The sequence below is a fragment of the Rutidosis leptorrhynchoides genome, chromosome 11 (genome assembly GCF_046630445.1).
Source record: "Rutidosis leptorrhynchoides isolate AG116_Rl617_1_P2 chromosome 11, CSIRO_AGI_Rlap_v1, whole genome shotgun sequence".
NCBI classification, from domain to species: domain Eukaryota; kingdom Viridiplantae; phylum Streptophyta; class Magnoliopsida; order Asterales; family Asteraceae; genus Rutidosis; species Rutidosis leptorrhynchoides.
Window position 1 is genome coordinate 293684121 of NC_092343.1, and position 144179 is coordinate 293828299.

At 35.5% G+C, this 144179-nt stretch overlaps 1 non-coding gene and 1 pseudogene across 1 annotated transcript; one reads left to right on the forward strand and one right to left on the reverse strand.

The window, feature by feature from the left end:
• Positions 1-20095: 20095 nt before the first annotated feature.
• Positions 20096-108273, forward strand: LOC139875582 (probable acyl-activating enzyme 16, chloroplastic; annotated as a pseudogene).
• LOC139879023 (small nucleolar RNA R71) lies at positions 59012-59118 on the reverse strand. The gene has a single exon (XR_011769879.1). It is a non-coding gene; the product is annotated as a small nucleolar RNA R71 (small nucleolar RNA).
• Positions 108274-144179: the final 35906 nt, after the last annotated feature.

Consider the following 144179-nt stretch of genomic DNA (forward strand, 5'->3'; position numbering starts at 1 on the left):
CCTACTGTGGAGATCACCGTTCCGAAGACTTCGAAATTCTAAAGATACAGTTGCTGACATTATTTGAAGACCTCCGAAATGAGCATCCAATCAGAGAAATAATTAACACCAGCACTGCTTCTATGATTGACATTCATGGGTCAACCAGCAGAGCTGTGGATCATATTCTCATCGGACTTCAAGACTTACCAAGAGCCGAAACTGTGCACTACTTATCTTTTAGAAGATCTTCAAGAGAAGTACCGGATCTGTTACCACTATTGGTCTGACACTTTCTCAGGATTTATCCGCCAAGACTCACATTCTCTCGAGAAGACTAAGATCATAACCATCAGCGAGAAATGTTTGCTTTTTGAGGCATCACTACGGTCGAGCCAACGACATTAAACAAAAGCGCTTCTCGGGAGGCAACCCGTGCAATAAAGTAGAGTAGAAGAATAAAGGACGACAAATGAGCCGATAAAGATGCAAGGATTGGAAGCCAGCCGCATCTGCTAGGGGTATTTCTTTCTTTTCGCTACTAGCTCAAGATTCAAATTATGCCACATCCTAGCTTATCACTAAGTGTGGGATAACACCCAATAAAAACACTAGACAGATACTCCTAAATCTTCAACTAAAACTCCTAAATGTGGGATACACTAGGAACATTGAGGACAATGTTCGTCTAAGTGTGAGATGTTGGCGTCTTTTTATGCTGTATTATAATAACCCATTACGAAGATTCCAAGTCCTTAAGCTAAATTTCAAAAAAATTTCAAAAGAAACCCTTTTCGAAAGAGTATTTTTGAAAACCTAAAACGTTTGTCAATAAAAATAAGGCTTAAGTAAGGTGGAAATCTTGTTAGATTGGAATCTCTAATAGAGCATTGCATGACTAAGGCATTATCGACCTAAATTGATTATGGGGAGGCACCCCAAATAAGACCAGCATTCATCTTTAATGCTTCACTATTTTTCGTGGAGAGTGCCAATGTCTGTGCTCAGAATCAGAACTTGCTTTAGATCTACATCTCCAAGCAGCGAAACGTGATTCGGTTGTAATCAAAATAGCTATCCATTTGTCAAATATAAGCCTTCCGCACCTCCACTACTTCTACTCCACCAGCACATCACCTTTACTATTAACTCGAAAAACCCAGAAAACGAGATTCCTTCCGAAAACCCGATGTTATAAACCTCTCAAAGTATCATGGCAAAGGTCTTGAAAAAGTTTACCGGCAAAAAGTTTCTCGAGATGAAGTCTGAAAAAAAAAAGATTTAAAAGTTCTAAGAAAAGGAGCAGAACTATATAAGAGAAATGCCGAAGAGAACTCGGCCGAAAATGATTATCAAACGAAGGAAAGTTCAAAAGTGCTTCTCAAAATACTTCAGCACTCCTATCTATCCGAATAAAAGTCTGTATAAAGACTACATTACCCTTTATCTCACCCCTCAAAAACAACTTCACTACCACTCCAAAATTCCTTTTCCCATCATTGACAAATGACCTATAAAGCTGAGATTACTACCGTTCTCGCATTAGCAGCAAGGATTTGAGTCTTTATCAAGCCTATGATGATGGGTACAACATGACTGGCTATGAGCGTTTTCATTTCTTAGATCTATAGGGAACCCAAAACACTTGAGTGATTTGAGTAACCCGTGAAAACTAGCATATGTCATGTAACCTCCTCGCATGCTTGCAGAGATAATTTCAATCCTAACATAGATGACTCACCTTATCTTTTTGCTCTTATAATAAAAGCAAACCGCTTAGGCTATTAGAAAAGAAACACTGAAAAGATTCTTAAGGAAATAAGAGTTTGCTTGAGGACAAGCAAAGTCTAAGTGTGGGATATTTGATATCAGCTAAAAAGTCACGTTTTCACCCCGGTATTAAGGCCTAAAAACAAGAAAGATTCGAACTTTGTCGGAAAAATACCCACTTCATCGGTTAGAATTAAAGAACAATTAATTACGAAGGCGGTGCAAAAAGAATCAAGAGAATCGGAGCTAAAACGAAGATTCTAGAGCGAAAACGTTGAAAGATAAGAAATCAAGGTACGATCCAGTGAATCAAGGCTGACCAGCACCAGATACGGCCTGCCATACGGCCTGCCAGTATGGGGTACGGCCTGCCAAACAGCTCAGCAAACGGCCCCAAGAAACGGGCTGCCAGGCAAACGGGCTGCCAAATACGGCCTACCAAACGGGCTGCCATACGGCCTGCCAGCCGTATTCCGGCAAAAACCTAGTCTATTTAAAGGGTCTTTGTCACTCATTCCAACACACACTTCAATTCACTTCTTTCTCTCTCTTGTACAATATTAGTCATACTCTCAAGGCCTTCGACTCCGTGCGGGAAACCTAGTACCCGGAGAAGAATGCTGAAGATTGTATTAGGAGCGGTCTGGAGTCTTGAAGTTGTCACTTTTGTATTCAGAACTCGTTTAATCTACTGGTACTTCTATCCTTTATCATATATAATGTTTTATGATATTGTTGCCATGATTAGCGAGTAGTTATCTTTTGTGTATGTTATGATGTAAGCAGTTATAATGTCGAAATAATATTATGGTATGTGTATGCAGTTGAAATGCTTTTCGATTATGATTTAAACTCAATCGCTTTTCCAACAAATCGAACGTAGTTATAGGCTCTGTTATTGGGAAGTCGCGAACCCCGATTCAGAGTACACTATCTGTGTCACCCCTTGGTAAGAGAAGTCTATCAGATACAATGTAAGATCGACCGAGGCACACTGGTTGTAGTAAGTCTATCGAGCTTTGGATTCCGACTGAGGACTCTTTGGTAGTGAAACATCTGACTAGACCCTTAGTACATTGTCGGTCCTAGACCATGCTAGTGTAGTCACCAAGCATATAGACTTCGTACGTGCACGCTGAAGCACAGTGGTTGTTGTAAGCTGTACCTCTGCTAAGTATGGCCATGGAACCCGGTTAGTGTTGACCAGTACACTGCATCATAACGCGGTCTCAAGCATTGCACCCCGCTTGAGGGATTCTTAGTTAATTAAGGAACTGTTTGTTTAGACACATAAAGGATTGGACTGTCCGGATAACCGAACGTGTTCATGGAAGTCAGTTTGACTTGGCCATGGTGTTCTTTATGGTTGAACTCTTTTTAAGGGCCTAACAATCTTTTACCAATCATTCACGAAAGCATTGAAACACATCACGTCTCTCGGATATGGTAAACCATGTATTATATTATGCTTAAGAAAGTTTAGACCATTTTGGAATGTTAATACGTCACCCAACCGAGTCGCTCAATTGGATGAGCCGTCTGAACGTGTATGCCTGTAGTCAGACTGTACGGGCATCGGGGGTAAGGGACGTTGCTCTCTATTCAGAATCTTCAAGGCTAACACAGTACCCAGTGACCTGTCTTATGACAGGTAGGGATGGCAATGGATCGGATATGGATCGGGTGAGGTCGTATCCATATCCATATCCATTTATTTTTTTAATCCATATCCATATCCATATCCATTTATAAAAATTTCATCCATCCATATCCATATCCGTCGGGAGAAGCGGGTTAATGGATAATCATCCATATCCATTTAAAGTTATATTATTTTTAACAAATTTGATCAAAGGTAATATTTCTTAATAGTTTATGCGACTGAAAGTCACATTTTTACTAATCTGTATAACAAATAGTCAATAAATAGTCTATTAAACGTGTAAAGATATCGATTACCTGTAAGTTTCTTACTTTTTAGTTACACGGAATCACATTTAAACCACCAAAGTACGATAAATACATTTAATGATTTAAAAAAACATAATATAAGAATTTTTTTTATAGTTTTAGAGGAAATATAAAGCAAGACAAAGATAATTAATGAGATATCACTACGTAAATGATATTAATTCGAGTGATAAATTTATATATTTAGTTATTTTGGGTGAAAGCGGGTTTAACCATGGATGAAACTTTTTCATCCATATCCATATCCATATCCATATCCATTTCGGTTCATCCATATCCGTATCCATATCCATTTAAATCGTCCATATCCACGAATAATCGGATGGATCGGGTGGATATCCACTGGACCGGGTATCCATTGCCATCCCTAATGACAGGGGCGTTTAGGACCAGTGTAATGAATACATGGCCTCTGCCAATTCATGAGCCAGCATTCCATAATCTCGGCAGAATAACTGATGAAGTCATAGTATTGACTCACTTTAACCTTATATGAATTACGAATTTTATCACTTTTACTTTATCTGTCTTATAAATTAGAAAATCCCAAAATAAATAACCACTACTCCCTAACTATCTTAGGCTTAAATATAGGTTCGATTCTACTGATATCTCAAAAATACGACCCTAGGTCATACTTCCCTTACTTATAAGGAGTAGTAAGATTTAGGCCCCGCTAAATATAAATTTAAAATAGTACCCTCTCCCACGAGTGGCTGATCCTGGCGAGCCGCGGTATGACGACACCGCGCAAATAAAAACCGTCCGTTTCGGCCATATCAAGCACTCCCCTCAACGCCACTCTCAATTGCATTCCACATAACATATGTGGTTAAATGTGTTTCAAACTGATGAAGTATCGCCTTAGAAAGAGGCTGGTTATAACAACCCAGAAATTTCCAACTAAATTTGAACCTAATTCTTATATGAATTCATTTAACCTCGACTAATTCTGACGATTTACGAACTATTATTTGTAAATAATTATGTATTAATATTAAATTTTTATATTAATATTATTATTGTCACTCATCATTATCATTTACAATTATTATTACCTTCATTATTATTATAAATCTTAACATTTATATCAATATTATTATTTTCAATAATAATATATTGATATGAAATTTGATACACATAATTAATTTTATTAATATTACTATCAATATTAATAACATTAGTATCATTATTATTATGATTAAGAATTTAATTATTATTATTATCATTAATACTAATATTATTATTATTTTTATCATTATCAATATTATTATGATCTTTATCTATTATTATTATTTTATTATTGTTAATGCATTTCTGTTACATTACAAATATTAAACTATAAAGTAATAATCATAAATTTTAATTATAAAAATCGAATGTAATAATAATTTTTAGATAAAATTCGTATTTAATAATTAAACAAAAATAGAAATAAAATGTTAAATGTTCTTAGAAATGTATTAAACGATTTTTAGAATTTTAAAAAAAATCAAAACTATATTTACTTTTAATAAAAATACAAACTACTTTTCTTTTAAGATTTACTTTTAATAAAAATACAAACTACTTTTTCTTATTTTAACTTTTAAGATTTACTTTTAATAAAAATACAAAATACTTTTTCTTATTTTAACTTTTAAGATTTTACTTTTAATAAAAATACAAACTACTTTTCTTTTAAGATTTACTTTTAATAAAAATACAAACTACTTTTTCTTATTTTAACTTTTAAGATTTACTTTTAATAAAAATACAAAATACTTTTTCTTATTTTAACTTTTAAGATTTTACTTTTAATAAAAATACAAACTACTTTTTCTTATTTTAACTTTTAAGATTTACTTTTAATAAAAATACAAAATACTTTTTCTTATTTTAACTTTTAAGATTTTACTTTTAATAAAAATACAAACTACTTTTTCTTATTTTAACTTTTAAGATTTTACTTTTAATAAAAATACAAACTACTTTTTCTTATTTTAACTTTTAAGATTTTACTTTTAATAAAAATACAAACTACTTTTTCTTATTTTAACTTTTAAGATTTACTTTTAATAAAAATACAAAATACTTTTTCTTATTTTAACTTTTAAGATTTTACTTTTAATAAAAATATAAACTACTTTTTCTTATTTTAACTTTTAAGATTTACTTTTAATAAAAATACAAAATACTTTTTCTTATTTTAACTTTTAAGATTTACTTATTTTATTTTATTTTTACCTAACATTTTCAACTATAAATACCACATACATTTCTCATTTCAAACTTACACCTTAATCTCTCATTTCTCTCTTGAAAAACTACTTCTAGTTGATATCTCGGTCACTTACTTGCTTTACTTTCCTTTCTTACGTGGAATACTTCAACTGCTATTTAAGGTGAGTTTCATTTGATTCCCTTTTACTCTTTACCTTTTTGGGCTGAGAATACATGCAAAGTTTTATAAATGTTTTACTAAATTGATACAAATACTATAACTGATTTTGTGTGAGTTTCATTTACTCCCTTTTTATATATTTTTGGGCTGAGAATACATGCGAAGTTTTATAAATGTTTTATGAAATAGGCACAAGTACTAAAACTAATTCTATGTGGGTTAGAATCAAAAATCCCCTAGCTTGGTAACTTTAACTATTGGTTTATGAACTGGTAGGCGCGAATCCTAAAGATACATCTATCGGGTTTTACACCCCCACCCAGATGTTGTTCTAGTCACTACTAAACTAGAAGAACGGGTGTTTAGTACTTCGAGGTTAACGTAACGCACTTGATTCGATGCAAATATTATTATAACTCAGGGGTACACACTCTTGTTAAGGCTAGTTACCGGGAGCCCACAACTTATAGAATGCTTTTATACACTTGCTAGTGTACGGATATTTATGAAACTGAAATCTTGTGGCCTATTATTATAACGGAAATGAATGATTATGATAAACTAATGAACTCACCAACCTTTTTGGTTGACACTCTTTAGCATGTTTATTCTCAGGTTCTACATAATGCTTCCACTGTGTATTTGCTAATTGAAAACAACATTTCAACGAGTCATTCATGGATAATTTGAAGGACTTGCATTTTACTAATTTGATGACGATTGCTTGCTATGCTTGGAGTCTTCATTGCATATCATATCAATTAAAGACATTTAATGCGTTGTTTACTAAATATAATGTAATCTATTTATCTTCTGCTGTAAAACTCAATGAAACGTCTCATATAGAGTCGTTCTCGTTTATACAACTGTAATTTGATATAATTAGTCACAATTACCCCAGGCCCTATTTTGGGGGTGTGACAGATTGGTATCAGAGCAGGTTGTTGTAGAGAACCAGGATTGCATTTTATGTGTGTCTTATATAATTAGGTACCTTAGCAATGTAGGACTACAACTTTCCTTGACCATAGTGCCTTTAATTGTTGCCTTTAATTGATAAATGATACACTATACCTTAGAAACTATACTTAAATCTTAGGATTATAACATACACGATAATGTGAAATTACTCGAACGTCAACGCTACTTAAGGCCAAGGGTGATCCTTGGTACCACTATGGGACGCTTGTGGATTTCGAATGCCAAACTTAGATTTTGGTCGAGAATTCCTGGGCCAACCGGTAACAATTGATCATTCAAGTGACTCGGCGGTGGCATAGATGTTTGGGTATGGTGCACAATATCAAACCTGACTATAGTGATCATACAACACTTAGTCACTTACGCACTTAATAAGTGGTGAACTTATTAAGAACAACTCACTTAGTCATCTATCCTGGTTTTGTGTATTACATATGTATTACATGAAATATTATCCAAGATTTTTGAAATTCCTATAATTCATACTCAAACGTATATAACTCCCTGTTATATCACGTACCAATATGCCTTATACCTTTATGCATCGGTTTGCGAACCGGGAAATGTCATTGGGTTATCACAGTATATGAATTGAAAGTCTTTAATTGAAAGATTATTAGATTACATACTTATCATTTTATAATCTCGACACGTCATACTGCCATTATTGGAGTATAGACAAATCATATCTTAGCATATCTATTCCCAATAGACCTTGTCTAACACTTTTCCTAAATTTCCTCTGTAAATTACGGAAATCTTTCTGCTATATATACGTATTCAAGGAGACGAATATATCATTCAATATTCAACACCCATTTCATATCAAACCCTATTCCAAACACATAATATGGATTTCTCACCTGATTCCTCAAGTTCTTCTAGCTCCGAAGATAGCGTGACAGGAGCACACACACCGATCAATTACCGTGATTTCTTTAGAAAATGGGGATGGGTTCGCGAAATACTCACCCTATGGAAAAATTATGAAGGTACTCCTTATCACGAGCCAAACTTACCACCAAACGTCGGAGTACTCGATCCTCTTACCGGCGAACCTGTTCGCAATACCGTTTTCACTCTTTTCGCAAGGATTTTCCGCCTCGAAGGTCGACTCGATGTAACCAACGACAATATTCGTCCTCTACTCCCGAATTCTAACCAGATAGGGTTATTAGAAGAAGTTAGAAGACTTCGAACTAAATATCAAGAATTGACAAACCTTACAGAGGAATGGGTAGAACAAATCCATAGACTCGAGTGTAAAATAGAAACCCTGGAGGAGATAGTACACGATTTGGTAGCTAGGCTCACACCTACTAACCAAGTACCACAGGCAGCACCAGCAGCAGCACCAGCACCACCAGTACTATCAGCATCACCACCAACAGCATCAGCTTCACCAACAACAACATCAGCATCCCATGTCTCAACATCATAATCGGTACCTCAAACATCGACATCATACGCCCATAGATACTAAGGAATATTAGTAATAATGAGTTAAGATGTATTGACTCATTCTTCCTGAAGAATTATATATGTATACTTTATATATATATATATATGGTTTGGAACAATAATAAATTTTTCGTACTAAGCTATTACGTGTGAATCTTAACTAGTAGGTACTACATGGTTAATTCATATCACTAATATGCTATGATGTACATCCTTCTTTAATGATTTAACAATCGTTAATTACTGCTTCAGCACAATAAACTCTATTCATAATAAACCAAGTGTATTATTCAAATACATGTTTGATTTTACAATTCTATTCTCGATGTACTCGAAATTTCTAGAAAACATTATTCGTACCTTGTAAATTTCACAAGGATTCCACAAGCACCAACACCATATATCGAGGTATATCAATAACAATGAACGACGAAGTATTGATTCATAACTTCATTAGCGAAATATTTCGCGACAATTATGAAATCTCTAAGGTTTTGGAGATTATTTATTCTCGTTTCAACCGCAAATCAAATGAGTTTAATATTATATTAACTCATTAAATCCATATTATATCTGATGAATACATATATGAACGTATATCTTCATAAAGATTGTAATTAAAAATTCTTTTGTACAAACTGTTAATTGTGAAAGTATTTTAACGGGTAGGTAATACCCGAGAAATATTTATATCTCACATTAATACACTGTACATTCTTCAATTTCGATTCATAAATCAGTAACTATACTCACTACCTTTACAGCGATACACAATCATTTTCATAGAAATTCAATTACATATTCTGATTTTGACATATCAGAATCCAAGTAAAGCTTTAGCAGGTGTTTTCTTCCTAAAGATCACCACATTCTTGAATTATATTCATTCGTATTCTGTGATGAATTATCACATCAAACCACCGAAATTATCATTCATTACTTTTGAAGTTTACAACATTTCTTCGTCAACCGTTAGATCCATTGACGGTTACATCCTGCGTTCAACGCTCAAAATTCTTGAAAACACCTCGGATTGATAATCAATGATTCAGATTCATTAACCTTGAGAATGCTGACGAAGCAGCAAAAGCTATAGATGGTCTTAATGGCCAAAAGCTTGATAATAAAGAATGGTATAAGCTCAGATTGGAACTGGAAAATGGATTGAGCAAACCATGAAGGAGACCAAGGACAAATACAAGGACCAAACACTATATTCAAAGAATCCAGGTAATTCTGGATCCGATGAAATCTTTAAAGAATATCTTGCTCCGAAGTCACGTTAAAAGCTTGCGGAAAATTTTTCTTCATCAACTATCGAACTTAGAAATTTCAAAATATCAACATAAATATCCTCGATATTTCTGAAGATATCTTCATAACTATTCTTGTCCGAGATTACTTATCTCTTTGTGCTATCTGTATTACATAATAAAGGAAACTGTTTTAGTTTCTATATTCTGTAAAATTCAAGTTTAAATTATGAATGATTTGAAGTAGTGCTGGGAATTGAAGCATGAGTTAGTATAGTATAATGACGTCAGGCCAACGTGATTATATTACAGTAATTTATGCTAAATTTTTAATGGAAGATGATGATTCATAGACTTTATAATCATCATTTGCCATGTTACACGACTCTTACATTCTACTTAAATCTCTAAACATATCAAGAACATATTTTCTTGATAGTTATATCTTTTCCGGATATTCTAGTAATTTACCAAATCAAATCGTGATATTACGCTTAGAATAGTAGGTCCATTCGAAACTTCATACCTACAAATTCTGGACCATTACTCGCTTTACTTAGAGTCGAGAGGAGAATAAAAAGGCAAAGAGCTCCGACATATAAGGGAAAATATGTAGCCCGATAACGATACTGAAATTACAAACCGTGTATATCAATACGTATTGCAATGTAAATACATGGGAGAATTAAAAACACTATAACCCCAAGGTAATAGTAGAAGAAAACAAATTCCTCTGGTGGTAAATGAAAAAGAAGAATGACTGAAACAATAGTCAGAAAAATATCCAGGATAAGAACTGGATGGAGCATTCTCACAATCTTTGGAAGTATGAATTAAGGAAGAAAGTATAGAAGTGGTGAAGATAAAGAAACGGAAGAAGCTAATTTATAGCAAAATTTCAAACACAACAATTGAAGCAATTCACCTCATTTAATCAAAGAAAATTTCAAATTCTTTAAATACCGGAGAATCAAATCTTATGGATTACGAAGATTTCCTTTAATCACTTGAATTCCGAAAATCAATCGTGACTACGTCAAAAGTTAAGGCGAACATTTAATTTCTCATTTACTCTTTTACAATAACTTCGCTTATACGCTTCCTATAATCAAATCATTTTATCCATATTATTCAGTAGTGATAAAATTTTATTTTTTTTTCAACTTATATTCATCATTACAATATTCTTGTTGTAAACAATGATGATCTCTATCAAACTTCATGACTATAATTTTCATGAACTACTCTCTGTGTTGTCTACTCTAATATTGTGGCATAAACACTCAAAGTTTTAAATAAGCCCAATATTATTCATAACACATATAGCGTCATCATCTCTTCTGAGGAAACCTAATCAAAAGACACTCTTATTAATCCTTTAGATAACCTCTGCATTAATGATAAAATGAACTTCAGCGAAGAACCTGTAGAATTTATGGTTTGTATGATTTAAACTCTTGAAAGAGAACAATATTATATCCGTTGGAATTCACGAAAGGCCCCGAGCATACCTGGGAACGTGAAGACCAAATAAAACGTAAATATCCTCGTCTATGTACGAACAACGCCCATTGAGGGCAACAACTAAATTTTGGGACGAAATTTCTTTTAACGGGTAGGTACTATAACAACCCGGAAATTTCCAACTAAATTTGAACCTAATTCTTATATGAATTCATTTAACCTCGACTAATTCTGACGATTTACGAACTATTATTTGTAAATAATTATGTATTAATATTAAATTTTTATATTAATATTATTATTGTCACTCATCATTATCATTTACAATTATTATTACCTTCATTATTATTATAAATCTTAACATTTATATCAATATTATTATTTTCAATAATAATATATTGATATGAAATTTGATACACATAATTAATTTTATTAATATTACTATCAATATTAATAACATTAGTATCATTATTATTATGATTAAGAATTTAATTATTATTATTATCATTAATACTAATATTATTATTATTTTTATCATTATCAATATTATTATGATCTTTATCTATTATTATTATTTTATTATTGTTAATGCATTTCTGTTACATTACAAATATTAAACTATAAAGTAATAATCATAAATTTTAATTATAAAAATCGAATGTAATAATAATTTTTATATAAAATTCGTATTTAATAATTAAACAAAAATAGAAATAAAATGTTAAATGTTCTTAGAAATGTATTAAATGATTTTTAGAATTTTAAAAAAAAAAATCAAAACTATATTTACTTTTAATAAAAATACAAACTACTTTTCTTTTAAGATTTACTTTTAATAAAAATACAAACTACTTTTTCTTATTTTAACTTTTAAGATTTACTTTTAATAAAAATACAAAATACTTTTTCTTATTTTAACTTTTAAGATTTTACTTTTAATAAAAATACAAACTACTTTTCTTTTAAGATTTACTTTTAATAAAAATATAAACTACTTTTTCTTATTTTAACTTTTAAGATTTACTTTTAATAAAAATACAAAATACTTTTTCTTATTTTAACTTTTAAGATTTTACTTTTAATAAAAATACAAACTAATTTTTCTTATTTTAACTTTTAAGATTTACTTTTAATAAAAATACAAAATACTTTTTCTTATTTTAACTTTTAAGATTTTACTTTTAATAAAAATACAAACTACTTTTTCTTATTTTAACTTTTAAGATTTTACTTTTAATAAAAATACAAACTACTTTTTCTTATTTTAATTTTTAAGATTTTACTTTTAATAAAAATACAAACTACTTTTTCTTATTTTAACTTTTAAGATTTACTTTTAATAAAAATACAAAATACTTTTTCTTATTTTAACTTTTAAGATTTTACTTTTAATAAAAATACAAACTACTTTTTCTTATTTTAACTTTTAAGATTTTACTTTTAATAAAAATACAAACTACTTTTTCTTATTTTAACTTTTAAGATTTACTTTTAATAAAAATACAAAATACTTTTTCTTATTTTAACTTTTAAGATTTACTTATATTATTTTATTTTTACCTAACATTTTCAACTATAAATACCACATACATTTCTCATTTCAAACTTACACCTTAATCTCTCATTTCTCTCTTGAAAAACTACTTCTAGTTGATATCTCGGTCACTTACTTGCTTTACTTTCCTTTCTTGCGTGGAATACTTCAACTGCTATTTAAGGTGAGTTTCATTTGATTCCCTTTTACTCTTTACCTTTTTGGGCTGAGAATACATGCAAAGTTTTATAAATGTTTTACTAAACTGATACAAATACTATAACTGATTTTGCGTGAGTTTCATTTGCTCCCTTTTTATATATTTTTGGGCTGAGAATACATGCGAAGTTTTATAAATATTTTACGAAATAGGCACAAGTACTAAAACTAATTCTATGTGGGTTAGAATCAAAAATCCCCTAGCTTGGTAACTTTAACTATTGGTTTATGAACTGGTAGGCGTGAATCCTAAAGATACATCTATCGGGTTTTACACCCCCACTCAGATGTTGTTCTAGTCACTACTAAACTAGAAGAACGGGTGTTTAGTACTTCGAGGTTAACGTAACGTACTTGATTCGGTGCAAATATTATTATAACTCAGGGGTACACACTCTTGTTAAGGCTAGTTACCGGGTGCCCACAACTTATAGAATGCTTTTATACACTTGCTAGTGTACGGATATTTATGAAACTGAAATCTTGTGGCCTATTATTATAACGGAAATGAATGATTATGATAAACTAATGAACTCACCAACCTTTTTAGTTGACACTCTTTAGCATGTTTATTCTCAGGTTCTACATAATGCTTCCGCTGTGTATTTGCTAATTGAAAACAACATTTCAACGAGTCATTCATGGATAATTTGAAGGACTTGCATTTTGCTAATTTGATGACGATTGCTTGCTATGTTTGGAGTCTTCATTGCATATCATATCAATTAAAGACATTTAATGCGTTGTTTACTAAATATAATGTAATCTATTTATCTTCTGCTGTAAAACTCAATGAAACGTCTCATATAGAGTCGTTCTCGTTTATACAACTGTAATTTGATATAATTAGTTACAATTACCCCAGGCCCTATTTTGGGGGTGTGACACTGGTTAAGATGATTGTATGCTTTGCATTCTAAGTTTTAATCCTCTCTTTCTTGAGCTGAAAGCTCCATAGGAATCTTTGGTTCATCATGATCCTTTACTAGGAACTTGTATTCGATCTTTATGCTGTTATACAAGTGAGAATCAATTCCGTTGAGCGAAATTAAGAACCTAGGTTTCCATTATGCAAAGTCGTCGAGAGATTCAAGCCTAGGAACGCGATACGAACTCCCTATCTCATTTTATGTTTTAAGCAATTGATGTAGACCTGCCGAAGAAGCATCAACTAAAGTGGACTGAGTTTCTGAAGTTTTAAACTGATCTGACATTGTAACCGTACGGTTGCAATACACAGGAGCAGAAACTAACACGGTTGCACTACACGGGAGCACAAATTAACACGGGAGAAGGTTTCACACGGGTGCACTAACACGGTTTCAAATAACACGGTTGCAAGGTGTAACCAGGTGAAGTTAACACGGTTGTAAATGTAATCGGACGGGTACAAGGTGTATCCGTACAGTTGCAGTGTCACACGGTTGGAGTTTAAACGGTTTGGTAATACACGAATGTAAGTGTGTATCCATGCGGTTGCATTAACTGGGTGATGTATCCGTACGGTTGCAGGGTGTAACCGTACGGTTGCGTTCTTGATCGAATCTGGGCAAAAAACTGCACAAAAACTAGGGTTTTGGGTTTGATTGGTTCTAGCACTCGATCTGGATCAAAAAAATTATGTTTATCACGTCCAAAACACTTAATTTGACCAGATTAATAGTATATCTTAACAAAAACACAATTAAACACGTGAAAATTATGAGTTTTAGTGATTTTTCAATAAGAACACCAAAACATAAACTTGATAATCGATTTGGACACAAAAACCGATCGTTTAATCCCTCACACAGGCTCTGATACTACTTGTAGGATCGTGTAAATAGGATTATACGATCTAATCTTCAATGTCGAGTGCGGAAAAATTCGATATTGGGTTTTATACTCAAAACAATCAATAAACCTTTGATCTTAACTTGTTAAACGACTTTAGAACGAATAAGATTGACCAAAACCAATGTTAGAGAACCAGGGAATTAGATTAGACACTTAGGGATGTTTATGATATATAACAACCCTCACATTTCCATACTTGAATTGATTACTTTGCCTATAGGGTTGTTATCCATACGTAATATATAATTAAATTCGACGTTGATTAAATATTTATTTTTAGTCGACACGTTTTGTTAACTAAAGTTTATACTAATTATATAAAATAACTTTAGTTAATATTAATATTAATGTGTATTATATTTAAAACTATATGTAACATAATTATTAATTAAATGATAAGGTATTTTTATCATTATTTATTTTTTTTAGCTTAAAAAAAAGATATTTTTTATAAATTAAATAATGAGCCCATGAATTTTGACTAAATATTTTCAAAGATAAAACTTATTAAAAACATTTTTAACATGTTTTTATTTTTTTGTCAAAAATGGCACCTTTATTTTATATATATTTTTTTTCTTTTCACCAACCATTTTTACCTATAAATACATGGTTCCTCATTCATTTTTTCTTGCCAAAAACAAAAACTTAAGTTATTCTCTCAAAACCTTGAAGAAAATTTGAGGTACTTTCTATTTTTATTATTTTTTTTAATATTGTCGATTATATTTATATTTATTGAATATTCTTTGTAAAATTCGAAATTAATTATGTTTATATGTCATAATTAGTATTATAAGTGTTATGATGCATAAAAAATAATTTTTATAATTTATGGAATATTATTTATAATTAAATACGAATTATGTAGTATTTAAACGTAAAAACAATGTAAAATTCGTAATAAATATTTTTAAGCAAAAATAAAATATATATAATTTTTTTCTGAGTTTATAAAACTTATATAGATCTACGAAAATTATAAAAATAATTATTTGGGTAGAATTGGTAATTATTATATAATTAAACTCTATTATTATGTAATTTGAAGGTAAATTAAGAATAAATATAAAATAATAATTTTTTTTTAAATATTTTTTTCTACAGGTTATTAGACTAATAGAAACTTATAAAACTTATAAAAATAATTGTTTGGGTTTATTTAGTAATTATGTAGAATTAAAATTATTTTGTGAATACATTAAGGGTAAAAACAAAAATAAATACAAAAATATAATAAAAATGTTTTCTTAAATTTTTCTACTAATCTATATGATTAACTAAGACTATAAAAATTATGTATATAATTTTTAGATATTTAATTAGTTATTTAGACATTTTTGGATAATGTTCGATTAATAAAACACTATTATTTTTGAAGTAATTCAGGTATTTATTTAAAGGTAATTATATTTAATATATATAAGACATACTAAGGTATAATAACTAAATATTAAATAATACTTAGGTTATATTATCACATATATAATTATAAAGTACATTAATAATTCGTTGTGTGTATAAACTTAAAGTGAAGGTTAATCAAAGATAATGTACAATTCATGTAAACTTCATCGCTACTCACGGTCGTAAGTGAATGATGTCTAGGTTGCCATAATGGGAATAAGGTTTTGGATTAAATGAAAGGTTGTAGACTTATAGTCCAACTGAAAGTTCCTGACCCCCGGTTACATCTGATCATTCCTGACTTATTTGATAGCAACGAAGTTTGAGTAAAGTTGTACAACGTCTTGCAAAAGATTAGCCCGAACTTTCTAAGATTGGAAAGTTACTATAAGTGAAAACTTTTCATAAATAGTAACCTTCCGAAAATGAAAATTCTTTAGTGAACCATTACTATTAATATAGTACTATATACTATTGTCTGTTAGGCAATGTCTGATCATACGTTCTATCTCTAGGTTGAGATCTCCGTTACTTACTTCCGTCATTTCTTTTCTTTGTGGATTATCTTCAACTGCTATTTAAGGTGAATTTCATAGCCCCGCTTTTACATTTTTATGTTTTTACATTGGGGTGAGACACATGCTTTATTTTAAATGCTTTGACATGCTAGACACAAGTACAAACTTATTATGCGACCAACATGAGTATTTTATTGTGTTCATTTGAAACATACAAATCCCTGCTTTGTAATATCATTAATTACTAGATGAATTAAAGTGGCAAACGGAATTATTATAGATAGCGCTATTGGGAGCAACGTCCCGAACCATTGACCTCAGGTCAATTGGTGGTATAATAATGATCTCGACATTTACGTATGTATTGTCTCGGGGTAAAATCGTTTAGTTTTGATATTATACGCTCATGGCATACTTTTGATATACATGATATATCGACTTTACTTAAATCTTGTGATCTAACAACTTACTCAAAATTAAACCTATGTTATTCACTCAACCTCGTGTTAACTTTTTAAGCATGTTTGTCTCAGGTAATTAGAAGCTGTTGATGTGTTGCTTTGATGATGATTGCTTGCTATGCTTGGAGTCTTCATGCATTACTTATCATTCCATTTAAAAACATTTAATGTTTTGTTCATTCAATAAAATGTAATGACTATTTATCTTCCGCTGCAAAAACTCAATAAAAGTTATATAAAACGTCTCATATAGAGTCGTTCTCGTTATACAATTGCTTAATTTGATATAATTAGTCACAAATACCCCCTGCCCTATTTGGGGGTGTGACATGATACATAACCCTAACAATGAACCCAAAATTCCCGTAATATATTCACAGCTTGTGCAACCGTGCGGTTGCCCAGCATACCCGTACGGTTGCATACCTGCAACCGTGCGGTTGCATTCCAACAGTGAAAGTTAAACATTAAAGCACATCTACTTGGTCGTAATGAACTCGGGACTATAATACACCAACATATGGTATCTTGTTTTTTATATCATTCGGTATCATGTTATTCTGCTGTTCCAAAGATTATGTAGTACAAATACATAACTCCAAATTTAAGGTGGTTTTGATATAAACTATGTAAGTTCTTAGTTATCTAAAGGAATACAGGACTCAAGATTGTTAGAGCATAACAATCATCATAAGAGAGTAACTTCGTAAGTTGATACGAAAGGTTGGTATTTTTCATTAATTTAAAAAGGGTTAAACATTCAATGGATATTAAACACATAACTTATTGTGTTTTTGTGAAAATTTATGAAAGTTTATCCGTAAATAACAACAAAGGGGATTGGCTAATACATTGCTTTTAAATATAAGTTAAGCATCAAATTTGGGATGATCATTAGTACCAGAATTCCCTTGTACTGTACTGTTATCGTAATGTACTGGCACCGTACTGCTACAATCAGCTTGATAAGTTTTTTTTAATGCGTCAGTTTTGATACGGTACCGATATTTTCCCATTTTAGTACCGATACCGCTTTAGAGATATTGTCACATATTTTATTTACCTTTTCGGTTTATAACTTGTAAACTATGCTCCAATGTTTGTGACAAAACATGTTACTTCGAGTTGTATTATCTAAGTTGGACGTAGTTAAAATGAGAATTTATTAAGCAAAGATATGAAAAAGAAAGAATAAAGTGTAAGGTTGAAGGCGTTACACCATTTACTTTTTTTTGGGTAAAGACGTTAAACCATTTACTTATAACTTCATTCTTTTTTCTTTTTTTTACAGCGATTGGGATCACCCGAAGGGGACTTTAACCACCCGTTTCGATCATCTCCCGTTTCGACTATGCCGATGCATCGATAAACCCCGCCCCCATCGCTGTCCGGGAGGAAACCTTGAAACCGATCCAAGGGCATGGCCAAGTAAAATCCCCTCCCCTTTACCCCCCCAAACGATATGGAAAAGGTGACATGGGTGGATGCTTCATGGCAGGGATAAAATTGTGTTTTTATTGTGTAGCCAATGGGGGTCGAACTCCTGACCTCCCTAAAGAAGGCAGACCACCAACCGCTGGACCACATCACAGTAACTTCATTCTAGTCTCAAACCAAGAGGGACACAAAAAATGGGTCGTTATATATTTTAGTACTTTCATATTATATTGTGTTAATTAATCGCTTGTACGATTTGATACTCTTATAATTCAATGATACTTTTCTTTGAGTTCTCAACGTTAAACATTTATGTTTAAAGCTTACATGATTTAGTACATTTATATTTTGATAGTTACTTGTATTGATATATAACTCGTGTTTGTTTTGAATTGTTTAGTACTTTAATATATATTTATATTTTTATTAATTTTGGTACTAAACGAATATGCATGGTACCACTTTTTATTATACAAATACTGGAATCGTATCGGTATCAAATTGATTTTATCGGTTGGAGTATTTATTTTTTTATTTATTTATTTATTTATTTTTTTTTTTTTTTTTGTTGCTAAAAGTAACGATTACTATTAAAAATTTGAAACTTTTGTCGAAAAATAAAAGAACCTGCTAAATGGATACAAAACAACTACAAGGCGATATGGCTCGAGAGTAGTAAACATAATAACATTATGAGCTAACTAAAACCAAGGACGTCTCAACAATTTAGAAGGTGCTAGAAGAAAAAAATTTACCCTTATACATGTTAACTTTTTAATACATGTAAAAGGATAACACTCTCATGATAGCAAAGTGTTTTATTCTCAATATTCGTCCTCTAATTATTACTAACCTAATATTAAAAAAAAAAAAAAAACTATATTTCTAGCATTTTTAAAAGCAAAGTAGTTAATCAATTCTTTATATTTACATATACTCAAAATTTTGGGCCTTCTAAATCGCTGGGCCCTAGGCGTTCACCTGACAAATTTATGATTGGTAGTTACTGGTGTCACAGGTTAAAATTCTAAAAAAATTTCTACTAGATACTAGATGTCTTATTTCAATGGTGTCACTAAAAAAATGTATATTATTCAATGTTGTCACCATTTAAAAGTTCAAAAAAATTTTCACTACATCGCGTATTTTAGTGGTGTTTCGTACGACCAGTAGGTGTAAAGTAGATTCGCTTAATGGATGGAGTATGAGTTTTAAGGTGCTTCTAGAATAAATTTAATATAGTTACAGAAATAAAGGAGCGTTATAATCTATCTATATCCTCTATCATCTATAATCTATCTATAATTAGGCTTATAACTAAAGCCAAATGAAATATTAGTTTGGTTTTCTCGTTGGATAGTATCGTAGGAACTACTTACATTTACACACACTATTTTCACACACTAAATTATAAGTACACAATGCACCAAAGTTTAATAAACCCTGTAATTCAGCATCATTCACTTTCTAATTCATTGTCGATCACTTCAATCAACAACGTCATTACGCCGTCGTCACACCGTCGCCGGATTTCTTACGTCACCGTCAACGGCAAGGTTGACTCCAACAATGTGTTTTATGGTTGGCGCCAAACACGCAATCGTGATCCGGTCAGTTTCTGCAACGGAATTCGAGTTTATGCTGAATCCAAGGTATATATGATATTTTGATATCGATTGAGTTATTTTGTTCTATTTATTTATTTATTTATTGTTTGTGATTTTGTGTTGATATTTGATGAATTCTTTAGTATTGATAAACTAATAATTTGTTTGAATGATATTGTGCCTGATGCTTCAGTTGAATTGAATTGATTTGAGTTGCTGCATGTTAATGTATTCCACTTTGCATGTTAGGAACAAGAATAATTCAAGTGTTCTGCTATAATAGTTAGGCAGTATAATACTATAATTAGTTTTTGTTGATATTTAATTGATTAATTTGTAAGATGATATTGTATCTCATGTACTAATTGTATTCGTTTGAATTGAATTGTTGCTTCTTAGTATTGACAAAGTTCATGTGGTCCATTTGTAATTCTTTTGATAAAGGATATATAATATAATACTTAAGGTATTTAATGAAATCAGACGTAAATCTGATGCACAAAGTTTATGTGGTCCTTTTCGTTAATTGTACTATTCTTATTGCAAGTTTTTGTCTAAACATTTACACTATTGTAAAAGTCGGCCTCGGTTTGGGGACTAGCTCGTCTCAACTCGCCCAAAAATGCCTTAAAAGTCGGCCAATAATGCTAAGTAGTCGAGTCAAAGTCGGTCAAAGTCGGTTAAAGTCAGGCTGAGTCAGGCCGAATTGGTCAAAATCACAGTTAGATAAAAAATTATATATATTTTTTTAAAATTAGATTTTTTGCCATATATATATGTTTGATATATGGGTTAATGCCACAAATTGGCTATATACTTTCTTAAATGTCCCATTGTCGCCCATATACCCATTTGCGTCCCACTGTCGTCCACAAACTTTCAAAAAATGTACCGATGTCACCCACTATACTTTTTTTTACCTGTAACGAAAACAATTGATGATGTGGCTTCTAAGTAGTTATGACACGTCGGTGATACATCGGAACAGAAACCTGAAAGTATATGAGCGACATCGGAACACAGCTGAAAGTATATGGGCGACATCGGGACATATAAAATGAAAAAAAAGTTAAATAATTAACTTTATCGGTTCAACAGGTAACCGGTAACGAAATGTTTACATTGGTATATTTTTTGAAAGTTTGTAGACGACAGTAGGACGCAAATGGGTATATGGGCGACATCGGGACATTTGAGAAAGTATATAACCAATTTGTGGCTTTAACCCTTGATATATTTATGTGTAATATTGCCTCAATTATTTCTTAGTAATGGTCACCGCTGGTCACCGCCCGACTTGTCCCCTTATCTTCCTTGACTCGATCGACTCGTCTCTCCAAGGTCACGACCGACTCGTCCCCGACTCGCAACTTTTACAACCTTGAATGTTAATCCAACATTAAGAACTTGCGGGCATAGCCCAACGGTTCCCCCCATGTACTTTGTGTCATGGGATAGGGAGAGGTCATGGGTTCGATCCTTAGGGATGACATGATTTTCTTTAAAACAATTGAACACCAATAATGGTGGTATATATTGACCCTATAGGGAGGTTTTACTGGATTCGTTCACGGACCTCCACTACTAGAAAAAAGAGAATACGCGACGAAGGCTTTTGCGGCGCACCAATCTCGCCGCAAAAGAGCCGCTAAACGACAAAAAAATCAGACTTCTGGCCAGCTGGTTTGGGCCTACACGCAATTGCGGCGATCCATCGCCGCTAATAAATTTACCATATTTTTTTTCCTTTTTTCCTTCGCTGGTTAATTCTGGTCAAAGTTGAAAATGTGGGACCATACGTAATTGCGGCGACGATCGCCGCTAATACTTCGACGTAAAAGTTTTTGGCGCTTATTTTTTCCCTCCAAACTAGTTCCCGCTAGTTTTTTTTCTTCCCGCTAGTTTCGGTGCGTCGTAGTATGTGTGCGCCGCAAAAGGTGTGTTACAGATTCTATAAGTAAGGGTAGAGATATATAACTAATTAACACTACATATATTTTTACCCTCATACACAATTAAATACAACGAAAATGGTTACCGTTCCGCCGATGATTGTCTCTTTCGACGTGTATTACGGAAGTAGATTCCGTAATCAAATGAGAGACTACGATTATAACAGTAGTTCGAAATCTACGTTCGAAGAAATTGATGTTCGCGACGTAGGTTTAGAGGACCTTCTATACTTTTTGAGAGAAATGGTTCCGTTCGAACACACGGACGTCTTGTATTACGAAGATGACGGTGTTCCGGAATTGTCTGCTACATATCTCCGAACAGAGGATCAGTGGAACGGTATAAAAGAAACCTTGAGCTGGCGTTCTAATCGCATTTCTCTTTATTTAGTGTTGGAAGATGAGTAAAGTTGTTTTAATTACCGTCAACTAAACTGTTAAGTTTAGTTAAGTTTAGTGTTAATCGTATCGTTTTTATTTTAGTATTAATTGTATCGTTTTTATTTTTGTATTAATTGTATCGTTTGTTAGTGTTAATCGTATCGTTTTTATTTTAGTATTAATTGTATCATTTTAATTTTAGTGTTAATTGTATCGTTTTTATTTTAATATTATTTGTATCGTTTTTATTTTAGTGTTAATTGTACCGTTTTTATTTTTGTATTAATTGTATCGTTTGTTAGTATTAATTGTATTGTTTTTATTTTTGTATAATTGTATCGTTTTTATTAGTTATGTTGAATAACAATTGTCATTTAATCCATAATTACTACTACTACTACTATTATTATTATTATTATTATTATTATTATTATTATTATTATTATTATTATTATTGTTATTATTATTATTATTATTATTATTATTATTATTATTATTACTACTACTACTACTACTAATCATAAAAGATTATTTTGTTAAACATCACTTTTATTAAAACACCAAACACTGTCAAGCACACGAGTACATTTAAACACACTTACTGAATTAAACACACGACTAAAATTAAACACACTTACTAAATTTAAACACACTTACTGAATTAAACACACTTCAAGCACACGACCACAAAGTTAATGGTATTGAAACACTAATAACGACGACGAGGATGACTACGAGCATCTGATTTAGTGGACCAACTTTCAGAACCTGAGCTCGATGCTGCTGATGTTTCAGAGATGAAGGACCGGTCGATAGGTAACGTGGCTATCGGACGTCGTCCCACCAGACCTTCAACCGCACCAATACTAGTAAATAGACGGTTCAGAAATGCTCCGTACGGAAGATGAGGTCTTGTTTCTGCATAACGAAGTTGATTCATTCGGGAAGCGACCAAATGAGCAATATTTGCTTGGATGTTGTGAGTTATACACCAGTGAAGACATGCTTCGGTCATTGATAATCGAGTGACGTTTGGTTCGCGGTGGTACATGTTACCTCTAATAAGTGCATTTCTTATAGCAATATTTCCCGGACAAAGGTATTCGTCAAGGATGCCTGAACGTTCTATGGTTCTGAATGGAACCGCATTACGACACACAAGTATGGCCATGTCTTATTTTGGAATATCCTGAGGAAGAGCTTCGAGGTCTTCACTGGGAAAATAGATATTTTTACCTTCAAATGGTACGCCCAATAGCATACCAAATTGTTCAAGAGTATACTCGTGTTGCCTGTCATAGATTTGAAACCTCACCAATTGTTCATTAGTGAATTCAAAGTTGGAATAGAATTGATGCACGAGAGCAGGGAAAAAAACTTATCAAGCAAAAGGAAAGGAAGCCAACCCATTTGTAACGACCCGGATTTTTCCGATCGTTTTACACTTATAAGATTAATATTTACATAAATTAAACCTTACCAACATGATAAGCAATCCAAATTGTTGAGATTTATGTTTTTGAAAAGAGTTTTACACAACATTTGACCGTCCAATTTGACCGATGATATCACGAACTATATAACATACGATAATTATACGTTTGTGTATATATATGTATTTATATATATTTAACATGATCTAAGAATGTTTAACATCTCATTGGGTACTAATAACAATGAGTTATAAGTATATTTTGGAACTACTAACTTAAGTTTTCAAAACGATAACAATACGTAACGTTCTTCGACATAAATACTTATAACCTATAATACTTATACATGCATTGTATAGATATGTATTTTATCACTTTTAAAGGGCTTACATACATAAAACAATATAAGTATATTTACAAAAGATAGCTATATTTGAATCCTTGTTCTATTTCCTTAAAAATTTCTACACGTATACCTAGAGTATATGTACTCGTAGTGTACGCAGCTTCTATACGTATTACTATTGGTATATACACATCACAATCACTTTATTATCAGCCATGAGTCAGTAAATTTTGGATCTTAGCATGCATGATTAATCAATTTGGCATATTACAAGATTTTTTCACAACATTACAAATTTATACATCTTTTCACCACCATTTATACCCCATTCCATTTTCATTTTTACTACACATTTTCTCTAACCAAAAATACACTCTTAGGAACTTTAGGTGTTCCTCACAATCTCAGCAAATCCTCATGAAGAACTAGCTTCAAAAACTTCACTTAATCACCATAAGAAAACCTTTCCAAGAACACTTCAAAAATCTTTTCAAGAACACAAGTTTACTTCCAACCTTTTAATCCAATTCCACCACTCTTTTGGTTCTAGGATTTTACTCATCTTTTACAGCAATCTTGTCCAAGTAATTTGAGGTAGTAACCTTGTTCATAATTTTATTCGATTCATATTTATATAGCTATCTTATTTTGTGATATAAAATTTTAACAACAAGAACATAGTTTGAATGATTTCAAACTTGTTTGCAAAACTAAATAGATCCTTCTAACTTAACTTTTAAAACACTTCAAGACCTATAATATATCATAATGATATGCCAACTTAACAAGATACAACTTGTTTTTACAAAGAACACCTTAAAACTGAATCTACGGCGTCGGAGTGTAACCGGGGGCTGTTTTGGGTTGGATAATTAAAAACCATCTTGAACTTTAAATTAGAAGTTCATGTTCTGGAAAAATGATATTTCTTATGAATATGTTAACACATAAAAATTTCATGGTTTAATTCAAAGTATAAGTATTTTTAGAAAAATGACCATTAAATGTTGTTTTTATGACAAAAATGATTACTTTCATAAGATTCACCTAGAGTTTGGACTATAACCTGTGATCCCGAATATAAACCATGGTATTTACAGTTCATATTCTTAAATTTTGACTCGATCCAAGGAGATGGCAAGTTGAATCAACAAAAACGGAGTTGTAACGAAGAAACTACGACTAAAATAAGATCGGGTGTCCAAAGCTTGTTTAACAACGAAAATAATTGGAGAAAAATTAAATAAATCATATCTTTCCTAATTAATATGATATTTCATATATATTTACTCATGATTTAATTTTATATATTTCAGGACCACCCGTAAACAACACGAGAAGATTAATCATAAGACCTCATGAACGTACGCCACACGTCATTTGACAACACCGGTACTTTATGTACGAAATACATCATTTGACAACACGGTACCATGGGTCAAGATTAATTCCGATCAATATGAATACGATGGGGTCTTTATTTATTTTATTTAAGCAACTAATTGTGAACCACTAACATCGGACTGCTAACTACGAACTAAGAAAGTATTAAAAAGTATATATATATATATATATATATATATATATATATATATATATATATATATATATATATATATATATATATATGTAACGGTTACTTAAAAAGAAAATATATTGATATATTACATATGGTTAGGTTCGTGATATCAATCGGAGACCAAGTCGTGTTATTATCTTCAAGACAAAAGTGAGTATATAGTCCCACTTTTAAACTCTAAATATTTCGGGATGAGAATACATGCATTTTATGATTTACGTTATAAACACAAGTGATCAAAAATATAAATTCTATGTTGGGGTGAGTTTTGGCATACTTCCCTGTAGCTTGGTAACTACAATTTACATGTGGTATTGTAAACGCGAATCCTGTTGATAGATCTATCGGGCCTGACAACCCCAACCGGAGCTGGACGACCAGTTCTAAACGGTTGCACAGTACTTCGTTTTTATATTACACCTGGTATGGTGTATGATGTTATATGGATGGGAATATGTGACGATGATTAAATGTTAAGTATGGTTACCAGGTGCTCAACCACTTAGAATATTTTTATGTTTATAAATATGAAATCTTGTGGTCTATATTATTCACTGCCGGCATTAAACCTATATCTCACCAACTTTATGTTGACGTTTTAAGCATGTCTATTCTCAGGTGATAACTAGAAGCTTCCGCTGCATCATGTTGAACTTAAGCAAGATTTGGAGTTCGCATATTTGTGTCAAAAATAAAACTGCATATCGGAAGATTTGTAATGTAAAATATGTTGGAAATCGTGTTGTTGTCATTAAATGTAAAGTTTGTATGGCCAAGATTATCGCTAGGCGGTAATCATTATTATGTTGTTAAAACCTTGGTTTTTAAATAAAAGTTATGGTTTGTATTGTAAAAACGAATGCATTTTTGAAAACGTCGCATATAGAGGTCAATACCTCGCAATGAAATCATATGTTATTGTATTCGTCCTTTTGGTTAAGGTCGGGTCGTCTCATGTGGTATCAGAGCGGTGGTCTTAGCGAACCAGGTTTACATTAGTGTGTCTAATTGATAAGTCATTAGGATGCATTAGTAAGTCTGGACTTTGACCGTGTCGGATGTTAAAAAAAAATATTGCTTATCATTGTTGGTTAAAAATTGTTATGTAAATATTATGAGGTACTAACTTGCTAGTTGTTGTGTGATAGATGTCCGGCTCAGAACTTATTATCATATTCAGCGACTCCGAACCCGATTCCCCATATGGTATTACAGTCATTAACCTATCCGATGACGAAACCGATATCTTTGGGGAAGACTCACAATATCCAGATGAACCAACTATAGAGGAACCGGAAAGTGAACCGGAGGAGGAAGAAAAACGTGAAATTACGAAAGATGAGATCAAACTAGTAAAGAAATGAAAGGCTAATGAATTAGAAAATCCAAATCCCGAGATTAGTGAGGATGTTGTGGCACCAACTTCACTGGACACTACCACCCCTATCCCCGCTATTCCTATTAGTGCAATCCCGGCATCTAGTTCTTCGGCCCCTCAGCCAAAACGTAGGGAGACAGCTAGGATTCGCGTTGGGGGATTCCCTGAACATAAACGTTTTGGGATATATGCTGAATGATGCACCGTTGTTTAAAACCATGGGATCAAATAATGTTTTGTATAATATTACTAGTGTGGTTTGCTTAATGTTTGATGTAAGATAAGCTTATGTAAAATAGTGGAGTGTGAAATGCAATAATTTTCCATGGTTGAGTATTATTTGGATGCTAGTAATTGATTTTCGTACTAAGCTATTAAGTATGAACTTTAACGGGTAGTGTTGGTCCCTTAATAACAACAGGAGTATTGTAGAGGGGGGGTGAATACAATTCTTTTCTTAATTAACTAGTCAGTTAAACACGTTTAGTATTCTGTAGTAAATAAGATAGAGTCACAGGTAATTTTCAACGGTTATTCTTTATTGATTAAATCAGAAAGAATCACAACTATCCTTGGCGGAAATGATAGTTGGTTGATACAGATTACCTAGATTATAGCTAAGAGATAAACTAAAGCTATTACACGGTTTGGACTCTAACAGATAAACCCACACCACTAGTTTTTACAATAGTGGATACAACAATATATATAGTAGTTCTATTAACCGTGTAATTAATCTATTGTCCACTAGTACATTGGATGCCTTGTACTTGTGGGGACAATTGTGTCAGAAGGCGTGCTCTCCTTCTTTCCTCTTAGGTAGCTATTTGCAGGAACACACCAATTCGGTTTGGCACTACCATTTGATTTAAACAAATGGAATGTTGTGTTCCCTAGGTATGAATAAAGTATAACACATGTCTGCACATGCGTTCCACTTCTGCATTCCCACATGGTCTTGTAAGGTCACTTGTCAGCCGCCGACTCCTGTCCTTTTCTGTTCAACTTTGTCTTCGACTTCTGTTGAATAGTGCATTGATGTAGACCACTCTGGGAAACTACCATGCTTGTAATGGAGCATGGCTGTCTTGTGTTGTATGCTGATATCCAGACTTACTGGTCCTTCATATGCTGAGTCACTTGATATTCTTGATTTGCTGGGTGCACATCCTGTGCTGATTCGAAGAATACATTTCTACCTTGTGCTGATAGACTAAGCAGCATACTAAACACTCGACACAGCTATATTAGCTGACTATACATAAACAAACTTGTGCTGGCTGCACATAACACTTTAGTGCAAATAATTATTGTTTTGTCATAATTAAATCCTTAATTATTTTGGGGACTCAAAAATCTCCCCCTATTTGATGATGACAAAACCTATGACTTGAAGAGAAAACACTAAAGCCAGCACTTAGGGACCTAGTGAGAGTAGACAGTAAATTCGTCCCTTTAAATTTGTTTTGGGATCTTTTGATGAGTTATCTATATCTTATAATTTGATATGATTTTGAAGATAAACTCACTTTACTTACATTACATCAGATATATACAATAATTACAAGATAATTCGTAATAAAAAGTAAATTACAAAAGATACAAGTTAAGCACATAGGAGACTATCTATCTTTATCCCTTTCTCTTTCTCTTTCTTCATCAGATAGCTCCTCTTGTTTAATCTTCCAGGCTTCAGGGAACAGGAGAGGTAATTCAGCAGGGTCAAAAACAGGGATGAAAGGAGGTAGAACAATTCGGCTTCTCCCAGTTGGTCCTTCACCAGTAGGTTGCTTCCCTTTAGGATTTTGAGCAAGAAATTCATCAACATCAACTACTGGTGCATTCCCAAACTTAGTTGCCTTCTTGAACAGCTATTAGAGTTCAGTCTTAAGAGCACTCTTGATAGCACTCTCACGTTTACCAATGAAATACTCCAAGATTTCTATCCATTCAATGAATCCAAGAGTTCTTAAGTCATCAAAACTAATCCTTTCTTGAACATTGTTATCCCTGATAACATTGAAAGCCCTTTTTGTCCCTCTGTTTACCTTGATAATTCTGCAGGGATTAGATCTTCTATTCATCACATTACCATACCTGCTCTTATAATAAGTATCAGGAAACTCAATATTGTGATCAGGTACTACAGGAGCAGTGGTAGGTACTTTCTCAGCAGCTTCTATCTTATCAAAAACCTTATCCTGTTCTTTGACAATGGCTCTGGCTAGTTTGAGGGACTCAGCCTGTTGCTTTTTGTCAGCAGCCAATCTGTCTTCAATATCCTGAAGCCTTGATCGTTCAGCAAGTTCAGCATCAGCAGCTTCTCTGGCTTCCCTTTCAGCAGCTAAACCCATCAGATAATCATCATAAGAAATGTTCAGGGATCTTACTGCTTCAACCATCTTTCTACCCTCTTCAGTACTAAGGGCAGCACAATACTCCCTTATATCCATACCCAGCTGGAGAGCATCTTCAAAATGAATTCTTTCATCAGTAGTGGAGAGCCTGAGACCACTGTTATTCAAGTACACCCTAATGTCAACGCCAAAGGTTAGTGCAGCAATATAGCGTGGCTGATCAAGAGGATGATGCAACAGCCTGACTTGACGAATTCTTTCATTAAGTTCAATTTGTCTTTGTTCAAGCAACTCTGGAACAGTGATCTGAAGTCTGTAGGCATCTCTTTCATCTGGGTTCATTTTTCTGATGTTCGGCTCACCATGGGTTACTGAGTCATCTTCCCAAGTGATATGTTTGTCATGAACCCTTGGGGAAGATGGAGGATACATAGATGATTCATAGCTGCCAGATGAACTAACTGGATGCTGATTGACCCGGTTATCCTGTGTTCTGTCAAAGTAAACTTGAATCTGGGGAGGAAGAGGAGATAGAACAAATGTTTGGCCGTCTCTTCCCCAGACTGTGAAGTCAGCAGGATCAACCGTTTCATCATCTACTTGTTTAGCACCCAGCTCAACCGACTTTGCTGGGTCTTCAACACTTGTACTACCCAGCAGCACACTACTTCTGGCTGGGTCTTCTATCACAACACTCCTTGCTGTGTCTTCAATGCCAGCTGATTGATTAGTATCAGCTGGCTCAACCACTTCAGTACCTTCATCAGCTGCCTCGAATAGGGGTCCTTTCCTCAGGGGCTGATTGTCCCTAGGAGCAGATTTCACCCTGTATTTGTCAATAGGCCTGGGTTCAGCTGATGGTTCTTGTGTCGATACTGGTTGAATAGGAGGCAGGTAAGGAACAATAGCAAGATGCTCCCCCTGTCTAATAACATCATCATCATTAAGGATGATTGTTTCTGTTGGCTGTGTTTGTTGTGTAGCTGGCTGAGCAGCAGATGCTGGTTGAGGAGTAGAGCTGGCTTCTAACATAGCATCAACCCATTTCATGAAAATATCAGCTCTAACTCCACCAGTTGACTCAGTAGAATCAAGGTAATCCTTCATCTCAGCAGGAGTCATGTTCCTGATTCTTTCTGCTCTCTGTGCATACAGCTTTGCCCTCTGTTTGTCGTATTTGACCATGAACTTGGCATTTCTTTTTCTTGCCTCTTTTCTGTGTTTATCAAAGGCAGTCAGGTCATCATCGATTTCCATTGCTTTTGGACTCAGCCATCTTCTGTGCATAATCTTACGACGTTTAAGTTCAGCAAAGGCCTCAAACTTGGCATTGAAGGCATCATCTAGTTCCTGCTGTCGCTTTTGATGTCTCTCTAACTTCCTCTTCATTTTACGTTCAATAGATTGAGACAGCACAAAAGCTTCAGCTACAGCCATATCAGAAACATCACTAGGCTTACTGCCAGAACCAATATCATCCACTGGTGTGGCAGACACACTGGGTTGAGTATCACCAGTTGCCTGTGCACCACCAGCTTCAGTATGAGCGTTGCTGGGCTTAGGGCCAGTGTCTTGACCATCACCATCACCATCTCCATCTCTCCTGGGTTGTTTAGGAGCCTTTTCATGTTCATGCTCCCCCTCAGACTGTTTTCTCTTTTTAGATTTCTTTTTGGACTTTTTCTCCCCCTTTTTGTCATCAGCACGGGCAGTAGGGTGAATAGAAAGGGAGACAGTAGCATCAAGATCACTGTCTGACTGAGGAGCAGAGAAGGAAAAATTGTTCCACTCAGCAACCTCTGGAGTAAGATGGGCACCAGGATCCACACCAAATTGTCTTAGCAGAAGATTGGAGGATCTAACTTCATTCCTGGCTACACCCATAGCCATTTGTTCAACGATGGCCTGAACATCACCTTGCAAAGCAGCCATTCGTTGCATGTTTTCAACCATCTGAACATAGGCAGCAGCAGGAATCATGTTAGCCATTTGAGCTTCCTGCGATTCCAATCTCTCGTGTAACACCCTGTTCTCCTCATTTAAGAAAGTATTTCTGCGGTTAGCAGCATCCAAATCAGCTTGGAGTCGGGTGATATTTTCACAGTACTCATTGTGAGAGATAATTCGCCTTTCAAGCTCCTCTTCATCTTCGTGGTGCTTTGTGATTGCTTCGACTGCCACATCAGCAAAAGCATACACCTGCTGGAGTTTAAGATCAATAGGAGTTGTAACAGCCTCTCCAGCAGATCTGACAGCAGCAGAGACACTATCAACAATAGCTCTGCGAATAGTTTCCTCCAAATTTGGTGTGATCCCTTGTAGTGTCTTATAGACAGCAAAGGTGGAAATATCAGCAACCTCATCTGCATTGAACTTTAAGTATGCAGAGGTTGAAGGTTGGTCAGCACAAGCTAACAGAGGAGTATCACCGTGGGGTGGTGGAAATGGAAGGTCAGGAGCTGACTCATCACCATGATCACCATCGTTTTTACCTTCGCCCGAAGGCTTAGAACCACTGATATCCTTGTCAGCATTACTATCAGCATTGTCATCAGTAAGATCCACTGGTTTGTCTTTGGAACCAGTCACGTTATCATAAATGACTGGTTCGCCCTTACCAGTACCTTCATCAGCATCCTCATCAGAAGAAGATGAGGAGGAAGAAGCTGAGGAAGAAGAAGGTACTGGCGAATCAGGGACATTTTGCATAACACACTTACCAGTAGTAGGATCGATGACAAACTTGAGAGGCCTCCATGTACCAGGAAATGGCGAAGCAGCTGGAGCCATACCAAAAACATGATAGTAAGGCTGTTCATTGATTTGCTCCAGCAGGGCTATCCTCTCATAAATTTCTTCTCTAGCTGGTCTATCAAGCTGAGATAATAGCTCAACCATCTCTTCACGAGGTAATCTGCTGGCTGAGACTATTGCAGATTCGGGATCAATGGTCAGCTGATCAACCAGCATAGCAATCTTGGGGGAGATTGAAGCTCCCTTGAAAATGAAGTTAGGAACAACTTCATCTGGATCTGGTACCTGCACAACATATGGCTTTGTTTCCTCAGTAACAGAAGCCTTAGTCGAATCAGTAGTTGTGTCAGCAGAGGTACCAGCATCCTTAACATCAGCAACCTGTGCACCAGAATCAGAACCAGGAATGACAATAACATTAGCTGCATTCGGCTGAATGGTTTCAAACTCCATCTCAGCAGTTGGTTCAGTAGCAACCAAAATTGGACCAATAGGATGACGAACTGCAGATTCTGTAAGAACTTGACGTTCCATAGTAGAAGAATCAGAAGAATCAGCAGGCTCATCAGACATTAATGCAGAGTCCACTCTTGGCTGGGTGACAGGTTCATCAAGAAGAACATCCTTGACAATATTGTCAATAACCTTCTCAAGAACAGGAGGTTCTTCCATGATAACATCTTCCACACCAGCAGCAGCATAATCAACAGTACCAGCATCAGCACCACCAGTAACAGAATCAGTGGCACCAACACCAGTAGCAGAGGCAGCAATATCACCAGTAGGAATAACAACATCTTTATTTTGCTCCCCCTCTGCCTGTTCATCTACCCTGCTAAGAACTGAAACAATAGAACAAGTTATGTTAGCAACTGTAGAACCAAATAAATTTGACTCAACAATTGCATCTGTTTTTGGTCTCTGGGGACAGACTTGTGATTTGGTCAGCCCTTCGAATGAGACAGAAGAAGGTGTCTGTAAGTACAGCGGTGACTCTGCTGACTCATTGGCAACACATGTTGACCCAGATAGTGTAAGAGATCTGGCTGGTAATGATGTAGGAGTGCGACTCTTATCAGTATCCGAGTAACATACTGGCTGTGCAGTCACCTGAGCTGGTTCAACACGATGAAGACCCAGCTCAAGCCTGCTTTGGGGGTCAGTTATGTTCTCTGCTGATTGTACTGTCAGCAGAAAGTATTGCATTAAGTTCATTTCAGAAAAATGTGGAAGTGCCTGGTTAGACGAGTATGGGTTGCTACTCTTCTTGACACCAGTTTTAAAACCAGTCAGCTTGGGAGCCAGGGTTATACCGTCAACTCCCTCAACATTTTTCAAGTCAGCAGTTAAAAAATTTTCAATTAAGTTAGATTGTTCAGCTGTTTGGTCTAGAAACGCACCAGGTTCCATAGCTACATCCTTTGCAGGAGCAGCAGCTGAGACTGGTGCAATCTCCCCTGTGGTTCGCTTGGAGCCAGCTTTAGCACGCTTAGGTTTGCCTGTTACCAAGAAATAGATGAGCAACGGATTCCAACACTAGAATTGGGTAGTTAGTATATAAGACTAGGGCTGTTCTTTATGATTAGAGAGCACTAGATTCTAATACAACTACTGCTTTACCAGTATATGAGACGGTGGCTGTACTAGTTGAGGTAGCTGGCTACTTCCTTCGCATTGCTGGCTTTCGCTGAGGACCCTCCCTCTCAGCTGGTGCAGAACCAGAGGCAGTCGATTGGGTGGCTCCACGACGAGCAGCAAGATACTCGTTCATTGCTGGTGTCAACACAGCATATGGAGCAGCAGGTACATCCTTTGGCATACCCCCTTGTTTTACTGGGACCTCAAATGATTGATCAGCAATTTGTTGATAAGCTTCACCCAGTTCACTTTCAAATACCAGGCTTAAGAATCGTGGAAATGGAATCAAGTTGGTTCTTACTCTAGCAGTCACCATTTCCCTTAGCCTCAAATAAATTTCAAGGGCGTAATCGATGTTCCTGTTGAACAACAACCCATGACCAAGCTTGAGCCCAAAATCTGAGCATTGGTCAATGCTTCCTAACTTTTGACTCATGCACTGAGTCATCAACCCAAAGAAGTAGTACCACAGAGGTGGCATATGCTTTCTCAACGGTGTATGTGCCACTGGTCCAGCAAACCCAATGGTCTCCAACACCTCCCTTCTTAATTCGTCACTAGTAGGTGAAGCAACAAATGGTCCACCGGACAATTGAAGGGCACGTCTAATAGCTTCGACGGTGACAGAGCAATTTAGGGTTTCAGTCACCATGCCACGAATACATGGAACGTTGCCGGGAGTGGTGGCAACAGTGGCAGTATACCAAAATCGTGCCAAACAGGCAGCATAGAATCGGGAAGGTACACCGGTGATGGCTCTTGCCAGAGGTGATTGACGGATGTATTCGATGAGGGCCTCATACCCTTTGTTAACCTTCGATTTGGGGATAGAGAGGGCATGTGCAGCATTGCCTCTAGATAGGCGAATCAGTGAGTGATCAGGTGCATTGGGAGCCCTAATCAGGTTGGGGTGGAGATTGAACAGTGGTCCTTGAACGACGTGTTCTTGAACCACCGGTTCCTCCGGTGCCGGTGTCGGTTGTGGGGCAGGTTGTGGTTGCTGTTGTGGTTCGACTGTTTGAGGTTGTTGTTGCTGTTGTTCCTCTTGCTGGCTTGCAGCACGTGGTGATTGCTGTTGTTGTTCTGCCATTGATGAGTGTAGGATGAAGATTTGAAGATTGAAGATTGAAAAAGTTTTGAGAGTAAAAGTGTGTGTGTTTTGAAAAATGAATAACCGAAGGTTATTATGTAAGATGAAACACACTTTTATCTGTTGTGATTGGGTGAAAAAGTGCAGGAGAGAGAGAATTACTGTCATCTGCAGGCGCGTGGGCAGATGTGACAGACTGGCACGTTTTCAAGGGGAGACAGACTGTTGACATGACATTTATACGGCTTAAACACTCATTCCTCCCATTTAGCATTAAATGCATCAGATTTCATTTCAAACAAATTGATTTAAAACCTCAAAAATAATTTTTGTATTAAATACAAAATACTTTTGTTACATTTAATATGTCATGGATTTAATTTAAATCATTGGAAGTAAATGAGTTTCCAGTTTTAAGGAATCATTAAATTTGGAGAGTTATTTATTATTTCATTGAAGACATTTAAGTAACCAAAATATAAAAGACCTTGCTGTGCTGGTTGTTTGACATGTAGGCAGTAAGTAAATAAATGTGACTTACTGGTTTGCCCTACACGTTGTAGAGCCAGCACACCAACAAAAGTTGTCTTTTATTTAAAGTTCAAGCATACCCAGCTCAGAGATTAGATAGTTAAAACGTTTCTCATCTAATGGCTTTGTAAATAGGTCTGCTAATTGCTGGTATGTAGAAATAAAATGTAACTCAACATCACCCTTTTGAACATGATCCCTTATGAAATGATACCGAACATCGATGTACTTAGTCCTTGAGTGCATCACAGGATTGTTGGTGATAGCAATTGCACTGGTGTTGTCACAGTAGATTGGAGTTTTTGTAACATGAACACCATAGTCCTTTAGCTGGCTTTGCATCTACAGTACTTGAGCAGTACAACTACCAGCAGAGACATATTCTGCCTCAGCAGTAGATGTGGACACAGTATTTTGCATTTTGCTTGTCCAGCTGACAAGCCTACTACCCAGTAACTGGCAACCACCAGTAGTACTTTTCCTGTCTATTTTACACCCTGCAAAGTCAGCATCTGAATACCCAATTAGTTCAAAATCCTGGTCTTTGGGATACCAAAGACCACGTTTAGCAGTACCTTTTAGGTATCTGAATATTCTTTTTACTGCCAGCAAGTGTGACTCTTTAGGATCAGCTTGATATCTGGCACAGAGACATGTGGCGAACATAATATCTGGTCTGCTGGCTGTGAGATAAAGTAGGGATCCAATCATACCTCTATATTCAGTGATATTGACTGGTTCACCATTTGGATCAGCATCTATTTTAATGGATGCTGCCATTGGAGTCCCTATGTCTTTTAAACAGGTCAGACCAAATTTCTTTAACATATCTTTGATATATTTATCTTGACTTATGAATATTCCATCATCAAGTTGTTTGATCTGCAATCCTAAAAAGTATTGCAGATCTCTTTGTAAACTCATTTCATATGCCTTTGACATACGTTTTGAAAAATCTTGACAATGTTTTTCATTTTTAGAACCATAAATAATATCATCCACATATATCTGTACCAACAAGAGATCACCATCTATCTCTTTTGAGAATAGAGTGGTATCAATTGTTCCAACTTTAAAACCTATACCAGTGAGATACACATGAAGTGTTTCATACCATGCTCTTGGAGCCTGTTTAAGGCCATAAAGAGCTTTGTCTAACTTGTAGACATGGTCTGGATATTTACTGCTTACAAAACCAGGAGGCTGTTTGACATAAACTTCTTCTTGCAGCTTCCCATTCAGAAATGCAGATTTAACATCCATCTGAAATACTCTAAAGTTCATCCTAGCAGCATATGCTAAGAACAATCTGATAGCTTCCATCCTAGCCACTGGTGCATAAGTTTCCCCATAATCCAATCCTTCTTCCTGTCTAAACCCTTGAGCAACCAATCTTGCTTTGTTTCTGATAACGACACCATCTTCATCCATCTTGTTTTTAAACACCCACTTAGTACCAATGATCTTCTTTGTCTTATCCTCAGGTTCAGGTACCAATGTCCACACTTTGTTCCTATCAAACTGAGTAATTTCTTCTTGTATTGAACCAACCCAGCTAGGATCTTGAAGTGCTTCCTCAGGACACGTGGGCTCAATGGTAGACACAAAATTAACATGCATACAAAAGTTGCTGGTTGCATGCCTCCGTGTTTTAACACCACTCGCAAGATTACCAATAATCTGCTCAATCGGATGCTCCCTTGTCCATTTGGTGTTATGAACAGGTGAGCTGGTTGTAGAACACACAGCATCTTGATCATCAGCTGGTTCAGATGAGTGAGCAGCAACAGAAGATTGCTGATCAATATTAGTAGAATCAGTACCAGCTTGTGATCTCTCAGAACCAGCAGACCTAGGCTCAAGTTGCAGCACTTCAGTAGAACCAGTAGGTCCACTTGGTTTAGACACAGATGGAACAGAATGTTCCATTTCATCATCAGAGAACCCAGCAGCATGGATTGGTGAGGGTTGTGCTGCTGGCTCTTCATCATCAAGAGCTTGCTGAGTAGGCTCTTCAAACAGTAACACTTCATCTTCACGATCAGTAGATGAAGCAGAGGCAGTTTCATCGAATGTAACATTAATGGATTCTTCAAAACAACCCCTTCTTTTGTTGTAGACCCTATATGCCTTTGACATGTTGGAATATCCAAGGAATATACCTTCATCAGCTTTAGCATCGAATTTGCCCACCTGATCCCTATTATTTAGAATGTAACAGGGAGTGCCAAATACATGAAGAAATGAAATTGAGGGTCTTCTTCCTTTGAGAACTTCATAAGCAGTTTTCTGATGTCTTTTCACAATAAGAGATCTATTCTGGGTAAAACAGGCAGTATTCACAGCTTCTGCCCAGTAGGAATTCTTCAACCCAGACTCAGCCAACATAGATCTTGCTGCTTCAATGAGAGTTCTGTTTCTTCTTTCTGCAACACCATTTTGCTGAGGTGTTCTCACAGCAGAGAAATTTTGGGAAATACCTTTGTCAGCACAAAATTCTTCTAATGTAGCATTTCTGAATTCTGTACCATGATCACTTCTTAGTTGCTTCACCAGTTGCCCATTCAAAAGCTCCATTCTTTTGATAAAATTGATGATTTCATCAGCAGCTTCACTCTTTTGCCTCAAAAAGAACACCCAAGTGTATCTCGAGTATTCATCAACAATAACCAGTGTATACTTCTTCCCACTACAGCTGGCCACATTCACTGGACCAAAAAGATCCATATGAAGTAAGTGAAATGGTTTCTCAACAGATGAGATTTTCTTTGATTTGAACGAGGCATGGTGATGTTTCCCCTTTTCACAACCAGGACACAATCTGTCCTTCACATAAGACATTGTGGGTAGCCCAGACACCAAACTTCTACTGGATAATTTGTGAATATCTTTGAAGTTGAGATGTGAGAGTCTCTTGTGCCATAACCACTTCAGGTTGTCTGCTGCCTTCGAATAGAAACAAGTATCAGTTGTTGTGACTGCTGTGTTCATGTCAATTTGATACATGTTTTCATGACGTTTTGCAGTCAGCAGTGGCTTCCCTGTCTTATCAAAAATAGTACCAATTTTCTTTCTGAATTGGACTATCTTATTCTTGCTTGTCAGTTGGCTTATGCTGAGTAAGTTATGTTTAAGCCCAACTACATACGCAACATTTGAGAACGTGACATTCCCATTTGTCAAAGTACCATAACCCTTTGTGTAACCCAACGAATTATCTCCATACGAAACAACTGGACCATCCTTTTCCTGATAGTCCATCAGCAGGGACTTACTTCCGGTCATATGTCTCGAACAACCACTATCGAGATACCAGATTTGCTTGTTTTGAATGCCCTGCACAATAACTTAGAGATTAGTTCTTTTTGGAAACCCATCCAAGGATGGGTTCTGAAGGAGTCACCTTTGATGACTTCTTCTTTTCTACTGGCTTGCTAGAAGAAGCAGCAGATGGGGTTTGGGTTTGAGTACACTGGTTAGCCAAGTGAGCTTTGCTGCCACATTTGTAGCATTTTCTCACTTTTGGCTTTTGTGGCTGGTCATGCATAGATCTAATAGGGGCAGTAGGATCGGGTTGACTTTTGGTTACTGCCTCAATTAGCTGGTCAAGCTTGGCTGTCATTATCTCAGTGATAGACAGCTCATCAGTCGAGTCAATTTTTGCTTTTCCCTTATGGGCAGCTTTCCTTTTGGAACCAGTACCATGACCATGGCGAACTGTCTTTCCTTTATCATTTGACAAGTTAGCGTGGGAAGTTGCTGGCTTGTCTTCTGATGCTGATGAACCAGTAGGTATCTTAACTGCTGCCTTGGATTTGCCAGTATTTTGTTTCACTGGCTTGTCTGCAGCTACTGGGTGACCAGTAGATTGGTCATCAGCTGGCTTAGCACTGGTAGAACTCGAACACGAAGGGGAATCAGTTGGTTTAACTTTTCTCAAATTGTTTTCAGTGATTTCCCTTTTAATACGTCTTTCTTTCGGAGTCATGTAGTGGATGCTTGAGGGGTCAGTAGTCTCATCAATTGAGTTACTAGCTTCTCTTGCTCTAACTTCATCCTCCAAAATTTCTTTCATGGCAGGTGGTGGGGACACAGTAGGTCTAACAAATTTGTTTGTCACAACCTTTTTACCTTCAACTATCTTGGCAAAAGTATTTGGCAAGACAGCTTCAGGATCAGTTTCAAGAATCGGGTCCATGAAAGTAACTTCTGCAATAGCAGCAGCAGCAGCATAGTCACCAGCAAAGAAGGCTTGAACTTGGGCAGGCACCTGCTCGTTAACACATTTAGCTGTGCGTTGAGCAGATGTGCACCATGAAGCAACAACTCTTTTGAGATTGTCCAGCTGGGTCTTGACTTCTGCTGCCTCAACGTGAAGAGTTTCTAAAGCAAAGTTTTGTTTTTCAAGTTTGGAAATTGTATCTTTTAAGATCTTAATTTCATCATTTTTGCCTTTGAGTTTTTCATTTAAAGATTTGTTATTAGATTTCAAACTCTCTTCACGTTTGCAGCTTCTGCATAAATCAATTCTTAGGTAGTCAAACATTTCAGCTTTTTCATCATCAGTATAAGTTCGAAAATTATCAACCTTATACATCATTTCAGTTTTCCATTGAGGAGAATCTCTGTTTTGATCAGCTTCCCTCATATCAGCCAAAAACGTACTACCACCATCATCCTCATCAGACTCCTCGACCTCTTTGGCCATCAAACACAGCTTTTTACCAGTAGCATAACCAGCACCATCATCATCAGTATCACAATCAGAAGATGAGGACGTGCTGGCTTCATCCCAGTCATGATGTTCAGCAACTAGAACCTTTTCTGGCTGTTTACCCTTCTTGTCAGTCTTTGCACTTTCCTTCATCTGAGCTTTCATAGCTTTGTACTTGTTTTTGTACTTATCAGCTTTTGAGAAAGAGTTAGCATGTGACGTGGAAGGTTTCTTGGACATGCATTCAGCAGCAAAATGTCCAACCTTCCCACAATTAAAGCACTCAGATTTAGGACCCTTGACTGACTTGCTGTTGTACCTAGCATTTGGCTTTTTGCTCCCTTTGTATGACTTGCTGGTTCTTCTACGATTGAACCTTTTGAATTGCCTAGCCAGCAGAGCCATACCTTCAGCAAACCCTTCTACATCACTTTCATCTGTACTGCTTTCTTCAGACCCAGTACCACTTTCCTCAACACTATCAGCTGACTCTTGTTCTGCCAGTAACTTTTGAACCAGTAAAGCTTTTTGAGCTTTCTTCCATTTAGCAGCAGCATCAACATTTTTAGATGATTTTGAAGTGGTGGGGGCAGACCTAAAGTTTTCTTTCATGTTAAGTTCAAACTTGGCTTCTGCCTTCTCATGATTCCAAAGGGAACTGTAGAGAGAAGACAGGTTAAAGTTCTTTAGGGTCTGTGTGGTTCTTAATGGGTCAGTAACAGGTTTCCATTTACATGGCAGTGCATCAATGAATTTGTTCACTTGTTCAAATTCAGTGTAGGTCACATTTAAAGTGGTCAGGTATGCTATCAAAGAGTTAAACCTAATGAAGGTTTGCTTAAGGGTTTCATTCTTATAGGCAAAGAACATTTCATATTCTCTTTTAAGGGCAATCATCCTGTTCTGCCTAACTTCTCCCATACCCTCATAGGTGACATCTAGGTAGTCAAGCATAAGCTTAGCATTTTCTTTTCCCTTGATCAGTTTGAACAGTGGGTTAGGCAAAGTTATGGCTAACAGGGTTCTGATTTTAGGGTCAAGACCAACTCGACGTTTATCCTCATCATCCCATCTAGAGGGAGTGAGAATAACCTCTCTGCCAGGGATGGCAGGAGTGTCAGCTGTTGCTGGTGCACTACCAACTGTCTCAGTGGGAACGAAAGGGCCATCTTTGGCAATTCCAGGCATGAGTGAATCCACAGACTCAAGATGGAGCATGAACCTTGCCTTCCAGGTTTCATACTCATCTTCATCAAACTTAGGTGGTCTGTTAGACGAGCCATTCTCAAGGTAAGCTGAGTTTGAATACGAAGCCATAAGAGAATTCAGATCCAAGATATTAATTATCAAGACTGAAGCTCTGATACCAGTTGTTGGTCCCTTAATAACAACAGGAGTATTGTAGAGGGGGGGTGAATACAATTCTTTTCTTAATTAACTAGTCAGTTAAACACGTTTAGTATTCTGTAGTAAATAAGATAGAGTCACAGGTAATTTTCAACGGTTATTCTTTATTGATTAAATCAGAAAGAATCACAACTATCCTTGGCGGAAATGATAGTTGGTTGATACAGATTACCTAGATTATAGCTAAGAGATAAACTAAAGCTATTACACGGTTTGGACTCTAACAGATAAACCCACACCACTAGTTTTTACAATAGTGGATACAACAATATATATAGTAGTTCTATTAACCGTGTAATTAATCTATTGTCCACTAGTACATTGGATGCCTTGTACTTGTGGGGACAATTGTGTCAGAAGGCGTGCTCTCCTTCTTTCCTCTTAGGTAGCTATTTGCAGGAACACACCAATTCGGTTTGGCACTACCATTTGATTTAAACAAATGGAATGTTGTGTTTCCTAGGTATGAATAAAGTATAACACATGTCTGCACATGCGTTCCACTTCTGCATTCCCACGTGGTCTTGTAAGGTCACTTGTCAGCCGCCGACTCCTGTCCTTTTCTGTTCAACTTTGTCTTCGACTTCTGTTGAATAGTGCGTTGATGTAGACCACTCTGGGAAACTACCATGCTTGTAATGGAGCATGGCTGTCTTGTGTTGTATGCTGATATCCAGACTTACTGGTCCTTCATATGCTGAGTCACTTGATATTCTTGATTTGCTGGGTGCACATCCTGTGCTGATTCGAAGAATACATTTCTACCTTGTGCTGATAGACTAAGCAGCATACTAAACACTCGACACAGCTATATTAGCTGACTATACATAAACAAACTTGTGCTGGCTGCACATAACACTTTAGTGCAAATAATTATTGTTTTGTCATAATTAAATCCTTAATTATTTTGGGGACTCAACAGGTAGGTACTACCCCAGATATAATTATAAAACGCTAATAAGAAGAAAAGGCTTTTATAATAATAACTGCTTCATATTATTAATAAGTTGCGATGTACTGTAATTACATACTACATCTAAAATATTCCATGTAAATAATTATTATTTTTTTCATTCTTATAGAAGAAAATGGCGCGAGTGAACCGAATGACGGAACAAGAAGTCGAGGAACTCATAAATCAACGAGTGAATGACAGAATGTTATGAGTCGAGGCTGCAAGAGCTGCTGCAGTTAACCCAAATTCTCGTGTAGGATGCACTTACAAGACTTTTCAAGGTTGCAAGCCTTCATCATTCAGTGGAACAGAAGGACCAATCGGTTTAACCCGGTGGATCGAAAAGATGGAGTCCGTGTTTAAAATCAGTGGTTGTGTTGAGAAGGACATGACCAAGTATGCATCATGCACTTTACAAGATAGTGCACTCATGTGGTGGAAAAACTATGTGAAGGCTGTAGGAGGAGATGTAGCTTATGATACTCCATGGGAGGAATTCAAAACAATGCTAACCAACGAGTATTGTCCAAGGAATGAGGTTAGGAAATTGGAAGCTGAATTACGAAGTCTGAAAGTTGTTGGTACTGAACTCACCAATTACAATCAGCGATTCATGGAATTAGCTTTGCTATGTCCCGAATTGGTACCAACCGAAGAACGGAAGATTGAATTGTACAAAGATGGTTTGCCTAGAAATGTCAAGGCAAATGTTACAGCATCAAAACCTAAGACTATTCATGAAGCCATTACTATGGCAAATGAATTAATGGACCAGATTATTCTGGATAAGAATACCGATGTTAAGACATCGGAAAACAAAAGAAAGTGGGAAGGTAATCATAATCGAGGTCACCATCAACAATCCAACAAGAAACCATAAATGGTACAAGGTGCGGGTAGTGGGACTGACGCTAGATACACGAGACAACCACCTTATTGTAATAGGTGTCGCAAACATCACACAGGCTTTTGCAGTATTGAGTGCAACAACTGCCACTGAAAGGGTCATCATGCTAAGGATTGTTGGATTCCTGTCGTGAGAAATATTAAAACTCCCACTAACGCAAATGGAACCACGTTAGCCAACGTTATTTGTTATGGATGTGGAAAGCCAGAACATATCAAAACTCATTGCCCGAATGCAGAAAAGAAGGATGAACCTGCTCGTGGAAGGGTGTTTAATGTCAATACTAGAGCCGCACGAGAAGACCCGAAGTTGGTTACGGGTACGTTTTCTGTTAATAATTTAACAGCATCTATTATATTCGATACAGGTGCCGATAGAAGTTACATGAATAAAGACTTTTACACTAAGTTAAATTGCTTATCATTACCATTGGATTCTATGTACTTAATTGAATTAGCTAATGGTAAGTTATTAAGAGCCGATAAAATCTGTCGTGAGTGTGAAATAGAGATAGCCGGAGAAACCTTTAAGATCGATTTGATACCTGTTGAATTGGGAAGTTTTGATATAATTGTCGGTATGGATTGGATGTCCAAAGTAGGAGTTGAAGTTGTGTGTGCTGAAAAGGCAATTCGCATTCCTCGAAAAGATAAATCAATGATAATGATTTACGGAGATAAAGGTAACTCAAACTTGAATCTCATTAGCTGTTTGAAAGCTCGAAAGTGCCTAGAAAAGGGATGTTATGCCATCCTAGCACATGTAAAGAAAGTTGAACAAAAGGGGAAGAATATTAACGATGTAAATGTAGTAAGAGATTTTCCCGATGTATTTCCGGAAGAATTACCGGGACTACCTCCTTTTAGGTCTGTAGAATTTCAAATAGATCTTGTACCAGGTGCTGCACCGGTTGCTCGTGCTCCATGTAGACTTACACCGTCCGAGTTAAAAGAACTTCAGAGTCAGTTAAAAGAATTACTGGACCGTGGATTCATACGACCAAGTACTTCACCGTGGGGAGCTCCAATCTTATTTGTTAAAAAGAAAGATGGATCTTTTAGGATGTGTATAGATTATCGTGAATTAAATAAGTTAACTATCAAGAATCGGTATCCATTACCGAGAATTGATGACTTATTTGATCAATTACAAGGATCATGTGTTTACTCGAAAATCGACTTAAGATCGGGCTATCATCAGTTACGTGTCAAAGAAGAAGACATTCCGAAAACAGCTTTTCGGACACGTTATGGTCATTATGAGTTTTTAGTCATGCCGTTTGGATTGACAAATGCGCCAGCTGTATTCATGGACCTCATGAATCGAGTTTGTAGTCCGTATTTAGATAAGTTTGTTATTGTTTTCATTGACGATATTCTTATCTATTCTAAAAGTGAACAAGAGCATGAACAGCATTTAAGGTTGATATTAGAGTTGTTAAGAAAAGAACAGCTATATGCCAAATTTTCTAAGTGTGCTTTTTGGTTGAAAGAAGTGCAATTTCTTGGCCACGTTGTTAGTAGCAAGGGAATTCAGGTTGATCCAGCAAAAATTGAGGCCATCGAAAAATGGGAGACTCCTAAGACACCAACGCAGATACGCCAATTTTTGGGGTTAGCTGGTTATTATAGAAGGTTTATTCAAGATTTCTCCCGAATAGCTAAGCCGTTGACAGCGTTAACGCAAAAAGGGAAGAAGTATGAATGGACTTCTGAGCAGGAGAATGCATTCCAATTACTGAAGAAGAAGTTGACTACAGCGCCTATTTTATCGTTACCAGAAGGGAACGAGGATTTTGAGATTTATTGTGACGCTTCGCGACAAGGTTTTGGTTGCGTCCTTATGCAACGGAAGAAGGTTATAGCATACGCATCTCGGCAGTTGAAGATTCACGAGCGGAATTATACGACGCATGATCTAGAATTGGGAGCAGTAGTGTTTGCGTTAAAGATATGGAGACACTACTTATATGGAGTTAAATGCACTGTGTTTACGGATCATAAAAGCTTTCAACATATTTTTGATCAGAAACAGCTAAATATGAGACAACGTAGGTGGGTTGAGCTGATAAACGACTATGATTGTGAAATTCGCTATCATCCCGGGAAGGCAAACGTGGTGGCCGACGCTTTAAGCAGAAAGGAACGGGAACCAATTCGAGTACGAGCAATGAACATAAAAATTCGTATGAATCTCAACTCACAAATCAAAGAGGCTCAACGAGAAGCTCTCACTAAAGAAAACATAGGAAATGAAGTAATGAAGAAGTATGAGAAGCAACTCGTTATACGGGAAGACGGAATTCGATATTTCGCAAACCGTATTTGGGTACCGAAGTTGGGTGGATTAAGAAAGTTAATATTAAATGAGGCACATAAGACAAGATATTCGATACATCCTGGAGTTGTAAAAATGTATCAAGATCTTAAGACGCATTATTGGTGGCCTAATCTGAAGACAGACGTTGCAACATATGTTGGGTAATGTTTAACTTGTTCCAAAGTTAAAGCAGAACATCAGAAGCCGTCAGGGTTACTTCAACAACCATAAATCCCAGAATGGAAATGGGACGGTATTACTATGGATTTCATCACAAAGTTACCTAAGACTGCTTGGGGTTATGACACCATTTGGGTCATAGTTGATCGTCTCACCAAATCTGCACATATCTTGCCTATAAAAGAAACCGATAGAATGGAGAAACTATTACGATTATATATAAAGGAAATTGTTTCAAGGCATGGAATACCTATTTCCATTATATCTGATCGTGATAGTAGATTTACATCAAAGTTCTGGCAATCACTACAGGAGGCACTGGGAACTCGTCTGGATATGAGCACCGCATATCATCCACAAACTGACGGGCAAAGTGAAAGAATAATTCAGACTCTTGAAGACATGCTCAGGGCATGTGTGATCGATTTTGGGAACGGATGGGATAAGTATCTACCATTAGCGGAATTCTCGTATAATAACAGTTATCACGAGAGCATTAAAGCTGCACCATTTGAAGCACTGTATGGAAGGAAGTGTAGATCCCCTATCTGTTGGAATGAAGTAGGAGATCGACAATTAACTGGTCCCGAGATCATACATGAAACTACTGAGAAGATTGTACAAATTAAAGAAAGATTGAAAACAGCCCGTAGTCGCCAAAAGAGCTACGCCGATGTCCGAAGGAAACAATTAGAGTTTCAGATCAGTGACATGGTTATGCTAAAGGTGTCACCTTGGAAAGGTGTAATACGTTTCGGTAAAAGGGGTAAATTGAACCCAAGGCATGTAGGTCCGTTCAAGATCATTGAACGTATTGGACCGGTAGCTTATCGACTCGAATTACCGCAACAACTCGCCGGAGTACATAATACGTTCCATGTCTCAAACCTTAAGAAATGTCTTGCAAAGGAAGATCTCACCATTCCTCTTGAAGAAATCCAAGTCAACGAGAAACTGCAATTCATAGAAGAACCAGTCGAAATTATGGACCGTGAAGTTAAACAGCTCAAGCAGAGCAACATACCAATCGTCAAGGTTCGTTGGAATGCTCGAAGGGGTCCCGAGTTTACTTGGGAACGAGAGGATCAGATGAAACAAAAGTATCCACATTTGTTTCCCAATGATGCAAAATAGGTACAACTTTAAAATTTCGGGACGAAATTTATTTAACGGGTAGGTAATGTAACGACCCGGATTTTTCCGATCGTTTTACACTTATAAGATTAATATTTACATAAATTAAACCTTACCAACATGATAAGCAATCCAAATTGTTGAGATTTATGTTTTTGAAAAGAGTTTTACACAACATTTGACCGTCCAATTTGACCGATGATATCACGAACTATATAACATACGATAATTATACGTTTGTGTATATATATGTATTTATATATATTTAACATGATCTAAGAATGTTTAACATCTCATTGGGTACTAATAACAATGAGTTATAAGTATATTTTGGAACTACTAACTTAAGTTTTCAAAACGATAACAATACGTAACGTTCTTCGACATAAATACTTATAACCTATAATACTTATACATGCATTGTATAGATATGTATTTTATCACTTTTAAAGGGCTTACATACATAAAACAATATAAGTATATTTACAAAAGATAGCTATATTTGAATCCTCGTTCTATTTCCTTAAAAATTTCTACACGTATACCTAGAGTATATGTACTCGTAGTGTACGCAGCTTCTATACGTATTACTATTGGTATATACACATCACAATCACTTTATTATCAGCCATGAGTCAGTAAATTTTGGATCTTAGCATGCATGATTAATCAATTTGGCATATTACAAGATTTTTTCACAACATTACAAATTTATACATCTTTTCACCACCATTTATACCCCATTCCATTTTCATTTTTACTACACATTTTCTCTAACCAAAAATACACTCTTAGGAACTTTAGGTGTTCCTCACAATCTCAGCAAATCCTCATGAAGAACTAGCTTCAAAAACTTCACTTAATCACCATAAGAAAACCTTTCCAAGAACACTTCAAAAATCTTTCCAAGAACACAAGTTTACTTCCAACCTTTTAATCCAACTCCACCACTCTTTTGGTTCTAGGATTTTACTCATCTTTTACAGCAATCTTGTCCAAGTAATTTGAGGTAGTAACCTTGTTCATAATTTTATTCGATTCATATTTATATAGCTATCTTATTTTGTGATATAAAATTTTAACAACAAGAACATAGTTTGAATGATTTCAAACTTGTTTGCAAAACTAAATAGATCCTTCTAACTTAACTTTTAAAACACTTCAAGACCTGTAATATATCATAATGATATGCCAACTTAACAAGATACAACTTGTTTTTACAAAGAACACCTTAAAACTGAATCTACGGCGTCGGAGTGTAACCGGGGGCTGTTTTGGGTTGGATAATTAAAAACCATCTTGAACTTTGAATTAGAAGTTCAAGTTCTGGAAAAATGATATTTCTTATGAATATGTTAACACATAAAAATTTCATGGTTTAATTCAAAGTATAAGTATTTTTAGAAAAATGACCATTAAATGTTGTTTTTATGACAAAAATGATTACTTTCATAAGATTCACCTAGAGTTTGGACTATAACCTGTGATCCCGAATATAAACCATGGTATTTACAGTTCATATTCTTAAATTTTGACTCGATCCAAGGAGATGGCAAGTTGAATCAACAAAAACGGAGTTGTAACGAAGAAACTACGACTAAAATAAGATCGGGTGTCCAAAGCTTGTTTAACAACGAAAATAATTGGAGAAAAATTAAATAAATCATATCTTTCCTAATTAATATGATATTTCATATATATTTACTCATGATTTAATTTTATATATTTCAGGACCACCCGTAAACAACACGAGAAGATTAATCATAAGACCTCATGAACGTACGCCACACGTCATTTGACAACACCGGTACTTTATGTACGCAATACGTCATTTGACAACACGGTACCATGGGTCAAGATTAATTCCGATCAATATGAATACGATGGGGTCTTTATTTATTTTATTTAAGCAACTAATTGTGAACCACTAACATCGGACTGCTAACTACGAACTAAGAAAGTATTGAAAAGTATAAAAAGTATATATATATATATATATATATATATATATATATATATATATATATATATATATATATATATATATATATATATATATATATATATATATATATATATATATATATATATATATATGTAACGGTTACTTAAAAAGAAAATATATTGATATATTACATATGGTTAGGTTCGTGATATCAATCGGAGACCAAGTCGTGTTATTATCTTCAAGACAAAAGTGAGTATATAGTCCCACTTTTAAACTCTAAATATTTCGGGATGAGAATACATGCATTTTATGATTTACGTTATAGACACAAGTGATCAAAAATATAAATTCTATGTTGGGGTGAGTTTTGGCATACTTCCCTGTAGCTTGGTAACTACAATTTACATGTGGTATTGTAAACGCGAATCCTGTTGATAGATCTATTGGGCCTGACAACCCCAACCGGAGCTGGACGACCAGTTCTAAACGGTTGCACAGTACTTCGTTTTTATATTACACCTGGTATAGTGTATGATGTTATATGGATGGGAATATGTGACGATGATTAAATGTTAAGTATGGTTACCAGGTGCTCAACCACTTAGAATATTTTTATGTTTATAAATATGAAATCTTGTGGTCTATATTATTCACTGCCGGCATTAAACCTATATCTCACCAACTTTATGTTGACGTTTTAAGCATGTCTATTCTCAGGTGATAACTAGAAGCTTCCACTGCATCATGTTGAACTTAAGCAAGATTTGGAGTTCGCATATTTGTGTCAAAAATAAAACTGCATATCGGAAGATTTGTAATGTAAAATATGTTGGAAATCGTGTTGTTGTCATTACATGTAAAGTTTGTAAGGCCAAGATTATCGCTAGGCGGTAATCATTATTATGTTGTTAAAACCTTGGTTTTTAAATAAAAGTTATGGTTTGTATTGTAAAAACGAATGCAGTTTTTGAAAATATAGAGGTCAATACCTCGCAATGAAATCATATGTTATTGTATTCGTCCTTTTGGTTAAGGTAGGGTCGTCTCACCATTCTTCTGAATTCACGATCGATCTCTGGAAAATCTTGTAGTCTGACTTGTCGACCTTCACTAATAGGTCTATTATTTGTTGGTTGATTCATAGTGTGATTGTAGAGATAAAGATAGAGAGACTTGAATGGGTAGATATGGATGAAAAGAGTGTGTATGGCTACTCTTTAAGTAGATCCACAAACTGCCACTGCACCAAGAATTCCCGCACAAATGTTTCCCGCCCAAAAATTTTCCCGCCATAGTGTAACGGTGTTTATGTGTCGGTGTACGTAATAGTATAATGTAACGTTGTTATGTAACGGTGTATTGTAACAGTGTTATGCATGTGTCGGTGTATTGTAATGGTGTATTGTTATTATTAAACACAATTACAACGAAAGCTAAACAACGATAATAAACAACGATAACACAACAAAACATATTCAAATCATTGATGGAAGGCTGACGTCAGCATCAACCATGAAGATGCATTGAAATAGTAGAAACTGAAATACTAGAAACTGAAATTAATTATAAAACTACAAACTAATTCTGAAACTGAAATACTTGAAACTGAAATTATTTCTGAAACTACAAACTACAACACAATACTTCCAAAGGGGATTACATCGGTTTGTTGAAAATGAAATACGACACAAATGCTACAAGAGTACAAATTAACATCATTTTCAACATTTTTGCTTGACGTTTTGCGGTTTTGAGTGAACGTTGTAGATCTTTTTTTGACCTTAACAATTCTGGTATCACCTCAAGCGCCCTTTCAGACCAGGGCGCATCAATCCAAATTTGTCGCCTTCTACAAAGTTCAGACATCAAGGTGCCGAACCTACCACCACAACCATAATATCGTCGACCGTACTGGTACTCATCAGTCAAGCAAGTTTTGAGAACCATCTTTGAACCACAAGATCGACAAAATTTCACAGGCAAAGTTTCCACTGGACCATAATGATAATTATCAGCCATATGGTTGCAGTCATCTAGTGTTGTGATTAGTGGGGTAGTTATATAGAAGAATTTTCCCGCACAAAAGTCATCATCTGTTTTCCCGCCAAAAAATTCCCACCAAATGTTTTCCCGCCGAGAATTTCCCACCAAATTATTACGGCTCAATTTAATGATGATGTTGGTGTTGATGATGATACGATGACGACGATGATGACGAAGATGATGATGATGACAATGATGATGACGAAGATGATGACGATGATGATGACGACGACGATGATGATGGCGATGATGATGATGATGACAATGATGATGACGAAGATGATGACAATGATGATAATGATGATGATGACGATGATGATGACGATGATGATGACGACGATGATGACGAAGATGATGACGATGATGATGACGACGACGATGATGATGGCGATGATGGTGATGATGACAATGATGATGACAAAGATGATGATGAAGATGATGACGATGATGATGACGACGACGATGATGATGGCGATGATGATGATGATGACGAAGATGATGACGATCATGATAATGATGATGATGACGACGACGATGATGATGGCGATGATGATGATGATGACGATGATGATGACGATGATGATGACGAAGATGATGACAAAGATGATGACGAAGACGATGACGATGACTATGACGATGATAGCATTAATGACCATAATTAAATAAATAAAATATTTAATTAGATAAATAAAATATTATTAATTAACAAATAATAGCATTAATATTTTTTGGTTAATTAAACATTTAATTAAAAAAAAAATTATACAAAAAACGACGACTATTAGCGGCGATCCTCGCCGCAATTGAGCTAAATCCAAAATTTTCGTCAAAAGTCAAATTTCCCTCAAAGAAATTTCGGGGGACCGCCAAAACACATTTGCGGCGTCGCTTTAGCAATAGCGGCGAGGGTCGCCGCAAAAGGCATCTGAGAAAAAATAAAGTTTCTGCTTTTTGTCACTTCGTCATTTTACTCAATCTCTCCCACCAAACCCCATCCGGCGATTTCCGACGGTTAAAAACAGGTTGCGAAGAAACGCCCGATTTACCGGGCGGGAAGCTGTAAAACAGCAAAATCCAGTTCAGCTACTGGTGCATTTGCGGCGACCCCCTCGCCGCAATTGCGAGTAAATTTACCAAATCGTAAACGTGTAGTTGCGGCGAATGGACGTCGCAAATAGTTGTCGCAACTGGTGCAGCCATTAAACGACGTTGTGGGTCCCACCAACACCTCGCCGCAAAAGGGTCGCCGCAATTGCATTTTCATTTTCTTTTTTGCTTTTCTTTAAATCAAGGTGGGTCCCACAAAAACACGTCGCAACTAACCGTCGCAAATACTTTTAAAGGCGAAACATAGGAGTCGTTCTTATTGCGACGAACCATCGCCGCAATAGGTCTTTTGCGGCGATCCGTACTGCTTTTTGCGGCGATCCGGGTCGCCTCAAATGAGCCTGTTTCCTGTAGTGCTCTACCCAGGAACAGTGCCCGAATTGATGTGTTCCCGGGTACCGTCGATCGGGTTCGGGTTTCCGTCCGAACGTGTGAGATACGTGCAATGATGAGGGCCGTTGAAATAAATGATCAACTGATGCCAAAAAAATCGCCGTTCAAAAAAAAAATCCAACATTAATATGAAAACTAGGAAATCGGTAATTTAATTAAGAAATATTGAAGACTTGAGACTAGAAGTTTGACAGGTTAAAACAAATCTGGGATTCTCTGTAACAATTATAGGCTTTTTTATTTCTTTCTTATTGAATAAGCATATTTAGAGCAAAATATTCCTTTTTTTTCCTCAGTAAAATAACATTAAATGCTAACAACAAATGGGATGGGAAGAGCTCAAAAAAGTTAGTTGCTTTTTGTTTATTGGAAAAATGTCATGTCTCTTATGAAAATTAATATCAACCTGGATTTGGTACAAAAAAAAAGAAAAAAAGGTTAATCTTGTTGTAGTTAGTAAATTGTTCATTGATCAATTTAGATATCTGGTGTTAGAGTTTGAAAAACATATTATTTTCGCTAAGCATGGTAGATACAAGTGTCAAATGCTAATGCATTATAGTTGTAAAAGTAATATGAGATGATTGTGATCGTCTTTTTTGATGTTCTAACTAATTCTTATTTGAATTTGGTATAATAATATTTATGAAATAGTAGGTATACGTCATTATTTGATATGCCCAGAATACAGTAAGATGATTTAGTAAAACACGTACATTGATAAAATTTTAATAACCCGTCCCTCATAATGTTGACTTGTAGACAGAACAAAAGCAAATTCGAAAGTATTCACCACTCCTTGAGAGTCCGTTACTATCGGAAAATAATGGATTAACTACAGAGTTCAAGACAATTCCAGATATTTGGAGGTCCTCAGCCAAAAAGTATGGTGATCGTGTTGCATTGGTGGACCCACATCATGACACTCCTACAAATATGACTTATAAGCAGGTCTATATCTCTCTTATCCTATCTTTTTGCATGGGTGGACCCACGTCATGATCCTCATGAGCCTCTTAGAAATATGACTTACAAAAGTGACTTGTGATTTTGATATTTGCAGGTGGAGCAAAATATTTTAGATTTCGCTGAGGGGTTAAGAGTTATTGGAATCAAGCCATGTGAGAAGCTAGCACTTTTTGCTGACAATTCTTGTCGGTGGCTTATTGCTGATCAAGGTAGATAGCATTCATTTTCGTAGTGATAAACTTATACTTGGCAATTTAGACCCATACTCTCAATATTGGGTCAATTAGGTAAAGCTCTCGGATCAATTTGGTCTTGAGAGAAATTAGGCATGGCAATATAAACCAAAAAAAAAAAAAAAAAGATTCAATGGGTTTCCCTCTAACTTATTGGGTTCTGTACCAAATTTAATGGAATGGGTCCAATGGGTATTAATTCCTAAAGCTCAATAAATACAGATAGGTCTGATGGTTCTTTTGAATGAGTCAAATTGGGTCGAACATAACAAGTTTCATTACATTTATGAAAGCAATCATGGTTGTATCATTTATTATTTATTATGTATATTATTTAATATTTTCTTATATACACAAACCGTATATATAAACGTAAATCATAATTATAAATGTAAATGTAGATGACCCGTTTGGACCCATTTGACCCATGAATCATTACCCAACCTGGCCCATTTGGAACCATTTAAAAATCTGACATGTTTGACCCATGACCCATTTCAACCCTAAACCGTTTTGATCCGTTACTCAAACCGACACAGCCTGAACCGTTTGCTATAAACTCAATATCTAAGGTCTTGTTTGATTTTATTTTCTCACAAGCTTGTGTTTTATTTGATTATAGCCAATCCACTTTCATTGTATGATTTTTACTTTGTAAACCTCAATAAATAAACTTGAAATATGAAAATTTCATGTAGGTATTATGGCCACAGGAGCAATAAATGTTGTTAGGGGATCAAGGTCATCTGTGGAAGAGCTATTACATATCTACAATCATTCTGAAAGGTTAGCATCACATGAATACCGAGTATATGTCCCTTCACGATGTTTTCAGTGAGTAAATATTCACCCACTTTCTGAAGGAAGTGTGCGGTCGACTTTTCAAATCTTATTTTAGTTTGGTTGACTTTAATAGAAAATTTTGACCAAGTCCAAACTATGTAGGAAGTACTCTCTAGGGATGAGAAGTATTATGCTGGTAATGTTTTCGAAAGTTTAGAGTTTGTTCATCAAATAGTCAAACGAAACCTTTTACAATATAAACATAAACAATAACAATACCCAATCCCGGGATGTAGGGTATGGAGGAGGTAAATAAACATATATACATATACAATTGCTACAATTGCTACAATGGTAAACCTTAATTGGCTCTATTTTTGAGTTAACAGCAAGCGTCGATTTATTTGCATCTTGACTGCCGTTTAGAGCCTAAATTGAATTTCATGCAGTATTTAAAATCCATGGAAATTTGATTCTACCATTTTCATGGCGTCTCAATTTTATTTACTATTTTTTTTTTTAAATTTCCTACTTATTGGCCGGAGGTCCACTCGGAAACAATCTCTTTATCCGTCGAATAGAGAGAGAGACGACGTTCTCTACTTTTGAGAGTGTTTCACTTTGGGTGGAGAAATGACTTGTTTTTATTCTCTGATAGGGGAAGAATTGTATACATCTCACCTCCCCCATACACCACTTATGTGGTACTGGGTTGTTGTTGTTGTGGTAAACCTTAGTCAAAAGACAAAAAACACACGGTGTAAGAAATCTTATCATTACAGTGTACTTTTTCTTTTCTTTATAGTTTTACCCCTTACTTTTTACTTTCGTTTTGTCTTGTATGGAAAAGTTATGGAACTTTACCGTATTATTCTTATCTATTTATGGAAGTGGACTATTAATTTGAGACAGTCCGAAAAAGAATAGTGGACTATGAATATTTGACGGAGGGAGTACATATTTATGTATCATCTATCTACTGATAAGACTAAAAATGAACATATATTTCATAGCATTATCCCCCAAGAAAGACAAGTTTTCAGTTGCAATTGTTCCATTTTCAAGTAATATTCGTTTATATTTAATAAGTGCGAAGACAAAAGGCGAAAACGAAGATTTGAAGACAAAAAGGTCCAAAATGCTCAAATGTACAAAATACAACTCAAATGGTTCAAATTATTGATAAGGAACGTCTCAAAATGACAAGAGTACAAGTTGCAAAACGAAAAGTACACGATATAAAATAGTACACAAGGGCGTTCGAAAATTCGGAACCGGGACATGAGTCAACTCACAACGCTCGACGCAACGGACTAAAAATTACGAGTCTACTATGCACAAGAATATAATATAATATATAAATAATTATATTAATTATTTATATTTTATATTTATATTTATATTAAATTCATGTCGGCAAGCATAGGACAAACGATAGCCTGTTTTCCCTTTGCCCGCGAGTCGCGGAGCTTGCAGGCCAAATGGGCCGCAAGTCGCGGAGCTAGTCTGGCCCAGCCTGCCAATAAAACCCAACGCGTTTTTCTGTTTTCGGCACCCTATTCAATCTCTCTCTCAATATATGTAAACGTATATTTATATTTATATTATAAATTTTAATTTTAATTTTAATACTAATAATAATTTAGTTATGGTACAAATAATTTACGGGTTTTAAGTCAGAACTCTGTCCGTATAACGGTACAAAATTTATCACCACTGTAAGCTATGTCTTTCCTTTTTAATTTAATGTCTAGTAGCTAAGTTATTATTATGCTTATTTAATACCGAAGTAATCGTGATGTTGGACTAAATTAAGATGGGACTATTGGACTTTGGACCATAATTAGGATATGGACAAAAGACCGACACCTGTGGACATTGGACCATGGACAATTAATAGATGGGGGGTATTGTCTAAAATTGAGCGACAACTCATGGGATTCTGTCGAACCTATCTTCAAATTAATTAATCTAATAATTAATAAAATGGTTATGGATGTCCTATTTAGTGACGTTTATACGACATCCTTTACAATCATTTAATTAATTATTCGGGTTGGGTAATTTATTATTCACTATGGCCAAGTGGATAAATTAATATTCATGGACCAATAAAACAGGGGTGAATTACATTTAAGGACACTTGGTGTAATTGTTAACAAAGAATTAAAACCTTGGATTACACGCAGTCGTTAACCTGGTGTATTCATTAAACAAAGTATTAAGACCTTGTTACAGTTCGAATACCTAATTAGTTGGAATATTTGACTTCGAGAATAAGGTTAATTTGTCGAGCATTTTATAATTATGACCGATGAACTATTATGGACAAAAACCATTTGGGTATCAAATAAACCAGGACAAAGGACAATTAACCCAGGACAATTAATTAAAATCAAACAGTCAAACATCATGGTTACGGAAGTTTAAATAAGCATAATTGTTTTATTGTTTTTCTAATCGTAATTTTATTTACTCGCAATTTTATTTTCTGTCATTTTAATTATGTCATTTATTTTACGCACTTTAATTATTGTCATTTGTATTTACGCTTTATTTAAAATCGACAAACCGGTCATTAAACGGTAAAAACCCCATTTTATAATAATAATAATAATACTACTATATATATATATATATATATATATATATATATATATATATATATATATATATATATATATATATATATATATATATATTATATTTTTATATTTTTGTGTGCGTTAAACTTCACTAGCTCCCTGTGGAACGAACCGGACTTACTAAAAACTACACTACTCTACGATTAGGTACACTGCCTATAAGTATTGTAGCAAAGTTTTGGTATATCTCATCCGTAAAATAATAAATCTTGTGTAATTTCGTCGCAATTCCGTATTAAAAAATATAACTATTTCGTACACTCCGTGCAACACATCAAGTTTTTGGCACCGCTGCCGGGGATCGAACCCGGGTCTCCCGCGTGACAGGCGGGAATACTTACCACTATACTAAGATTTTTGCCATAGTTATTTTTATTTCTAGATATTTTTAGGCTTTGCCGTAAAATTCCTTAAGTGCTTATTCCTTAGACTAAGATTTAGGTGCTTTAGAATTTTGCGACGCCGTTTTTCGTGCTACTTTCTTATTTTTATTTTTCGACGCCTATTTTTAGACCTTTTTATTTTTCGACGTTTTTCGACGCGCAATCTATTTCTTTCTTATTTTTCGACGCTCTAGTTTTTAGGACTTAGAATTTTCTCTACTTCTTATCTAATTCTCCAAGCGAAAAGAAAAATTATTTAAGCGGTTAAGTTAATAGACGTTGACATTTTTCTGGTTCGTAGTAATAGTTGGATTTGTTAGTGGCAAGTTGTGGGCTTCCGATTTAAAGGGTCCTGGCTTCCTGCTGCATCTTTTGGCTATTCGAAACGTGGGCAAAATCAGAAAAGTCTATTAATTGGACAACTTATATAAGTTTTTCTTATTTTTATAACTAATAGGATATTCTGTGAATGCACCGAGCAAAACGTTCACCACCTTTCATACGTTCACCACCTGTAACTCGATCAAGACATTTAGCAAATATTGTCGTCGTTGATTTTTCTTTAGAATCGTCATCAAGTCGACCAAGTATTCCAACTCAAATTTCCGATAATCCAATTTTTGAAACCAACCTCACAATTGAGAATCCAGAGAATACTCAGGGACAATTCAGAGATCCTGATGCACTAATCATTCCTCCGGAACCACCAATCATTCAAACAGAGATTGTTGAGGAAGAAACCATTAAATCAGAATCTTTTAGTGATTAGTATTCAACAAATTCAATCATGGAAAATCTGGAACCTTTAGGTATGGAAGATCGAATGAGAGCTAAACGCACGGGCCAAGGTCACGCCATTATTAAGCCAGAAGTTAATGCGCCAGATTATGAAATCAAAGGACAAATCCTACACATGGTAACTAATCAGTGCCAATATAGTGGTACACCAAAGGAAGATCCAAACGAACATCTTCGAACCTTTAATAGGATCTGTACTCTATTTAAAATCCGAGAAGTTGAGGATGAACAGATCTATCTCATGTTGTTTCCCTGGACTTTAAAGGGAGAAGGCAAAGATTGGTTAGAATCGTTACCTGAAGGGGCGATTGACACATGGGATGTCTTAGTTGAAAAATTTCTTAAACAATTCTTTCCGGCATCCAAAGCCGTAAGACTTCAAGGAGAAATTGTTACATTCGCGCAAAAGCCAAATGAAACATTATATGAGGCGTGGACAAGATTCAGAAGGATGTTAAGAGGATGTCCTCAACATGGTTTAGATACTTATCAAATAGTACAAATATTCTACCAAGGTGTCAACGTTGCTACAAGAAAAGACATCGACATAACAGCTGGTGGTTCCATTATGAAGAAAACCGCAACTGAAGCTTACAAAATTATTGATAACACAGCCTCCCACTCACATGAGTGGCACCAAGAAAAAGATATCTTTCGATCATCTAAAGCGGCTAGAGCCGATTCTAGCCATGACTTTGATTCCGTTTCCGCAAAAATAGATGCTTTCGAAAGAAGAATGGAAAAGATGAATAAAGATATTCACGCAATACGGTGGACCGCACTTAACGAAAGATTGTCACAATGAACCAACGATGGAACAACGAGAGAATGTTTCCTATATGAACCAAAGGCCGGGAAATAATTATCAAAATAATTATCAACCGCCAAAGCCAAACTTTAATCGAAATCAAAACATTCTTTACAATCCAAATGGACCCAACCATAACTCGTACAACCAACAAGGTCCAAGTAACCCACCAACTCAAAACAACACTTTCAATCAACAAAGACCTGGCTTGTATAAACCACCACAACAACCCGAAGAGAAAAAGCCAAATCTAGAAGAAATGATGGCAAAACTAATGGAATCTCAAACACAATTTATTACATCTCAAACCCAAACGAATGAGAGGTTTGATCAGTCATTTAGAACTCAACAAGCTTCCATTTTGAATCTAGAAAAACACGTAGGTACGCTTGCTAGCATGATGATTGAGAGGGAACAAGGAAAGCTACCAAGTAATACTGAAGTAAATCCTCGGAATGAGAATGTTAATATGGTGTCAACAAACTCTGAAAAACCAGCACCAGAAGATGGGAAGGTTTTAGATATGAGTAACAATGAAGAAGTTACAACACCACCACCACCCGAGTATGTAAAGCCAGTGGTGGCACCATACAAACCACCATCCCGTTTTCAAGAAAAGGAGTTGAGTATGAGCAAGTGATAGGTAATAAAGATTGTGATACTTCTGTAAAGAAGAAAAAGAAAAAGAATAAGAAAGTACAAGAAACAAAAACCGTAGAAGTAAACCCGGTGAAGACAGTTTCACCAAAACCTCCACCTAGAGTAGGTGATCCGGGTGAATTTATTGTTCCTTGTCTACTTAGTAATTGTGTCATGTATGATGCACTAGCAGATTTAGGTGCAAGTGTGAGTGTTATGCCTCTTTCATTATATAAGAGATTAGGAGTAGGTGAGTTAACTCCAACGGATATGAGTGTTCGACTCTTTGATCAAACCATTAAACACCCAGTTGGAATTGCTGACAACCTACCCGTTCAAGTAGGTAATTTAACCTTTCTAGTCGAATTCATTGTCATTGACATAGAAGAGGACTCAAACATTCCTCTAATTTTAGGTCGACCATTCTTTGCGTCCACCAGGGCGTTATTTGATGTAGGAAATGGTAGAATGACACTTAGTAGTGGTGACAAATCGATCACCTTTATGATTCGAAAGTCTAAATCTCCACCAACCAAAACCGTTGAACCAGCAAAAACGATTGGTAAGAACCATGTTGTTTTACCAACTCCAACGGTAGTGCTTAACAATAATAAAACGCCTAAGTGTGGGGAAAATGAAGTAACACCTAATGATGACCTGATAACAAAGAACCCCGTTGTTGATACGAAATTAAATGATCCCGTTATTAATAGTTCAATGAAGAAACTTATTAAACGGATTCGCGATGCTAGAACCAAGGGGAACTTTAAGTTATGTAACAGATTAGTATCCAATCTATCGCCTAAAGAAAAGACGAAACTAGTTGAAATTGTGGATATTACACAGGAATCCGACCAATGACTTAAAGAAAAAGTCACAGATATGCAAGTTGATTATGGACCAAGAGAAATTGACGATGAAGTTAATCACAATTTCGACACCACAGCTACCTAAGTGTGGGGAGATTCAAATGTTCTAAAAAGAAAATGAAGTCTAGAGTTAGTTGTTTTGTTCTCGTGTAGTTCCGAGAATGGAATCCGATTGGTCTTTTCCGCTAGCAGACACTAAAGAACTAGTTTTCTCCCTCCATTCTGAATTTTTTTGTTTTTTAGGTTTTATATTAAATTAATATGCTTTTTAAATTTTAAGTTTTGTGTGATTTTAAAAACAAAATTTACTTTATTTCATTAAGTTAAAAATTTGATATTTAAAATTCGTCGTGAGTTAAAGACTAGGTCGTTGAGCCGAAATTGCTTTACCCGAGGGCAGGACGACAAATTTTGTTATCATTATTTTTAATTTTATTGATATAAAGTATTCCAAAAAAAATATTATATTTTATAAATTTTTGAACGTGGGGTTATATACCAAACTTCAAAAATATGTATATATATGTGTAACGACCCGCACTTTTCCGATCGTTCTATACTTATGAGATTAATATTTACATAAATTAAACCTTACCAACATGATAAGCAATCCAAATTGTTGAGACTTATGTTTTTGAAAAGACTTTTACACAACGTTTGACCGTCTAGTTTGACCGATGATATCACGAACTATACAATATATGATAATTATACATACATATTTAACATGATCTAAGGATGTTTTAATATCTTATTTTGTATTAATAACAAAAAGTCATAAGTATATTTTGAAACTACTAACTTAAGTTTTCAAAACAATAACCTACGTAACGTTATTTGACATAAATACTGATGATTTATAATGTTTATACATATATCGTATAAGTAATGTATTTAATCATTTTTAAAGGGCTTTTATACATAAAACAATATAAGTATATTTACAAAAGATAGTTATATTTGAATTCTCGTTCCGTTTCCTCAATAATCCTATACGCATATCTAGGGTACTATACACAGCTTCTAGAAGTATTTACTATTGGTATATACCAATAGAAATCTTCAATTATTGGAATAATATGTCATTCATGACATAATAAATTTTAACTTATCTTAGATATTTTCACTAAAAACCAAATTTTCAAGCCTATAAATAAGCACCATTTCTAACTCATTTTTACACATTCATTTTCCAAATTTTACTTCCAATTTTCACACACACTTGCAAGAACTCTCTCAACTTTTATTTTACTACTTCTTTCCAGCAACTTTACATTTTAAACTTGAGGTAAAAACTCTATTTCAACTCTTTTTCAATTCATATATTTAAAGCTATATATATAAGAGTTTATAAACTAGAACATAGTTTGAATGATTTCAAACTTGTTCGCAAACTAAATAGATCCTTCTAACTTAACTTTTAAAATACTTCAAGACCTGTAACATATCTTAATTATATGCTAACTTAACAAGGTATAACTTGGTTTTTCAAAGAACACCTTAAAAACTGAATTTACGACGTCGGAGTGCAACCGGGGGCTGTTTTGGGTTGGATAATTAAAAACCATCTTAAACTTTGAATTGGAGGTTTATTTTCTGGAAAAATGATTTTTACTATGAATATGATAACACATAAAAATTTCATGATTTAACTCAAAGTATAAGTGTTTTTAGAAAAATAATCATTTGAGGTTGTTTACATGATGGAAAATGATTAACTTCATAAGTTTCACTAAAGTTTGACCTATGCCGTGTGATTTTGAATATAAACTAAGGTATTTACAGTTCATAGTCTTAAAGAGGGACTCGATCCAAGGAGATGGCAAGTTGAATCAACGAAAACGGAGTTGTAACGAAGAAACTATGACCGAAACAAAATCGGATATCCAAGACTAGTTTAGCCACGAAAATAATTGGGAAAAAAATTAAATAAATCACATCTTTTTAAGTTAACATGATATTTTATATATATGTACTTATAATTCAATTTTATATGGTTCAGGATCACCCGTAAACAACACGAGAAGATTAATCATAAGATCCCATGATTGTACGCAACACGTCATTTGACAACACCGGTACTTTATGTACGCAACACGTCATTTGACAACACCGGTACCATGGGTCAAGATTAATCTCGACCAATACATATACGATGGGGTTTTATTTATTTCGTTGGGGGTTTTATTTATTTCATTGCGGGTATATTAAACATCTAAAAATGAACCATTAAAATTGAATTACTAACAACGAACTGCTAACTACGGACTAAGGAATTATTCAAAGTATTAAAAGTATAACAAGTATATATATGTGACGTTTGTTTAAAAAGAAAAGGTATTGATATATTATATATGGATAGGTTCGTGATATCAACCGGAGACCAAGTCAAATTATATATATATCTTCAAGACGAAAGTGAGTATATAGTCCCACTTTTAAACTCTAAATATTTCGGGATGAGAATACATGTATTTTATGTTTTACGTTATGGACACAAGTAACTGGAAAATATATTCTACGTTGAGTTGTACCACTGGCATACTTCCCTGTAGCTTGGTAACTGTTATTTACAGCGGTATTGTAAACGCGAATCCTGTTGATAGATCTATCGGGCCTGACAACCCCAACCGGACTGGACGACCAGTATTCAACGGTTGCACAGTACTTCGTTTCGTGACTACACTTGGTACGGTGTAGTAAGATTTCATAATAAAGGGAATATGCGACGTGATTAAATGTTAAGTATGGTTACCAAGTGCTCAACCACTTAGAATATTTTTATTAAACTGTTTATATACGAAATCTTGTGGTCTATATATATATATTGCTGCCGGCATTAAACCTATATCTCACCAACTTTATGTTGACGTTTTAAACATGTCTATTCTCAGGTGATTACTAAAGCTTCCGCTGCATTATGTTGAATTTGAGCAGGATCTTGCGTACGCATATTTGTGTCAAAAATAAAACTGCATACCCAAGGATTTGTGTTGTAAAATATGCTCGAAATCGTGTTGTTATCATTATATGTAAAGTTTGTAAGTCGAAGATTATCGCTAAACGATAATCATCTTTTTATTGTCTAAAGCTTGTAACAAAAATAATGGTTATGGTTTGTAATGTATAATATATGCAGTTTCTCTTTTAAAAATGTCGCATATAGAGGTCAATACCTCGCAATGAAATCATACGTTATCTAACACGTTCTTATGGTTAAGGACGGGTTATGACATGTGGTATCAGAGCGGTGGTCTTAGCGAACCAGGTTTGCATTAGTGTGTCTAACCGATAAGTCGTTAGGATACATTAGTAAGTCTGGACTTTGACCGGGTCTGATTTAAAAACCATTGCTTATCATTGTTGGTTAAAATTTATATGTAAATATTATGTAGTACTAATGGGTTAGTTGTTGTATGATAGATGTCGGGCTCAAAACTTGTTATCACATTCAGCGACTCCGAACCAGAATCTTCAGATGGTGTTCCAGTCATTAACCTATCCGATGACGAAAATGATATCTTTGGGGAAGACTCACAAATTCCGGATGAACCGACTATAGAGAACCCGGAAAGTGAACCCGAGGAGGAAAGTGAACCCGAGGAGGAAAGTGAACCCGAGGAAGAAATACAGGAAATTACAAAAGACGAGTTCGAACTAGGAAAGAAACGAAAGGCTAATGAATTAGAAAATTCAAATCCCGAGTTTAGTAAGGATGATGTGGCACCAACTCCACTAGACACTACCACCCCTATTCCCGCTATTCCTATTCGTGCTGTCCCGGCATCCAGTTCTTCAGCCCCACAGCTAAAATATAGGCAGACAGCTAGGATAAGCGTTAGGCCATTCCTTGAACCTAAACGTCCTAGAAAATAGACCAAACGATGCGCTGCCGTATTAAACCATGGGATCATATAATGTTTTGTATAATATTATTAGTGTGGTTTGCTTAATGTTCGATATAAGATAAGCATATGTAAAATAGTGAAGTGTGAAATGCAATAATTTTCCATGGTTAAGTATTATTTAGATGGTAGTAATTGATTCTGTACTAAGCTATTAAGTATGGACATTAACGGGTAGGTACTACCCTAGATATAATTATAAAACGCTAATAAGAAGAAAAGGCTTTTATAATAATACCTGGTTCATATTATTAATAAGCTATAATGTACTGTAAATATACACTACATCTATAATATTCCATGTGAATAATTATTTTCTTTTCATTCTTATAGAAGAATATGGCGCGATTGAACCGAATGACGGAACAAGAAATCCAGGAACTCATCAATCAGGGAGTGAACGACAGAATGTTATGGGTCGAGGCTGCAAGAGGTGCTGCAGTTAACCCAAATCCTCGTGTGGGGTGCACTTACAAAACTTTTCAAGCTTGCAAGCCCTCATCATTCAGTGGAACAGAAGGACCAATCGGTTTAACCCGGTGGATAGAAAAGATGGAGAATGTGTTTAAAATCAGTGGTTGTGTTGAAAAGGACATGACCAAGTATGCATCGTGCACTTTACAAGATAGTGCACTCACGTGGTGGAAAAATTATGTGAAGGCTGTAGGAGGAGATGTAGCTTATGATACTCCGTGGGAAGAATTCAAAACAATGTTAATCAACGAATATTGTCCAAGGAACGAGGTTAGGAAGTTGGAAGATGAGTTACGAAGTCTGAAGGTTATTGGTACTGAAATCACCAACTACAATCAGCGATTCATGGAATTAGTTTTGCTATGTCCTGAATTGGTTCCAACCGAAGAACGGAAGATTGAAATGTACAAAGATGGTTTGCCCAAAAAGGTCAAGGCAAATGTTACAGCATCGAAACCTAAGACAATTCATGAAGCTATAACCATGGCAAACGAGCTAATGGATCAGGTTATCATGGATAAGAAAGCATCCATTATTGATGTGAAGGTATCAGGTAACAAAAGAAAGTGGAATGGAAATTATGATCGAGGTAACCAACAACAATCTTTTAAGAAACAAGAAACCATACAAGGTGCAGGTGGTGGTTCAAGCTTTGGTTACAAAGGACAAAATCCTTTATGCAACCGATGCCACAAACATCACTCTGGTTACTGTAATGTGGTATGCAACAAATGTAATCGAAAGGGTCATCTTGCTGAAGATTGTAGGGCTCTCGTTACAAATACAAATGGTACCAAGACTCCTGCCACCAATGCAAATAGAACTGCTTTGGCTACCATTACTTGTTATGGGTGTGGAAAACAAGGTCACTATAAGAGCCAGTGTCCGAATCCAGAGAAGAATAATGGATCTGCACGTGGAAGAGCATTTGTTATTAATGCTAGAGAGGCGTGTGAAGACCCGGAGCTTGTTACGGGTACGTTTACCATTAATAACTTATCCGCATCTATTATATTTGATACTGGTGCCGATAGAAGTTACGTGAGTAGAGGCTTTTACGCTAAATTGAATTGTTCATCATTACCTCTAGATGCTAAGTACATGATTGAGTTAGCTAATGGTAAACTAATTAAAGCCGATAAAATTTGCCGTGATTGTAAAATAAATTTAGCCGGAGAAACGTTTAAAATTGACTTGATACCCGTAGAATTAGGAAGTTTTGATGTAATAGTCGGCATGGACTGGATGTCCAAAATAGGAGCTGAAGTTGTGTGCGCCAAGAAGGCAATTCGCATTCCTCGTAAGGATAAAACGCCAGTAATGATTTATGGAGAGAAGGGTAACTCAAAGCTAAAACTCATTAGTTATTTGAAAGCTCAAAAGTGCTTGAAGAAAGGGTGCTATGCTATCTTAGCACATGTTAATAAAGTCGAAAAGAAAGAAAAAGAGAAGTGCATCAACGACGTGCCTGTGGCAAGAGATTTTCCTGAAGTTTTTCCGGAAGAGTTGCCGGGATTACCTCCATTTAGATCTGTAGAATTTCAAATAGATTTAGTACCAGGAGCTGCACCAGTGGCTCGTGCTCCATATAGACTTGCACCGTCTGAGTTAAAAGAACTTCAAAGTCAGTTAAAAGAATTACTGGATCATGGATTCATACGACCAAGTACTTCACCGTGGGGAGCTCCGATTCTATTTGTTAAAAAGAAAGATGGATCTTTTAGGATGTGTATAGATTATCGTGAATTAAATAAGTTAACTATCAAAAATCGGTATCCACTACCGAGAATTGACGACTTATTTGATCAACTCCAGGGATCATGTGTTTATTCGAAAATCGACCTTAGATCGGGCTATCATCAACTACGTGTCAAAGAAGAGGACATTCCGAAAACTGCTTTTCGGACACGTTATGGTCATTACGAATTTTTGGTCATGCCGTTTGGATTGACGAATGCGCCAACTGTATTCATGGACCTCATGAATCGAGTTTGTAGTCCGTATTTAGATAAGTTTGTTATCGTTTTCATTGATGACATTCTTATCTATTCCAAGAGTGAGCAAGAGCATGAGCAGCATTTAAGGTTGATATTAGAGTTGTTGAGAAAAGAACAGCTATACGCTAAATTTTCTAAGTGTGCTTTCTGGTTGAAAGAAGTGCAATTTCTTGGCCACGTTGTTAGTAGCAAAGGAATTCAGGTTGATCCAGCAAAAATTGAAGCCATTGAAAAATGGGAGACTCCTAAAACACCAATGCAGATACGCCAATTTTTGGGTTTAGCCGGTTATTATAGAAGGTTTATTCAAGATTTTTCCCGAATAGCTAAGCCGTTGACAGCATTAACGCAAAAAGGGAAGAAATACGAATGGACCTCGGAGCAGGAGAATGCATTTCAATTACTGAAGAAGAAGTTAACTACGGCGCCTATTTTATCGTTACCTGAAGGGAACGATGATTTTGAAATATATTGTGACGCTTCGCGACAAGGTTTTGGTTGCGTCCTTATGCAACGAAAGAAAGTTATTGCATACGCATCCCGACAATTGAAGATTCACGAGCGGAATTATACGACGCATGATCTAGAATTGGGGGCAGTAGTGTTTGCATTGAAGATATGGAGACACTATTTATATGGAGTTAAATGCACTGTGTTTACTGATCATAAAAGCCTTCAACATATTTTCGATCAAAAACAGCTGAACATGAGGCAACGTAGGTGGGTTGAGTTAATAAATGACTATGATTGTGAAATTCGTTATCATCCCGGGAAAGCGAATGTGGTGGCTGACGCACTAAGCAGAAAGGAACGAGAACCAATTCGAGTACGAGCGATGAACATAAAAATTCGCATGAATCTCAACTCACAAATCAAAGAAGTTCAACGAGAAGCACTTACTAAAGAAAATATAGGAAATGAAATAATGAAGAAGTATGAGAAGCAACTCGTTATACGGGAAGATGGAATTCGATATTTTGCAAATCGTATTTGGGTACCGAAGTTGGGTGGATTAAGGAAGTTGATATTGAACGAGGCACATAAGACAAGATACTCGATACATCCTGGAGTTGGAAAAATGTATCAAGATCTTAAGACACATTATTGGTGGCCTAACTTAAAGACAGACGTTGCAACATATGTTGGGGAGTGTTTAACTTGTTCCAAGGTCAAGGCAGAACACCAGAAACCATCAGGGTTACTTCAACAACCAGAAATCCCAGAATGGAAATGGGATGGTATTACCATGGATTTCATCACGAAGTTACCAAAGACTGCCTGGGGATACGACACCATTTGGGTGATTGTTGATCGTCTTACCAAATCTGCCCATTTCTTGCCTATAAAGGAAACGGATAGAATGGAGAAACTATTACGATTGTATATAAAGGAAATTGTTTCAAGGCATGGAATACCTATTTCCATTATATCCGATCGTGATAGTAGATTTACCTCAAAGTTCTGGCAATCACTGCAGGAGGCACTAGGAACTCGTTTAGATATGAGTACCGCATATCATCCGCAAACCGACGGGCAGAGTGAAAGAACGATTCAGACTCTTGAAGACATGCTCAGGGCATGTGTGATCGATTTTGGAAACGGATGGGATAAGTATCTACCGTTAGCAGAATTTTCGTATAATAATAGTTATCATGCAAGCATTAAAGCTGCACCATTCGAAGCATTGTATGGAAGGAAGTGTAGATCTCCTATCTGTTGGAATGAAGTAGGAGATCGACAATTAACTGGTCCCGAGATCATACACGAAACGACTGAGAAGATAGTACAAATCAAGGAGAGATTGAAAACAGCCCGAAGTCGCCAAAAGAGCTACGCCGATGTCCGAAGGAAACCATTAGAGTTTCAGATTGGGGACATGGTTATGCTAAAGGTGTCACCTTGGAAAGGTGTAATACGTTTCGGTAAAAGAGGTAAACAGAACCCAAGATATGTAGGCCCGTTCAAGATCATCGAACGCATTGGACCGGTAGCTTATCGACTCGAGTTACCGCAACAACTCGCCGGAGTACACAATACCTTTCACGTCTCAAACCTTAAGAAGTGTCTTGCAAAGGAAGACCTCACCATTCCTCTTGAAGAAATCCATGTCGATGAGAAACTACAATTCATCGAAGAACCAATCGAAATCATGGATCGTGAAGTTAAACAGCTCAAGCAGAGCAACATACCAATCGTTAAGGTTCGTTGGAATGCTCGAAGAGGTCCTGAGTTTACTTGGGAATGAGAGGATCAGATGAAACAAAAGTATCCACACTTGTTTCTCGATGACGCAAAATAGGTACAATTTTAAAATTTCGGGACGAAATTTATTTAACGGGTAGGTACTGTAACGACCCGCACTTTTCCGATCGTTCTATACTTATGAGATTAATATTTACATAAATTAAACCTTACCAACATGATAAGCAATCCAAATTGTTGAGACTTATGTTTTTGAAAAGAGTTTTACACAACGTTTGACCGTCTAGTTTGACCGATGATATCACGAACTATACAATATATGATAATTATACATACATATTTAACATGATCTAAGGATGTTTTAATATCTTATTTTGTATTAATAACAAAAAGTCATAAGTATATTTTGAAACTACTAACTTAAGTTTTCAAAACAATAACCTACGTAACGTTATTTGACATAAATACTGATGATTTATAATGTTTATACATATATCGTATAAGTAATGTATTTAATCATTTTTAAAGGGCTTTTATACATAAAACAATATAAGTATATTTACAAAAGATAGTTATATTTGAATTCTCGTTCCGTTTCCTCAATAATCCTATACGCATATCTAGGGTACTATACACAGCTTCTAGAAGTATTTACTATTGGTATATACCAATAGAAATCTTCAATTATTGGAATAATATGTCATTCATGACATAATAAATTTTAACTTATCTTAGATATTTTCACTAAAAACCAAATTTTCAAGCCTATAAATAAGCACCATTTCTAACTCATTTTTACACATTCATTTTCCAAATTTTACTTCCAATTTTCACACACACTTGCAAGAACTCTCTCAACTTTTATTTTACTACTTCTTTCCAGCAACTTTACATTTTAAACTTGAGGTAAAAACTCTATTTCAACTCTTTTTCAATTCATATATTTAAAGCTATATATATAAGAGTTTATAAACTAGAACATAGTTTGAATGATTTCAAACTTGTTCGCAAACTAAATAGATCCTTCTAACTTAACTTTTAAAATACTTCAAGACCTGTAACATATCTTAATTATATGCTAACTTAACAAGGTATAACTTGGTTTTTCAAAGAACACCTTAAAAACTGAATTTACGACGTCGGAGTGCAACCGGGGGCTGTTTTGGGTTGGATAATTAAAAACCATCTTAAACTTTGAATTGGAGGTTTATTTTCTGGAAAAATGATTTTTACTATGAATATGATAACACATAAAAATTTCATGATTTAACTCAAAGTATAAGTGTTTTTAGAAAAATAATCATTTGAGGTTGTTTACATGATGGAAAATGATTAACTTCATAAGTTTCACTAAAGTTTGACCTATGCCGTGTGATTTTGAATATAAACTAAGGTATTTACAGTTCATAGTCTTAAAGAGGGACTCGATCCAAGGAGATGGCAAGTTGAATCAACGAAAACGGAGTTGTAACGAAGAAACTATGACCGAAACAAAATCGGATATCCAAGACTAGTTTAGCCACGAAAATAATTGGGAAAAAAATTAAATAAATCACATCTTTTTAAGTTAACATGATATTTTATATATATGTACTTATAATTCAATTTTATATGGTTCAGGATCACCCGTAAACAACACGAGAAGATTAATCATAAGATCCCATGATTGTACGCAACACGTCATTTGACAACACCGGTACTTTATGTACGCAACACGTCATTTGACAACACCGGTACCATGGGTCAAGATTAATCTCGACCAATACATATACGATGGGGTTTTATTTATTTCGTTGGGGGTTTTATTTATTTCATTGCGGGTATATTAAACATCTAAAAATGAACCATTAAAATTGAATTACTAACAACGAACTGCTAACTACGGACTAAGGAATTATTCAAAGTATTAAAAGTATAACAAGTATATATATGTGACGTTTGTTTAAAAAGAAAAGGTATTGATATATTATATATGGATAGGTTCGTGATATCAACCGGAGACCAAGTCAAATTATATATATATCTTCAAGACGAAAGTGAGTATATAGTCCCACTTTAAAACTCTAAATATTTCGGGATGAGAATACATGTATTTTATGTTTTACGTTATGGACACAAGTAACTGGAAAATATATTCTACGTTGAGTTGTACCACTGGCATACTTCCCTGTAGCTTGGTAACTGTTATTTACAGCGGTATTGTAAACGCGAATCCTGTTGATAGATCTATCGGGCCTGACAACCCCAACCGGACTGGACGACCAGTATTCAACGATTGCACAGTACTTCGTTTCATGACTACACTTGGTACGGTGTAGTAAGATTTCATAATAAAGGGAATATGCGACGTGATTAAATGTTAAGTATGGTTACCAAGTGCTCAACCACTTAGAATATTTTTATTAAACTGTTTATATACGAAATCTTGTGGTCTATATATATATATTGCTGCCGGCATTAAACCTATATCTCACCAACTTTATGTTGACGTTTTAAACATGTCTATTCTCAGGTGATTACTAAAGCTTCCGCTGCATTATGTTGAATTTGAGCAGGATCTTGCGTACGCATATTTGTGTCAAAAATAAAACTGCATACCCAAGGATTTGTGTTGTAAAATATGCTCGAAATCGTGTTGTTATCATTATATGTAAAGTTTGTAAGTCGAAGATTATCGCTAAACGATAATCATCTTTTTATTGTCTAAAGCTTGTAACAAAAATAATAGTTATGGTTTGTAATGTATAATATATGCAGTTTCTCTTTTAAAAATGTCGCATATAGAGGTCAATACCTCGCAATGAAATCATACGTTATCTAACACGTTCTTATGGTTAAGGACGGGTTATGACAATATGTTTGTATTTTATGTTATGAACACAACAGGGTAAAACTTAGCACTTTCAAAGACTGTCATTAAGTTCAGCAAAAGCTACTAATTTTGACGACAAAACGTAAAATATTAAAAGTGATATAACAACAATATGTCTGCAAACTCGGTATTTTTAATCACTTTTCTACACTAATCACCCTCATGAATTTATAATTATAGTCTGATTTCTTGCAAATGAGGGCATTGCATGATCTCAAGTGTGGGGAAGGGTTATAAATTCTCTCGGGTTTACACTTAGTTTAATTGCCAAACTTTGTGAAAATTTGAAAAAATTTCAACTAAATGAACTCAAAATCATGTTTATACATATTTATGAACGATGAAAACTAGGTGTTAATACCGAAATTATCGTTACCTCGAAAAGGACATAAATTGAGAAACAACCTAAAATGCTTGAATTCATTTAAAATGGAATTGAAGAAAATAAAAAGGCAAAGAAAGAAACTAAGTGTGGGGAGAATGTACCAAGTTATTCAATTAAGAACTATCTATCACATATTTTGTACAAGATTATTGCAGGTACTTTTGTTTTGGACGATACTAATCAGTTTTACCCGATTTACTGTAATACTTTTGAAAGAAAGATGGATCTACACGATGAATCAATTTCATCATTAAAAGGAAGTAAAGTCTTCCGAAAAAGATACGCGCTTCTTGATTTAGGTCAAGAAGTTGTCGTCCAGACCAGCTGTAGGTTGACAAAAAATCTAGAAAAGTCATCTCTAAAATCAGCAGGAAATCCACGGACCTCAGCATCAAACAGGGTCGCCAGGTGGTCAGATTTATCCTAATCATGAGAAGGATTTATCTCGTACAATGGGGGGCACCATGCAAATTAGCTTGATAAGACTAATGAATTAGATCCCCAGAAAGGATAATCTCCTTAAAGATTAAAAATCAGCTTTTAAGCCTGATATTACTCAATCCTAGAGATTGACCTTAAAGATTGAGAATTACAAACTCATGGAATTCAATGATATCTAAACTCGAGCTTGAACGAGAAAATATTTTGATCAAAAATACAAACCAATTTGTTTTCTGAAAACCCATTTTCAATGCGTTCATTACCATTGAACGTAAAATCCTAGGAATTCACCTGGAATTCATTAGGTCACCTGAACCAAATCGGGTGTCAACCGTAAGAACTGTGGTTGCATAGCATGGTCGGAGACAGGACCTTGTGCCAGACCGAAAAATCATAGGATGATCTTTACTATTGCTCCTACCAAGGATAGTACTAGCATCCGACACGTTTTAGACCACGAACAAATTCATGTCACGGGACATTGCCTTAACAGTTTTTTGTTCATCGCTTTCCTTTACAACCGGACGGTAGTTTACCGAAAGGTAATATACGGAACAAGTAAACTGGATGTGTGCTTTCCGATACCGGGATAGCAGTGGATTACACGAGCCTAAAAGTTTTAGCCAAACTATTGATCCACAAATATATTTTGCAACACCGATGGTGGGTCAAATCAGAAAACTTATCTAGGGTAAAAGCTAGAATGAATTTTCACAAGATCAAATGTTTTCATAAAGATCCAATTTCCTTAAGGATCTACATTTTTATAGTCATGTGGGAGTGTAAACCGCCTTTCAAATGTGCACTTTGCTTTGGAAACCGGAAGTAAATCGGCTATTTGATTGCAAGTATCGTTGACCTAAACCCGAGGCAACTGTGGATGACACACCCACCTTTAACCATGATTCTATCGTTACTATCATTGTTTATACCGCTCTATCAAAATCACTGATGTACAAAGTGTGAAGAATAAAGAAGTGATTTGTATGTTTTTATTTCAAGACTGTATTGCTTGAGGACAAGCAACGTTCAAGTGTGGGGATATTGATAAGGCTAAAAAGGAACATATATTTCATAGCATTATCCCCCAAGAAAGACAAGTTTTCAGTTACAATTGTTCCATTTTCAAGTAATATTCGTTTATATTTAATAAGTGCGAATACAAAAGGCGAAAACGAAGATTTGAAGACAAAAAGGTCCAAAATGCTCAAATGTACAAAATACAACTCAAATGGTTCAAATTATAGATAAGGAACGTCTCAAAATGACAAGAGTACAAGTTGCAAAACGCAAAGTACACGATATAAAATAGTACGCAAGGACGATCGAAAATCCGAAACCGGGACATGAGTCAACTCACAACGCTCGACGCAACGGACTAAAAATTACGAGTCTACTATGCACAAGAATATAATATAATATATAAATAATTATATTAATTATTTATATTTTATATTTATATTTATATTAAATTCATGTCGGCAAGCATAGGACAAAGGATGGCCTGTTTTCCCTTTGCCCGCGAGTCGCGGAGCTTGCAGGCCAAATGGGCCGCAAGTCGCAGAGCTAGTCTGGCCCAGCCTGCCTATAAAACCCAACGAGTTTTTCTGTTTTCGGCACCCTATTCAATCTCTCTCTCAATATATGTAAACGTATATATATATATACATATTTATATTATAAATTTTAATTTTAATTTTAATTTTAATAATAATACTAATTTAGTTATGGTACAAATAATTTATGGGTTTTAAGTCAGAACTCTGTCCGTATAACACTACAAAATTTATCACCACTGTAAGCTATGTCTTTCCTTTTTAATTTAATGTCTAGTAGCTAAGTTATTATTATGCTTATTTAATACCGAAGTAATCGTGATGTTGGACTAAATTAAGACGAGACTATTGGACTTTGGACCATAATTAGGATATGGACAAAAGACCGACACCTGTGGACATTGGACCATGGACAATTAATAGATGGGGGTATTGTCTAAAATTGAGCGACAACTCATGGGATTCTGTCGAACCTATCTTCAAATTAATTAATCTAATAATTAATAAAATGTTTATGGATGTCCTATTTAGTGACGTTTATACGACATCCTTTACAATCATTTAATTAATTATTCGGGTTGGGTAATTTATTATTCACTATGGCCAAGTGGATAAATTAATATTCATGGACCAATAAAACAGGGGTGAATTACATTTAAGGACACTTGGTGTAATTGTTAACAAAGAATTAAAACCTTGAATTACACGCAGTCGTTAACCTAGTGTATTCATTAAACAAAGTATTAAGACCTTGTTACAGTTCGAATACCTAATTACTTGGAATATTTGACTTCGGGAATAAGGTTAATTTGCCGAGCATTTTATAATTATGACCGAAGAACTATTATGGACAAAAACCATTTGGGTATCAAATAAACCAGGACAAAGGACAATTAACCCAGGACAATTAATTAAAATCAAACAGTCAAACATCATGGTTACGGAAGTTTAAATAAGCATAATTGTTTTATTGTTTTTCTAATCGTAATTTTATTTACTCGCAATTTTATTTTCTGTCATTTTAATTCTGTCATTTATTTTACGCACTTTAATTATTGTCATTTATATTTACGCTTTATTTAAAATCGACAAACCGGTCATTAAACGGTAAAAACCTCATTTTATAATAATAATAATACTACTATATATATATATATATATATATATATATATATATATATATATATATATATATATATATATATATATATATATATATATATATATATATATATATATATTTTATATTTTTATATTTTTGTATGCGTTAAACTTCACTAGCTCCCTGTGGAACGAACCGGACTTAATAAAAACTACACTACTCTACGATTAGGTACACTGCCTATAAGTGTTGTAGCAAGGTTTAGGTATATCCCATCCGTAAAATAATAAAACTTGTGTAATTTCGTCGCAATTCCGTATTAAAAAATATAACTATTTCGTACACCCCGTACAACACATCATCTACACATATTATAGTAAATATGTGAATAGAATACATAAGATATCGTACTACAATAATACCTTATATATACAAAACTATATGTTTAAGTATATGATATATCACCTTACTCTTCTATTAAAATTCTAGTCTGCCATAATGTCCCAGAAGTCATGTCCTCAGTCAAGAAAAGCTCATTCACGTAAATGTTCACTATATCCTTCCACCTACGTCTAAGTCTACCTCTTCTCTTTACGCCGTCAACCGTGAAACATATATATAAGAGGTCGATATATATTTGAACAGAAGAGACAGTTTCCATATACCATGGAGTGTATTTGTGTACTCATCAATTGAATTTTAACATTTAAGCCATGTGAACTTCATACAAGTTATAAAGTTTTAGATTATTCTTAATATCGTTATGATGCATGCGTGCTTTATCTATGCTTACAATATACGACTTCGTATTATCCTTTTGCATTCTTTCTATGACAGTGTTGCACTTGTTGTGGACAACCTTGAGTTATACCACCGAATTGCAAAGGCCATCGATTTCAAAGCATCAGTTAGATTTGTTATCTTACTCTGGGGAGAAATATCGTCCATAAGTAGCCAAATGATGGAGGGAGTTCCCGTTTTTAGCTACAACGAGATCATCAATATGGGTCGTGAACAACGTGTCCTTTTGGTTGATTCACATGATGCCCGTAAGCCAGTTTACACTAGCTACTTGCATTTAATTCACGTTAGTTAGAGTGTAGTTTGAAACCAATTCTAAGTTAGGAGGTAGCATTTGAAGTCCGAAAGCACATTAATTAATATTAATGGAAATTACAATAAGGAAAATGATAACCATAGCCCTAAGGGCTATGGTTAAGCATTAACTACAAAGTTAATATTCCCAATATAAAACTACATATTTTCATGAATAAATTGACCCCCTGAATTTAAGTATGGAAAGTACGTTACAATATGGAAAATAACACTTTGCAATAAATGCTTAAACGTGGCGCCAAAACTCGGAATTAGTCGGAAAATCAGTCAAAATTCAGTCAAAACTCGGCCGACTCGGAAAATCAGTCAAAAACTCACTCAAAATCAGTCGAAGTCAAACTTGGTCAACATCCGAGTACTCCCTGAGTATTCCCCGAGTTTCCGAGTACTCCCTAAAAAGTTCTGACCGAGTATTCCCCGAGTTGTGATTTTTGCAACCTTGGTACATAATGTTTCCTATATATTTCCTGGCGGTCTTATAATCCGGGTTGCCTTTTGACTGGCTTTGTGGATCTCTAGGCAAGAAGTTTGATTATGAGCCTATCGAGTCTGACGATCTTGCTACTCTTATATACACAAGCGGGACCACTGGCAACCCAAAAGGAGTTATGCTTACACATAGTAATCTTTTGCACCAGGTACACATTTTTGCATCATTTTTGCTTTAAATTTTGATCACTATGGTTGTAGAGAATAAATATTCGACAAAAGGAAGAGTCATATTTGCACTTAAATGTCAATAAGTTGCTTAATACACCTAGTTTCGTCTATATATCTAACATAACGTGAAATGTTTGTGTGTAAAGTCCTTCAATGTCTCAGATAGAGATGATATCGTGTTGTTTAAGTTTTAAAATCTTGACCTAACTTTGACCTACTCAGATAGACTCAACCGACTTTGACCTGACTTCTTTTAGCATTGACCGACTAATTAGACGTTTTTGGGCTAAACGGGACAGGCTAGTTACCAAACCGACTTTGAGCTGACTTCTTTTAGCGTTGACCGACTAATTAAATGTTTTTGGGCGAAACGGGACAGGCTAGTTACCAAACCGACTAGTTGGCTAAGACGTCCTCCATTTAAAACACCATAAATATATATTAATAGAATGTGAAATGTTTGTGTGTAAAGTCTATCAAAGTTGTAGATAGAGATAAGATCATGTTCTTTAAATAATTTCTTGTGTACTTTTCAGGTTCAAAATTTGTGGGATGTCGTACCTGCCGTGCCTGGGGACAGATTTCTAAGCATGCTTCCACCTTGGCATGCATATGAACGTTCATGCGGGTATTTTATACTTTCTAGGGGAGTTGAGTAAGTATACACAAACGTAAAATACTTAAAGGTGATTTTTTATACATATAATAACTGAAAATATAAAGGATTTTTTTTATTAAGTAGTAACTATCTTCTCAGTTTTGCTCTTTTGATATGCGGTTATTTTCATTATAGGATGATATGCGGCACTATCAGCCACAATATATGATTTCTGTCCCTCTAGTATTGCAAACTCTGTACAGGTAAATCTTTTTTTTAACTATTTAAAACTATAATGATTCGTAAATACAATAATACTCAATTAATCAATTTATTTATATGCAGTGGGATCCAGAAACAAATAGCGACAAGCTCCGGCATTCGTAAGCTGGTTGCAGTCTCATTTATAAGGATCAGTATGGCATACATGCATTTCAAAAACATATATGAGGTTCACCTTTAGCATAAGGCACAGTCAATCCTAAATAAAAGATCAAAAAAATTTCAAAAACTGATAAATGTGTTCAAAATGTGCTTTTTTTAAGAAAAAGGTCGAAGGTTTTCCCTATTCGTGCTACCCGGGAGGGCGAGTAATCCAACCCATACTCTGATGTACGCAACCCATTAGGAACGCCACTAAATATTCGTCACAGACGTGATTCGAACCTGAGACCTCTTACAAGGAACTCAGGGCCCCAACCACTACACTATAGAGTGATGGTTTTTTTTAAATTATAACTCTAAAGCCCACTTTTCCACTTTTTTCTTTTATCTCCATTATCCTAAAATTTTCATAACCTCGAAACATTAGCTTCCCTCAATATCAGTTCTCCAAAATGAAAAATGTAACAACATTTAAACATGTTTTTTTTCTTCCAGATAATCAACATATTACCGAAGTGATAATTAGTTATTTAATACTTTAATGCTTTCTTTGGTTTTTATATTTTTCCATAGGGGAAAATTTTGTGTAGAACTCAAAAGCAACCTTCTTATATTGCTGCAATGTTGGACTGGCTATACGCACGGCTTATTGCAACAGTTTTGCTTCCGTTTCATATACTGGCAATGAAGGCTGTGTACAGTAAAATTCACTCATCTATTGGAATTTCAAAGGTTTTATATGCTACTCTTCTCGATTTTCGTTTTCTTCCTTTTGATTCAGAAGTTTTAAATTTGACCCGTTCAAAAATGGCTGGGCTATGTCAATCTCTAACAGGTCAAACGGACAAAAGAAGAACATTAGGAGGAAATTAATCAAAATGGGTTGAAAATCATACCAAGTTGTATTGTTAAACTTCTATTATAATACATAAAATATTCCTAGTAATTTTTCAAATATATATTTTTTTGGTAACCATACTTGAAACATCTAAGTATATATGGAAATATGATTCTGTTGGAAAAATCCAATCTGTACAAAAACTACTCGTTAGTGTTACCCAACTCGCGTAGCCTTTTAGTTTTATTTACAATGATGTCATCTTGATTGGTGTATTTGAGTGGAAAAAAAACTTTTCAATATATATCATGATGCTTAGACTTGAAAATGAATAGTAGTACTATGTCTGTAATAATAATTCAGATACTAATTGGGATATGTATGCATTCTACAGGCTGCAATTTGTGGAGGTGGTAGCTTGCCTTCACATGTTGACAAGTTTTTTGAGGTTCGAAGTGGTTTTTTTTTTTTTTTTTTTTTACAAATGGAAACGTATATAAAAAACATGATGATCTTGATTTATGTACAGGCAATTGGTACAAAAGTTCAAGTTGGATATGGATTAACAGAGTCCTCTCCTGTTATAGCTGCTCGGCGACCAGAATGCAATGTAATATACCAATCCAGATATGAACGTTTTCAGTTATATTGATTTAAGATGGGATTTTATGACATCATCATAGTTGTGAAATTTGAAGGTTCTTGGCTCAGTTGGGCATCCAATTCGGGAGACAGAAATAAAAATTGTAGATGATGAAACTGGTGAAGACCTTCCTCCCGGTTCAAAGGGAATTGTTAAAGCCAGAGGGCCAATGATTATGATTGGTTATTACAAGGTACCTCCAATAAGTTGGATTCATGATGCTTTAAACAAATGGATTCATGCTACTTTAACCTATATGTCTTGATTTATGATTAGTATATGAACTTCACTGATGGGCGTTGGCAATTGCGACCCATTCAATACGGAATGGGTCCATGTGGCATATGCTTTGCTTATGACTAGGAATAGGCCGAATAGCAATGGATCAGATATGGATAGGATTATGTCATATCCACATCCATATCCATTAATCAAAGTTTCCTCTGTATCCATTTAATTTTAATTCATCCATATTCATATCCGATGGATTAATCAGTTTAATGGATATCCATTGGATAATTCATCGTTAGATAATATTTTTCAATTTAATAATGATAAAAGTCATAGCTATGTCTAAATTTATAGTTAAAAATGGAACGGTTAAATTGGAAATCATCTATGGTCTATGTTCTTAAGCCGCTTTATTCTAAGATTAAGATTATAGTTGTAACAATATTTTTTTCTCCGGTCTTTTTAACGCATTAATTATAATTATGTACGAGTAATAGAAAAATATACAAAAGAAATTTGAGCATCATCCCAACCTAACCTGGCCCATAAATGCTGATATATCAACAAGTCACATGAAAATCACTTTAAATTGCTGGTTAAAAGCTAGATATGGTTTGAAATTAACACATTTTTTCCTTATGGTTCTCTTTTTTCTTGAAGAAATTTATGATCAGTTTATCTGTCTATTTAACGTAGAATCCCATCACGACAAAGAAGACCGTAGATGAAGACGGTTGGTTAAACACTGGGGATATTGGCTGGATATCTCCTTGTCATTCAGTAGGACGAAGACGTAATGCTGGTGGAGTTATTGTTCTTGAAGGACGTGCCAAGGATACTATTGTTCTTTCTTCAGGTAAACTCAGTCACCAGAGGATTTATGTGTCAATGTTGACCGCATTTATATTTATGAATGGGTCGGGTCTGCAGGATTAAAACTTAATTACACACATATAAGGTATTAGTAGAGAAATAAACGACAATGTGTTTGATTATTGTGTATGCAAATATTGAAGAATAAAAATGAAACTAAACCAAACTTATTTTTCGTCCTCATCTTTAATTTTACATATAACCTGCTCCTAAATACATTCCTAACTACCAAAGGGCCTTCAGCCTAGTGGTATCGAGGAACTCTCCTCGGACCTTGAGGTCATGAGTTCGAGTCTTGTTTAGGACATTATTCGTATAAAAATATGCAGGGTGCTTGAGTTTGCCGTTCTAAAACAATATTTTCCTAATTTGATCAACCAAATAAATACCAAATTAACTACTAATGACGTACGTCCCGCCATGCCCGTCACGTGAGACGCATGGCGTATTTATCAGCTGGACGTCTAGCTTTAGCTCGTGGAATTGCAACCAAGTCAACGCTACAATATTCATGATTAATCCTACGCTACGCCACCCGTTGCGTACCGGATGAAAGATGACTTGGTCCACACAGTTGTTGGTCCGTCCGACAAATCAGGAGAACGTGGAGCAGTTAGTGGGCATGATTAGAGGATTCCAGGAGTGGTAATCGTGGGTTAGTGGAGTAATGGTGGTTACCTAGTATAACCGCCATTTTATGCCTATAAATGCCACTCATAACCACACTTTAAACATTCATTCAACATTTCACTTACCACTTTGCTGATCACTCTAATTAGCTCACCTTGTGTGATAACCCGAACTAATCCATCTGGACGACGTCCATATTGATTATAAAACGAATCACAATAGTTGATAACATTGCGAGGTACTTAACCTCTAAATGATACGTTTTACAAACGTTGCATTTATTCTTAAAAGACAACCTTTCATTACATCAAGAGTTTACATGTACACCTATCGTTGCATTTATTCTTAAAAGACAACCTTTCATTACATCAAGAGTTTACATGTACACCTATCGTTTCATAATATCTAAATGATCTAATCTGTCATTTACTTAATATTAATCTCTATTGAACTTCAATGACTCGAATGCAACGTCTTTGAATCGTAGCTTAAATGGTCCCAAATAGTATCCTTAATATGAGCTAATGCACAGCGGAAGACTTAATTCGTACCTGAGAATAACATGCTTAAAAATGTCAACATAAAGTTGGTGAGATATATAGGTTTGATGCTAGCAGCGTAATAACCATGGAACACAAGATTTCATATTTCATAAGCATTTAATAAAAACATTCTAAGTGATTGTGCTCTTGGTAACCATACTTAACTATAAATCATCGTCGCATATTCCCTTTCATATAACATCAACTACACCGTAATTAAACAAGCTGTAGTCATTCGCCACGAAGTACTGTGCAACCGTTAAAAACTGGTCGTCCAGCCCGGTTGGGGTTGTCAGGCCCGATAGATCTATCAACAGGATTCGCGTTTACACTGGCCCATGTAATTATAGTTACCAAGTTACAGGGAAGTATGCCAATAACACAACCCATCCTCGAATATATATTTTTGATCACTTGTGTCCATAACATAAAACATTTATAAAAACAGCGCATGTATTCTCAGCCCAAAATATTTAGAGTTTAAAAGGGGACTATATACTCACCTAATGTATTTTGTAGTAAAAATACATATAACATCATTGATCAAGTATAAGGTTGGCCTTGGATTCACGAACCTAACCATATATATAATATATCAACATATTTTCTTTTCAAATAATCGTTACATATATACTTATAATACTTCTATTATCTATTAGTCCGTAGTTAGCAGTCCGATGTTAGTGGTCCACAATTAGTTACTTAATAAAATAAATAAAGACCTCATCGTATTCGTATTGATCAGAATTAATCTTGACCCACGGTACCGTGTTGTCAAATGACGTATTGCGTACATAAAGTACCGTGTTGTCAAATGACGTATTGCGTACGTTCATGAGGTCTTATAATTAATCTTCTCGTGTTGTTTACGGGTGGTCCTGAAATATATAAAATTTAATCATAAGTAAATATATATAAAATTTCATTTTAATTAGGAAAGATATGGTTAATTTAATTTTTCCCCAAATATTTTCGTTGTTAAACTAGTTTTGGATACCCGATCTTGTTTTAGTCGTAGTTTCTTCATTACAACTCCGTTTTTGTTGATTCAACTTGCCACTTCCTTGGATCGAGTCAAATTTTAAGAATATGAACTGTAAATACCTTGGTTTGTATTCGAAATCACAGGTTATAGGTCAAACTTAGGTGAAACTTATGAAAGTGATCATTTTCCATCATAAAACAACATTTAATGATCATTTTTCTAAAAATACTTACACTTTGAGTTAAACCATGAAATTTTTATGTGTTAACATATTCATAAGAAATATCATTTTTCCGGAACATGAACTTCCAATTCAAAGTTCAAGATGGTTTTTAATTATCCAACCCAAAACAGCCCCCGGTTACACTCCAACGACGTAGATTCAGTTTTAAGGTGTTCTTTGTAAAAACAAGTTGTATCTTGTTAAGTAAGCATATCATTATGATATATTACAGGTCTTGAAGTGTTTTAAAAGTTAAGTTAGAAGGATCTATTTAGTTTGCGAACAAGTTTGAAATCATTCAAACTGTGTTCTAGTTTATAAACTCTTATATAGATAGCTATAAACATATGAATTAAACAAGAGTTGAAGTAGAGTTTTTACCTCAAGTTTAAAATGTAAAGTTGCTGGAAAGAAGTAGTAAAATAAAACTTGAGAGAGTTCTTGCAAGTGTGTGTGAAAATTGGAAGTAAAATTTGGAAAATGAATGTGTAAAAATGAGTTAGAAATGGTGCTTATTTATAGGCTTAAAAATTTGGTTTTTAGTGAAAATATCTAAGATAAGTTTAAATATATTATGTCATGAATGACATATTACACAAATAATTGAAGATTTCTATCGGTATATACCAATAGTAAATACTTTTAGAAGCTGTGTATAGTACGAGTATAATACGGGTATAAAATATCTAAAGATGTTTCATGAATCATATATAATAACAAAGATGTCATTTTTCATGATAAAAGGTTGAAAATGATGTTTTCCTACTAGTATATTCCAATAGTAAATACATCTTAATGCAATACATATATATTTATTTTAACTTAGAAGTTATAACGTCGTTAAGCTTTATATATATATATATATATATATATATATATATATATATATATCGTTTCGAAGTCCTTAAGTTACTAGTCTCATTTTATGTATATAATCCATTGTTAATATGTTTAATGAGATACTTAATTATCATATATTCAAGTTAGATATAATCCATATATATCCATATATATACATAAGTATATAATTAATACAAGTTATGACATTCGTGAATCGTCGGACAAATGGATGGTCAGTGGTTAACTGATTACATGAATATAGTTTCAAACTTTTCAAGACTCAACATTACAGATTTTGCTTATCGTGTCGGAAAGATATAAAGATTAAGGTTTAAATTTGGTCAGAAATTTCTGGGTCATTACAGTACCTACCCGTTAAAGAAATTTCGTCCTCAAAATTTGATAGAGGTTGTCATAGATAACCATAAGAATGTTTTCATGACGAATATGAGATGATAATGGAGTTTTATCATTATTGAAAGATATAGATAAAACGATTCGATCATGTGATGCGCATGAGTGATGCTATCACAAAAGAGTGAAATGAGTCGATAAATATATTTGTTTTGACTGATGACGTAGTTACTATTGACTTCCGGGATTTAAGGGATTTAAAGAAAATCTTACGTAACAAGATTTGGCTCTTCGGCGATCAGGATCTTCTTTGATTTAATACGGCAATCTGTTTCGATTTCTCTGTCGAATATTTCACTATAAATCTACCTCCTTCCCTTCCTTATACCTCACATCTTCTATCCTTTCTCCCTCAATTCATATCTTAAAGTGTTCTTTAAAATGCTCCATCCCGTTCTGATTCTTGTTATACTCCTAACTTTTATATCTTTCATTCTTCTCTTCCATCTGCCGCCAGAAGAATCTATTCACTTCTATGATTTCCTTGGAATTATAATGTTTTTAATTCTCCCGTGTCTTTACGTTGCAATACGTATTGATATACACGGTTTGTAATTTCTGGGTGGTTGTTAGATTTTATATCTTCCCTTATACTTCGATGTCCCTGCTTCTGTCTTCTATAATCATTGTCATCCATAGTTAATGCTCTCTCCTATTTACTGCGATTTTTTTACTCCAATTTCTATTTCGGGGCTTTGTCCCTTCGTTTCTTCTTCCCGTCCTCAAGTCAAGCGAGTAATGGTCCGTAATTCGTAGATATGAAATTTGGAATGAACATAGCTAATGCTCTCAGAAAGGAATGGTAATGGCACGATTTTGGTTTGTCAAATTACCAGAATATTCTGGAAAAGATCGAATTATCAAGAAATATTTTCTTGATATTTTTAGAATTTATATAGAATGTAAGAGCCGTGTAACATGTCACATGATGATGGTACTGTGAATCATCACATTCCATTAGAAACTCAACATGACTTACTGTAATATAATGAAGTTGATCAAGTTTCATTATATTATACTAATTCATGCATCAGTTCCCAACACTGCTTCAGAACATTCCTATTTTAAACTCGAAGGTTTTAGAACTTAGAAACTAACACAGTTTCCTTTATGTTGTAACGCAGATGTTACGGAGAGATAAATGATCGCAGATAAAAATAGTTGTGAAAATATCTCCAGAAATATGGAGAATATGTATAATGGAAGATACGAAGATATCTTATAATATCCAAGATTAGATGATGATGAATATCTGTCTGTGAAGGTTTAGAATAAAGAATAAGATTCTTACTAATGATTTCAGCAGGCACTGAGTCATTTGGATCATTTGAAGTCAAACTTATTCTTTGTGATCTGTCCACGGCTTACTTCATAGTTTCGCATAATCCGCTTTTCGGTACTAAATTTTCTATTGAGTGTTTCCAATACTCCATTCTTTAACATCCACTTTTGGCCATTAAGACCATCTACAACATGCTGCTTCGTCAGCATTCTCAAAGTTACGAATCTGGGTCATCGGTTATCAAACCAAGGTGGTTTCGGGAGAATTGTGTTTTTAGATGATTAAACGCTGATGGTAATATGATGGAATATGAAAGGATTTCCCGGTAACGATGAGGAAAGCTATTCGTATATATCAAAGTTATAATAAGGTTGGTTCGAATGAAAAGTCGAAGTTGGCTTGCTGGAGCTGTGACAAAGTTGGCTACTTTGAAAAGGAATTGCAAGGTTATTTTGGGTAATAATAACACTAAAGAAATTAACACTTCTACGTGTTAAACGTTGACTCAGTCTCCGAGATTTTTCGAGTGCATAACTATATGCAAGAATCTTTTCTTCCATAGATGAGATGCGGTTGGTTCAACTTCTCGATTGAGGTATTTTCAAGAATCATGAAAAGATTTGAACGCGAATTGTAACTGTCGAGGTACGAATGAGGTTTAAGATGAAGTCAAGTGGCAAACTTGAAGAATTGTTTAGTTTCATATGTTATAATCAATATTTTAATTCATTTTTATTATCCAAAGTTAGCAGTCCAATAGTCCAATTGTCCAATGGTCCAGTAGTCCAATGATTCATATACAATTATATATATATAATATATTAATACGTATCGTGACCTGTGTACCGGTCTCAGTATTGATCACAACTCAAACCATATATATATTTTGGAATCCACCTCAACCCTGTATAGCAAACTATAGAGTGTCTACGGTCGTTCTGAAATATATATATAGATGGGTCGATATGATAGATCGAAACCTTGCATACGTGTCCCATTATTTATAGTGCGTAAAATAAATATATATCATGACCCATTATGCAACGTGTTGTCTCAGAATTAATCCGACGTATTGTTGTACATATGTCCCGACGGTATGTAAAGTACAGAAATTAAATAAAATTGCGAGAATGTAAATTGCAATAAATTAAATGCTAGCCAGGAACAGTTAGCTGGAACAGTTAGCTGGAACAGTTAGCGTGGAATCCTAACAAAATTTCAATTAATTAGTTCGTTTGTTTCTAACTCTTTTATTTTGTCCAATGTTTTCTTCGTTATGCCACTTGTTGAATTTTGATAGATCAAAATCAAAATATGAAATTTGAATGAAAATGATTATCCGATGGTGAACGGATACGTATAACAGTAGTTGTAAGTAGGATAGTAAATGATCGTTGAATCAGATTTGAAGAATGTACAGTGCAACTTATTAACATGAAATCATAAATATTCCTCGGGTACTACCTACCCGTTATAATATTTTTCATCATTAATAGTTTGTACGAAAGGATTTTTAATTACAATTATGAAAATATACTTGCATATATATTTTCTTCGGATGTAATTATGGATTTAAATGAGTCAATAAAATATTAACTCTCTTGATTTATTGTTAATACTAGATTACATAATTTCTAAAACATTAGAGATTACATAATCGCCATGTCGAACGAAGATAAATGAGGTAAAACAATACGTAAAGCGAAGATAATCGATGTAGAACGATATATAGAACGAAGATCATACTCGAAGTTCAGATGAGGTTTTTGAGGTATGTGATGTTGATATCCGAGATACAATTTGTGATGTTGAGTTTTACGGTATGGTTGTGGTTTGGGGGTGGTAAGAGTACTGTCGACGTTGATGTTGGTGGTACAGATTATGCTGCTGGTGCTGGTGCTGGTGTTTGTAACCTTCGCACCGTATTTTCTAAAGCCACTACCCGAGCGCGAAGCTCGTTGACTTCTTCTATTATACCGGGATGATTGACAGTTGGAACGAGCGAATGAACAAGATTCGAAATATGGGATAGTATGTAATCATGACGAGATACTCTAGAAATGAGCGAGAAAATGGTGTTTCGAATAGGTTCACCGGTAAGTGCTTCAGGTTCATCGTTAAGAGGACAATTTGGTGGATGGAATGGATCACCTTCTTCTTGTCTCCAGAGATTTAGTATATTACGAACCCATCCCCAATTCATCCAGAATAGATGATGGGAAATTGGTTGATCCATTCCGGTGACGCTGTTCTCGGAGCTCGAATGGAAATCCATATCGGCGTAGCTATCGAAGTCGGAGGAATTCGAACTGGATGAAGAATCCATCTTGTATAGTCGAAGAAATGAGATTTTGGTTTGGAATAGATTATAGGAGTTGGGTTTGGTACTCTTCAATACATAATTTACTTATGTATATATAATACCAAAATCCCGGATGTCACGGAGAATCTTTGAAATACGTCAGACAATATTTATAGTAGCAGATAAGCTAGGATATGAATTTTGTCTATACACTATCGATGCACTAGATGCAGTAAGACGTGTCTAGACATAAGAATAATAAGCAGGCAATTTCCTAAGGATGATAAGCAGATGGTTTCCGACTAGAAATGATAAGCAAAACTTTTTGACATGCAGACACGGTCGAAGTCCAGACTCTCTAATGTATCCTAACAACTACCAGTTAGACACATTAATGGGAGACCTGGTTCGCTAAGACCACCGCTCTAATACCAACTGTGATAACCCGAACTAATCCATCTGGACGACGTCCATATTGATTATAAAACGAATCACAATAGTTGATAACATTGCGAGGTACTTAACCTCTAAATGATACATTTTACAAACGTTGCATTTATTCTTAAAAGACAACCTTTCATTACATCAAGAGTTTACATGTACACCTATCATTTCATAATATCTAAATGATCTAATCTGTCATTTACTTAATATTAATCTCTATTGAACTTCAATGACTCGAATGCAACGTCTTTGAATCGTAGCTTAAATGGTCCCAAATAGTATCCTTAATATGAGCTAATGCATAGCGGAAGACTTAATTCGTACCTGAGAATAACATGCTTAAAAATGTCAACATAAAGTTGGTGAGATATATAGGTTTGATGCTAGCAGCGTAATAACCATGGAACACAAGATTTCATATTTCATAAGCATTTAATAAAAACATTCTAAGTGATTGTGCTCTTGGTAACCATACTTAACTATAAATCATTGTCGCATATTCCCTTTCATATAACATCAACTACACCGTAATTAAACAAGCTGTAGTCATCCGCCACGAAGTACTGTGCAACCGTTAAAAACTGGTCGTCCAGCCCGGTTGGGGTTGTCAGGCCCGATAGATCTATCAACAGGATTCGCGTTTACACTGGCCCATGTAATTATAGTTACCAAGTTACAGGGAAGTATTCCAATAACACAACCCATCCTCGAATATATATTTTTGATCACTTGTGTCCATAACATAAAACATTTATAAAAACAGCGCATGTATTCTCAGCCCAAAATATTTAGAGTTTAAAAGGGGACTATATACTCACATAATGTATTTTGTAGTAAAAATACATATAACATCATTGATCAAGTATAAGGTTGGCCTTGGATTCACGAACCTAACCATATATATAATATATCAACATATTTTCTTTTCAAATAATCGTTACATATATACTTATAATACTTCTATTATCTATTAGTCCGTAGTTAGCAGTCCGATGTTAGTGGTCCACAATTAGTTACTTAATAAAATAAATAAAGACCCCATCGTATTCGTATTGATCAGAATTAATCTTGACCCACGGTACCGTGTTGTCAAATGACGTATTGCGTACATAAAGTACCGTGTTGTCAAATGACGTATTGCGTACGTTCATGAGGTCTTATAATTAATCTTCTCGTGTTGTTTACGGGTGGTCCTGAAATATATAAAATTTAATCATAAGTAAATATATATAAAATTTCATTTTAATTAGGAAAGATATGGTTAATTTAATTTTTCCCCAAATATTTTCGTTGTTAAACTAGTTTTGGATACCCGATCTTGTTTTAGTCGTAGTTTCTTCATTACAACTCCGTTTTTGTTAATTCAACTTGCCACTTCCTTGGATCGAGTCAAATTTTAAGAATATGAACTGTAAATACCTTGGTTTGTATTCGAAATCACAGGTTATAGGTCAAATTTAGGTGAAACTTATGAAAGTGATCATTTTCCATCATAAAAACAACATTTAATGATCATTTTCTAAAAATACTTACACTTTGAGTTAAACCATGAAATTTTTATGTGTTAACATATTCATAAGAAATATCATTTTTCCAGAACATGAACTTCCAATTCAAAGTTCAAGATGGTTTTTAATTATCCAACCCAAAACAGCCCCCGGTTACACTCCAACGACGTAGATTCAGTTTTAAGGTGTTCTTTGTAAAAACAAGTTGTATCTTGTTAAGTTAGCATATCATTATGATATATTACAGGTCTTGAAGTGTTTTAAAAGTTAAGTTAGAAGGATCTATTTAGTTTGCGAACAAGTTTGAAATCATTCAAACTATGTTCTAGTTTATAAACTCTTATATAGATAGCTATAAACATATGAATTAAACAAGAGTTGAAGTAGAGTTTTTACCTCAAGTTTAAAATGTAAAGTTGCTGGAAAGAAGTAGTAAAATAAAACTTGAGAGAGTTCTTGCAAGTGTGTGTGAAAATTGGAAGTAAAATTTGGAAAATGAATGTGTAAAAATGAGTTAGAAATGGTGCTTATTTATAGGCTTAAAAATTTGATTTTTAGTGAAAATATCTAAGATAAGTTAAAATATATTATGTCATGAATGACATATTACACAAATAATTGAAGATTTCTATTGGTATATACCAATAGTAAATACTTCTAGAAGCTGTGTATAGTACGAGTATAATACATGTATAAAATATCTAAAGAAGTTTCATGAATCATATATAATGACAAAGATGTCATTTTTCATGATAAAAGGTTGAAAATGATGTTTTCCTACTAGTATATTCCAATAGTAAATACATCTTAATTGTCATAACCCGTCCTTAACCATAAGAACGCGTTAGATAACGTATGATTTCATTGCGAGGTATTGACCTCTATATGAGACATTTTTAAAAGAAAAACTGCATATATTATACATTACAAACCACAACCATTATTTTTGTTACAAGCTTAAGACAATAAAAAGAAGATTAACGTTTAGCGATAATCTTCGACTTACAAACTTTACAAATGATGACAACAACACGGTTTCTAGCATATTTTACAATACAACATCTCGGATATGCAGTTTTATTTTTGACACAAACATGCGTACGCAAGATCCTGGTTAGATCCAACATGATGCAGCGGAAGCTTTAGAAATCACCTGAGAATAGACATGTTTTAAAAGGTCAACATAAAGTTGGTGAGATATAGGTTTAATGCCGGCAGCAATATATATATAGACCACAAGATTTCGTATATAAACAGTTTAATAAAAGTATTCTAAGTGGTTGAGCACTTGGTAACCATACTTAACATTTTCACGTCGCATATTCCCTTTAATATGAAATCTTACTACACCGTACCAAGTGTAGTCACAAAACGAAGTACTGTGCAACCGTTGAATACTGGTCGTCCAGTCCGGTTGGGGTTGTCAGGCCCGATAGATCTATCAACAGGATTCGCGTTTACAATACCGCTGTAAATATTAGTTACCAAGCTACAGGGAAGTATGCCAGTGGTACAACTCAACGTAGAACATATTTTTCAGTTACTTGTGTCCATATCGTAAAACATAAAATACATGTATTCTCATCCCGAAATATTTAGAGTTTAAAAGTGGGACTATATACTCACTCTTGTCTTGATGATATATATAATTTGACTCGGTCTTCCGGTTGATATCACGAACCTATCCATATATAATATATCAATATGTTTTCATTTTTAAAACAAACGTTATATATATATATACTTGTTATACTTTTAATATTTTGAATATTTCCTTAGTCCGTAGTTAGCATTTCGATGTTAGTAATTCAATTTTAATGGTTCATTTTTAGATGTTTAATATACCCGCAATAAACAAAACCCCCAACGAAATAAATAAAACCCCATCGTATATGTATTGGTTGAGATTAATCTTGACCCACGGTACCGGTGTTGTCAAATGACGTATTGCGTACATAAAGTACCGGTGTTGTCAAATGACGTGTTGCGTACAAACATGGGATCTTATGATTAATCTTCTCGTGTTGCTTACGGGTGATCCTGAACCATATGAAATTGAATTATGAGTACATATATATAAAATATCATGTTATCTTATAAAGATGTGATTTTATGTAAATTTTTCCAATGAATCCCGAAGTCAATTAAGTCTTGGATAACCAATTTTGTTTCGGTCATAGTTTCTTCGTTACAAGTCCGTTTTCGTTGATTCAAATTGCCATCTTCTTGGATCGAGTTCTTCTATAAGACTATGAACTGTAAATACCTTGGTTTGTATTCAAAATCATACGGCATAGATGAAAGTTTAGTGAAACATATGAAGTTAAACATTTTTGTTACAACAAAATCATTTAATGACCATTTTTCCAAAAATACTTATACTTTGAAAAACCAAGTTTTACCTTGTTAAATTAACATATAAATAAGTTATGTTACATGTCTTGAAGTATTTTAAAAGTTAAGTTAGAAGGATCTATTTAGTTTGCAAACAAGTTTGAAAACATTCAAACTATGTTCTTGTTGTTAAACTTTTGTACCACAAAATAAGATAGCTATATATATGAATTGAATAAGGTTATGAACATAGATTCTACCTCAAGTTCCTTGGATAAGTTTGCTGTAAAAGAGGAGTAAGAAGCTAGAATCAAAAGGGTGATAGAAGTGGATGAAAGATTGGAAGTAAGTTGGTGTTCTTGGAAGGTTTTCTTGAAGTGTTTTTGTAAGAGTTTTCTTATGGTGTTTTAGTATGGTTTTTATGGCTAGATCTTCTTGGTTATTTGCTGGATTGTTATGGAGTTTAGAGAGTAAGAAAGATTGTGTGTTTTTGATAAGAAAATGGTAGTAAAAATGGATCAAAATGAGCATGTATATATACACCAAAAAAAACGTGTAACATGGTGTATATGGACAAAATTTCAAGTGATAATTTTATGTATCTAGTCCTAATTGCTTCCAAGTTCAATTACCTAGCCCTCATGGCATGAATAATGGCTGGTTAGGTGGTGATTTTGATGTGTATTTACTATTAGTAAATACGTATAGGAGCTTGGTATGATACGAGTACAAATACTCTAGGTATACGTATAGAAATTTTGTGAAAAATGGAATGAGGATTCAAATATAGCTATCTTTTGTGAATACACTTATATGGTTTTATGTATTTAAGTCTTTAAAAGTGATTAAATACATTACTTATACAATATATGTATAAACATTATATGTCTTAAGTATTTATGTCAAATAACGTTACGTATAGTTATCGTTTTGAAAACTTAAGTTAGTAGTTTCAAAATACACATATAACTTGTTGTTATTAATACAAAATGAGATATTAAAACATTTATTAATCATGTTAAATATGTATATATACATTTATATACACAAACGTATAATTATCATATATTGTATAGTTCGTGATATCATCGGTCAAACTAGACGGTCAAACGTTGTGTAAAACTCTTTTCGGAAACATAAGTCTCAACAATTTGGATTGCTTATCAAGTTGGTAATGTTTAATTTATGTAAATATCAATCTTATAAGTATAGAACGATCGAAAAAGTGCGGGTCGTTACATTACCTCCCCGTTAAATAAATTTCGTCCCGAAATTTTAAAATTGTACCTATTTTGCGTCATCGAGAAACAAGTGTGGATACTTTTGCTTCATCTGATCCTCTCGTTCCCAAGTAAACTCGGGACCTCTTCTAGCATTCCAACGAACCTTAACAATCGGTATATTGCTCTGTTTGAGCTGTTTAACTTCACGGTCCATGATTTCAATTGGTTCTTCGACGAATTGTAGTTTCTCGTTGACATGGATTTCTTCAAGAGGAATGGTGAGGTCTTCCTTTGCAAGACACTTCTTAAGGTTTGAGACGTGAAAGGTATTATGTACTCCGGCGAGTTGTTGCGGTAACTCGAGTCGATAAGCTACCGGTCCAATGCGTTCGATGATCTTAAACGGGCCTACGTACCTTGGGTTCAGTTTACCCCTTTTTCCAAAACGTATCACACCTTTCCAAGGTGACACCTTTAGCATAACCATGTCCCCGACCTGAAACTCTAATGGTTTCCTTCGGACATCGGCGTAGCTCTTTTGGCGACTGCGGGCTGTTTTTAATCTCTCCTTGATTTGCACTATCTTCTCAGTCGTTTCATGTATGATCTCGGGACCAGTTAATTGTCGATCTCCTACTTCATTCCAACAGATAGGAGATCTACACTTCCTTCCATACAATGCTTCGAATGGCGCAGCTCCAATGCTCGCATGATAACTATTATTATACGAGAATTCTGCTAACGGTAGATATTTATCCCATCCGTTTCCAAAATCGATCACACATGCCCTGAGCATGTCTTCAAGAGTCTGAATTGTTCTTTCACTCTGCCCGTCGGTCTGCGGATGATATGCGGTACTCATATCCAAACGAGTTCCTAGTGCCTCCTGTAGTGATTGCCAAAACTTTGAGGTAAATCTACTATCACGATCGGATATAATGGAAATAGGTATTCCATGCCTTGAAACAACTTCCTTTATATACAATCGTAATAGTTTCTCCATTCTATCTGTTTCCTTTATAGGCAAGAAATGTGCAAACTTGGTGAGACGATCAACAATCACCCAAATGGTGTCGTATCCCCAGGCAGTCTTTGGTAACTTTGTGATGAAATCCATGGTAATACCATCCCATTTCCATTCTGGGATTTCTGGTTGTTGAAGTAACCCTGACGGCTTTTGATGTTCTGCTTTGACTTTAGAACAAGTTAAACACTCCCCAACATATGTTGCAACGTCGGTCTTTAAATTAGGCCACCAATAACGTGTCTTAAGATCTTGATACATCTTTCCAACTCCAGGATGTATCGAGTATCTTGTCTTATGTGCCTCGTTCAATATCAACTTCCTTAATCCACCCAACTTCGGTACCCAAATACGATTTGCAAAATACCGAATTCCATCTTCCCGTACAACAAGTTGTTTCTCGTACTTTTTCATTATTTCATTCTTTATGTTTTCTTCATTGAGTGCTTCTCGTTGAACTTCTTTGATTTGTGAGTTGAGATTCATACGAATTTTTATGTTCATTGCTCGAACTCGAATTGGTTCTCGTTCTTTTCTGCTTAAAGCATCAGCCACCACATTCGCCTTCCCGGGATGATAACGAATTTCACAATCATAGTCGTTTATTAATTCGACCCACCTACGTTGCCTCATGTTCAATTGTTTCTGATCAAAAATATGTTGAAGGCTTTTATGATCAGTAAACACAGTGAATTTAACCCCATACAAGTAGTGTCTCCACATCTTCAATGCAAACACGACTGCTCCCAATTCTAGATCATGCGTCGTATAATTTCGCTCGTAAATCTTCAATTGTCGGGATGCAAATGCAATAACTTTCTTCCGTTGCATAAGAACACAACCAAAACCTTGTCGCGAAGCGTCACAATATATTTCAAAATCATCGTTCCCTTCTGGTAACGATAAAATAGGCGCCGTAGTTAACTTCTTCTTCAGTATTTGAAATGCGTTCTCCTGCTCCGAGGTCCATTCGTATTTCTTCCCTTTTTGCGTTAATACTGTCAACGGCTTAGCTATTCGGGAAAAATCTTGAATAAACCTTCTATAATAACCGGCTAAACCCAAAAATTGGCGTATCTGTGTTGGTGTCTTAGGAGTCTCCCATTTTTCAATAGCTTCAGTTTTTGCTGGATCAACCTGAATTCCTTCGCTATTAACAACGTGACCAAGAAATTGCACTTCTTTCAACCAGAAAGCACACTTAGAAAATTTAGCATAAAGTTGTTCTTTTCTCAACAACTCCAGTATCAACCTTAAATGCTCTTCATGCTCTTGCTCACTCTTGGAATAGATAAGAATATCATCAATGAAAACGATAACAAACTTATCTAAATACGGACTACAAACTCGATTCATGAGGTCCATGAATACAGCTGGCGCATTCGTCAATCCAAACGGCATAACCAAAAATTCGTAATGACCATAACGTGTCCGAAAAGCAGTTTTCGGAATATCCTCTTCTTTGACGCGTAGTTGATGATAGCCCGATCTTAAGTCGATTTTCGAATAAACACATGATCCTTGCAATTGATCAAATAAGTCATCAATTCTCGGTAGTGGATACCGATTCTTGATAGTTAACTTATTTAATTCACGATAGTCTATACACATCCTAAAAGATCCATCTTTCTTCTTAACAAACAAAATTGGAGCTCCCCACGGTGAAGTACTCGGTCGTATGAATCCACGGTCCAGTAATTCTTTTAACTGACTTTGAAGTTCTTTTAACTCGGACGGTGCAAGTCTATATGGAGCACGAGCCACTGGTGCAGCTCCTGGTACTAAATCTATTTGAAATTCTACCGATCTAAATGGAGGTAATCCCGGCAATTCTTCCGGAAAAACTTCAGGAAAATCTCTTGCCACAGGCACGTCGTTGATGCACTTTTCTTTCTTTTCGACTTTATTAACATGTGCTAAAATAGCGTAACATCCCTTTTCTAAACACTTCTTGGCTTTCAAACAGCTAATGAGTTTTAGCTTTGAATTACCCTTCTCTCCATAAATCATCACCGGTATTTTATCCTTACCAGGAATACGAATTGCCTTCTTAGCACAAACAACTTCCGCTCCTATTTTGGACATCCAGTCCATGCCGACTATTACATCAAAACCTCCTAATTCTACGGGTATTAAGTCGATTTTAAACGTTTCTCCGGCTAGATTTATTTCACAACCACGACAAATTTTATCGGCTTTAATTAGTTTACCATTAGCTAACTCAATCAAGTACTTAGCATCTAGAGGTAATGATGAACAATTCAATTTAGTGTAAAAATTTCTACACACATAACTTCTATCGGCGCCAGTATCAAATAAAATAGATGCTGATAAGTTATTAATGGTAAACGTACCCGTAACAAGCTCCGGGTCTTCTCGTGCCTCTCTAGCATTAATAACAAACGCTCTTCCACGTGCAGGTCCGCCATTCTGATTCGGGCACTGGCTCTTATAATGACCTTGTTTTCCACACCCAAAACAAGTAATGTTAGCCAAAGCAGTTCTATTTGCGTTGGTGGCAGGAGTCTTGTTACCATTTGCATTTGTAACGAGAGCCTTACAATCTTCAGCAAGATGTCCCTGTCGATTGCATTTGGTGCACAACACACTACAGTAACCAAAGTGATGTTTGTGACAACGGTTGCATAAAGGACTTTGTCCTTTGTAACCAAAGCCTGAACCGCTACCCGCACCTTTCGGGGTTTCTGGTTTCTTAAAAGATTGCTGTTGGTAACCTCGATCATAATTTCCGTTCCACTTCCTTTTGTTACTTGATACCTTCACCTCAGTAGTGAATGCTTTCTTATCCAGAATGACCTGATCCATTAACTCGTTCGCCATGGTTATAGCTTCATGAATTGTCTTAGGTTTCGACGCCGTAACGTTTGCCTTGACCTTCTTGGGCAAACCACCTTTGTACATTTCAATCTTCCGTGCTTCGGTTGGAACCAATTCAGGACATAGTAAAACCAATTCCATGAATCGCTGATTGTAGTTGGTGATTTCAGTACCAACCACCTTCAAACTTCGTAACTCATCTTCTAACTTAATAACCTCATTCCTTGGACAATACTCGGTGATTATCATCGCTTTGAATTCTTCCCATGGAGTATCATAAGCTACATCTCCTCCTACCGCCTTCACATAATTCTTCCACCATGTGAGTGCACTATCTTGTAAAGTGCACGATGCAAACTTGGTCATGTCTTTTTCATCACAACCACTGATTTTGAACACCGTCTCCATCTTTTCTATCCATCGGGTTAAACCGATCGGTCCTTCCGTTCCACTGAATGATGAGGGCTTGCAAGCTTGAAACGTCTTGTAGGAGCATCCTACACGAGGATTTGGGTTAACTGCAGCAGCTCTTGCAGCCTCAACCCATAACATTCTGTCGTTCACTCGCTGGTTGATGAGTTCCTCGAGTTCTTGTTCCGTCATTCGATTCAATCGCGCCATTTCCTAATGAAAGAAAATAATTATTCACATGGAATATTATAGATGTAGTGTGTATTTATAGTACATTTATAGCTTGTTAATAATATGAACCAGGTATTATTATAAAAGCCTTTTCTTCTTATTAGCGTTTTATAATTATATCTAGGGTAGTACCTACCCGTTAATGTTCATACTTAATAGCTTAGTACAGAACCAATTACTACAATCTAAATAATACTTAACCATGGAAAATTATTGCATTTCATACTTCGCTATTTTACATATGCTTACATCAAACTTTAAACAAACCACACTAATAATATTATACAAAACATTATGTGATTCCATGGTTTAATACGGCAGCGCATCATTTGGTCTATTTCCCAAAACATTTATGTCCAGGGAATCCCCCAACGCGAATCCTAGCTGTCTCCCTACGTTTTGGCTGAGGTGCCGAAGAACTAGATGCGGGGATAGCACTAATAGGAATAGCGGGGATAGGGGTGGTAGTGTTGAGTGGAATTGGTGCCACTTCATTCTCATTAAACTCGGGATTTGGATTTTCTAATTCATTAGCCTTTCGTTTCTTTCCTAGTTCGAACTCGTCTTTTGTAATTTCCTGTATTTCTTCCTCGGGTTCACTTTCCTCCTCGGGTTCACTTTCCTCCTCGGGTTCACTTTCCGATATTTCTATAGTTGGTTCATCCGGAAATTGTGAGTCTTCCCCAAAAATACCACTTTCGTCATCGGATATGTTAATGACTGAAACACAATCTGAAGGTTCTGATTCGGAGTCGCTGAATGTGATAATAAGTTTCGAGCCCGACATCTATCACACAACAACTAACCCATTAGTACTTACATAATATTTACACATAAATTTTAACCAACAGTGATAAGCAATGGTTTTTTTTTTTTTTTTTTTAAAATCAGACCCGGTCAAAGTCTAGACTTTACTAATGTATTCTAACGACTTCTCGGTTAGACACACTAATGCAAACCTGGTTCGCTAAGACCAACGCTCTGATACCACATGTCATAACCCGTCCTTAACCATAAGAACGCGTTAGATAACGTATGATTTCATTGCGAGTTATTGACCTCTATATGAGACATTTTTAAAAGAAAAACTGCATATATTATACATTACAAACCACAACCATTATTTTTGTTACAAGCTTAAGACAATAAAAAGAAGATTAACGTTTAGCGATAATCTTCGACTTACAAACTTTACAAATGATGACAACAACACGGTTTCTAGCATATTTTACAATACAACATCTCGGATATGCAGTTTTATTTTTGACACAAACATGCGTACGCAAGATCCTGGTTAGATCCAACATGATGCAGCGGAAGCTTTAGAAATCACCTGAGAATAGACATGTTTTAAAAGGTCAACATAAAGTTGGTGAGATATAGGTTTAATGCCGGCAGCAATATATATATAGACCACAAGATTTCGTATATAAACAGTTTAATAAAAGTATTCTAAGTGGTTGAGCACTTGGTAACCATACTTAACATTTTCACGTCGCATATTCCCTTTAATATGAAATCTTACTACACCGTACCAAGTGTAGTCACAAAACGAAGTACTGTGCAACCGTTGAATACTGGTCGTCCAGTCCGGTTGGGGTTGTCAGGCCCGATAGATCTATCAACAGGATTCGCGTTTACAATACCGCTGTAAATATTAGTTACCAAGCTACAGGGAAGTATGCCAGTGGTACAACTCAACGTAGAACATATTTTTCAGTTACTTGTGTCCATATCGTAAAACATAAAATACATGTATTCTCATCCCGAAATATTTAGAGTTTAAAAGTGGGACTATATACTCACTCTTGTCTTGATGATATATATAATTTGACTCGGTCTTCCGGTTGATATCACGAACCTATCCATATATAATATATCAATATGTTTTCATTTTTAAAACAAACGTTATATATATATATATACTTGTTATACTTTTAATATTTTGAATATTTCCTTAGTCCGTAGTTAGCATTTCGATGTTAGTAATTCAATTTTAATGGTTCATTTTTAGATGTTTAATATACCCGCAATAAACAAAACCCCCAACGAAATAAATAAAACCCCATCGTATATGTATTGGTTGAGATTAATCTTGACCCACGGTACCGGTGTTGTCAAATGACGTATTGCGTACATAAAGTACCGGTGTTGTCAAATGACGTGTTGCGTACAAACATGGGATCTTATGATTAATCTTCTCGTGTTGCTTACGGGTGATCCTGAACCATATGAAATTGAATTATGAGTACATATATATAAAATATCATGTTATCTTATAAAGATGTGATTTTATGTAAATTTTTCCAATGAATCCCGAAGTCAATTAAGTCTTGGATAACCAATTTTGTTTCGGTCATAGTTTCTTCGTTACAAGTCCGTTTTCGTTGATTCAAATTGCCATCTTCTTGGATCGAGTTCTTCTATAAGACTATGAACTGTAAATACCTTGGTTTGTATTCAAAATCATACGGCATAGATGAAAGTTTAGTGAAACATATGAAGTTAAACATTTTTGTTACAACAAAATCATTTAATGACCATTTTTCCAAAAATACTTATACTTTGAAAAACCAAGTTTTACCTTGTTAAATTAACATATAAATAAGTTATGTTACATGTCTTGAAGTATTTTAAAAGTTAAGTTAGAAGGATCTATTTAGTTTGCAAACAAGTTTGAAAACATTCAAACTATGTTCTTGTTGTTAAACTTTTGTACCACAAAATAAGATAGCTATATATATGAATTGAATAAGGTTATGAACATAGATTCTACCTCAAGTTCCTTGGATAAGTTTGCTGTAAAAGAGGAGTAAGAAGCTAGAATCAAAAGGGTGATAGAAGTGGATGAAAGATTGGAAGTAAGTTGGTGTTCTTGGAAGGTTTTCTTGAAGTGTTTTTGTAAGAGTTTTCTTATGGTGTTTTAGTATGGTTTTTATAGCTAGATCTTCTTGGTTATTTGCTGGATTGTTATGGAGTTTAGAGAGTAAGAAAGAGTGTGTGTTTTTGATAAGAAAATGGTAGTAAAAATGGATCAAAATGAGCATGTATATATACACCAAAAAAAACGTGTAACATGGTGTATATGGACAAAATTTCAAGTGATAATTTTATGTATCTAGTCCTAATTGCTTCCAAGTTCAATTACCTAGCCCTCATGGCATGAATAATGGCTGGTTAGGTGGTGATTTTGATGTGTATTTACTATTAGTAAATACGTATAGGAGCTTGGTATGATACGAGTACAAATACTCTAGGTATACGTATAGAAATTTTGTGAAAAATGGAATGAGGATTCAAATATAGCTATCTTTTGTGAATACACTTATATGGTTTTATGTATTTAAGTCTTTAAAAGTGATTAAATACATTACTTATACAATATATGTATAAACATTATATGTCTTAAGTATTTATGTCAAATAACGTTACGTATAGTTATCGTTTTGAAAACTTAAGTTAGTAGTTTCAAAATACACATATAACTTGTTGTTATTAATACAAAATGAGATATTAAAACATTTATTAATCATGTTAAATATGTATATATACATTTATATACACAAACGTATAATTATCATATATTGTATAGTTCGTGATATCATCGGTCAAACTAGACGGTCAAACGTTGTGTAAAACTCTTTTCGGAAACATAAGTCTCAACAATTTGGATTGCTTATCAAGTTGGTAATGTTTAATTTATGTAAATATCAATCTTATAAGTATAGAACGATCGAAAAAGTGCGGGTCATTACATTAATGCAATACATATATATTTATTTTAACTTAGAAGTTATAACGTCGTTAAGCTTTATATATATATATATATATATATATATATATATATATATATATATATATATATATATATATATATATATATATATATATATATATATATATATATATATATCGTTTCGAAGTCCTTAAGTTAGTAGTCTCATTTTATGTATATAATCCATTGTTAATATGTTTAATGAGATACTTAATTATCATATATTCAAGTTAGATATAATCCATATATATCCATATATATACATAAGTATATAATTAATACAAGTTATGACGTTCGTGAATCGTCGGACAAATGGATGGTCAGTGGTTAACTGATTACATGAATATAGTTTCAAACTTTTCAAGACTCAACATTACAGATTTTGCTTATCGTGTCGGAAAGATATAAAGATTAAGGTTTAAATTTGGTCGGAAATTTCTGGGTCATTACACCTTGGAGGCTCGTCAAAAGTCAACCACCACCACACCATTCATACTCATTTCACAACCGGAGGAACCCCTTCCGAAGGTTAGTCTACAATCTTTTGCACTCAAGTCGTTTTTGGCTTGATCATTTGGCGCCATCCGTGGGACCGTTTGATCAGTACTTTCAGGCGAGATGACAGGCGATTCCAATCCATCACCAACCGTTGATGCTGGTAAGGAACCATACGATCCTCTGAAGCCCACTGATGACAGCGGTTATGAAACACCAGACGACACTATTAAGCGTACCAAGCTGCAATTCGATGACGATGACGAGGCTGATAAGCATGACGTCGAGGGGACGGAAACCCCCGAGGAAAATTTAAGCCAACTCAAACCCATCGGGGGCGAGGAAGCGATACGTTTTCTGGCAAAGGGGGGATTTGTTTTACCGTCGCTCATGTCCAAAGGCGGTGAGAGACCAACAGGTATGTCAAAAGCTAAACCGCGCTCCGTTACAAGACAGACGACGGATGCCAGCAAAGGCTCCGGTAAAACCCGAGAGGAGGCGCGAAAGGACTTAATCGAGAATTTGATATTAGCCGCTTCAGAATCCATGAGCGCACAGGTTGAGCAGCCCGGCGTGGCAGATAATATGCTGAACAATTGGTATGCTATGATGGGGGATAATGTTAAACGGACGTTTGAGGTTTCGGCGACGTCTGAGAAGTTCACTAGAGAAATAGCTACTCATCCGTTGACTGCCGTACTTACTACCCCCCTCACGCTAGGAATGTACGACGGCACGACGGATCCGGAGGATTTCCTTCAGCAATTTGAGCACGCTGTCAAGACGCAGCACTGGGATAGCTCGACGGCGTGCCATATGTTCCCGGGACAGCTTCAAGCCGTCGCGAGGGAATGGTTCGCTAAGTTACCTGCCTTGAGCATATCCAGTTACACGGATTTGAGAACAAAGTTTGTGCAACGTTTTCAGAATTTTAAACGCACCAAATTGACTCACCTTGATGCGCACAGCATCAAGATGCGGACGCGTGAGTCCCTGATGAGTTTTGTTTCTCGCTTCACGGTGGAATGCCAAAAGATACCAGACCTTCCCGAGACGCAGCAAATCTCAGCGTTCATCATGGGCATCTGTCAAATCCGTTACATGCCGTTGGTAAAATCCATGCGGCGCAAACTGCCCCGGACATTTGTTGAAGCCGTGAAAATGGTAAAGGACTATGTGCGTTTCGAAGAATTTGTAGATACTGCCGTCGGTGACCGAGGCGCACCGGACCGGCATGACAAAGATGATAAGGGAAACAGCAGAGGCAATACAGGCAACAAGTACAAAGGAAGTGGTAGTGGTAGCAGCAAGGGTTACGGACGTTCCAGCTACAAGACTGACCACCGTAACAACTACCGCCCGTACGAACGGTATGTTCCAAAGAGGTTGTCTGCGGAAGAGGAAAGTTTGATAAAATCATTATCGAAAACACCTAAAGAAATTTTGACAACGGAAGAGATAAGCAAAGACTTTCCGCCACCAAAACCGATGCAGCCACGCTTCGCCGTGAATGAAAGTAAGTGGTGCATTTTTCATGAGGACAAGGGGCATGGCGTAGATGACTGCAGGGAACTTAAAAAAGTAATAATCGAACGATTAAAGCTTGGAGAATTCGATCATTTGAAGCCGTCACGCGTCAAAACACCCGGGGCGAAGAAATTCTCCTGGCAGAGAGGCAAAGAAAAAGCCCCTGAAAAGCACATCCACATGATACAAATGTGGCACGCCGGTCACGTAAGGAAGACGGAAGTCTTGGAAGAATGGGAATGCGCCCCCATCACGTTTCCTGCTTTTTGGAAAGTCTGTCCTACCGACTTGCCCGTGACGATAACTGCCACGGTAGGACGATGCAGGGTGTCTTGGATTTATGTTGATACAGGGAGCGCCGTTGATGTTTTGTACGAACATTGCTTCTTACAGTTTCCACAGGACGTGCAGGATAAGTTAAAACCACCACTTCATCCCGTCGCGGGATTCACTGGCGAAACCACTTGGCCTCTGGGCCGAGTAAGCATTTACGTCACGTTAGAGGAAAATGAGAAGCGTCGAACGGTTGCCCTGAATTTTGTGGTCGTTAGAAGCCAATCGAAGTATAACATTATCTTGGGGTAAAAAATGAAGGGGTAAAACGCTGTATTTATAGAAGAAAGCAACCGTGGGCCTAAAAGATGGGCCTTGATCTGGATCGTACACGTGTCCTGTGGATGCCTACGCACAACCGTCAGATTTGCGTCATTCCAGTTTTCACAGCTGTAAAACGCAATGAGTGCTGACGTCATCCCTAGCACACCCTACAAGGGAACACGATTTGACGTTTACGGCGTGTCAGTAATGATGGCTTTATATAGTATTTTATTTAACTTAGTTTGGTTACAATCCAGGGAGATTGGATTCCAACCAAACTGGGGGGACTTAATGACGTACGTCCCGCCATGCCCGTCACGTGAGACGCATGGCGTATTTATCAGCTGGACGTCTAGCTTTAGCTCGTGGAATTGCAACCAAGTCAACGCTACAATATTCATGATTAATCCTACGCTACGCCACCCGTAGCGTACCGGATGAAAGATGACTTGGTCCACACAGTTGTTGGTCCGTCCGACAAATCAGGAGAACGTGGAGCAGTTAGTGGGCATGATTAGAGGATTCCAGGAGTGGTAATCGTGGGTTAGTGGAGTAATGGTGGTTACCTAGTATAACCGCCATTTTATGCCTATAAATGCCACTCATAACCACACTTTAAACATTCATTCAACATTTCACTTACCACTTTGCTGATCACTCTAATTAGCTCACCTTGGAGGCTCGGCAAAAGTCAACCACCACCACACCATTCATACTCATTTCACAACCGGAGGAACCCCTTCCGAAGGTTAGTCTACAATCTTTTGCACTCAAGTCGTTTTTGGCTTGATCAACTACCAAATAATTATTAATTATTTAATTATAAGAATAAAAACATAACGATTAATATATTAAAATAATTAATAAGAACCGATTATTCCCAACAGGGTCGGTTGGGGTTTGCATTCAACTCATATGGGTCAAACCATTAAAATAATATTGTAATGTAGCAAGAAAAACGGGAAAAAGGTCTGACGGAAATGTATTTTTTTGAATCATAGAACTCTTTACTGTTTGTGCTTTAAGATGTTTTGTTTGAAGATTTGCGCATTATATCTGTAAAGAAGATGTGGTCTAAAGGTCTGTATGCTGAGTAATGGAGACTATTTGTTTTTATGTCTGCAAAATAACTTAGTCATGTTTGCACCACTTGGAAGCATATTTCTAAGTCTGCGAGTTTGCAGACAGAATAAGACATTATTTTATCTTATGTCTTCAAAAAACAAATATTTTGCAGTAAAAACGTCTGTGGGCGCGCAGACATAAGACATAATAAGATCTACAGAGTGAAAAACAAACTATTTGGGGTCAACCCACCAGACGTGTATGTAATCATCTGTTTTGATCCGTTCACATATGGCTAATAGGGAAGAATGTTGAACCAGAAGTACTAGAAGAAGCTGCTATGAGAAGTAGTTTGATTGAACAAATAGTTGTTATCGGCCAGGTAACACATATATTTATTTCTACATCTCTGTCCATTTTCAGATCTTATTATCTTCTTTTTTTTCATCCCGTTGTAATACTTTATTTTCGTTTCTCATGCTACACTGGCCATTAGGATCAACGTCGTCTTGGAGCTATCGTAGTTCCAAATAAAGAAGAAATTCTATTTTCATTAAAAACTTCGTCTACGTCAGATTCTAGTGCCACTGGACTAAGCAAGGAGAAAATAGCTCACTTGATTTCACAAGAACTTCAAAAATGGTAAAGCAGCGTTCGGTTTTCAATATTTCAGTAGTACTCGGTTTTAAACAGATTAACCCGAAAACCGAACCGAATGAAAACCGAGTAAACCAAACCGATTTGAGTTTGGTTTCGGTTCGATTTTCAAATTTGAATTCAGTTTTCTGTTCGATTTTCGGTTTAACTGAAAACCGAATTCAAAGCTGAAATTGTTAAACAATTGAACCCGTGAATATAATTGTATTATTGATGCGGTATTTATAGCGATACAGTGAGCCCTAATTAACCCTAATGGACCCAAGTCTACATATTGAACAGCAGTCCGAACGGCGAAATCGCGAAAGTTCGGACTGGAAAGAACACAATAAACAAAAAAAAAGAATAAATAAAAACACGATTCTCTCTAACTCTTCGTATCGAATTGATTGATATCGTTGATTGGTTGCATTGCTTGATTGCGTTTCCTTTTCCGTAACGTTTTTTTTTTACGTCGTGGCTTGCTTGCCTAAGGATTGAGCAGAACTTGGGCTTTGAACTTTACCGCCGATACAATCTTCTTCAACGCTACAAAACAAGAGAGTTTTTTTTTTCTTTTTTATTATTCCTCTTTTTTTTGGGGTTTGGAACCTAGTCAAGCTAGGCGGCTACGCCCCACGCCGATTATTGATAGCTTTAGGTGGATATATAAAAGAAAATAAAACAAAAATTATGGTGTGTTCTATTTTGCAAGTGAACAGATGGCTCGAATCTGTGGGGTTTTATTTTTATTTTTAAAGAATGAAATAAGAGGAAGGATGAAGGAAAAAAAAAATGACGGCCATCTTTTGGGTGAAGGATAACATATGGGTTAGATAACATATGATGTAGGCTGTGATGATATACGTGTACTCATTGTTTTAAAGACACGTTTGAATAGAACACAATTGAGTGATCAAATGTAGACAACGGCGGACGGGAATAGGGAAAATACACAATCGGGAAAATAAAAAATGAAAGAAGAGAACAATGAAAGACGGCGGCAGTAGGGAGTTTGACGGGGCGGCACTACAGAGACGACGGTTGTGGCGGCCGACTAGACCTTGGGATCAAACCCGGTCTAATACCATGTTAAACAATTGAACCCGTGAATATAATTGTATTATTGATGCGGTATTTATAGCGATACAATGAGCCCTATTTAACCCTAATGGACCCAAGTCTGCATATTGGACTTGGCTTTACTAATATGTCTAACAGAAATATCCTAATAATGTATTAAATTATTAATATACATTTTACGAAAAATCAGTTTTAAAATCAAATTTCGAGCTCTTGCTTCATGCTTTTAACTTAATTTTTTCTTGATACAGGACTTCAGATTGCACTTTTCAGATTGGACCCATTCTTGTCGTTGAAGAACCTTTTACGGTAAATGCAGCATTTATACTCTATATTTATTTATGCATTAAGATTTCACTCTAGGCAACTTGATACCTGTTTGACCCACTAGATAAAACAGCTTGAATCAACATTGATTCACACATAAATAGGTAGAGTTTGCAAAGAGACTGACTATATTTTGTAACGTTTACGATTGTCTTAACGATACTACAAACACATTTTGTACAATTTGTCGATGACGGACCTTATGAATTACAGATTGATAATGGTTTGATGAGCGCAACTTTGAAGATTCGAAGGAACCAAGTTGTGGAACTATATAAAGAGCAGATTCATAATTTATACAAGTAATCTTGTAAATTTGGACTTCTGTATATAAATAATCTAAGAAGATTCATGTATCTGGTTGCTAATAATGTATCTTGTGTTCCTGCATTTCATATATATGTTACCATCCCACATTGGCTAGATATAAATGTAGTTAGTGCCTTACAAGTAGCATAACTTTGAAAGTCAGTCTACTAAATAATGTCTTTGTATTAAATGGAAAATCAGTGGATAAAAAACTTTATCATGGTATAATAGGTTCGCTTATGTATCTAACCACTAGTTGTTCAAATATTTTGTTTTCTACTTGTCTAAGCATATCCAATGGAATCACCAAGCATATCCAATGGAATCACATCTTCAAGCGGTAAAAAGAATCTTATGATAGCTTAAGGGCATGGGTACCTTAAGAATCTAGTAACCTCGAGGTACAAGATTTGATTTGGTTGCTTACTCAGATGCTCTGCTTATATTGGCTGCAAACTTGATCAGAAATGCACATATTGACACATCCAGTTTTTAGGAGTAAAACTAGTAAGCCGGTCTTTAAAGAAACAACTTTGTGTTCTACTTCAATAGCTGAAGAAAAATACGGAGTTGCTAGCGCTTGTTGCACGCAAGTCTTATGGATGAAGGCGCGGCATACCAATTATGGGTACACACTCGATAAGATCCCGGTATTTATGATTTGCAAAGTGTAATCGCAATCAATCCTGTACAACACACCCTGACAAAATGCATTGACGCGGACTATCATTTGATCAAAGATCATGTGGAGAAAGCAAACATCGAACTATATTTAGTTCCCATTGATTCTCAACCTGTTGATAAATTTACCAAGCCTTTAGATGAAGCATGATTCAACGTTTTAAAGGGTAAACTCGGAATGGTTAATTTTTAACCTACTCTAGATGAATATGATCTTTAAGCTTGTTACTTCATACTAATATTCATCACTTGTACATATCCTGTTTCTACAATTCCTTTAAGCAAGCGGACGAAACATGTGAATAGATATTGTTTGTGTTGGACCTTACTTACTAGCACTCCGTAGTCCGTATACCTATGTTAAAATACTATTGGATTATTTTGGGCCCCTGTTTCAGTATGGGTCCTGTTCCTTTGCACCGGTTGCACAGTCCATTAACCGGGCCTGTCTTAACGTATAGACTTGATGGATTTATCAATAATTTGAGTGGATACACACAAAAGTTATTCCAAAATGATCAAACAAACTAAGTGGTTTTAAAAAAAATAAAAATAAAAATAAAGGAACCATAACTTCAATACCAATTAAGATACCATTTGAACCTTGAAACTACAATTTGCCTTCAAACACTAACATCATCTCATTTAGACCACATATCCAGGCCAAACATCCACAAGAACTTAAGATGCCTATTTGCAGAGAGCGAATCGAGATAATAAAACAAACGACTATGGTGGCAGGTGAAATGGATTTGTTGGGAATTATAATCTGATGAGTCAAAAGTATTTTGCAGATTTTAGAGTCTGAAGTTTTAGAGTCTGAAGTTGCAGACTCTGATGTTTGATGAAGTCAACGTTTTGGGATTTCTTGATGGCTAAGCTAGGGAAGATTCTGGAGATATGTTTAAATATCAAGAAGATATATTTTGATTTGGTTTTATCTTCAGAAGATTAACTTTAGAATTGATTTGCATATTTGTTAAGTTTTAAGTTTATCTTTTCCTTATTTATAGTTAAGTTGTTTTAGAAACCAAATCTCTAGATTTGGTGGTTATCTGTATAAATGGGACGTATAGATTACTTTGATTTATATCTTTTGGCACGATCAATATTATCAAACATATATTTCATATCGTGTTCTCTCAATTCTTGTACTTATAATTCTTATTTATTGTTCAATTGAGAGTCTGATGTCCATAGATCTGTGAACTAATAACTGGTATCAGAGCAGGAAAGGTGTAAATCCAATCTTGGTAATCTTTTAAAACGATCCATATTTTCATCAAGATGTCTACCAGTACCATTCCAACCCCAGTTATGGCTGGAAAAGGTGTGCCTATATTCGATGGCACAGACTTTACAACATGGAAATTAAAAGTTCTATGGTTTTTAGGTTCCATTCATGAAGATGCTGAACAAGTTCTCACAACAGGACCCATTATTCCTGGTGCAATAGTTGATGCTGTTTCTGCCACAGAAACTGTTGCTGCACAACCTGCTTATTTTCGTGAAACTCCAAGAGATAGATGGACTGAAGCACAAGCCATAAAATTCAAGCTTGATAGCAAGATAAGGAGTATTATAGGTAATGTTGTTACTGTTCCAAATCTCAGAAAGATCAGTCATGCCAAGACTGCTAAAGCTATGTGGGATCTTTTGCTTAATGACTATGAAGGAGTCACAGTTGTTAAGACTCGGAAGAAGAAGAATCTGATTAGATGTTATGAAAATTTTGCTTTTGAGTGATCTCCATTCAAGATTTCAGGTTCTGATTAATGATCTTGAAAGTGTTGGTGTAGAGAAAACACAACAGGTGTTGTGTCAAAAGTTTATTGAGTTGCTACCTTCAAATTTTGAGTCTGTGATTACATCTATGATAATCAGTGAGAAGATAGATAACTATGAGTTAAGTGAACTGTTTGGCATACTGTCAAACTTTGAGGAAACACAATTAAAGAACAAGATCAATGCTAAGAAAACTGTTAAAGATCCAGAAGCTGCATTGGTGGCTACCACAAAGAAGAATAAGCAATTATTCTCTAGTTACTCTAGCAAGGTTGAATCTGAAAGTGATGAAACTTCTGATGATGATAGTGATTCTGATGAAGATGAGGAGATTAAACATTTGGAAGGTCATGTGGCTCTTTTGACTCAAAGGATTGAGCAGAAAAAGTTTGGTTATAAGAAGGGCAAAGGTAAGAGTACTTTTGATCCAAAGAAAGCTAAATGCTTTAAGTGTGGCAAGATAGGACACATAGCTGCTGATTGCTGGTCTAAGAGTGAAGAAGGTTCAAATACCAACAACTCTGTTGACAAAGCAAGAAAGTATAAGCTCAAGTACATGAAGTTAAAGAGTGAAGTAGAAAAGTCAAAGTACAAAGAACAGGAAAAGGCTTTGTACACAGAAGCATGGGAAGATGAAGACTCATCATCTGATGAGGAAGAGGATAAGTGTCTTATGGCTATAATTGAAAGGAATAATGGTTCTAGCAAGTTTGAGGAAGATCTTAAAGCTATTGAGAAGATAGACAAAGACTCTACTTGTATAAAGTTTCTGCCTATAAGGTACAAAACTTTGTAAACTATCTTGATAATGAAAAAGTGAGAATGTTTCAGTACTTATTACTTGACTTTAAGTGGTGCTTAGAAGATATTGATAGGTTAAGAACACAAATTTTTGATCTTAAAAATGCCATAAAAAACAAAGATGCTGAAATTAAAGATTTAAAAAAATGTGAGGCTAAACTTGACACCTATAAAATGGCATACACAGAAGAAACTAAAAGGTTAAATACTGAATTAGGAAGATCAATTAAAAGGTCGAAACATTATGAAACAATTTGTAAATCCTGGTGTGTATCTTCCAAAAAGATTTCTGATGCAATTGCCAAACAAATTCCAAATGATGTCAAAGCTATACTAGGTGAAAACTACATATTAAATAATAATGTGGAAGTTGATCCTAGTGTATTCAAACCTGACATTTTACCAAACACTTTTGTAAAATTTGATGGTGATAAAAAGATTTTAACAAATGCTTTTGTAAGATCATTAGATCCCGTTGAACCTTCTGAGACTATAATACTAGAATGCAGAAATCCAATAGAGTCTGAACTTTTGAAATCTTCAGACTCTAATAGTTTAGTCTCTCAAGATAATAGTGTATGTTCTGACCTAGAGTCTGACACCCAAGAGTCAAGTAGCAAAAGAAATTCTGAATCATCCTCTGATAGTGACACTTGTCCAGATCCAAAAAGATCAACTAAAAGAAGGTCAAAGTCAAAACAAGCTAAGATTTTTCAAAAACTCAAAAAGAAAATTTCAAAACTCAATGAAAAAATCAAGAGTTAAGAAAAACCTTCAGTTAAAAGAACATCTTGTTTTTCTGAGAAAATTAAGAAGGTATGGAAACCTAAAGCTTGTGAAAATAAAGGTGTTTTGAAAACAGTAAAGGAAAAGTTGATCTGGATTGGAAACAAAGCTTTTGTCTGGATAGTGAAGAGCACTCCAATTGAACCCACTGAAAAGTGGGTTCCCCTTAAAAACTAGTCATTCTCTTTTGTTTGTGTCTTGTGTAGCAGGGTAATATGTGGTATTTGGACAGTGGTTGCTCAAGACACATGACTGGATGCAAAGAGCATCTTGTAGGGTTTGTTGAAGAAAAAGGTCCTTCTGTAAGATATGGTGATAATTTAGTTGCAAAGACTATTGGTTATGGTACTGTTATAGCTGGAAGTGTTTCATTTAAGAAAGTTGCTTTAGTTGAAGGGTTGAAGCATAATCTGCTAAGTGTGAGTCAAATTGCTGATGAAGATTGTGAGATCAAAATAAGAAAGAAAGCTGGTATTATTTATGATCCTAAAGGAAGGCCAACACTTGTAGCCTGGAGATTTCAAAATGTGTATATGCTGGATCTAGATTCTGTTGATGCTGGAATTTAAATATGTCTGTACTCTCAGACTGTCCCTGAACTTAATTGGCTTTGGCACAAAAGGCTGTCTCATCTCAATTTCAAAAACATTAATGAGCTTTCCAAAAAGAAGCTTGTAAGAGGTCTGCCTCAACAACCTTTTAAGAAAGATAAACCTTGTTCTGCTTGTATTATGGGTAAACAGACTAAAACAAAGTTTCCCTCAAAAACCCTAGATACATTTAGTGATCCACTTCACATGCTTCACATGGATCTATTTCGTCCAATGAACACTAGTAGTCTGGGTGGGAAAAGATATACTCTGGTAATTGTTGATGAGTATTCTAGATTTACTTGGGTTATTTTCTTAGCTGCAAAAAGTGATGCTCCTGAAGAAATTATCAATTTAATCAAGAGAGAGCAGGTTCAAAAGGGTGTACTTATTAAACAATTGAGAAGTGATCATGGTACTGAGTTCAAAAATGTTACATTAATTGACTTTTGTGAAGAGTCTGGAATAGGTCAAAATTTCTCTGCTGTTAGAACTCCACAACAAAATCGAGTTGCTGAAAGAAGAAATAGCACCCTTATTGAAGCAGCCAGAACCATGCTATGTCAATCAAATGTTGCTCTAAGGTCCCGGGCAGAGGCAGTTAATACAGCATGTTATACTCAAAATAGGTCCTTGATTGTGAAGAAACATGGCAAAACTCCCTATGAATTATACCATAAAAAGGTGCCTACTATTCATTACTTCCATATATTTGGGTGTAAGTGCTATATTTTAAATCAAAGAGATCAGCTTGAAAAGATGAGGCCAAAATCTGATGAAGGTGTGTTCATGGGATATTCTTCTGTATCTAAAGCTTATAGAGTATATAATCGGAGGAAAATGAAGATTGAAGAATCCATTAATGTTTCTTTTGATGAAAGTTCTATAGAAATGGATCAGTCATCCAGCACTGAGCAATCTGCACTTGGTGAATTGTCAAATTTAATTTTTGGAAATAGTGTTCAGACTCTGGATTCAGAGTCTGAGTCAGATGAACCTAATTTTTCTGGGTTGAAAAATGATTCTGCAGATAATACTCACACAGAAGAAGTTCCACAAGAAGATGAGCCTGTTGTTATTCAAGAGAGTGATCAGTCATCAAATACCACCTTGGATCCTGTTGTTCCTACTAGAAAATCATCTAGAAATATAGTCCCTCCAAAGCATCTTGAGGATTATGTTGTGGATCCTACAGGTTTGCCTAAACCTAGTTCTTCTTCTCAGACACCTGTGTCTGACTTTGCTATTGCAAACTATTGCTTCTTTTCTAATTTTCTCTCACTAATTGAGCCAAAAGAAGTAGATGAAGCATTAGCTGACAATGATTGGGTTGAAGCTATGACTGAAGAATTGACAGAATTTGAAAGGAATGATGTATGGGAGTTGGTTCCAAAACCTGATGGTAAAACTGCAATTGGCACAAAATGGGTTTACAGAAACAAGGTTGATAAAGATAGTGCTGTGATTAGAAATAAAGCAAGGTTAGTGGCTCAAGGGTATAGACAAGAAGAAGGAATAGACTATGATGAGACTTTTGCTCCTGTTGCTAGAATTGAAGCTATTAAATTGTTTCTGGCATATGCTTCAGACAAAGATTTCGTGGTGTTTCAAATGGATGTAAAGAGTGCTTTTTTGAATGGTAAATTGCAAGAAGAGGTTTATGTGAAACAACCTCCTGGTTTCAAAAGTAAGAAATTTCCTAAGCATGTCTACAAGCTGAAGAAAGCATTGTATGGTCTGAAGCAAGCTCCCAGAGCCTGGTATGATACTTTGTCAACATTTCTTCTAGAAAAGAACTTTTCTAGAGGAGCTATTGACAAGACTTTATTCATCAAAAATGTAAGACCCTAATCAATTTGTACAGCAGTGTAAATATGTTACATAGAGTGTGGGTGATGTTGTGCTGTTAAACAGAAGCCACTGAGTGAGCTGAGCCTAGTGCGCCCCGCGCACACTAAAGGGAGCGCGCCGCGCACCCCTTACTGTAGCCGGGTTCCAGCTTTTTAAATCAGATATTTTGATGGGCATTTTAGTAAATTCACTTATGGACGAATTAAAGGCCCTATATCAGTTTGGTTGAGCCTCATTACTCCATTTCTAACCACCAAACTTCATCCACTTAAATCCTAGTGAGAGAGTGTGATTCAAGTGTGAGAAAGCTTAAATCCAAGAGGAAGGAGCTTGTTTTGGGTTAAAGTTCAAGCATTCAAGTCATTCATCTTATCTCTAGCTTCGTTGTGGTGGTTGTGGTATGTTCTAATTTTATTTTCCTTACTTTGATTTAGTGTAAGGGTTAGGGTTTGAGTAAATGATGAACACAAAATCCATTATTGGTGATTTTGGGTGTTCTTGGGTAAAATTGAGTCTTGAATACTAATTGATGACTAGTCTAGGGTTTCAAAGTATTAAATGATGTTTATGAACCCTAATTGGTGAGTTAATTGCTAACACACCTAGTTATTTAGTAAATGGGTGTTGGTTAGTTAGTGGATGACCCGAAATGGGTGTGTTGTCTTAAAATAGTTATTTGGGTAATAAATTGACCTAGTTTGGAAAGATGGGTATGAATTACCTTAATTATGTATTAGTTGGTGTTGTTGGACCTTAATCACTAGCTTTAAAGTGATTAGTGGTGGTCTTGACTTTAATTGGGCGGTTTTGGTATAAATGGGCGATTTAATACATTAAGTCATTAAATGCTCATGTGTAAGTGTTAGTATTGAGTCCACTTGGCTTGTGTGTTGATCAAGTACTTATTATATTAGGTACTTTGCTTTGAAGCTTGTGGAGGTTGAAATCGTCATCTAATTGTTAAGGTGAGTGGAATAATTATATGCGTATGTATATAATGTATCTATTTGTTGTAGCGTGAAAGGTGTAGTGTCGAGGTGTTAAGACACCACGTTTCACGTGAAGAGTGTAGCATCGAGGTGTTAAGATGCCACTCGGGTGTAGCATCGAGGTGTTAAGATGCCACCTAGGAGTGTAGTGTCGAGGTGTTAAGACACCACTCCGTAAAATAATGAGTGTTGCATCGAGGTGTTAAGATGCCACTCGGGGTGATGTGCCGAGGTGTTAAGGTGCCACCCTAGGGGTTAGTGGTGCGAGGTGTTAAGTGCCCTAATGGATGTTATGAACACCGATGGCGTTTTTGCGAGCGCCGTTCCCTTGTACTATTGGTCGACCATGGTTACTTGTGTTGTAAGCATATTATATCATTTCGAGTTATATTATTATGCGGTTGTTGCTAGCTTGTGGTATTGAAGATTATAGCTTGTTAATGTGAAGATAAGCTAATTGTGTTGCTAGCATGTTTGCGGTTCGTGTAAGTGTATGCAAGTAGGTATAATTATATATGTATTCGTATAATTATTGCATTCACTAAGCTTTGCTTACCCTCTCATTGTTTACCATTTTTATAGGTTCGGTTTTGGACAAGGGTAAGGGCATCGTATTGGACTAGAGATCCCGCTTGATGATAGGGGACGCTTTTGGCTTTAGTAGCTCTTGGAGTTTGACCGATAGTTGGGTAGTTTAATCCCAAACGCCATGCTCATTGTGTAGTTTGGAACTTAAACTTTTTGGTGGTCGAAACTCGTAAATTGTATTAAACTCGTAAAACGGCCGATGTGGGCCCCGCTTGTAAAACATCGTTTTTATGTTTGATTCGTGTTAGTTTTACATATATAAGTTTGTTGTGAAAACCGTTCGGTCTAAAAGTGTCGGGAAGTCGAAGATCTTTTCGCGAAAAATGGACATTTTGGTCAGAACTGTCTCAGGACTTGTGCGCGTCGCGCATAGGCAGTGGTGCGCGCCGCGCACCCTCCAGATCAGTTTTAAATTTTTTTTATTTATTTCGCGTTTTTGGTTGGTTAACGGGTTGGGTCGTTACAAAAAAGGAGAAAGGTGATGTGTTACTTGTTCAAATCTATGTTGATGACATTATTTTTGGGTCTACTAATCCACTTTTGAGAAAATGGTTTTCTGACATAATGTCTAAAGAATATAGAATGAGTAATTTATGTACTTTAAACTATTTTCTTGGACTACAAATAAAGCAGAGTCATGAGGGAATTTTTATTAACCAAAGTAATTACATTTCTGATATGTTAACTAAGTATGGTTTTAAAATTGTTCCTCTTTAAGAGCTCCAATGAGTGTTTCAGAAAAACTTGATAAAGATGAGTCTGGAAAACCTACTTGTCAATCAACCTATAGAGGTATGATTGGATCTTTGCTATACTTAACTGCTAGTAGACCTGATATAATGTTTGCTACATGCCTTTGTGCACGTTACCAATCAGATCCTAAGGAATCTCATTATAAAGTTGTGAAAAGAATTTTTAGGTACTTAAAAGGTACCCCTAACCTGGGTCTTTGGTATGCTAAAGACTCAGAGTTTGATCTAATAGGTTACACAGATGCAGACTATGCAGGTTGCAAATTAGACAGAAAAAGCACTTCTGGTGGATGTCAATTATTAGGTGGAAAGTTGGTTAGATGGTCCAGTAAAAAGCAAAATTCAGTGGCCACTTCCACAGCAGAAGCTGAATATGTAGCTGCAGGAAGTTGTTGTGCTCAATTACTTTAGATGCAACGTCAACTTTTGGATTTTGGATTAACATTGACCAATACTCCAATAATGTGTGACAATGAGAGTGCTATTGCTATTCCTGAGAATCCAGTGTTCCACTCCAGAACCAAGCATATTGAAATCATGCATCATTTTATAAGGGATTGTGTTGAGAAGGGCAAAGTGGTTTTAAAGCATATTGGTACTAAAGATCAACTAGCAGATATTTTTACTAAAGCACTTCCTGAAGAAAGGCATTTTTATCTTCTTGAACAACTTGGGATGTTAAATCAATCAATTGAAATGTTGTCAAGTGAAGATACTCTCTAAACTGTTGTTGTAAAAAAAAAAAAGGTTAGAGTCTGGATTACGTCATATTCAGAGTCTGGGTGACATCATGTTATTCAGAGTCTGGAAAGATTTACTCTACTGGTGTATTTTTGATGTATGTTTGTTTCCTTATTTGGTTTTTGAAAACTTTCCTTTTATTTTTAAAGGGGGTAAAAGGTAACTTCTTTTGGGGGTTAAAAGTAACTTTTTGAAATTTTGTCAGGAGTATAAATATCCCTCCTCTTCTTCAAATCAATATCAAATTACAAACCCTAATCCCTCTTTTCGATCATCATCTTCAAAATTCCTTCAATCTTCAAAATTCTCTCATATTCGTAAAGCTCAATGGCAAGATCAAAGTTCATTCCATTCATTCTTGTACCCACTGCTAACATGGTTCGAGCTACAGAAATCAAAGGAAACAAGGATGTTATGGTTTCGGCTAATAAAAGGGTTGCATGTCATACTATTCCAGAAAACTTTGCTAATGAAGGTTATGAAGAGTTGGTCCAGTTCATGCGAAATCATCCTCTGAAGGATGCTTTCTTTAAAACGACGACTATGTTTCCAAAGTTGTTAGGAGAATTCTGGTATACTTGTGTTGGAAACAGGGAAGCTCGAACAATCACTGGCACTTATCGCAATGGTAACAATACTTTAATTCTTACTGAAAATCATTTAAGAATGGCTTTGAATCTTCCTATGCGTGATGATTTTGTTAGAACAGTATCAAGGTCTGCTGTGAGATCCTGTTTTACTTTGGTTGGTCAACCTTTGACTGACTCATCTGTTAAGATAAGTATGTTTTCACCCAGGTGGATGTTTGTGTTATCGAATGTGGTTAGAAGCTTGAGTTTTAAGTGTGGGAGCTTGACCGAGATTAGTGATTTTGAGGCTTACGTTTTTCATGCTATAGTAACAGGAAGAAATATTGATTTTGCTCGTTTGTACTTCAATGAATTATTGGTTCTTACTGAGAAGACTCCTAGGGATCATAATGTGCCTTTTATAAGGATTTTGAGTCTTATGATTGAACAAGCCATGAATCCAGATTTGTATGATGGTCTTAAGGTGTTTCCTGTGTATGAGTATACATCTTTTTCAGAATGTAGTTCACGAATGTTCCACAGCCATATTGTCAATGATGAAGAAGTTGCTCTCTCACCAGCTATGATGCAATGGGTCAATATTGGCCATGCTGACCAATCTGTAGTTCCTGAGCAATCAGGATCTGCAGGGGCATCTTCTTCAGGGTCTGAGCAATCAGGGTCTGCAGAAGATCATAACAATGGTCAACCCATCTTAGAATCTGAGCAATCAGATTCTGCCCCATAAAAACTCCACCCCATGTTGTTCCACAAATAGAGTAGGCTGAAGGTATGAATGAGGACAACCTACTTCATTCTAACCCACCTTATCCCACTGCTAATGAACAAAATCTCCATTCAACTAACCTTATGAACTCACCGGTTCATATTGAGAATATCTCCATACTTGAAACCCTAGATGATTCAGCACCTATGGATTCACATCAACAATCCATTAGGCAAGGTGCTACCAGTGCTTCTCCATCACCTCTGCTAGAGGTTGGTGAGGGGAGTTCTTTGACCCAACCTAAACCTGATAGGATAGTCAACTTGGATACCCATATTACAGTTGCTGAAGAAACCCACTCAGTTAACTTAAATGAAGAAGTCCCAATCCTGGACTCAAGCAACCAAATCCAAAACCCAGCTGCAATGACCAAGCCAACTATTACCCCAGATTCAAGTCTGCCACTACCTACTCCAAATATTCCATCCTTACACTTACTTGCACAGGCTGCCAATGTTACACTCATGTCACAGGGTGTAATACAGGTCTCAAACCCTTCTATGTCCAAGGATCGCCCTACTTTTCAACAGGAAGGTTGTGAGGACATGCCAACCTTACCCCTAACCATTAGTAACTCTTCACATACTGAGGCACCAGTCAATATGGTTGGCCTGAATCAGGCTTTGACCACTTTGACTAAGAAGTTTGATGACAAGCTTTCTGGTGTGCAGTCTCAATTTGATAAAATTAATCTCCACTTGAATAATAATTTTGTTTCTAAAAAAGAGATGATGGAGGTAAGGAGGATGGTTGGGGATATGCAGGGTTTGGGTGGTTCAAGTGGTGCAGGGGGTGTGACAGATATTGCTGACAGATTGAATGCTTTGAAAAAGAAGATGGCAGGTGTTGATGAAATTAGAGAATGTTTTACAAGTTTTGCTTCTGATGTTAAGTCTCTTCAAGAACAACAAAACTAAAATTTGGAAGTTTCTCTCTACTCTCCCATTAGATGATGTCAAAAATGGGGAGAAAAGAAAAAGATTAGATGATGAAAGCATTGAGGGGGAGCAATCAACGAGAGCTCGGGTTGAGGGGGAGCATCAGGTTGAGGGGGAGGATGCTGATAGAGGTGTTGATACTCAGGTGGTGGTTGCTGCTGATAGAGATGTTGATACTCAGGTTGGTGATACTCAAATGGTTGGTGTTGGTCAGGGGAGTACTAGTGTTGTTGTGGGTGCTGCTATGCAAGGTGATCTAAGAGCTCAGATGAACAAAAGATTTAGATTCAGGAGATATGAAGGTGATGTTGTCAAGGTTGAGGTTGATAAATCTGAATTTGAAGGTGTCACTATATTGCTAACCATGACTCACTTACCTGATAGGAGGTTAAGGGTTAAATTGAATCAAATTGTTCGTTTAGGTTTTTGTGAATGGAAAGGCATAGCTGTGTGTATTCAGGAGTATGCAGGAGATCAAGTTGTTGTGAAAGAAGTGTTGAAAAGAGTTTGTATGCTTGTACACTTGGTGTTTGAAGAAGGGTTTATAAGTTTCAAGGATTATGAGGTATTTTGTGGGATGTTTGATCTAGAGATGAAGGAGAGGAGAGCTAAGGGACATGTAGAAAGGTATGCTATTCCTGAACATTTAGAATTTGTTGATGATAAGTATGTTGAGTATTTGGATGCTTTAATGATCAAGACAAATGAAAATCAAAGAATGTTGATTAGGGCTGATCAGTTTGAAGGAGCTAGTATTGAGTTGTTGATCAATTTGTTAACCAGGTGTGTGACAGAGCAGACTTATCCTTTTATAGTCAAATTGATGAATCACTTGTATAGCAAGCTTCCCATGATGAAGAAAATTAAGTTTATGAAGAACAAGTGTAGATTGATTGAAAGGGAGTATGCAAAGTTGAATAAGTAGGTGAACATGTTGTTTTGACATCATCAGATAGGGGAGATTCTTCAAAACCGAGAATTGGAGGCAAGGATAGGTATATAGAAATGAAGTGTACAGAGTGATTCTATTAGATACAAACATAATATTTTACAAGGTCGTCCCTTTGAATCAAACGGTTTGATCCATCTACCGTGTATGACGTTTGCCAAAACCTCCTTCCATAAAATAATATAAAAAATATTTAATTGTTGGTGACTAGGCTAATATACACTTAATACACACGCAACATTACATATTTGTGTAACATCCAAACTTATGTACATATTGTGTCCATACTACTATATATACACACACATACAGACACGTATTAAATTAAAAAAAATAATAAAAAGAAATTATAATGGCGAAGATGAGATTGAAGGCATCCACAGGCGAAGATTCTCATCTCCGACAACCGCCATCAACCACCACTTGTGTTATCTGCCTGGACGATTTCACTAGGGGCGACATGATCACCAAACTATCATGTCGCCACTACTTCCACCCTTGGTGCATTCATCAATGGGTTTCACGAAACAATAGGTGTCCGATCTGCCATTCTGAAGTTATGGTAAAAGTGGAACAACCGAAACGACAGTTTGATTATACGATCAGTCGTTGGACAGCTGAAGATTATCGCCGGCCACGTTGGTTGTGCATTGATCAGCTAATGGAGTTGATTGAAGCTCTGTTTTTCAAAAGAAATAATAATGAGTTTTGAGGAAATGCAGAAATTTTTGTTCCATATTTTTTAAATAAAATAGTAGTGTGTCGTGTATGATAATGAGGGAATTGAAAATGATGTAATATAATATTTTAAATCGATTGATAGTGGCAACTGATGTTAATTTGTAATATAACAAGTTTTGGGGTCAATCATGCTTCGCTACACTGCGATTTACCATGCAAGAGTTTTTAACATCGAATATTGTTATTAAATGTCAGCGTAAGTTTTTTTCTATATGTTTTCAGTTAAAATAAATTAACGTTAATAAGCTTAACATAACTCATAAAACAATAGTAATATGTTTAAGGAAAAAATCAATAACAAACAAAATCTTAGACATATACAGAGAGCAACTTTTAAATAGAAAAAAGACGTTTGACAGATTCATAATTAAAAACAACAATTTATAGTTAAAGATATATGGAGTATTGAATTTGTGGGATTTTTATAAATGTTAATGTGATTTTTTAAGGTCATTATGTTCCAGCCCAATATAAAAAAATAAGAAAAACCACAACCAAGTTTCAAACCTTGACCATTAAGTTAATAAGCATCACACATGACCATTCCTCCAAACACAACTTCAACTCGAACCCTTGAATACTAGGTTGATAAGCACTCCCTGACCACTCATCCAACGCTGCTTTTATGTTACAATTAGCGAATTATTTATTTATTGTGTAAACAAATCGATTTCAAAAATTGTTTTATAAAAAAACGGATGCGCGGAATCTCGAACCCCTCACATGTGGGTTTATGTGTGCTACTCTTACCACACCTCCAAAGCTGCTTTTGTATTATAACGAGTTCGGTCCGGCCCGCGCGTTGCTGCGGGCATGTTTCGAATGTTCTTTTTGTCTGTTCAGCGGTTGTAGTCATGATAGTTATTTGTATTTTGAAAATTGCTATGATGAGAAGTTTACTATGGTCAGTAGAATACCTCTCCAAAAGCGAAATGCATATGACAACCTGCCTATTGACGTCTTGTTGAGATTGACCCTTCTTTTCCACCTTCTTGTCGAAAAATTTGAAGTACTTTCAGATCAACTGTAGCAAATATAAAGTGTGCATCGAACTGTAACACAAACATTTTAAGTACATATGTAACAAATATAAAGTGTTCAGCGACAGCTGTCAGTAATGACTAATTAATGTTTATTAAGAATCTAAAACAGCAGAAAATTTGCAGCCATAATAGTTGCTACAAAATGCACATGTACAGACCTCATTAAAATGTACAAATCTAACTCATTCAGGAAAGTATATAAGCTATTCAAATAATACAGTGCACTGGTAATAAATGTAGTCATTTAAACAGAAAACAGAATGAGCAGGCAAGAAACATATGTAAAATATAACATAGCGAAGATTTTACCAATAGTGAATTAATATTATTACTAATACTAATTATAAAGAGTACATATATTCATGATGCAAACTGGATTATTAAATTCAGTATGAAAAAGCACATACCAACTTTATAGTCATCGAATGGTTCTTCTTCTTTTAAAATTGGAAAAAACTCTTTCACCTTCATATGAAATAGTGTGGCAACTAAAATCGAAACGTACTCTTTCACCGAGCATTGATCTCCAAAAAAAAACTCAGCGTATTACACACTTCATTGAAGGTGTCACATAAACACAACTGTGAAATCGGGTCAGATCACCAAGGGAGCGCGCCGCGGGTTAATAAAGGAATTTGGACTCGAGGGGTGGAGTGTTCCTGACCTTCAGCAACAAGTCTAAGCGGCGCCGCGGCTAGACTTCCCGCGCTGCGGGTTGATGCTGACAGGTGTGGTCAGTTTCTTTAAAAAAATGTACGTTAACGGTTGGGTATCGGGTTGGGTCGTTTCATATATATATATATATATATATATATATATATATATATATATATATATATATATATATATATATATATATAAGGGAAGAAAATGTTTGGGGAGTGAAGGGAATCATTCTGAAATTACACAGTCACCTATATTTAATTTTAGAATATTGTCCCCACTTTTGTCCATACATTCACCTCCCTAAATTTGTGGCTCAAAATGCTTTACCTGCTCTTCCCCATTTTTTTCTCCCCTCTTAATCCTATCACAAATGTCGTCCGGGGAAAATTACAGTACTTTGGCATTTTTTTATTTTTGCCTCCAAAAAGAAAAAAATTTTGCATGTTACTTTCGGTGGATGACACGTTGTCCAGAAAGGTTATCCGGGATGATTTTTTTTCGAAAAACATTTCCATCTATTTACACATCATCACGTTTTTCTAAACAAAACATCACCATTATCATTTTTACAGTGTATTCGAAATGGAGGTATACTGTGAGTATGGTGAAGTTGATGTTCTCCAAACGTCATGGTCATATACAAATCCAGAACATCGGTTCTATGGTTGTCTTAGTTATCCAGTATGGTAAAATTAATTTACTTAATGTTTCTGTTCTTTAACGAAATATTATATCATAAACTAATTTCCTTTTTTTGTTCGTAGTTTTCAAGTTGTGGGTGGCTTTTTTTGTTCGTAGTTTTCAAGTTGTGGGTGGATAGACTGGCATAATCCACTCATGTGTGTTAGAGTCGTGCATAAGGACGAAAATAGATCGGGTGATGTCATATCCACATCCATATCCATTTAACTTTTGGTTATCTATATTCGTATTCATATCCATTTAATATTATTTCATCCATCCATATCCATATCTAGTGGTCATCAATGTCATCAGCGTGCCACGTAAGCCTATCACAAACAATATTAAAAGGCTTGGGCCTAAATCCCAATGTTGGCCAAAGCCCAACAAGGATTGACACGTCAGCATAGTCAGGCTCATGAACAACAAAACCCCTAGTGTTTGCCGATAAATATTTCACTGTTATTACCAACAAAAACACATGACAAGTCACATCACAACAAATGAGAAATGATACTTTCTCTCTTTAGAAAGTATCCTTTCACCACTCACTTATAAACTCAGTCACTCGGTCCATACCCGAGTCGAATAAATCCAGATTAGTTAAATGCCGCCCTTTTGAGATCTTCATTTCCAACAGGGTTATAACATACAAACCTGAGTGCAAACAACTAATCGCCAATGTCTCACCACAAGTATTCTTTGCACTCTAGCTTATTAACGGAAACCGTTCTCATCTACAGTTGACGAAAATATGCTTGATCAAGAACCATCAACACTGATTTCTTAAATTGATTATTGATTTCACCAGCTTGATATTGCGAATTAAAATCTAAGATTCAAAATTTTATGAGGTCATTTCTTAGGGTTCTGAATGTGTAGGTTGAAGATAGGGAGTATGTTGTTTTGGTGGTAACCAACAATGTCATGTGTGTGTAAGGTTAAAGATTAGGGTTTATAGTTTTTATAGAAAGAGGTGTGAAACAGAGAAAGAGAACACAGATATTGAGGTGAATCAACATAAAAAGAAAAATTTACCTTCACATGATGCACATGTCAACGTTTAACTGGCCTTTTTAACGGAAGTTAGACGGAGAGACTTTCATTGCACTTTTATGAAAATCAAGGAATTCTAAATGCAAACTGAGGAACTCTGATTGAAAATGATGTATAACCAAGGGACTGATTTTAACACCCCATCAAAGTTCATTAACCGCGATGTTAACTCTTGTCCCAGTGCATGGCTTGACTTCTATGTAACAACAAAGTTCTACAACGGAAGCTTTTAATACTTGAGATAAAACATGCAAAACTGGCAACAATAATGTTGAGTGAATCTACAGGTTGAAGTAAACATTACAGTATGTTTAAGAACAATTTTTAGAAAAACATTTATCAGCATAAGAGCACCAAGGTTTAATATCAAAAGTTTGTAGACAGCAAATGTCAAGTTTTAAACTGTTTGCAAACAACAATGTCAAGTTTTAGCTGTGTAAGACATCAAAAATATTTTGTTTCTCTTTCTTGTAAAACACAAGTTTAAGTGATCAAATGTAACATATGAGACCACAAAGGTTTCATATCAAGAGTTTGTAGACAACACTATATCATGTTTCAAATGGTTGTAGACAATACCATGTCAAGTTTCAAACGTTTCTAGACAATACCATGTCATGCTTCAAATGTTTGTAAACCACAGGTTTAAGTAACATAAAGCTGTGTCTGAAGAATAGTATTCATAGAAATAATTACTTGTTTTAGACAACGAGATTTTCTACGTACAACCCAAGTGTTGTAAAAAGTACATACATCTATGAGCACTTGAATACTAACTTAACACCTCGAGTAGTTTATAACTACGCTTATCCCTTTACACTATATATTGCATACACATATTCGAGTGTAAAATAGTACAAAATATATGCCCCCAAGTTCAGTAGGGTGAGGCTTATTTAACCTAAGGATCCGTCCATCTAGTTCGCGCTTACCAAAAGGTAATTAAAGTATTCAAGCTAAGGGATTTATGGACAATAACTCATATGTAAAATAGTACTCGTGTCAAAAGTAAAAGAATTTGTAAACGGCATGTATTCTCATCCGAGAATAAGTAAGTAAAAGTGGGACTGTAGACTTACCTTGAGCGCACGATAAGTGATAGTTAAAAAGCAGTAAGTAAACAAGATGATTAGTATCGTGTAACACAACCTAATCATTTATATTGTTCAAGTAAGTTTATAATATCACACTATGTCATTCCATAGTTTACATGTTGTCTTATAGCTCCGTCTGACTCAATAAGGTTGTAAAAGTCAACACATAGTCAACACATTTCATGCAAGTCAACAAAATTCAAACTTGATCAAAGTCAAACACATCAGTAGGTTATGAAATCTTGGTCAATGAGTCAACCTTAGGTCAACTAACAAGTTTTAGATCACTGTTTGTCATATACGTATTTTCTAGTTATCGTGTCATTTCATGTTCATGCAAGTCATGCAAATCAACAAACATAATTCACAACTCATAAATCATGGCAATGTTGTTCACTTCAGATAAAAATAATAGGTTATAAGCTTTCTAAAAAGTCTAACCATTCCTTAAAATGATTTCTATAACTCATGTTACATACGATTTTTACCAAGTCTGTTTCTGCACGCGCAACAGTTTTGTTTCATTTATCATTTATTCAAGAAACATTCAATTGACACATGGCTAATGGGATATGATCACTAACATCCCAAATTTTAAGTGTTAAAAAGATCTAAGCTTTTGGTTTAGCCAATTGGTACAGTTTTTCAAAGGAAGTCGGGTGTTCTGATTTGGACAGAATCCATACATATCGTTTTATAACACATGTAGCACACAAAGTATAAGGTTTCACATGTTGACATACGAATGTAATATGCTTATGAACAACCAAATAGCAACATATCAGAAGGAAAAGTCTCCAATCAACTTCTAGTTCATGTTAGACCAAACTTTGTGCATACAAGACAGATTTGACTCTATTCAGGTAGTCATTTTTTGATGCAATTATCTAAACATCTAGGAACAATTATCATGTATAATCTACATGAAAAGTGTAACACCCCGTTTTTCATTATACATGTCCGAGGTGCGTATTTTTATTCCTTGACGTTTAGTTTTAACTGCGATCGAATATAATGGTTTAAACATGTGGAAAGTGGACTAACTGGGAATCTGTCACGTTTGGAAGAAGTGTATCGCATCCCATTGCATCGCAAAATGCGACAGGATAGATCAAAACGCGATGGCCAAATTTTCCTCGAAGCCTGATCGATTTGTCGCGTTTTAGTTGAGGGTATCGCGTTCGGGTCCATGTTGTCGCGAAACGCGACTCGTTGCCAGAACTGGTATCTTTAAACACGTTTTTAAGGGTATTTTGGGGGTGTTTTGGTAATTTCACATATGGACAGTTTTGGAGCCATAAGATTGATTCATGGGTCAATCTTATCCTCATTTTCACACCACAAACTCTCTCATCTTCAAACCCTAGAGAGAGGAAGAGTTTTAGTGAGAGAAAGCTCCATTTGGAGAAGAAGGAGGTTGATTCGGGTTAAGGTGCAAGAGGCAAGGTTGTTCTACTCGTCAACGACATAATTTTGGTGGTATTGGTAAGTCTCAACTTCGAATTTCATCTTTATGATTTGATATTCAAGTTAAGGTTTGAGCTTGTTAGTTGTAAAACCCATTTAAATGATGAAGTGGGTTTATGGTGACTGGTTATTGTTGATACTTCGCGGGTTTTGGGTTGGTTGACGTTTTGGCCATGATTAGGCTTTGATTTTGGGTATAATCACTAGTGTTAGTGATTATGGAAGTGTTGAAACCCATTTGGGTGTATTTGGGTTGACTAATTTTGAAATGGCTCAAAATTAGGGTTATGTGTCAAATTGGGCAAGATAAGTATTTAACACTTATGTTTGGGTTTGATTGGCATTATTGGAACCATTATCACTATAGTTAGTGATTATTGGCGAGATTGGGCATGAGTTGTACTTGGAAGTGCATTTGTGTCGAAATTGCACTAAGGGTCGATTTGGGTTGGTTTGTAAATCCACCCTAATTGTGTTGTTTGTTATGTGATAAATGGAATAGGTGCTTTCCATTGGCGATTGCAAATTTTGGTTTTGCATCCATCAAGACTTCAAGGTGCGTGTCAATATACTATGTGCATATGTATGTATAGGATGGGTGCGGGTTGGGTGAAGTGATCCTCGGCTATAGAGCTCACTTCACATATAGGTGGATTTGATGGACTTGTGTAATGGGTCCAATTGGCACGGTTGTGCGTATTGGTTGACCACCTTTGGCGAGGTGCACACTTCGTGTGTACGTTATCACATGGGCTTGTGATGTGGATTTATATAACCCCGATGGCGAAGGGTTGGTATTGAGTTGCGGTTGAGTAACCCCGATGATGTGGGTTTTGATTTGGGAGGTGAATCACGTGTGGTGCGGATTCACAATAACACGTGTAGATTCGCTCATCTTATTGAGGTAGTGGTCACGTGTGGTGCGGATTCACTAAGGCTCGTGTAGTTTCGGCCAACCTCGATGTTATGATGGTATTGAAGACAGTAGTCGCGTGTGGTGCAGATTCACTAAGGCTCGTTTAGTTCGGCTAATCTTCATTTGGTATTGGGTTAAGGGGTTAACCTTTGGCGGTTTATGCATTGTTATATATATATATATATATATATATATATATATATATATATATATATATATATATATATATATATATATATATATATATATATATTGTCGTATTGTTGTGATGTAGCTAACCCTCCGGGTGTAGCTTGTTGGCGTTGTATATATCGTTGTTGGTGTACTTACATTGTTGATATATTAGCTTGTTGTATAGCGATCGTACGGTATGCTTAGATTAGCTTGCCTTTATGCATGGACTCCGGTATGTGCTATTTTATTCTTATTGTGTGGCGTGTCGATTTTATGCATATATATGTGTGTAGTATATTCTTGCTCACTAAGCATTATCTTACCCTCTCGTTGTTTACATTTTTATAGGTTCGCAAGGTGGCGGCTCGGGTAAGCATGGGGACTAGTGCTTTGCGGGTTGCTTTAGAAGATTGTGCTTTAGACTGATGATTAGGATTGGGTAGCGTTCCCAATCACCATGCTCGGTTTTGTGGAAAAGTAAAACAGTCGGGTCAAGGTTTACCTTTTGGTTATGTTAAACAGGTCTTGGGTTGTATGCCTGTTTTATATTTCAACTTATGTTATGCATGTTTTAAAGTCGATTAAACTTACTATTGTAATAAAGATGTTTTTGGAAACATAATTGGGACCTAAATGTTATAAATATTATTACGTTAAAAAAATATGGGCTGGAATACGATAGGTTGGGTCGTTTCAAGTGGTATCAGACCATGGTCTTAGGGATTTAGGCGACTTGAGATAGGTGCCTTGTAACGACCCTACTTTTTCCGTTATCTTTTGCCGTTAATTATTTAACGACCGTTAATTGTTATTCGTGACACGTCATTTCTAAGACCTATATTATTATTTTTGTAATAATATATTAATTATTATGTGTTATATGAATATTTGTATTCATATTTCAAGTTATACGTTTCTACGTGTCGCAGATTTCTGTCCGGCGAATCTTTTCGGTTTTCAAACCAACGGTCAAGATTTTGGGATTTTTAAATCCAATTTATTTTAAATATGATATTTTGATGTCATATGATTATATATAGTGTTTATATATTTTATTCGTCGCGTGTTTGTTATCTCTCCGAAAAATTAATCGCGTAGTAGCGTTTTCGCGTTTCGGGCTTCGTTCGGGCGATCGGGCCACAAGTATTCTTCTTTTTGGCCAAAGTGGTCCATGAGGGGCCCACCCCTCTAAAAATTTCGGCCAAAACCCCCTTATACCCCATTTTTATTTTATTTTTCAATTTTTCATTTCCATTTTATTCCTCATTTCTTTTCTAAACCTAAAACTAGCAAGTATCTTTTTCTCTCATCTTTCTTCCTCTCTCTTTTTCTTTTTGAGGCCGCCACATTCATCATCAATATCATCATCATTCTTCATCAATTATTGCTTGGATTTTAGGGCTTTTAACATCAACGCGTTCCTCTCGTTCTCCTCTACACGTTGCTATCTCTTGATTCTTGATTAGGGTATAAACCCTAACCCTAGATTTTTGATTTTTCTTATATTTTACTGATTTTGTATGTTATATTGATAGTATGATAATTGTATATTATTGTATGGTTGATTGGATGCGTAGAATTACTCGTTTGCATATGTTTTCGGTTTGATTTAATTGGGACAGCAGCTTTTTCGTGTGTTTCTGACTTTGTAACTGATATAAAAGTTAAAATAAAGTATATAAATGAGTTCCTCTCATCAAGACATTAATTTTAGACTCCGGATTCATGTCGTTTCGATTCCCGGAGCCCTAGATATGCTTAATTTGATTTTTGGTAAAGATTGAAAGGTGTTATGGGCAAGAACAAGGTATGGTCCGACTTTGTGATCATCCTTGGTGTCTTTAGGGTGTGTCATTTGGTTAGGACTGATGGTGGGATGAATTTTCATGTTCGGGTCACCTAAATCCGAGCCACGGTTCACCCGTTGTGCCTAAATCACTGTTTTGAGTAAATTGAATTCCCAAGTGTTGTCATGGCTGATATCCACGACCTAGGGACTGTTCTTGGAGTGTTCTTGAGTACATAATTGTGTCGGGTGGTTTGAGTAGGCGGAGATGCATATGTGGCTCGCCCGAAACTGACACCCGGGGCTCAAGATACGACCCGATGAACTTTTAAACTTAAAACTTATGGTTAATGATTAAACTTATGTTAAAATGAATGGCTTTCATTATTAATAAATTACTTATGATAAAAGAAGTAATTATTATTATTTAAGACTTATGATATAAATATTTATTATATCATTTAATTATTAATTATGATTTAATTAACATTTTAATTAAACTTATGATTAATAATACTTTTATTATTAAAGGAAAATACTTATGATAAGTATTAAATTTATTTTTGAGAAATTATTATAAGACTTATAACAAAGATTAAATAATTATTTAATTATTATAAGACTTAATTATTATTTAATTATGATTTAATTATTAAATACTTATGATTTAATAATTTTAATTAGAAACTTATGATATAATTAATAATTCATTATTAATTTATAATACTTATGATATGAATTAAAATTCATTATTAATTAATAAAACTTATATTATGATTAATATTTAATTAATTAAATACTTATGTTATACTAATTATAACACTTCAACTTATATTAACTTTAATAATTCATTTTATTTAATTAAACTTATGTTATGACATAACTTTACACTTTTGACTTTAATAAACATTATAACCTATGTTATTATTATAACTTACACTTTTAAAATTAATGTCGACTATGTTTGACCAAGGTTGACTTTTGAGTTGACTTTCAGTTGACTTTGACTTTCAGTTGACTTCTGTTGACTTTCTAAATAAGGAAACTTTCCTAACTTAAAACTTTCTAAAAATAGAAACTTTCTAAATTTGGAAACTTTTCAAAAATAGAAACTTTCCAAAAATAGAAACTTTCCAAAAATAGAAACTTTCCAAAAATGGAAACCTGCTAAAAATAGAAACTTTCTAAAAATAGAAAGTGTGTGTCCGTACGCTGTTCCGATCAAACCGATGCATGTTGAGTATTGTTCTATGTCTACTTGCAACATGTACAATAGCTATCATACTAAGACTTGACCTAAGTTAGTTATTTATATCGACCTGTTTTATTTATAGGTCGGCGTTGTGATCATTCATGATCACTTTACTTCATTTGCTGTTCGCATAATTGTGTGGTTACTTCGTTTGCTAATAAGGTGAGTTATAGTCCCATTTTTATATTTTAAATCTTTTGGGATGAGAATACATGCAATTTATTTTATATTCTGGACACAAGTGAAAGTTGGTTTAAATTATTCATTGTGAGTTGAACAAAAATATTCCCTAGTCTGGTAACTGTAATCACTGGTTTCTACTGGTGAACGCGAATCCTATGGATAGATCTATCGGGTTTGACAACCCCATTTCGAGCTAGTCGCGCTAGCAATTTGTTATCGGAATGTTTAGTACTTCGTATTTTGTTGTAGATACACTTGTTCGGTGTATATTATTTATTGTGTTTGGCAAGGGTAAATAAAGGGTTAAGTGGTTACCAGGTGGCTCACGGAAAATGGAATAATGTTTTATTATATGTTTTCTAGCATATAATTTGGTGGTTTAAAAAGGACTTTTATGTTTTCAAACATAAATTTTTATTGTTTAAATTAAATATTGTTTGCAATATTAAACCTATAATTCACTCAACATTTTTGTTGACAGTTACTCGCATGTTTTATTCTCAGGTTCATGATTGATTGCTTCCGCTGTGCTTAGAGAGTCTGCATATTTATGATGGCAGCTTTTGTTAAACATTAACTTGCATTCTATTTTGTTACATTAAATAGTGGTTGTTTGTTGACTTTGTTTTGGTCAACTTTTGGTTAAAGTATTATTGTATAGTTTTTCTAAACTTATACATTTTAGTAGATTTCCTTTATAGGAAATCATTTTTAAATAAAGAATGCAAGGTTGTTTTATTAAATTCATATAGAGTTTCGATCAAGCTGTGGGACCAAGTGACGGAGCCGTTAAGTGTTTTGACGGAGTCGTCACAGTTGGTATCAGAGCTCTGGTTGTAGGGAATTAGGCTGCATTGATGTCGTTACCCGAGTCAATAGGGTGCATTAGTGAGTCTAGTCTACAGCCCGGCCTATTATATATTACTATATGTGATTATTTGTATCGTATTGGTATGTATATTGTTGTCATACATACATTTCTATTATGTTCTGAATCCGGGAGGAACTCCCATTCCGATTTAAACGTATTCTCCGACTCATGCGAGTTCATCTTTTATGGGAACACCTCGGTTAGTGAATCCGAGGGGGGGGGGGGGGTGACATTCTTGACTTCTGAAATTCTCGACATTTCTATGTCATAATTTGTGTTTATTGATATAACATTTGAGTTACATTACGTGTTCTAAAATTCTCGGCATTTCTATGTCATCTATTATGGTTATGTATATAACGTTTGAGTTATATTACCCGAGATGTCATTCTTGACTTCTAAAGGCTCGGCATTTCAATGTCAGCTATTGTGTTTGGGTATATAACATTTTTGTTACATTACATGCCATTGTGCCGTTGTGCCTATGTGCTTTGGTTTTTGAACCGAAAAACGTCATCCTTGACTTTTAGAGATTCTTGGTACTTCGAAGACATTTTCATGTCACCATTACTCCTATTCATTACTTTCGATGTCTTTGTCTCTTGTGCTATCCTTAGCACATTGTTAAGAAATTGTTTTAGGGAAATTGTGTTGAAATTCGAGGTTGACCACGTGTCCTGACCTTATGTAGTGATATTGGAATGGAACTATGAGTTAGTGAAATATAATGGCGTCAGGCCAACGTGATTATATTACGTTAATTCATAAAAAGTCCCAATATTGTGACATGAGGAATAGAAAGCGAGTCAGAGAAAATTTATACACCACTCATTTGGAAATTCTAACGTTGTTACATGAGTAAGGAAGATACTCATTATCTTATTTGTTGATATACGAGAGACTCGTCTTAACCGAACTACTTACCCTATGTTTTATCATTCATAACTCGCTTGTTAGTGACAGCTTCGCACGTGAAGAGTTTTGGCCCAAGGACTTATGTCCTGACAATAGTCAAAACAATATTTAACTCATTGGTTTTCATGACCTCGTAGCATTTATTGATTAGATGTCGCAAGACGATTCAAGTCCATCACCCGAGCTTTAACGATCTTACTTCAACTCGTAACCTCTGTAATGCGGATACCCTGCTTTTCATTAAAATTTTTACACATTTGTGCAATTGGGCGGTTCTCACGAGATTTATGGGCGAATAGAAGTAATGAAATATTTTGTCATGTATACTATTTATAAAATCATATATGTACGTATGAATTCAAATGGACTAATTTACCCTTACCTATTTTGGCTATTATACACTAAATTATACCTTCAAAATTATTTTAAAAACCACTCTTGTTGAGTTGTTTAGTTAACTCAAATTGATTTACGTAAAATGGTACACGTTGTACATACTTCTAAATTTACTAAGAACTTCGTTCCATTTATGGGGTTACATCAGACGTTTCAAGCTTTTTCAAAACTCCTTTGATTGATTACATTAGAATTTTCGCATTACTCTACCGAGTGTTTGGATCACAGTTCTCCTCATCCTCCGTTTAAGGATGAAACTTACCATTAAGTTCATTGATAGAAACTCATACACCACTTTGGGGGCCGGCTTTGTAAATTTGTTGGAGAGTACTTTGCGCTCATTAGATTTTATCTCTTATGGTTGGACATGGCCGAAACGCGGACCGATAAATCAATTTTTGGGGGTACCCTCGATGGTCACCTTATTGTAGAAAAGGCGCTAGGTGGGTTTCTACCCCAACTGTTGTTATAATGGGTATCATGGATATATATTACTCTAGACCGTTTGAGGAGTTTCTACTCTCAATTTTCGCTGTCAACCGCAACACCCTCATAAACATCAATCCTAGGATTCGATACTTTAGGGTGCACGAAATTATTTTTGGAGATTCATCTAACTTGGAGTCGGCCATTCTTTATAACCCATGATTCGCGTTCTTTTCATCCGCACATAAATTTAAGAATATGGATGAATCCTAGATTGCCTCGCTCATTGTACAAGGAAGTTCACTCTCGTTGAAATATCATACCTTTCGTACGTCTTCCTTTCGGAAATGTAATCAAAATTTACTTTGAAGTCCATGATCCTCGTTATCTCCTTCGAGAGAATTGCCTTAAATATCTATGCCACCGAAGTGACTACTTCATATATTTCTTCCCTCATTGTTGCAACTACATTTCATTCATCCCAGTTCGTCCCCTTGGGGAGCTCCTGTTTTGTTTGTTAAGAAGAAGGGTGGTTCGTTCCGATGGTATAGTGATTATCGCGAGTTAAACAAGCTTACAGTTAAGAACCGTTACCCTCTTCCGAGAATTGATGATCTGTTCGATCAACTTCAAGGTTTGTCCGTTTATTCTGAAATCGATCTTCGTTCCGGTTATCATCAGTTGCGTGTTAAAGAATCTGATGTTTCGAAAACTGCTTTTCGCACCCGTTACGGTCACTTGAGTTTCTTGTTATGCTGTTCGGATTGACAAATGCATCTGCTGTGTTCATGGACCTCATGAACCATGTGTGCAGACCTTATTTAGACAAGTTCGTTATTGTTTTCATTGACGACATCCTTATTTATTCTAAGAGTGATGAAGAGCACGAAGAACACTTGAAGTTAGTGCTTGATCTATTGAGAAAAGAAGAGTTGTACGCTAAGTTCTCTAAGTGTGCTTTCTGGTTAAGAGAAGTTCAATTCCTTGGTCACATTGTTAGTAAACAGGGAATACAAGTTGATCCTGCTAAGATTGAGGCGATCGAAAAGTGGGAAACTCCGAAAACTCCTACTCAGATCCGTCAGTTTCTAGGATTGGTAGGATATTATAGAAGGTTCATTCAAGATTTCTCTCGTATAGCGACACCTCTGACTGCTTTAACGCATAAGGGGGAGAAGTATGAGTGGAAGGATGAACAAGAGACTGCTTCTCAAATTTTGAAGGAGAAGTTGACTACCGCTCCGATATTGTCACTACCTAAGGGTAATTATGATTTTGTTGTTTATTGTGATACTTCGCGTCAAGGCTTTGGGTGTGTTTTGATGCAATGAAAGAAGGTTATTGCATATGCGTCATGTCATTTGAAGATCCACGAGCAGAATTATACAACCCATGATTTAGAATTGGGAGTTGTTATATTCGCACTCAAGAATTGGAGACATTACTTATATGGGGTCAAATGTGCAGTGTACACTGATCACAAAAGTCTTCAACATATTCTTGATCAAAAACAGCTAAATATGAGACAGCGAAGATGGGTTGAGACGTTGAACGATTATGATTTTGAACTTCTATATCATCCTGGAAAGGCCAATGTTGTAGCCGATGCTTTGAGTCGAAAAGAGAGAGTTGAACCTCGTAAGTTTAGGGCCTTGAATATGACCATACGAACAAACCTCGCAAGGCAGATTCTTGCAGCTCAACAAGAAGCCTTGAAGGAGGAAAATTTCGTAACGGGAAGGTCAAAGGCCTAAGTAGACAGTTTGAGGTACGAACCGATGGCACTCGGTATTTTTGCGGGATGCCTTTGGGTTCCGAAGTTTGGTGATCTACGAAACTTGTTTTAGATGAGGCTCATAAGTATGGGTACTCTATTCATCCTGGTTCAGGAAAGATGTATCATGATCTTAAGGAGCTGTATTGGTGGCCTAATTTGAAAGCTGATATGGCTACGTATGTGGTTAACTGTTTGACCTGTGCTAAGGTTAAGGCTGAACATTAGAAACCGCCTGGACTTTTGGTGCAACCTGAGATTCCCGAGTGGAAGTAGGAAGGTATTACAATGGATTTTATTACGAAGTTACCAAGAGTTGTGGGTGGTTATGATACCATTTGGGTGATTGTTGACCGACTCGCTAAGTCAACTCATTCCTTGCCAATTAAGGAAACAGATTCGATAGAAAAGCTTACCCGTTTGTATTTGAAGGAAATTGTTTCTAGACATGGTGTTCCCGTATCTATTATTTCGGACCGAGACAGTCGATTTACATCGAGGTTTTGGAAGGTCATAGTGAAAGGACCATTCAAACGTTGGAAGACATGTTACGAGCATGAATCATTGATTTTGGTAAGGGTTGGGATAAGTACTTGCCACTGTCCGAATTTTCTTATAATAATAGTTATCATGGAAGTATTAAAGCCGCACCGTTTGAAACTCTGTATGGTAGAAAGTGTAGGTCTCCTGTCTGCTGGAATGAGGTTGGGGATGCTCAACTCACAGGTCCAGAAATTAATCATGAGACTACCGAGAAGATCGTACAGATTAAGGAAAGATTGAGAACCGCCAGAAGTCGGCAAAAGAGTTATGCCAATAAGGGAAGGAACGATATTGAATTTCAGGTCGGTGACCGTGTTATGTTAAAGGTTTCACCTTGGAAGGGTGTGATACGTTTTGGTAAAAGGGGAAGGTTGAGTCCTCGTTTTGTTGGACCTTTTGAGATTATTGAGAGAGTTGGACCGGCGGCTTATCGTTTGAAGTTGCCACGAGAACTCAGTGCTGTTCACGATGTTTTTCATGTATCGAATTTGAAGAAGTGTTTGGCCTAGGCCGGTGAAACTATTCCTTTGGAGGAACTTCATGTTGATAAACAACTCCATTTTATTGAGGAACATGTCGAAATTATGAACCGAGAGGTTAAGACTCTCAAGCAGAGCAAAATTCCTATTGTTCGAGTTCGATGAAACGCCAGACGCGGTCCCGAGTTCACTTGGGAGCATGAAGACTAGATGAGGCAGAAGTACCCGCATTTGTTCTCAGATGCTGAGTCAACCCCTGCACCTGCTTAAATTTCGGGACGAAATTTCCGTAACGGGAAGGTACTGTAACGACCCTACTTTTTCCGTTATCTTTTGCCGTTAATTATTTAACGACCGTTAATTGTTATTCGTGACACGTCATTTCTAAGACCTATATTATTATTTTTGTAATAATATATTAATTATTATGTGTTATATGAATATTTGTATTCATATTTCAAGTTATACGTTTCTACGTGTCGCAGATTTCTGTCCGGCGAATCTTTTCGGTTTTCAAACCAACGGTCAAGATTTTGGGATTTTTAAATCCAATTTATTTTAAATATGATATTTTGATGTCATATGATTATATATAGTGTTTATATATTTTATTCGTCGCGTGTTTGTTATCTCTCCGAAAAATTAATCGCGTAGTAGCGTTTTCGCGTTTCGGGCTTCGTTCGGGCGATCGGGCCACAAGTATTCTTCTTTTTGGCCAAAGTGGTCCATGAGGGGCCCACCCCTCTAAAAATTTCGGCCAAAACCCCCTTATACCCCATTTTTATTTTATTTTTCAATTTTTCATTTCCATTTTATTCCTCATTTCTTTTCTAAACCTAAAACTAGCAAGTATCTTTTTCTCTCATCTTTCTTCCTCTCTCTTTTTCTTTTTGAGGCCGCCACATTCATCATCAATATCATCATCATTCTTCATCAATTATTGCTTGGATTTTAGGGCTTTTAACATCAACGCGTTCCTCTCGTTCTCCTCTACACGTTGCTATCTCTTGATTCTTGATTAGGGTATAAACCCTAACCCTAGATTTTTGATTTTTCTTATATTTTACTGATTTTGTATGTTATATTGATAGTATGATAATTGTATATTATTGTATGGTTGATTGGATGCGTAGAATTACTCGTTTGCATATGTTTTCGATTTGATTTAATTGGGACAGCAGCTTTTTCGTGTGTTTCTGACTTTGTAACTGATATAAAAGTTAAAATAAAGTATATAAATGAGTTCCTCTCATCAAGACATTAATTTTAGACTCCGGATTCATGTCGTTTCGATTCCCGGAGCCCTAGATATGCTTAATTTGATTTTTGGTAAAGATTGAAAGGTGTTATGGGCAAGAACAAGGTATGGTCCGACTTTGTGATCATCCTTGGTGTCTTTAGGGTGTGTCATTTGGTTAGGACTGATGGTGGGATGAATTTTCATGTTCGGGTCACCTAAATCCGAGCCACGGTTCACCCGTTGTGCCTAAATCACTGTTTTGAGTAAATTGAATTCCCAAGTGTTGTCATGGCTGATATCCACGACCTAGGGACTGTTCTTGGAGTGTTCTTGAGTACATAATTGTGTCGGGTGGTTTGAGTAGGCGGAGATGCATATGTGGCTCGCCCGAAACTGACACCCGGGGCTCAAGATACGACCCGATGAACTTTTAAACTTAAAACTTATGGTTAATGATTAAACTTATGTTAAAATGAATGGCTTTCATTATTAATAAATTACTTATGATAAAAGAAGTAATTATTATTATTTAAGACTTATGATATAAATATTTATTATATCATTTAATTATTAATTATGATTTAATTAACATTTTAATTAAACTTATGATTAATAATACTTTTATTATTAAAGGAAAATACTTATGATAAGTATTAAATTTATTTTTGAGAAATTATTATAAGACTTATAACAAAGATTAAATAATTATTTAATTATTATAAGACTTAATTATTATTTAATTATGATTTAATTATTAAATACTTATGATTTAATAATTTTAATTAGAAACTTATGATATAATTAATAATTCATTATTAATTTATAATACTTATGATATGAATTAAAATTCATTATTAATTAATAAAACTTATATTATGATTAATATTTAATTAATTAAATACTTATGTTATACTAATTATAACACTTCAACTTATATTAACTTTAATAATTCATTTTATTTAATTAAACTTATGTTATGACATAACTTTACACTTTTGACTTTAATAAACATTATAACCTATGTTATTATTATAACTTACACTTTTAAAATTAATGTCGACTATGTTTGACCAAGGTTGACTTTTAAGTTGACTTTCAGTTGACTTTGACTTTCAGTTGACTTCTGTTGACTTTCTAAATAAGGAAACTTTCCTAACTTAAAACTTTCTAAAAATAGAAACTTTCTAAATTTGGAAACTTTTCAAAAATAGAAACTTTCCAAAAATAGAAACTTTCCAAAAATAGAAACTTTCCAAAAATGGAAACCTGCTAAAAATAGAAACTTTCTAAAAATAGAAAGTGTGTGTCCGTACGCTGTTCCGATCAAACCGATGCATGTTGAGTATTGTTCTATGTCTACTTGCAACATGTACAATAGCTATCATACTAAGACTTGACCTAAGTTAGTTATTTATATCGACCTGTTTTATTTATAGGTCGGCGTTGTGATCATTCATGATCACTTTACTTCATTTGCTGTTCGCATAATTGTGTGGTTACTTCGTTTGCTAATAAGGTGAGTTATAGTCCCATTTTTATATTTTAAATCTTTTGGGATGAGAATACATGCAATTTATTTTATATTCTGGACACAAGTGAAAGTTGATTTAAATTATTCATTGTGAGTTGAACAAAAATATTCCCTAGTCTGGTAACTGTAATCACTGGTTTCTACTGGTGAACGCGAATCCTATGGATAGATCTATCGGGTTTGACAACCCCATTTCGAGCTAGTCGCGCTAGCAATTTGTTATCGGAATGTTTAGTACTTCGTATTTTGTTGTAGATACACTTGTTCGGTGTATATTATTTATTGTGTTTGGCAAGGGTAAATAAAGGGTTAAGTGGTTACCAGGTGGCTCACGGAAAATGGAATAATATTTTATTATATGTTTTCTAGCATATAATTTGGTGGTTTAAAAAGGACTTTTATGTTTTCAAACATAAATTTTTATTGTTTAAATTAAATATTGTTTGCAATATTAAACCTATAATTCACTCAACATTTTTGTTGACAGTTACTCGCATGTTTTATTCTCAGGTTCATGATTGATTGCTTCCGCTGTGCTTAGAGAGTCTGCATATTTATGATGGCAGCTTTTGTTAAACATTAACTTGCATTCTATTTTGTTACATTAAATAGTGGTTGTTTGTTGACTTTGTTTTGGTCAACTTTTGGTTAAAGTATTATTGTATAGTTTTTCTAAACTTATACATTTTAGTAGATTTCCTTTATAGGAAATCATTTTTAAATAAAGAATGCAAGGTTGTTTTATTAAATTCATATAGAGTTTCGATCAAGCTGTGGGACCAAGTGACGGAGCCGTTAAGTGTTTTGACGGAGTCGTCACATGCCTAGACTTAGACTTTTGCGTGTGCTTATTTGTTGCGGGACTTGTAGGAGAACGGGTCAGACGGGGATTTGGTTAGTGCCTTAGCGTGTAGGTGAACTAACTAGGATTGTGGCTTGTGTTGTGATATAATTCCTGTGTGTGATTATATCGCGTAGCATTTGTTTGTTGTGTTGGTTTATATCATCGAGCGAGACGGCCGTTGTACTAACGAGTTGATGCGGTGTATGCACGTAATAATGACTAGCTATCATTGTTACTGGTGCAAATCGTGTTTATCAAGTAAAGTACAACGAGTGTTGAGCAAGATGGGGCGGTGTTGTGCGTGTGGTTTTATACGTTTGTGGTCTAATCGTTTTGCATTCTTTAGAATGACGACGAGAAACGGGATCAAGACGAGCGACGATGAGTTTAACGCTAGAGTTGCGGCCACCGTTGCGGAGCAATTGGGAGCGTTACGAGAAGAAATGGAAGGGAAGTAATCCGAATTTTGAAGTAGTGGTGAGATGGAGTGTTGTCATAATAGCTTCATGAGGACTAAACCTCCGATGTATGACGGGAAACCGGATCCTTTGATAAGCACAACATGGATCTCGGATGTCGAAAGGTGTTTTCGCACTATTGAATGCCCTCCCGAGAAGAGGACAAGACTCGCTACTAGCTTGTTGCGAGGTAGGGCGAAGGATTGGTTGGATAGCAAAACTGATATTGTTGGTGATGAATCGTTTATCGGGTTATCGTGGGAAGATTTTAAGAAGGAATTCTTCAAGGATTTCCGGACACAAGCAAATTTTTCGGATTTGCGTGATGAGTTGCGAAATATGCAACAAGGTTTTATGGATTTGAATACTCTCAAGACGACCTTTGTGGCGAAGGTTTGTTTTTGCCCGGAGTATAACGGACGTGATCGTATGTTGATGAGAGATTTCTATCGAACTTTGAATGATGACTTGCAGTAGCCTTGGTCAAGTGAACTCGTTCGCGGAGTTATTCGCCGTGGCTAGGGGTTTCGAGTCGCATTCGTAATTGATAGTAGGTGAACCTTCAAGTAAGAGAATGGTTGTTTCGTATGGTTCTCCAAGTAAGAGAACTAAGGGTGCAAGTGTGAACACGGGTGGTATACAGAAGGGTATATCGGATTCTAGTGCGTCTAGGTGTTACAATTATGGCGTGAGAGGTTACATGTTTTGGGAATGTTTGGTGCCAAAGGGTGATGGCACAGTGTGCTTCAATTGCCAAGGGGAAGGACATCGCAAGTCGGAATGTCCCGAGTTAGCGGGGACGGGTGTGGCGAGAAGACGTTAAGGTACTTTTCGTTTTAATAAATATGACCTTTGATTATTTATTATGTGCTGATGAGTTCGAGTTTGTAAAATGCATTGTATTGTGGATATTATTGTAATGGGTGACATTCCTAGTGAAATTACCCTACGGTGGCGTTTGGATTGACGGATGAAGGGCGTAAGACTTGGTGCAACCAAGCATTCCTTAGTGTTTGGTAAATGTTTCTACCAAGTCATGGGAATGGGCTTTGGTGTTTGATTGTTAAGCGCGTGTTCACTTTGTGTTGAAGATGGTGAGCCATGAGGTTCATCGGGTGGATGGGACCCTAGAGATCGAGTGTTTGATCTCGATGTATGTTGGTAATGGAGTCTACGGGACGCAATGTTAGGTGCATCTTTCCTACCTACTAGCGTGGTATTCGACTCCGATGGTGTTGCGGTTACTTTGAACTTAGGGTACCGGCAAGAAACCCTTAGGTGCTTGAGTGACGATGTGGAAGTTACAAGTGATAGTAACTCGGTGATTGCTAGAGTGATACTTGTACGGTTTGGTAAGTACTTCGGTTGAAGTAGCGAAGGATAATCTGAAATCCTTCGTGTGCTCAAGGATAGAGCAAGGTATTGTGATATGTATATCATGGGATACAAGACGGATGGATCTTTTCTTTCTTTAGCATGTTGGTTGTATGAGTCTCGGTGAGATGGAAACGGACTTAATGGTTGACTAAGCCAACGATGAGTGGATAGTATTTTTGAGGGATACTTTTATCTCGATTATGTGGTTATGGAACGGAATTCAAAGTGGGGGAGTTTGAACTCTCGCACGAAGATGATCTAGTGTGTTGATATTTGACGATGTTCGTATTGATTCGAAGCTAGCGTTGAGACCTACGTTGGCCGAGTGTGGTAAAAGTACGGTTTTGAATAAATTGTACTTATGGTTTTGGATTTATATTATCACTGAGGTGGTAATGTGGTAAATATCATTGGGAGATAAATGGACGTGTTTGACGAGCAAGGTGAAATCCCTTGGTTAAGGGATATGCGTGTCGGATTCTCTTCTAGAGAATTATTGTTTTGTGCCTATGTACGATATAGGTGGTTCTTGCTCGATTGTGATGGCGTTGTGTACGCGTACGTATGATGCGTGTGCAAAGATTCCAAGTGAGTGGAATAATTATACATGTATGTATATAGTGTAATTATTTGTATGCTATGGTATGGACCACGGCGCCGGTAGTGCCATAGCATGTGCGGGTGAGTTACGATGTGAACCACGGAGCCGGTAGCATCATGATAATGCGTATGGTGTGAACCACGGAGCCGGTATCACCATGAAGCGGGTATGGTTGACGATATGGTTAGTGTTTTGCGTTAGGATTCACTATGGTGTGTGCAGTGCGCGATGCTACACCACTCGTTGGTTGAGGCCAAAAGAGCGTGTGTGATTGGTGGGTTATGGTCGTTGACTCGGTCCGCTAACTTTGTAACACCGGCCTTTTTTTTAAACACAGCGGAAGACTTTATTAATAAAGACAACATAAGACATGTCATTACATTAATTCGTGTAATTAAGTTTACGTTTACACAACGGTGTTACGTTACTACAAAACATTATTTAAACAAAAATCCACATCAGAGTCGGGTTGTCAAACATGTCTTCTGCATCAACACCCATCACGACTAGCAGTACCTAAACCTGCAAGGGAAAAATATGTGGGGGATTAGCGCACCGCTAAGTGAATGGAATATATCTAAC